Source organism: Syngnathoides biaculeatus, chromosome 14 (assembly GCF_019802595.1).
Source record: "Syngnathoides biaculeatus isolate LvHL_M chromosome 14, ASM1980259v1, whole genome shotgun sequence".
Taxonomy (NCBI): domain Eukaryota; kingdom Metazoa; phylum Chordata; class Actinopteri; order Syngnathiformes; family Syngnathidae; genus Syngnathoides; species Syngnathoides biaculeatus.
In genome coordinates this window covers 12,263,348-12,385,243 of record NC_084653.1, presented here as the reverse complement: position 1 = coordinate 12,385,243, position 121,896 = coordinate 12,263,348, and the positions used below count along the sequence as shown (strand labels likewise).

At 41.2% G+C, this 121,896-nt stretch overlaps 11 protein-coding genes and 1 long non-coding RNA gene across 27 annotated transcripts in view; 8 read left to right on the top strand and 4 right to left on the bottom strand.

Moving 5' to 3' along the window:
- Nucleotides 1-2,769: 2,769 nt before the first annotated feature.
- Nucleotides 2,770-15,173, bottom strand: LOC133512149 (uncharacterized). The gene is made up of 3 exons (XR_009798110.1): nt 14,784-15,173; nt 12,473-12,567; nt 2,770-2,906 (listed from the first exon to the last, which is right to left on the bottom strand). It is a non-coding gene; the product is annotated as an uncharacterized LOC133512149 (long non-coding RNA).
- col28a2a (collagen, type XXVIII, alpha 2a) lies at nt 3,050-21,670 on the top strand. Its single transcript, XM_061841494.1, has 34 exons — nt 3,050-3,179; nt 5,041-5,615; nt 6,160-6,180; nt 6,291-6,350; nt 7,641-7,694; nt 8,222-8,266; nt 8,343-8,369; nt 8,453-8,497; nt 8,585-8,629; nt 9,071-9,124; nt 12,510-12,578; nt 12,680-12,748; nt 12,883-12,951; nt 14,946-15,014; nt 15,465-15,533; nt 15,633-15,701; nt 15,833-15,901; nt 16,026-16,097; nt 16,180-16,248; nt 16,320-16,391; nt 16,504-16,572; nt 16,709-16,777; nt 16,875-16,943; nt 17,026-17,094; nt 17,181-17,249; nt 17,495-17,563; nt 17,644-17,712; nt 17,818-17,898; nt 18,030-18,065; nt 18,151-18,187; nt 18,659-19,216; nt 19,401-19,687; nt 19,776-20,019; nt 21,471-21,670. Exons 1-34 carry the CDS (start codon nt 3,050-3,052, stop codon nt 21,668-21,670), a joined length of 3,678 nt encoding a protein of 1,225 aa, XP_061697478.1.
- Nucleotides 21,671-22,786: 1,116 nt separating this feature from the next.
- Nucleotides 22,787-27,386, top strand: bbs5 (Bardet-Biedl syndrome 5). Of its 2 annotated transcripts, XM_061841504.1 has the most exons (13): nt 22,797-22,891; nt 22,956-23,001; nt 23,128-23,210; nt 23,280-23,345; nt 23,555-23,604; nt 24,073-24,200; nt 24,288-24,423; nt 24,509-24,604; nt 25,087-25,149; nt 25,237-25,371; nt 26,263-26,346; nt 26,717-26,740; nt 26,842-27,386. In XM_061841504.1, the coding sequence occupies exons 3-13, from the start codon at nt 23,132-23,134 to the stop codon at nt 26,941-26,943; spliced, it is 963 nt and encodes a 320-aa protein (XP_061697488.1). In that variant the 5' UTR covers nt 22,797-22,891; nt 22,956-23,001; nt 23,128-23,131; the 3' UTR covers nt 26,944-27,386. The 2 variants fall into 2 exon arrangements, with proteins under 2 accessions (XP_061697487.1, XP_061697488.1); XM_061841503.1 differs by having other exon boundaries at nt 22,787-23,001; nt 26,842-27,384.
- Nucleotides 27,387-27,985: 599 nt separating this feature from the next.
- On the top strand, nt 27,986-33,961 carry klhl41a (kelch-like family member 41a). 4 transcript variants are annotated; one of them, XR_009798035.1, is made up of 7 exons: nt 27,986-29,276; nt 29,954-30,111; nt 30,190-30,297; nt 30,378-30,563; nt 30,721-30,867; nt 32,244-32,404; nt 33,940-33,961. XR_009798035.1 is itself a non-coding variant. In XM_061840709.1 (7 exons), the coding sequence occupies exons 1-6, from the start codon at nt 28,197-28,199 to the stop codon at nt 32,385-32,387; spliced, it is 1,791 nt and encodes a 596-aa protein (XP_061696693.1). In that variant the 5' UTR covers nt 27,986-28,196; the 3' UTR covers nt 32,388-32,404; nt 33,940-33,958. The 4 variants fall into 4 exon arrangements, 3 of the variants coding, with proteins under 3 accessions (XP_061696693.1, XP_061696692.1, XP_061696694.1); XM_061840709.1 differs by having other exon boundaries at nt 32,276-32,404; nt 33,940-33,958; XM_061840708.1 differs by lacking the exon at nt 33,940-33,961 and having other exon boundaries at nt 32,276-32,557.
- On the bottom strand, nt 32,693-42,231 carry fastkd1 (FAST kinase domains 1). 2 transcript variants are annotated; one of them, XM_061840701.1, is made up of 17 exons: nt 42,099-42,231; nt 41,857-41,966; nt 41,653-41,731; nt 41,124-41,566; nt 40,974-41,042; nt 40,767-40,892; nt 40,171-40,569; nt 39,982-40,092; nt 38,802-38,933; nt 38,240-38,726; nt 36,775-36,889; nt 36,287-36,415; nt 35,763-35,894; nt 35,557-35,670; nt 33,958-34,102; nt 33,774-33,888; nt 32,693-33,674 (listed from the first exon to the last, which is right to left on the bottom strand). In XM_061840701.1, exons 4-17 carry the CDS (start codon nt 41,471-41,473, stop codon nt 33,579-33,581), a joined length of 2,520 nt encoding a protein of 839 aa, XP_061696685.1. In that variant the 5' UTR covers nt 41,474-41,566; nt 41,653-41,731; nt 41,857-41,966; nt 42,099-42,231; the 3' UTR covers nt 32,693-33,578. The 2 variants fall into 2 exon arrangements, with proteins under 2 accessions (XP_061696685.1, XP_061696684.1); XM_061840700.1 differs by lacking the exons at nt 41,653-41,731; nt 42,099-42,231 and having other exon boundaries at nt 41,857-41,938.
- ppig (peptidylprolyl isomerase G (cyclophilin G)) lies at nt 42,103-50,718 on the top strand. Of its 6 annotated transcripts, none has more exons than XM_061840703.1 (13): nt 42,103-42,247; nt 42,938-43,021; nt 45,187-45,261; nt 45,359-45,466; nt 45,589-45,633; nt 45,712-45,799; nt 45,912-45,941; nt 46,011-46,150; nt 46,255-46,429; nt 46,511-46,705; nt 47,535-47,625; nt 47,711-47,850; nt 49,015-50,718. In XM_061840703.1, exons 2-13 carry the CDS (start codon nt 42,961-42,963, stop codon nt 49,991-49,993), a joined length of 2,127 nt encoding a protein of 708 aa, XP_061696687.1. In that variant the 5' UTR covers nt 42,103-42,247; nt 42,938-42,960; the 3' UTR covers nt 49,994-50,718. The 6 variants fall into 6 exon arrangements, with proteins under 6 accessions (XP_061696687.1, XP_061696691.1, XP_061696686.1 ...); XM_061840707.1 differs by having other exon boundaries at nt 42,150-42,338; nt 46,255-46,426; XM_061840702.1 differs by having other exon boundaries at nt 42,153-42,338.
- A 137-nt stretch (nt 50,719-50,855) lies between these two features.
- cfap210 (cilia and flagella associated protein 210) lies at nt 50,856-57,418 on the bottom strand. Its single transcript, XM_061840712.1, has 9 exons — nt 56,663-57,418; nt 55,819-56,027; nt 55,482-55,655; nt 55,126-55,331; nt 54,895-55,051; nt 54,682-54,821; nt 53,707-53,890; nt 53,417-53,581; nt 50,856-53,322 (listed from the first exon to the last, which is right to left on the bottom strand). Exons 1-9 carry the CDS (start codon nt 56,709-56,711, stop codon nt 52,972-52,974), a joined length of 1,635 nt encoding a protein of 544 aa, XP_061696696.1. The 5' UTR covers nt 56,712-57,418; the 3' UTR covers nt 50,856-52,971.
- A 298-nt stretch (nt 57,419-57,716) lies between these two features.
- On the top strand, nt 57,717-67,470 carry phgdh (phosphoglycerate dehydrogenase). The gene is made up of 12 exons (XM_061840699.1): nt 57,717-58,020; nt 59,630-59,781; nt 59,867-59,932; nt 60,991-61,045; nt 61,215-61,313; nt 61,413-61,545; nt 62,726-62,874; nt 63,797-63,949; nt 64,761-64,899; nt 65,455-65,582; nt 65,656-65,878; nt 66,868-67,470. Exons 1-12 carry the CDS (start codon nt 57,883-57,885, stop codon nt 67,026-67,028), a joined length of 1,596 nt encoding a protein of 531 aa, XP_061696683.1. The 5' UTR covers nt 57,717-57,882; the 3' UTR covers nt 67,029-67,470.
- Nucleotides 67,471-68,670: 1,200 nt separating this feature from the next.
- On the top strand, nt 68,671-74,115 carry klhl23 (kelch-like family member 23). The gene is made up of 4 exons (XM_061841597.1): nt 68,671-68,823; nt 69,310-70,536; nt 73,153-73,305; nt 73,384-74,115. The coding sequence occupies exons 1-4, from the start codon at nt 68,766-68,768 to the stop codon at nt 73,692-73,694; spliced, it is 1,749 nt and encodes a 582-aa protein (XP_061697581.1). The 5' UTR covers nt 68,671-68,765; the 3' UTR covers nt 73,695-74,115.
- Nucleotides 74,116-76,596: 2,481 nt separating this feature from the next.
- On the top strand, nt 76,597-85,668 carry ssb (small RNA binding exonuclease protection factor La). Of its 2 annotated transcripts, XM_061842129.1 has the most exons (13): nt 76,696-76,738; nt 76,820-76,902; nt 79,062-79,119; nt 79,240-79,343; nt 80,106-80,280; nt 81,808-81,915; nt 82,002-82,105; nt 83,436-83,507; nt 83,584-83,626; nt 83,705-83,845; nt 84,441-84,627; nt 84,701-84,823; nt 84,908-85,668. In XM_061842129.1, the coding sequence occupies exons 3-13, from the start codon at nt 79,069-79,071 to the stop codon at nt 84,985-84,987; spliced, it is 1,188 nt and encodes a 395-aa protein (XP_061698113.1). In that variant the 5' UTR covers nt 76,696-76,738; nt 76,820-76,902; nt 79,062-79,068; the 3' UTR covers nt 84,988-85,668. The 2 variants fall into 2 exon arrangements, with proteins under 2 accessions (XP_061698112.1, XP_061698113.1); XM_061842128.1 differs by lacking the exon at nt 76,820-76,902 and having other exon boundaries at nt 76,597-76,738.
- On the bottom strand, nt 85,034-86,946 carry mettl5 (methyltransferase 5, N6-adenosine). Of its 2 annotated transcripts, XM_061842131.1 has the most exons (7): nt 86,721-86,946; nt 86,524-86,638; nt 86,268-86,452; nt 86,103-86,185; nt 85,580-85,631; nt 85,463-85,512; nt 85,034-85,113 (listed from the first exon to the last, which is right to left on the bottom strand). In XM_061842131.1, the coding sequence occupies exons 1-7, from the start codon at nt 86,818-86,820 to the stop codon at nt 85,072-85,074; spliced, it is 627 nt and encodes a 208-aa protein (XP_061698115.1). In that variant the 5' UTR covers nt 86,821-86,946; the 3' UTR covers nt 85,034-85,071. The 2 variants fall into 2 exon arrangements, with proteins under 2 accessions (XP_061698115.1, XP_061698114.1); XM_061842130.1 differs by lacking the exon at nt 85,034-85,113 and having other exon boundaries at nt 85,409-85,512; nt 86,721-86,945.
- Nucleotides 86,947-94,088: 7,142 nt separating this feature from the next.
- Nucleotides 94,089-121,896, top strand: part of LOC133511831 (E3 ubiquitin-protein ligase ubr3) — a 141,040-nt gene continuing 113,232 nt past the window's right edge. For 2 of the 4 annotated variants that reach the window (XM_061840803.1, XM_061840802.1), the window contains exons 1-30: nt 94,089-94,768; nt 95,772-95,911; nt 96,504-96,656; nt 96,821-96,967; nt 97,269-97,309; nt 97,851-97,917; nt 98,004-98,134; nt 98,219-98,447; nt 98,556-98,735; nt 99,568-99,701; nt 99,817-99,903; nt 99,990-100,055; nt 102,448-102,537; nt 102,637-102,765; nt 102,844-102,896; nt 102,962-103,095; nt 103,893-103,978; nt 104,067-104,208; nt 104,829-104,925; nt 106,197-106,338; nt 106,593-106,697; nt 107,685-107,855; nt 109,773-110,218; nt 111,425-111,513; nt 115,163-115,312; nt 116,016-116,149; nt 116,359-116,469; nt 116,637-116,837; nt 116,916-117,052; nt 120,082-120,167. In XM_061840803.1, the coding sequence (XP_061696787.1) occupies nt 94,335-94,768; nt 95,772-95,911; nt 96,504-96,656; nt 96,821-96,967; nt 97,269-97,309; nt 97,851-97,917; nt 98,004-98,134; nt 98,219-98,447; nt 98,556-98,735; nt 99,568-99,701; nt 99,817-99,903; nt 99,990-100,055; nt 102,448-102,537; nt 102,637-102,765; nt 102,844-102,896; nt 102,962-103,095; nt 103,893-103,978; nt 104,067-104,208; nt 104,829-104,925; nt 106,197-106,338; nt 106,593-106,697; nt 107,685-107,855; nt 109,773-110,218; nt 111,425-111,513; nt 115,163-115,312; nt 116,016-116,149; nt 116,359-116,469; nt 116,637-116,837; nt 116,916-117,052; nt 120,082-120,167 (4,312 nt within the window). In that variant the 5' untranslated portion in view covers nt 94,089-94,334. The remainder of the gene's footprint in view (nt 94,769-95,771; nt 95,912-96,503; nt 96,657-96,820; nt 96,968-97,268; nt 97,310-97,850; nt 97,918-98,003; nt 98,135-98,218; nt 98,448-98,555; nt 98,736-99,567; nt 99,702-99,816; nt 99,904-99,989; nt 100,056-102,447; nt 102,538-102,636; nt 102,766-102,843; nt 102,897-102,961; nt 103,096-103,892; nt 103,979-104,066; nt 104,209-104,828; nt 104,926-106,196; nt 106,339-106,592; nt 106,698-107,684; nt 107,856-109,772; nt 110,219-111,424; nt 111,514-115,162; nt 115,313-116,015; nt 116,150-116,358; nt 116,470-116,636; nt 116,838-116,915; nt 117,053-120,081; nt 120,168-121,896) is intronic. The other 2 variants (XM_061840804.1, XM_061840805.1) reach the window with 2 other exon arrangements.

Below are 121,896 nucleotides of genomic sequence, written 5' to 3'. Positions count from 1 at the left end.
TGTACTGGCCAGTTCGTTCTGTCACGTCCCATCAGAACGAGAGGTAGGACCCAAATGCAGGAACTCGGAAGATGCAAGGTAGTTCAAGAAGAGACACGTTTATTGTACACAGAGGTCGGGGATCCAGGAGGCAGTCCGGTGCAGCAGCAGTAGTTGTGACGTCGGGCGAAGAGAACGGATGAGTGGGCAGGCAGTAGTCGGTACACGGGGAAACAATCAACGCAGGCAGAAGGATCAAGGACTCAGGCTTACAAGGTTGGTCAGAGAACGGACGGAGGTCGGTACACACAGGTTCAGTCAGGGATACGAGAGTGCTGGAACGGGACATAAAGCTCAACGAACTGGCGGAGGACCAGTCGTCACCGGGTCCTATAGATACGGGGGATGATCAGCCCGCATGAGGAGCAGGTGTGCGCCTCCCAATAAGCGCAGCCGCGCGGGCACCTGCACAGCTCATGCTGAAGCGGCAGGATCATGACAGCCTCTACAAGTACAGTCATGGCTAAAAGTATTGGCACCCTTCTCTCATTGTTCTAGCATTCAAAACACTGAAAAAAAACGGTGATCCTAATTGACTTAAAACAGGAAAGGTTTTGTCTGGTTTCACGTCAGACAGACATTAAAAGAAAAGCATGTGTGTCTTTTTATACACTATATTGTCCAATTATATGATCATCCAAACGCTCAAGATGATAAAACAACTGACAAGGAGGGTTTTTAAGAAGAGGCTATTATTTTTCACAACCAAGAAATGCTGTCACAGTGCATATACAGTAAATGATGAATTGCTGCGTGTCGTTTATCACAGAGCAACAGGGTGGATTTTGCCAACCAATCATTCAATGCAACATTCTTTTGTGTCAGAAAGTCTCCTCTAATTACTTCTAGCCTGAAGCTTTGCATTACAAACCCTCCTCACCTGGAGCACAGTGGGGAGAAAGCTCCTTGAATGCATCGCCCGCAGTGTCCACTGGACCAACTGCAGTGGGAGGAGATTACCTGAAGGTCAGCTGTGTCAGTTATGGTCATCTGTTGAGGTCAGAAGGTGAACAGAAAGAAGGCCTGGAGCTATCTGCTGTTTTCTTTGGTTTTCAATACAACATTTTTGAAGGAAGTAAAGTCAAGTTTACATTCCCAGCATCACAATACAGTCACCAACTTGAATAATTTGATTATTTTAACATCTTCCCGCTTTTTTTCCTTTGGACTGGACTGTTCTGGTTTGAATGCAAAGGTATTCAAGGTCATTGCCAATTTGGCCTCTTAACCTTTAGAGTCTCCAGCCTCAAGTATGCACTTCACTTTGTTCATTACATTTATTGAATGTTTTGAGCACTTCTACATGTAATACTAAGTATGACTATCTGAAAAACGTAGGTTGTAGTGGTGTAAAGCTACACTGCATCATTAGGTGTTTCTAATAGTTTGCCCCTCATATACTGTACTTAGGTTAAAAGGCCCTATGACTGACTCTCAACCAGTCTGTCACCCTAAGTCAGCTAGGATAGGCTCTCGCTCACCCGTGACCCTTATGACAACAGCAACTATTAAAAACACGAAAGGATGGATGTCTAAAAATGTAACCAAAATATATCAGAATCAACACCCACATTGATGCATGTACATCAATGACAATGTCAATATGTAAATGCACTCCTTGTGTTGGAACTCTCTAAAACAGGGGTGCTCAATGCGTCGATCACGAGGCAGTCTTGGTCGATCGCGACAGCGTGCCGACAAAAAAAAAAACCATTTATATTTATGCGTATTTTTCTGACCTTTAGCTCACTGTGCATGTGCAAACAATGACACTGAGTACAGCAAAACACGCTAGTCAGCGAGTTCGCCCACTATTTTAAATTGAAAAATGTAATTTAAAATGGTAAATACGACCGACATTCCACCAAAAAACAAGCTAAGAATGAGGAAAGTCAACAAACTAAAATCCCAATTGGCCGCACTTTTCACACATCAGAGTTCAACAGCGAAAGCTGCCACCCAAGCATCATTCTGGGTTTGTCACATCATTGTTAATAACAAGAAGTCCTTCCAAGACGGAGAGATGGTAAAAGAGGTACAGCTGACTCATTGTTCTGATCTTTTAAAAATAAGGCGGAAATATTAATATAGTAATAAAAAGCTCTACCGCAGTTAAGCGGCGCTGTGAAGCCATGGCTGATGTGTGGAAGTTCATCGGAGATTGTGAGTGTTTGTCACTGCAGTTGGACGAATCTATTGACGAGAGTGACACAGTCCAGGTGTGCATTTTCATTCGTATGGTGTTTAATGATCATCAACGTGAACTCAGATAGTTACAAAAAATGTTCATAGTGATGTTGTGTTGTGCAATATTGGCTCACGCGGTTATGCAAGGCACACAAACATACATTTACACATAGAGTATCCTCATATACTTTAAAATAAATATATTTTGCATTTTTGTAGTGGGTAGATCTTTGTCACTTGGTCATTCTATTTCATTATTGGTCATTCTAAAAAAAAAAAAAAAAAAAGACACCCCTTCACCCCCACGTGCACTGATTGTATTTTTAACCCGTTTTGTGAGGATTGACTATTTTAGAATGAAAGATTTTCACAACTCTTTTCGTAAAACGTTCCATAGACCAAAGTGAGATCAAATGTATTAACTTGCAAAATTCCACCTTCAAAGCCATAATAGTTGGACACAAATTCCCGCCTTCTCAAGCCCTGAGGCTCGAGAGGGAGTCTGCATGCAAGCAAGAATCCATTGAAAGTGGTTGGGTGGTTCTTCCTTATAAAAGAGCTGTGAGTACTCCAACTTTTTCGACTGATTCCAAGAAGGACAGCACTGCTGTTGTTGCTTATGGATGATAAATGAGCAAAGTGGTGCTCTTCATGCAACTTGATCCTTTCTTTTGCTGGTCCTGCAGATCCAAACAGTGCCGTCAAATACTACAACATCTCAATGTAGGTTGAACAGTGAAGACTATTTGTTGTCTATGGATATTTTCCATAGCATGCATTTATTTTATCATGGAAGTTTCTTTTTTTTCTAGTACAGACAAGGATGCTCCTCTCTTGTGAATATGTGCTGTTGGCTGCAGTACTGACTTGCGTTTGGACTCAAGAACTGCAGGATAACAGAAGAGCCAAGTACCGTACAAAACCACTGGCTGCAAATATTTATGATGGGCAAGGTAAGTAAAATGAAGAATATCTATCTATCTATCTATCTATCTAATGGTTGTCTTGAAGTTCCATTTTTGCAACTTTAAACATGTTCTGTAATTCATTAATTTGGAAAATTCTTCATTCTACTGTGTATGACTGTTTTCAAACCTTTATTTGTTGGTACATTAGAAAAATATGTATATTGAAATATTGTTGATTTACTCATGAATTGGCTTATGGTGAAATTTGGACCTGTTTATTTGGATTCATTCCTTTGTATGAATGGCAGTTGGGGAAAACGAATGTGAGTTTTACCTACTGCCATCTCGTGGAAAAGCATTTAATTGTTCTGTAAATCACGATCGTTCGTGGCATACAATAGGTGGATGAACGAATACTATACATTAATTGAAGTGAATAAAAACATTCTACGAGAATTAATGTTTAAAAAAATGAAACTAGATCATTTCTGTCTGAACATCTAATGATCTCTAATAGCCAAATGTCAGAAATAATGCATTACATTAATTCTGTTTACGCAAGTTGATTTTTGTGTACAGTTTACTCGTCAGTGTAGTTCCACTGCAACACTTTTTTTTTTTTTTTTTTTTTTTTTTACTTGAATATTTTTGTTAAGAAGGAACACCACTTTTTCACAATTCCATCGAGCTGGAATCTCGCCCATGAGGAGTTTGCATGTTCCCACTGTGCCTGCGTAGGTTTTCTCTGGGTACTCTGGTTTCCTCCCAAGAGGCCCTGTAGCTCAGTGGTTAGAGCATTGGTTTGGTAAACCGGGGTTGTGGGTTCGTATCCCACCGGGGTCTCCACTCCCTGAGAAGGGTTGCGTCAGGAAGGGCATCCGGCGTAAAACTTGAGCCAGACAAATATGTGCGTTCATCTGAGATGACACGCTGTGGCGACCCCGAAAGGGACAAGCCGAAAGAAACTTACTTACTCTGGTTTCCTCCCACATCCCAAAAACATGCATGGTAGGTTAAATGAAGACTCTACATTGCCCATAGGTGCAAATGGTTGTCTATATTCGCCCCGCAATTAGCTGGCGACCAGTTCATGGCATACCCAACCTCTGGCCCAGTCAGATGCAATAAGCTCCAGGCTGTGACAGAGCAGAAAATGGACGTATGGACGGGGCTTTCATTTCACCTTCATTCTATTCATTTGTAAACATTTCATAAATTATAGATTTCAGTTACATAGTTAGGCAGTATCTGAATTTGCACATTGCTATTTTATATTTTTCTCAATTTGATGTTCATGCACTGATTTCAAACTCAGATCTAAAGTTGTTGTTTTTCATTGAATACTTTTACTTACTCAATATATCGTTCCGGATTTGTCACATCTTTGTTAATAACAAGAAGTCCTGCCAAGACGGAGGGATGGTAAAAGAGGCATAGCTGACTCAATCTTTTGAAAATAAGGCGGAAATATTATCTTAAAAAAAGCTCTACCACTGTCAAGGAGTACAGTTACATGGCACTGTGAGGCCATGGCTGATGCGTGGATGGACATCTCGGATTGTGAGTCTTTCTCACTTCATTTGGACAAAACCACTGACGTGACTGATACTGCCCAGGTGTGCATTTTCATTCCTGTGGTGTTTAGTGATCATCAATGTGAACTCAGATAGTTACAAAAAGTGTTTATAGTTAATTATGTTGTGTTGTACAATATTGGCTCCTGCAGTTATGCAAGGCACACATGCTTGCAGGGCACCCCTGTTCTAATGTAACAGTACTCTTAGTTGATTATAAATTTTGATTTCTTTGCTCACAGCACCCTAATAATAGTTAAAGGAATGTATGTTGTATCTTAACCCAGAGTAAACGTGTTTAAAGTGATTGCGCTTGCTTTCTCTTGACGCAGCCATCCTGGATGAGGACTGTAGCTTGGAGCTCTCCTTTTTACTGGACAGCTCTGAGAGTGCCAAAGACAATCATGAGCAAGAGAAACAGTTTGCTATGAACTTGGTGGACAAACTCCAAGGCCTGAAACTACAGACAGGCCGCAGTTTGAGTTTAAGGGTCGCCCTGCTTCAGTACAGCAGTACAGTTATCACTGAGCAAAGATTTAACGACTGGAGGGGCATAGAGAACTTCAAGAACCGCATCGCTCCCATTGTTTACATCGGTCATGGAACCTACACCACGTATGCCATCACCAACATGACAAAGATCTACCAAGAGGAATCCAGCCCAGGCAGCATTAAAGTAGCTGTGCTCCTAACTGATGGCTCCTCCCACCCAAGAAACCCGGATATTTTCTCTGCTGTCGCCGAGGCCAAGAACCAGGAGGTCAAGTTCTTCACTCTGGGCATTACCCGCACCGCCAATGAGCCCATCAATGTTGCTCAGCTTCGCCTCCTTGCCAGCTCTCCTACATCCCACTTCCTCCACAATTTGCAAGACAAGGACATAGTTGAAAAGATAGCCACTAAGATTGTGAGTTTTTTTTCATCATTACGTATTTTCTGTGTATAGTATTCACAGCAGACTCATGCAATGAAAGAATAACTCTGGATTTAGATTTTTTTACACTTGACTGATTAATTTGTCTCCATGATCTTATCCAATATGTTGAATGTTTTTCTTTTACATTTAGCATTATTTTTTATAATTATTATTATTTAAGTGACATTTACTAATTTCCAACTTTGTTATTTCTGATCAATTTGTGACGAGAATGTCTATTTGATATCCAATATACATTATTCGACAATAGTTAAAATACTTTTTAATATGCTGCTGAAAAAAAAAATCACACGGCATAAACCTATGTGAAAGAAAGGGAAAAAAAGATAAATTTTTCTGTATTACAGTTTCTTACCACATACAGTATATTTTTGTATTTATTTTTTATTTAAATATTCTGCTGTAATAAGTGAATTCCTCCTCAGGGGATCATTCAAATATCTTGAACTTAATTTTTTGTTTTGTTCTGCTATAAGAATACAATTGAAATTCATTTGTTTGCTTTTATTTGCAGAGTGACCTGGCTGATGAAGGAGTAAGTACCCCTTCCCTCCCAGTCCAAACTCACAATATTATTGCGATTGGGTTGGACTGCTGTATACTGATTCTAAAGCTATCCTTATGAATTTTGTCTTTTTCTTTCAGTGCCCATTGACTCAAAAGTGTGCCTGTGAGAAAGGCGAGAGGGGGCCCAGCGGGCCTGCGGTGAGTTTCAACGTCTTTTGAAGTGTCACAACAAGTCGACATGCCCTCAAGATGAGTTTTTTTTTTATGGCAATTGCACGTTTAAACAATCGTGTTAAATGCTCGTTGTGTTCCATTTTCTGTAGCCTGCAGAAATATTACAAAATCAATATACGACAGTTTTCCACTTCGTCAGGTACATGTGCAAAGTCTAATTAACTACACTATAAGAAGTGTTTCAAAAATTCTACCTTTGCAAAGGTAATAATGCTTACTTTTAGTTGACAATATCAAAGAGTTACTTGTTACATTTTGATTGTTATATTTAGCTAATGTACACAAGCCATTAGAAACTCCTCTCAGTAAGCTGTAGTACAACTACAATAATAGAAACAATGCAATACCTCTCACAGTGTCAAAACTGGGCAATATTATTTTACCAAAAATGCACTTTAAAGATCCATCCATTTTTTATAGTGCTTATACTGCTTAAGGTTGTTTGGAACTGGAACCCATCTCAGCCTAGCACATCTTCTTCAGAGTTCTGAGGAATGAGGTTTGAATTCCATCTTGCCCATTACTGTGGATGTGAGTTTGAATGCTATCGATTTGTCCAGGGAGTACTCCATGTCTCACCCAAAGTAAGCAGGGATAGACAAACCCCAATGAGGACAAGCAGTATTAAAAAAAAAAAAAAAAAGACGTTTTTTTTTTTCTTGCTTTCCCCAGTGGTCATAAGTGAAGTCCTAGACTTCAGCATGTGCAAGTCTATGCATTATTCCAGCTCTGGATGTGACATACTGAGTTTCCTTAGTGCATTATCGCACAGGATTGTCTCAACCCTGCACTTATACACCCACATTGAGATGCTTATGCAAACTTCTATTCAACTGGAAAATAATCACGCTGTGCTGACAGACAGCTGCACAACCATCAACCAGGTGCTTTCTCCTTGGAGAGATTCTTTAAATTCTTCCACTAAGACAAGGCTGCTCCCATAATTGCTCTTATTGGTTTAATGGTCACGAACCAGTGATGTCTGGAGGATAGCAACTGACATAGATCCAGGTGCGTCTCTAGTCAACGCAATAACCCCCGGCCCGGATGGGCGAGACCACTCATGCCCCATTTATGCTTTAGACGTCATCTAGAAGTGACTCGTGGTGTCATCCATAAGCGTTTTGCACGTATTTAGACAAAAAAAATTCTTGACATGGGTATCTGGGATTTCACTGTACCACAGTATCCAAATAGTGAAACACCAGGACTGAGCCACCAATTCTAAAACCGTGGTTTTGTTTCCTTCTTCAGGGGAAGAAAGGTCGTCCGGGAGAAGAGGGAGCCCCTGGGCTGAAAGGGCAAAAGGTGTGCGCCCATTCACACACATGGAAAGACCCTCTCGGCTGACAGGCTCTTAAAAAGTTATTTATATCTTTATCACCGACTCAGGGTTCCACACCTGAGATCCATTTTTCAGTTTGGAACAAGTTGTCATGAGTTCACTTTCCCAAGACTGAGAAATTATTATCAAGACATGAAGCAAATTACTGTTAAAGACAATGAAAAATACATGGATGACTTGAAATGACTGGTCACAATGACCAGAATATACAGTATATATTCCAAGTACAGATGAGACCGTGTATACACTGGATAGCCCGCAGGTTTGCGTGTATTAAATATCAATTTTTAATCCAATGCCACTGTCCAAATATGGAACATAGGCCAGTCATTTGGATATTTGTATATTTTGTTCACCTTCGTTCAATCACATTCTGACTTAAACTACCAATACATGTTCATTCTGTCTCTCAATGTTCAGCCTACAATGACCAAAATTGACCGAGAACTCCTATCTATTGAGCTAATAACTCAGTATGCTGACGTTTCAGGGTGAAGCAGGAATAAGTGGTCTACCCGGGCGGGACGGTGCTGAGGTAACCAACCAAAATTCTGTTAAAACATGCACATTTATACTCTTACGCTTTAATAGTTAATCACATATATTTTCAGGGGAAATCCGGTTATAAAGGAGAGCAAGTGAGTCAAGATAACAAATGGCCGATCATTTTATGAAACACAGTTCATGTTTGCATGTACTAAGCACAGTAATCTATCCATAGGGTGAAAGGGGAGAGTGCGGCACTCCAGGAATCAAAGGAGACAGGGTACGAAAACGTGACTAAGTAATCATAATGTATTTCTTAGAATTTGCACAATGTTAATCTGTATTGTCATTATGTGACCTGCTGCAGGGTCCTGAGGGTTTGATTGGTGTAAGAGGACTTAGAGGATTGCAGGTCAGTAAATACTGAATAAGAAGAGGCATATTCACAATACAGAATAGAACTCATTACTATGGCAATGGTCTTGTGCTGGTAAATTGAGATCACCCTTTCTGACTCAATATTAGAATTACATTTCAGGCAGCAATTAATCGTGTTCCAAATAGAGCATTATACCTGAGTAGGTGTCTGTATGCGTGACATGCAGTAGACTATACGCTTGGTAAATTCTTTATCACAATCAAAGCTATGCGCTATAGTCTCTTTTTGTTATGTTGTTTACCTGGAGGATTTTCCTGCATTTTTAACTTTGCCTGCATTGTCAAAATTTTTTCAGTAATTAGCCAAATCTGGTGTTCAACTTGGACCCGACTTGGTTAACAATAAGGGAGTGGAAAAAAATTATAACAGTGAGATACACATACTACTTTCTAACTGCATGCTACGTGTGCCCAGGGGCTACCAGGTCCACATGGAGACATTGGACCAGAAGGCCCTCAGGGAAAGCAGGTTAGTATCTTTTTTAATGTCATGGAAATCCTGCTGTGACTTTTGAATTTCCTTTACTGTAATGTTTCACAACAGGTTGAAGTTTTATTACTACCACTGTGTGTTAACATGCAGGACATAAAGCTGTCTGTCTGTCTCAGAAAAGACACCTTTGGGAGAATTTGGTAATGTTCCCCTTCATAATTAAAATAGTGAAGGTATGAACCAGAAAGGAATAGCTCGTTATTCACAATGTTTTATATCCATTTTCTAAAATCAGGAAGTGCCTACAGCAACATGTTTAACAACTTCAACACCCTGTAGATTTAAAATACATGAAAAGTTAGTGTATACTTTCATGTGAGGACATGTCTATAGGATTTCCATAGACATAAATCATCCTGCTATGTATTGATGTATTTTGAAGTATCCTGGGAGGAAATATGATTAAATTTAAATTATGTTACTGTTTCATGGCTATAATGCAATATATTGGAGTTTTTTTACCATTGGTCATGAATGCATTTCGTGGTGCCTTTAGATACAAATAACTTGACTATCTGTTTTTTCTTTGACATCCGGGCAAAATGTTGAGGTACAAGCATTGTACGGTGGCAGTGAAGTCAGCTCACTTCACGAAAAGCAGCGGTTTTACAGCTAGTAAACAATATTCTTCAAAGAAGAGGCTTTTAAATGGCCCTTCCAATTGAAGTTTACTGTCAACAAAACCGTCTAAATCTTTTGCCATCTGCTAGGCTAACACATATTGGGAAACACCATAGACATGAATAGCATTCATGTGTCGCCATATTTTTGGTTATTTAGAGCTAAATAGTTATACTCTAAAATGGACTTAGTATCTTCTTCTTTTTCTTTTGGCTTATCCAGTTAGGGGTCGCTACAGCGTGTCATCTCAAATGAACGCATATTTTTTTTGGCACAGTTTTTACACCGGATGCCCTTCCTGACACAACCTCTGTGGTTTAGCCAGGGAGAGAACCTTACAGCACCAGGTATTCCCAGGCAGTTTCCCATCCGAGTACTAACCAGGACCAAACCTGCTTAGCTTCCGAGATCTGGCATTCTCAGGGTAGTATGGCTGTGAGCAAAATGGAGTTAGTATAAAAGTTTCAATTTCGTTTGGAAAAAAACCCACATTGGTTTTGTCATACTAGTGTCCAAAAAAGGCCCCTTGGAGAGCTACTTCTGTTTGACCCAGTTTTGTTCTCTCCTTCTCTATATTTGGCTCGGACTGCCCCTCTAATTGGTGTCTCTGAGTAGAAGATCCCTTTGTGGGACCACACGTTTGTTATGCTGACATTGCTGTAATGGCAGCGGAGATGTAGGCAGAGGGCTTCGCTAGTGACAGAGATAAGCTTGACAAATTCAAACTACCTTATTTCACCTCTCTGAAGAATATCTGGAATTTAGGAAAGTGTGGACGATTTGAAGTCATATTTGATATTTTCTGAGGCGCCAAAGAGCCACTATTACATCCCAAATAAACCCTGGTCCTCAGAACTATGAGGCCAATGCTATGGAGCTGCACCACCATGCTGCCACCTTGGATTTAAGAAAGCAGAATTTACCAGCACCGGACAATATACACCAAATCATGTCTAACTGTGAATGTTTCACACTGGACTTCAAGCTCTTTGGGTTATGTTTTGCACCAGTCTTCCTCCAAACCTTTGGACCTTGATTCTTGAACGAAAGCCACACTTGACTTTGATTGGAGAAGAGGACCTCGGACCACTGGCCAACTGTGCAGTACTTCTTCTCAGTGTCTCAGTTGAGATGTTGGCTCAGGTTCAGAAGTGGCTTGAGCCAAGGAACATGACTGTTGTAGCCCATCTTACAAATGCAATCTGAATTTGGTGGTTTTGGAAGGTATGACTTGCGCGTCATTCCAGTCTTTCTAAATCTCTGGAAGATTCATAAATCTTCTGTCTGATAAGCTGGTGAATCCCACAGTCATCTCTTTTGCTGGTGCTTCTTCTCCTGCCACATTTTGTCCTTCCGTTGATATGGAAGCACTTTGTGAACAGCCAGCCTCTTTAGCTTTGAACATTTGTGGCTTACCCATCGTATGGAGGGTATTAACAACAGTGGTCTTCTGGCCATTTACTAAGTCCGCAGTTTCGTTCAATTTAATGAGACCTGAGGAATCCTGTGCAGGTACTTTGAGTTTAGTCGGTGATTAGTGTGTGACACTCAGTTTCAAACATTTATGGACTGCAATATTTGGGCTGATTTCCTCACAGTATTCAAAAATTTGAATCCCGATTTTGTGGATTTTAGGAGCTAGAAGCCTAAATGATGTATAAGTACACAAAAAATACTTGAAATAATTACAATTTTGGGCCCTAAATCTACATTTTATGAAAGTTTAACTTTTTGAATGGAATTATGGAACTAAATAAACTTTTCCATGATATTCTCATTATTTGGAAAGGATCTGTCTTTTTCTTTCAGCTTCTCCTGTTAGGGGTCACCACAACGTGTCATCTTTTTCTATCTAAGCCTATCTCGTGCATCCTCCTCTCTAACACCCACTGTCCTCATGTCCTCCCTCACAACATCCATCAACCTTTTGTTTGGGCTTCCTCTCACTCTTTTGCCTAGCAGCTCCATCCTCAGCACCCTTCCACCAATATACTCACTCTCTCGCCTCTGAACATGTCCAAACCATCGAAGTCTGCTCTCTTTCATCTTGTCTCCAAAACATCCAACTTTGGCTGTCCCTCTAATGAGCTCATTTCTAATCCTATCCAACCTGTTCACACCAAGCGAGAACCTCAGCATCTTCATTTCTGCTTCCTCAAGTTCTGCTTCCTGTTGTTTATTCAGTGTCACGTCTCTAATCCGTACATCATGGCCGGTCTCACCACTGTTTTATAAACTTCATCTTAGCGGATATTCTTCTGTCACATTATTTGGAAAGGGTCTCTAAATTAGACGAAAACTATTACTGCAACTTACTGGGCCACTTTCACTGAGAAATTATAAGTTGTATGTCAAGACACTACTTACTCCCATTGAGGCATCACTCAAGTTGTAATATTTACATATATTTCACTTTTTTATGGAAGCTGAATCTTTGCAATTCAGCTAGGATAACAACTGGAATACTTTGGTTGAATAACCCAACTGCACAATCACAATGATATGGGATTGAATTAAACTACCAGTCCATGCCATAGGTTGCAATTGAATTTTTCTGCAATCTGTGTACAGTAGCTGTTATTTTTTTTAGTCCAGTTGTTGAGATCAAGTGCATTTTATCTTTTTATGCAATGACAGCCAACATCAGCACTGAAACATTGAAACTTGACTGAAACAAAGCTTGAGCTGAAAACATGTACTAACCTGTGAGGAGATGACTGAACCTACATCTTGCTGACAGGGGGAACGTGGACCACCCGGCCCTCCAGGTATTCAGGGGGAAACTGGCATTGGGATACCTGGACCAAAAGTATGTCTCAGTCTTTCGCATAATGTAATTCTTTGTAGAGTACTTTTTGTTCGGTTACATTTCTGAGCCCGTTAAAACATCAAGTTCCTTACATTTTGTAGGGCGACATGGGATTCCAGGGCCGCCCAGGTCCTCCTGGTCCAACAGGCCTTGGGGCACATGGGCCACCAGTGAGTTTGGGCTTCTTTTTTTTCCATGAATTTTATTGTAATATCAGTGGTACAAATATATTTATGTGACAGCTAATTCTTGGATGAATGCTCTCTTTGATACTGTATGAGCAATTGTTTTTTTTTTTTTACAGGGACCTCAAGGGCCACAAGGTGTTCAAGGGGAAAAAGGGCCCACGGGTGAGGGCCTTCCTGGACCAAAGGTACATACAGTATTATGTAGGCTTACACTGCAACTGTAAGGTGAAACAACATCCATTCCTGGATGCTGGTCCATCCATTCATTCATTTTCTTTGCCGCTTATCCTAATTAGGGTCGTGGGGAGTGCTGGAGCCTATCCCAGCTGTCAACGGGTAGGAGGCGGGGTCCACCCTGAACTGGTTGGCAGCCAATCGCAGGGCACATCTAGACAAACAGCCGCACTCACGATCACACCGAGGGGCAATTTGGAGTGTCCAATTAATGTTGCATGTTATTGGGATGTGGGAGGAAACCGGAGTGCCCGGGGAAAACCCACGCAGGCACAGGTAGAACATGGAAACTCCACACAGATGGGGCTGGGATCGAACCCAGGTCCTCAGAACTATGAGGCCAACGCTTTACCAGCTGCCCCACCATGCCACTGGATGCCAGTTAAGATCAGAATTTTTTAGAATTGAGAATACATTTTGCCATAGGGAATAATGCAAAAATACAGGTAATGTCTAGTATTTATCAGTGTCCAAACATTGTTTGGTTCTATGGTTATTACCTTTTTGCTCTTTTTCAAGTCCTTCTGTGGTGCTGTCACGAACAAAACATATAGAAAAAAACTGTAGAGGAGAGCCAAAGAAAAGGCAAGACACACTCGTGAAGTCAGGTGATCACTGATCATAAAACTCTTAAAGATCTGCTGAAGAATCTTGAGAAATGCTGAGATCATGTGTAACATTTTACACAACCCACAGATGGGGGTTTTCTGTGACTGTACAGATTTTTTTCCCCACGAAATCATTTTACATTAAGTCAGAATTGGATAACCGCAGAAGTATTTGACTTACAGGTTCTACACATGTTCTCCCCGTGCCTGCGTGGGTTTTTTCCGGGTAATGAAATTTTGTGCCACATCCCAAAACCATGCATTGTAGGTTAGTTGAAAACTCTAAATTGCCCATAGGTGTGAATGGTTATTTATATGATTAGTATGTGATTATCTGGCGACTAGTTCAAGGTGTAGACCATCTCATGCCTCGAATTACCTGGGATAGGCATCAGCACGCCTGCAACGCTGCTGAGGATACATGGTACAAAGATTGGAGGGATAGATGGATGGATCTACCATTCATTGTTTAGTTCATGACCCGCATGACGTCAAAGCCACTTCTTCCAGATAACTGGCTCACAAATCAGGCGTCCACTCACTCATTACAACAAGCTAAATATCTGTGTTGAGCCTTCTCCAGCTGCAACATGCTGTATCGCTTTTCCCTATTTTGTAATGGATTCTGCAAAATTTAAATCAGACGAGTTTGCAACAACAACAGAAAAAAAAGATCAGCGACCAGGAACCCTATGAACTGATTTATTGTTCTAAATCTAACTGTGCATTGGCATATTATGCTTGCAACCTCAGTAACATGCAATGATGAATATTATTTTACCAAATTTTACAACCTTTATAACAATACAGCACACGTATTGACTTTTGTCACTGAGGGGGGATTGTTTCTGTGGAAATAAAAGAAGACATTTATTTGTCAAAAGAAATACTGAAATAATACTGGAAATGTCCTCAAGCAAGTACACATCTGTTTGACTGAACCTCAACTTCCTGAACTTGGTTTTATAGGTTTTACTCCTCACCTGAACTCAGCCTCCTCAAATAAACGACACGCAGCCACATTCACATACTAATGCACACGTTTTACACACATTTCATGACATTACCTGCCATCTGCTTGTTCTTTACACCTACTTTTTAGTGGGATTAGAAAAAGCCCACTCCAGGGTAATCATCTTGACAGAGATGGTATGAAAGGAAAAATAAATACTGACCTCCATTCCTTTCAGGTAGGATCATTTGAATGAAGTGGCTAACAGGAGCCAACACGCTCCTCTTCAGAACCAGTTCAGTGGAGAACAATATGAATTTGGCAAAGACCCAAAAAACCTCAAGTGGTTGTGATGTAGTTAACACGGTATGATTTTGTTCCATAGGGGGATCGCGGGCTTCCAGGACCGAGAGGATCGAGAGGACAACAGGGTGCAGGAATTAAAGGAGAACGGGTATGTCAATATTACATCATAAAACAACTACATGCTTGTGTATATCAAGAAATAAAATACCTTCAAGACATACCTTTTGTTTGCATGTTCTCGCCTTACCTCCGTGGGTTTTCTCCAGGCACTCGGGTTTTACTCCCACATCCCAAAAACATGCATTGATTGGAGACTCTAAATTCCCCACAGGTGTGATTGTGAGTGCAAACGGTTGTTTGCTTATATGTGCCCTGTGATTGGCTGGCAGCCAGTTCAGGGTGAACTCTGCGTCCTACCCGATGACAGATGGGAGAGGCTCCACCACTACTGTGACCCTCATGAGGATATGAGGCTCAGAAAATGGATGGATGGATTGATTGATTGATGGATACTTTGAGATGTAAAAAAAAAGTGGGAACACCATCTTGGAATTCTTTCATTTATCTGCTCCATTGTGACTTTAATGCTTTCCTTTAGGGAGAATTGGGTCCCCCAGGTTCTCCAGGGCCAACTGGCCTGACAGGAGTGGGCATACAAGGAGAAAAGGTCAGCAAACCGATTTACATTTTCATCAATTCACACCCTAAATACATGTACATAACAGTTGGGATTTTTGTAATTATAAACTAACTTCCATTCCTCCAGGGAGTTGAGGGTCCAAGGGGTCCACCAGGAGTAAGAGGCCTTCCAGGAGAGGGTTTGCCTGGACCCAAGGTTTGTAGAAATAGTTCTCAAAATGCATGCATTGGTCCTTTACATATGTATCATATTAAATAGGAAAAATAAATGCACAATATACGTTCTTTATATTGCTTTTGAAGACTGTCTTTTTTATTCCCCCCTAGGGGGACCAAGGTTTACCTGGAGAACAGGGATCTCCAGGAGAGAGAGGCATTGGTGAATCTGGTCCAAAGGTGAAATTACCACTCATCAAAATGTCCTTACTTATAAATTGAATATGATATAATTTAGCTTATACTGTATGCAACAATGTAATGTATCCATCCAGTACCAAATGATGATGTTTTATTGACATAGGGAGAACCTGGATCTGCTGGTTTAGGTGGCTTACCTGGTCTTCCTGGAGAAGATGGGGCACCAGGGCAGAAGGTACAGAATGTTACGCCAACTCTAGCTCTAACCTAACTAACAAAAAAGGGGTGTGTATCTCATTGACCTTTTGACCTCTCAGGGGGAACCTGGGTTACCCGGTTCAAGAGGTTCTGAGGGGCCTCCAGGAATTGGCACTCAAGGAGAGAAGGTTTTCATTTTGTTTTTGTACTTATTTAACCTAAACACGGATCAATTACACTGTTTTGTACTCCTTCAAAGGGGGACCAGGGTCTGAGGGGTATCCGAGGGTTACATGGACCTCCAGGGATCTCAGGACCCTCCGGTCCAAAGGTATGAAACAAAGAATGATGATTTAATAATAATGAATGCGACAACATTTCCATCGTGGTAATGAGAACTTCTTTAAACTAGTTTGTGTTCTTTGCCAACTTTCACTTCCTAGGGTGAACGCGGGGTGCCAGGACACCAGGGAATTCCAGGGCAACCAGGACGATCCATAACTGGTCCAAAGGTGAATAACCAAACATGTATTATCGATCCACACAGTGTAATACACATTTTAGTTAACAAGAAGCACTTATTCTTCAAATGCACTAAAAGTATTACTTGAATTAATCATTAGTATGGCTTCAATTTAATCTCTTCAGGGAGACCTAGGTCCCTCTGGTCCACCTGGACCAATTGGGGAAACAGGCCTTGGACTTCCAGGTCCAAAGGTAAACTCTACTGCAATAACTTAGTGTTTTACAAAACAAATACGGCGCATCAGCAGTATGTTGTTGAAAGCATCTCAAATGGGTTTTGTTCCACCAGGGTGACAGAGGTTATACTGGTCCGCATGGTCCACCTGGGCCAAAAGGCGAAGGGACCCCAGGACCTTTGGTTTGTACTACCATCGATCAAAATGTGACGTCCATTAACCTGCCTTTAGTATTGTTAACAAGTAGACATGTTTCTTTTCCAGGGCCCCCCAGGAATTCCAGGTTTACCAGGTGAACCAGGCCCAGAGGGAATAGGAATTCCCGGACCTAAGGTTTCACCCCATATATTGAGCATTTGACATGGTTTTGTGTATGTTTGAAAAAGCATTTCACTTTGGTCTTGTTGTCTTTATTCCAGGGTGACATTGGATTTAGAGGATTGCCAGGTTTACCCGGCCCACCTGGAGAGGGAATACAAGGACCCCCAGTAAGATTATTACAAAGTTATTTCATACATATTTTCTACAACTTGTGTGATGGCTGATATTTTCCAACGAAAACACGTTTGGAAAAGGATATTCATATTTCTTGATAAATTCTGCACATGATTATGATGTACTGCTCTTTCTGCATTCACGGCGAATTTCTTGGGCTACTGCCTTTTCGAGCACTGATCATCACAAGAGTCTGATTCATTGATTGTTTTGTTTGTTTGTTTTTATGTGTTTCAAGGGTAATGTTGGGAGGGCTGGACCTCCTGGCCCAAATGGACCACCAGGAGAGGGTATTCAAGGACCAAAGGTATAGGTTACCACGAATTTTTTTACAAGACTCCGACTTGCTAACTTTAATTGAATGTTTATCTTCTAATTAAACTTTAGGGGGATCCTGGAGTCCAGGGTATGACTGGACCAAGAGGGCCAAGAGGAGATGGGTTCCCTGGAGCTAAGGTAAGAGTTTTTTTTTCTACTTTTTTTTTTTTTACTTTTGCATATATGGCAGATTTTACCTGATTGCTTGAGCTCCAATTGATTAGCTATTCGTTGTTGATACAGGGTGACCGTGGGTCTCAGGGTGAAAGGGGAATGAAGGGTGCAAAGGGAGATCTGGGAGATACAGGACTGCCTGGCGAAGTAGTATGTAAAATTGCCTTTGCTCAATATACTACATCCAAAAGATAGATGTGTATAATTAACTTTTAAAAAGATAACTATGTTTGTTAAAGTTTATCAAATAATTCAAATTGCATTGTTTCATAAAATAACAGGGAAAACCAGGAACAAAAGGAGACGCAGGCCTCACAGTGAGTTTATTTTATTCCCTTTCTGAATATTGTGAAAAACAATAGATATTTGGTTATGATGATACTGTATTTGTTTGCTTTTCAGCGAGAGGACATTATTAAACTCATTAAAGAAATATGCGGTAAGTGAGAGTCAAATTAATGTGTCTGTATTAGGAAAAGAGTCAAATCAATTTACACTTCACTCTAAATAGACAGCGCAGCATTATTCATGTAAAAATATGACACTCTTAAAAATCATAAATATGACAATGTGTCCAAGCTCCTGAGTGTAACAATGAAGAAAAACACATGGTTGATTCAGATTAAATTCTATAGATTTTTTTGGTAAACCAACTTTAGTAGATACTACATTTGAGATGCATGACTATCTACTACTATTACTTTAAATTACCTGTATTTTCTGCTCTATAAGGCGCACCTTCAATGAATGGCCTATTTTAAGACTTTTTTAAATAAGACGCACCGGATTATAAGGCGCACCGTCAACTTTTGAGAAAATTAAAGGCTTTTAGGTGCGCCTCATACTGCAGAAAATACAGTACCTCATTTATGGCAATATCAAAATGATAAATGTGTTTTCTTGTTGTCAGGATGTGGCGTCAAGTGTAAAGAAAGACCAATGGAACTCGTCTTCGTGATCGACAGCTCAGAAAGTGTTGGCCCTGAAAATTTTGAAATCATCAAAGATTTTGTCACCAGGCTGGTGGACCGGACCACGGTGGGACGCAATGCAACGAGAATCGGCCTTGTCCTCTACAGTCTGGACGTCCATTTGGAGTTCAACTTGGTCCGCTACACAAACAAACAGGATGTGAAGCAGGCGATCCGAAAGATGCCTTACATGGGTGAGGGCACCTACACTGGCACCGCCATCAGAAAAGCCACCCAGGAGGCTTTCTACAGCGCCAGGCCTGGGGTCAGGAAGGTTGCCATCGTCATCACCGATGGTCAGACTGACAAGCGAGAGCCCGTTAAACTTGATATTGCCGTGAGAGAGGCTCACGCGGCAAATATTGAGATGTACGCTCTGGGGATCGTCAACTCCTCGGATCCGACGCAGACGGAGTTTCTGAGAGAACTCAACCTCATTGCCTCTGACCCTGATAGTGAACACATGTACCTTATTGATGACTTCAACACTTTGCCAGGTGATAATGGAAAGTTGTGATAATTGTTCTGAAAAGCAATACACTCGTTAAACTTGGGACAACAAAAATGTGAACACTGCAGTTTGGGACCAGCCCAGCAGAGAATTGTGAAAATCTGCAAGCCACTACCTCAAAGTGTATGGTGAATGAAATATTTTTTTCAACTGTTATTTCCTGTTTTCAGCCCTGGAGTCTAAAGTGATCAGCCAGTTCTGCGAGGATGAAAATGGTGCTGTCATCTTTAATCGTATTACAAACGGGCACTGGAATGGCAACAATGGACTCGGTGTTAATGGAAATAATGAATATGGACAGCATGGCAATGGATACAACAATGGCTATGGAAAAAACAAAAATGAAGTAAATGGGAATGGTCATCAAGAGGAGGTCACAAATATGAGACGTACCAACGGCCGACCCCGTGGGGACACGTTCGCACTGCCCATCAGTGCTGATCCACTCCCGATTCAGGTCATTCCAAGAATTATTTGTCTTTACAAATACTGACATCAGAAATAAATGAAATACTGAAATGGTTAGAGATTTTTGTCTCCATCAGAATGAAGAAGACGAAGACGGTGAAGATTTAGACTTGAGGGCCCATGTCAGGGCCAGCGGCAGCGTGGTTGTTGTGAACAAAACCGCCTCTTTGTCACATGTGAAGGAAAGCGCTGTGTCCAAAGAGGCAGACTTATCATCTTCATCATCATCCTCTGCTGTAGGATCTTCATCTAAACTAGGTTCCAGTTCTTCCTTAAATTCTAATCAGCTGCAGGCAATCGTGAGCCCAATACTTCCTGAAGGTGAGTACTGTGTGTAGTTTAAAGGTCAAGTGTCATCCCTATCAACGTTCTAAAATAGATATTGAAATGAAAAATACATATAACATTATTCACTTCAATGTCTACAAGAAAACGTAAATATGAGCGGAGAGCGCGTCATCCATGCGCAAAGTTGCGGTAGTCTCATTCGACATCTAAGTGGTTGCCATATTGACTGCATTTACCGTCAGTGACGTCACCCCGGACATTCGCCATTGGCAACACGCCGTGACCCCTACTGTGGGACACGCCCCTTCAAACACGGACACTCTTTTCGAGAAAGAGAACATCTCACAATCGAGTGAAGTGTCCGGGGCAATATTACCCTATTGTTTCGAACCATATTTAGAAGATATGTGGATCGCTTCTAACTAACAACAGACTCCCCGACAGTTTGTATGACAGTATGTAGTATGTCCACTCAGGAGGACCCATGCCGGGCGAAACACCGACAGTATTACAGTATGTAGCGTACTCAGCCGCGTGTGATGACAACGCGGCGGCCCAGGTGTGACGAACCGATCACGGCTTCGGCCGGGGTGGCACTGAGGTGGCTCATCGCGGCGCCGAGCTGGGCCGCTTTACGGCGTTATCGTATCTCGTGGCTGAGTGCGCCATTTTCGGCGGCTCATTTTTGGTGCAGAGCTGGCTTATCACGGCGCCGAGCCAGGCCCCTTCACGGCGTTGTCGTCGCACGCAGCTGAGTTCGAAATTGCCGGCAGTGTTGTTCATAGCCGCCGCCATCCACGAACCCAACGCGGCAGCCTTCGATGGCGAGCCCGATGCGGAAACCATCCGACGCGCACATCGACACATTTAGCACCCCTGTTATACGTACACTGATCTTTTGTTATGTTATGAGAGACGGATTACGTGGTCCGCCCCAAACTATAATTTTTTTTTTTAGTAGGTGTATACACACCTACCTGTCATTTGGAACCCACGAAGCTCTCGTCCTTTGCACACATGCAATCCATTTTTCACGACGAACCGGGTCTCTTGGAAACTTAAGAAGGGTAAATCCATCCTCCCGAGTGTTCGAGCAATATCCAGCAATGCAATGAGCCAGCATTTTGGCTAACACGAAGGAACAACGAGCTACCTTCCCGCAGGTAAAACTAATAGAAACAAACGAGTCCACTTGAGCGCGCACCTGCCTCCAACGTCACTTCCTGGTTCTTGTCGAAAACAAGTCCCTCGATTTTCGATTTTCAACAGATTTTCATAGCGGGAGTTACAAAAAGCCATATACGTCAAAATCATGTTTTGTGGTGAAAAAACAGATGGCACCATACCGGCTGCCGTTTTTTCATTAATACCATCCTAAAAATCATCCATTTCATGACAGTGACCTTTAAATTACATGCCATACTATGCATTACAAAAAAATTACAAACATTGTTTTTTGTGGGGGGGGGGGGGTTTCCCATCAGAAGTTCCACTTCGTGATCCCCGCTGTAACCTCAGTTTGGACCAAGGCACCTGCAGAGCGTACAACATCCGCTGGTACTATGATAAGCAGGCTAATTCCTGCGCACAGTTTTGGTATGGAGGCTGCGCTGGAAATGACAATCGATTTGAAACCGAAGCTGAATGCAGGAAGACTTGTGTTGTATTGAAGACAGGTATTTGAGATGTTTAACAGACAATACAGTATGTACATTCGCGGAACAAGTTATGATCCTTGACTGATGTCTGTTCTGATTATCCCAACAGGATAAAAATAAAAGAAGAAATGTGGAAAGATTAGGTGACTTTTTTTTTATATCCAAGATAGAATGTGGCGATATTGGTCATTCAAGCAAGTAAATGACTGACATTTTGTTTTTGAAAAAGAAAATACTGATAGAGTGTAATTTGAGGTCAGCGTGACAGTGTCTAAGGTCTACTCAAAGCTATACAAACAACATCTTTACATCTCTGAGCAATTCACGGTACTTAACTTTGACTGAAATCTATGCTGCCAGATAACAAGAGTGAAACATTTCTTAGTACTGTTTTATTTCAATGTCTGGTGTCAAGTTGTAATTGGCAGCTGCAATACAGGGACACTTATTTTTAAGTAATGTGCAGAAGTCTACTGAAGTTGTCATCGGACGAAATGTGATCCTGCTCTCCTTTTCAATGTGTTTTTAATCCCTCCATGAAACATGTCACAATTTGGGCTGTGTGTGACTTATTTGTGTTTTTATTAATAAAAGATTAAAACTGTTGTCGGTAAATTTGTTTTTATTTACAGTTCCTGTGTCAGCACTTTAGCCCTTTTGCAAAGAAACATACAATTCTGTTGTTGGTAACTTGCGATGAAATTAACACCACACACACTATAAAAACAAAAAAAATAAAATGTGTTTTGATTGGACAATATAGAACAATGTGATTTAATTAATATCAATGAAGTGGTCAAGAAGGCAAATAAAGCAAACTAGCAGCAATGAAGTGACAGCTGAACATTGTAATTTTACCCATGTAGCATTATTATCAGGGAAACTGAAATTGTGATATTCTAAAAATATATATATAACCTCTCTGTGCACCTAATTGGGTAAAAGATGCATTTGCCAAAATTATCCTCAGGTGTATTGACTAATTTACAACTATTTACAGATATATTAATTTTCCCCCCACCCTTCCGCCACCCCTGTGTGTGTGACAATATTTAATATTTATTTCAACGCAATAAATTATCACTGTATTACATTGTTATGAAGTAGTTTAAATTAGAGCAGAAATCTGTGGTCTGTAGCCACAGTTGCATATTTTGTTGCCTCTAGCTTGCCGTCGGTTGCTATGGTAACTAGCTAACGACGCTTCTCGGAGTAGCAAGCTTGCTGACTGTTAGCCAGTAACCACTGTGCGTGTTTTTTTTTTTTTTATTATCGATTTTAACAACCTTTCAGTGATGTCTTCCGTTTTAGATGCTCTTTGGGAGGACAGAGACGTTCGTTTCGACATAACCGCACAGTAAGTTCCACAGGTGTTAACATTATTTCACCTTTAGGCGCTGTCGTTAGCTTAGCAAATTAGCAGTATGCTTCCCCCCCCTACGGCGATAAGACATGTAAATTTCACGTGAGTTTTTGCCCACAGGCAGATGAAAACTCGGCCCGGTGAAGTGCTGATAGATTGCTTGGACTCCATCGAAGACACGAAAGGAAATAACGGAGATCGCGGTATCAGAACTTATGTTTTCCAGTCATGCATTACTTTATATCAATCTAAAGATGTTGTTGTTTTCGTAGGACGACTCTTGGTGACAAACCTGAGAATTATATGGCATTCTTTGGCCTTGCCCAGAGTGAATTTGTGTGAGTAATAATACCTTAAGTAATGTCATGTTAAATTTGTTGGTATTTTGACCGTTACTGTTCAGTGGGTTTATTTGTAACAGGCAAGTATATTAATTTTGTGAAATATTTTAGTTGGAATTTAAAACTTTCTGTCCGTTTACTTGAGTGGTGACTTTTACATGTAAATGCCAACATTAAGTGAAACATGCTCTTGTTTTGATTTTCAGCTGTGGGATACAACTCCATCATAAACATCACAACAAGAACCGCAAACTCCGTGAGTACACTTTGTGTGTTTACTTCATGATTTTTTTCAGTCATCATTTGCACTGACGTTAAAAGCATTTCTTCTAAAATAAAAATGGAAAGTATTAACTATAATAATCTGTCGGGTCACCCGTTCACAATCACTCAAAAAAATATTTAACTGTTGTAAAACAAAACATTTCTGTCACAGAAGTGCAAACACAAGTTAACCTCTTTTCAAGGTAAAATGTAGAGACAATGAATCAATTTCATCAATGTCTAAGGTGTCATGAATAGCGGAGTTGTGTTTTAGATGCTCCTCTCGTAATTTATACCAAGAACTTTAACATAATGACTTTTTGGACTCCAAAATGACTGGAGAGATGGATGTTTAACAAAAATCTTTTTAAATGTATTAATACTAATAGATAAGTTGAAAAAAAACATGTGCTGAAGACATAAACATGCAAATCGCTGAACTGTCCTGTTTCTCCTCCAGAAACTTCGAGGCCAAACCGAAGCTCTCTACATCCTGACCAAGTCCAACAACACAAGATTTGAGTTCATCTTCACCAATGTGGTTCCAGGAAGTCCCCGCCTCTTTACATCCGTCATTGCCGTGCACAGGTAACAAAACGATACAAATGTACAACACTGTTGTACTGAATAGTACAGTAATTATTGTGTTGTTTTGTTTTGTTTTTTTCAACACAGGGCCTATGAGACTTCGAAAATGTACAGAGACCTGAAACTGCGAGCGGCGCTTATTCAAAACAAGAACCTGCGACTTTTACCTCGGGAGCAAGTTTATGACAAAATCAATGGCGTCTGGAATTTATCCAGTGATCAGGTACATGATTTCATACAGTATGGACTCTTTCGCTCGAGATTTTTGTTGATTATATCTCGGTTGTGTGTGCCTTTGTGTCTTTTAGGGCAACCTGGGAACTTTCTTTGTCACCAACGTGCGGATTGTATGGCACGCTAATATGAACGAGAGCTTTAACGTCAGCATTCCTTACCTCCAAATTGTACGTATATTGAGCTTGCTTTAACCAGAATGACAATACTTTGCCTCAACAAAAGTTATAGTTACTGTTCCATGATAATTCTTATGATTACATTTTTTTACATTATTTATATGACGTTATGATCGTAAGTGAGGTTTAATAGAATTACGTAATGCAGATACTGTATTCTAGACATGTTAGACCGATTTATGTAATAACATTTGGCACCATTCTAACACCACAATATCTTATTCTGTATGAATTATAATTTAAAAAAAGAGACCTTGATGGTACCACGTTAGCTACAGCTGCAACATTAAAGGCTATCTTTCCAAAAGTAGTGTTTACTCCTTCACAGAGGTTACATTTTACACTTGGGACCACGACAATGAAACCCCTTTTAGAAGTCACATTGCATTTTATGCGTAGTGCATATTGTCTAGAATTGAGTATAAGATGTTTTCATCATTACATTTCTATATCTTTCTTTATGTGTCCTAAAGTGGTCTATCCGAATAAGGGACTCCAAATTTGGTTTGGCTTTGGTGATAGAGAGTTCCCGCCAGGTATGTTACTGATATTTTATCGTTACATCTTGTGATTGTAAAATACATATTCTTACTGGGATCTTTTTTTGTTTTGGGTGCCTGTAGAGTGGCGGCTACGTGCTGGGGTTTAAAATTGACCCGGTGGATAAGCTTCAGGATGCTCTTAAAGAAATCAACTCGCTCCATAAAGTATACTCTGCCAACCCCATTTTTGGAGTGGACTATGAAATGGAAGAAAAGGTTAACATACAGTAATCATACAGCTGCCTTTCAATGAAATTAGGATATAAGGGGGGTGGTGGGGGATACTTTCAGTCGTTCACTGAAAAAGTAAAACTCAAATATAGATTCACTAGATCAGTGGTTCCCAAACTTTTTTTGCAGATCCCCCGCACCCCAACCCCCACCACACCCGTCTTGGAGATGAAAGTATTTTTACCCTCCAACACACACAAACACGCACACACACATAGTTTTTCTATAAATAAAAAGACTTAGCTTGTAATAATTATTGGTGTGGTCACTTTTACACTTCTATATTCACACTGGCCAGTTTATCAAGCCACCAAGAATCAACAAAAATAAACTTTAGTTTTTTATACTAAAATTTAACATCTTTCATCATTTCATTTAACATCATTTCAGTGGCTAATGTGGGCTTGTGTATTCGATTGTAAAATTAACTCCATAATAAGAATAACAACAATCATGAAAAGTGTTCCTGGTAACCACGCTCCTGGGGGTAAGGGGGAGCCCCCCAGTTTGAAAACCACTGCACCAGCTACATAGTGAAATAGTTCCCAATTTATTTTTCTTTTTTTTTTTTTACAATTTTCATCATTTGAATTTATAGCTAACAATCTACCATCTCAAGAGATTTAAATATTATATGATAAATTATTAAATGAATCTGGATGAGTTTTGTGATGCAAATTAAACTATTGAAATAAATGAAGGAATAAAACTTCTACTAAATTTTGGTTTATTGAGGTGAACCTGTATAAGAGCTGTCAAGACTCTAAACAAGGACTATGTATTTTTCCTTAAATCTTTTTTTATCGTCTAAGTTAAGATTAATCTATTCAGAAGAGCTTGTGATAATTGTGATCTTTGTCCTAATGATACTTGTAGCCGCTGCCATTGGAAGAAGTGACACTCGAGCAGCCTCCCGATGATGTGGAAATCGAGCCGGGCGAGCAGACGGATGCTTTCACTGTGAGTTGTCGCGTTTCCCCTGGTCACCCGCGGCTCTTTGCGAGGGAACCCGGGGGGGGGAGGTTGGCTTCCCGGCTCCAAGAATAGCTGCTGACCACTGACGCGTAACATCGCGTATACACGCAAATGTATTTAACTTGTGTTCAATAAAAGAAAAAAAAGTGAAAACACACAAAAAAAAAAAATAAATAAATAACTGTAGGCTCATGGGTTGTCAAGCAACAGGCCATTTTTAATCTAAAAACTTTTTGGGAAAATGGGAGCCATTTAATTAATATAAAAACTGAATATGAGTATCCTTCTTGGAGAGTCAAGTTGTAAAGCGATATTTCTTCCTTTCCTAAACATATCAATTGTTGTCTGTCCACAGGCATACTTCGCGGATGGAAACAAGGTAAAGTCTTATAACGGGTTGCGACTACACCTTGAATTCATGTTCCCTCATGTACTTTCTTGGGTACTTCACGTCAAACATTTTGCCTCTGTTTTGTCAAGCAACAAGACCGCGAGCCTGTTTTTTCAGAGGAGCTCGGCCTCGCCATTGAAAAGCTGAGGGATGGATTTACCCTTCAAGGACTTTGGGAAGTCATCAGTTGAAATAATATTCAATATTTATCTATCAACGATGTAGATTGTTGTGATTCCAAAACACAAAACTGTATAGTATTGATCAGTTCTTATAGGGCATTGATACAGGATGTATTTATTGTGAACTTAGATCTGTATTGGAATAATAGTAATGATGTTATTTAAGAGCAAAAATATCTACTGTGTATACTGTACATAGTTTTGTACCTCACGTCTAAACACAGCACTCAAGTATTTTAATAATGCTGAAGGAGGACAAAGCGTCATCGCCTACAACAGCAGCTGTTCCCTCACCATGTCTACATGCTAATACTGGTCAGCAATGTCTTTGATTTATGACTTAATGTTTCCTAAAATGTCAAACGTGAGCAATAAGTACTTCAACAAATCTGACCAATGTGTTTTCTGTTTCACTGACTTTTTTTGCAAACCTAACCTACATTGGTACCACCTGTCACTGGTGGCAAAAATACTCATGCTGGACCTAAGTACAGATACTTTAATTAAAAAAAAAAAAGACAAAACAAAAACAGGTGACGTGGTGCAATCAATAAAAAAAGTTGCCCTCATTTATTAACTTTCATATTGCTCGCAAGGAAAAGAAAAATGTTGCACATGGTTAAGTGCTATCACAAAACTTCTCATAACTTTGCAAACGTCCAGAAATTAGGGACCCCCCCAAAAAAATGCTCATATATGGTAGCTAATAATGACAAATGAAAGAAAGTAAAAGTACTGTACCGGGTTGACATAACCTTTCACTATTTTCCCATGAGTTTTATGTTTTTTGCAAAGGTTGATAAAAGCAAATTATTATTTATTTTGAAAGTACAAAGTATATATATATATATATATATATATGTTTTCAAATCTAGGGATTAAATGTAAAAGATAGGTAGAAAAATCAACACTGAAACAAAGTACGGACTGAAAAATACACTTAAGTACTTTCATGAAGCAGTATTACTTCCTACCAGTGGCTGGGTTGGTTCGAGAAAAATCAGCTCATAGGTTATTTCTGTGAGGGCCACTAACAATGCTGTTACCAATCACCAGGGTGACGAGCTCCTCAGTTGTTTTTACTCCATGACAGCTGTGGTTGGGCTCTGATAGGGGGACGCTGAATTCTTCCTGGATGGGCGGCGGGCTAAATTTAGGAGCCCAGTTATATCAACCGCGCCTCAAGAGCTGACTACCTTAACGCTCTGTGCCTTCACCGCAGCCACTTGTTTTCCCACCACTGCTGTTCCGTTTTTATCAGGATGGACAATCGAGGTTTGAAGGAAGATCTACGCCTCTTTCAGAGCACCTTGCTTCAGGACGGACTCAAGGAACTCTTGAATGAGAACAAGTTGGTGGACTGTATCCTGAAGGTGGGCGACAGGAGCATTCCCTGCCACCGGCTCATCCTGGCTGCATGTAGCCCTTACTTCCGGGAGCTTTACTTCTCCGAGGATGGCAAGGAAATGGACAAGAAGGAGGTTGTTCTGGAGGATCTGGATCCTGCTGTAATGGAGGCGATTGTAAACTACATGTATTCGACAGAGATCGACATCAATGATGACAACGTGCAGGACATCATGGCGGTTGCCAGTCGCTTCCAGATCCCGTCTGTGTTCACCGTGTGTGTGAATTTTCTCCAGCAGAAGCTAACCACAAAGAACTGCCTTGGCATCTACAGGCTGGGCCTGATGCTCAACTGCCCCAGACTGGCGATAGCGGCTCGAGATTACATCGCAGACCGTTTCGTGACTGTCGCCAAGGACGAGGACTTTTTGGAACTCGCTCCTCACGAACTCTTTGCTCTTATTGGGGCGGACGCCTTGAATGTGGAGAAGGAAGAGGTGGTGTTTGAGAGCCTCATGAGATGGATCAGAAAAGATAAGGAGAATCGCATCAAATCCTTACAGGAGGCGTTTGAGTGCATCCGCTTCCGTTTACTCCCGGAGAAGTATTTCAAGGAAAAGGTAGAAAAGGACGAGCTCATCAAGAGCGATCCAGAAATTGCCAAAAAAATCAAAGAGATCAAGGAAGCATTTGCGGGGAAGTTGCCCGAGAAGAAAAAGGGTGACGGTGAAGGTGAGGAGCCCAAGTTACCCGGTTACCTGAATGATAACCGCAGATACGGCATGTTCGCCAAAGACATGGTGGTGATGATCAATGACACTGCTGCCGTGGCCTATGATGGCCAAGAAAATGAATGTTTCTTGGCTGCAATGACTGAGCAAATTCCCCGGAACCATGTCAGTCTGGTGTCCAAGAAGAACAACCTCTATGTGTTGGGAGGACTCTATGTTGACGAGGACAACAAAGATAACCCGTTGCAGTGTTACTTCTACCAGGTAGAGCTTTATAATGGTTAGAAATTCTGTAGTCTTGGGCCGGCTATCTAGTGTTTATGGCTCTCTAAGTACTAGTCCTGGTTCTAATCTTGGATTTGGCTTCATTGAAGACTCTAGATTGCCTAAAAGTGTGACTGGTTCTTGTTTACGAGGCCGGTCGGAAAGGTTCTCGGACTGGTGTCACAAAGATATGTTAGAAAACCAAGCTACAATTTCCCACTTGGAAGTACCCCCCCCCCCCCCTCCCCTTCCTAGTCTTCTCTGCCCTGCCTTTGTGCTTCTGGACACAATCTTCCAGGAAGCCTCATTATCACAATCATATAGATGTTATCCACCTCTTTCAAAACAGCCCCCCTAGTTGACTCCTTTGATCTTGGTAAAGACGAAAAAAAAATTTCCACTGAGCCAGGTCGGGTGAGTAAAAGGTTTTTCCAACATGGAAACGTAGTCTTCTTTGAGGAACTGTCAGATGCTCGGGGCAGTTCTCTTCTCTTGTGCACAGAACGGAACAACGCAGGATCTCTTTGTAAGCATGCTTGGTGATTGTTTGGGAGAACCTGCAGTCTGTACCTTTTGTGAGACCAGTCCTAAAGCTTTTCTGAGACATTTCATTGTCGACCAGTCCAGTGTGTAGCCAGCTCTTGCACCAGTCAGGTTTTTTTTTTTTTTCCTTCTAGATGGACAGTCTTGCTGGAGGTTGGACTGCATTGCCCCCTATGCCCTCCCCTAGGTGTTTGTTCGCCATGGGGGAGTTTGACAACCTCATCTTTGCTGTGGCAGGAAAAGACTTGGAGAGCAACGAGTCCCATGACACAGTTATGTGCTATGACATCGAGTAAGCAACAAACGCTTGATCAAGGGTTGATTATTATTACATATTGTTTTAACTTCCTTTGTAAATCTGCCTATTTAGAAAAATGAGGTGGAGCGAAACAAAGAAGTTGCCTTTGAGGATCCACGGACACTGTGTGGTCTCTGAGAACGGGCTGGTTTATTGTATTGGTGGGAAAACAGATGATAAGTAAGATGAATAATTCTTTGCCCGTCATTATGCTGAATTTTTTTTTCCACATGGCAACGTCTCTCGTTATTGTAAAACAGTAAACCCACCAATAAGATGTTCGCATACAACCACAAGAAGTCAGAGTGGAAAGAGGTGGCCTCCATGAAGACACCTCGGTCCATGTTCGGAGCGATCATCCACAAAGGGAAGATTATTGTGGCTGGAGGGGTCAACGAAGAAGGCCTCACGGGTGCCTCTGAAGCTTACGACTTTTCAACCAACAAGTACGCACAGTTACTAATACTTGCAATTGAAAATAGGCCAAACACACAGAATTCGGTCAATCATAATCTGTATTTTTTTCCCCTCAATTTGCTATAGTGCACATAAGTTTGAATCATGACAATGGGGTGACCTTCATGTGCGTACATCTTGTTGCAGGTGGTCACCCTTCACAGAGTTTCCCCAGGAGAGAAGTTCAATCAACCTGGTTAGCTGCGGGGGTCTTCTGTACGCCATCGGAGGCTTCGCCATGGTGCAGAACGAGAACAAGGAATGCGAGCCTGTTGAAGTCGTGGACATTTGGCAGTATGTGACACATTTCTTCATAAACTATACTGCACTGTACACAGCATTCTAACATGATCCGTAACTGCAATTTAAAGGTCAAGTGACATCCCTACAAATGTTTTCTAAAATAGATATTGTAATGAAAAATACATATAACATTATTCACTTCAAGGTCTAAACGAAAAAATAAAAATGAGCAGAGAGCGTGTCATCCATGCACAAAGTTGCGGAAATGTCATTCGACGACATCCAAGTGGTCGCCATATTGGCTGCATCCCCTGTCCATGACGTCACCCGGCCATTCGCCATTGAAAACACGCTGTGGCCCCAACTGTAGGACACGCCCCCTTAGACATGGAAGCTCTTTTCAAAGAAGATCGAAGACCAGATGAGCCATCGCGGCTCGTCGCACCTGGCCGGGGTAGCTCATTTTCGACGCCGAGCCAGGCCACTTTACGATGTTGTTCATAGCCACCGCCGTCCGTGATGAACAACACCGTCGAGCCGGGGCGCTTGAGGGGTTGTAGTCACACGCGGCTGAGTGTGGCATTGTCGGCAGCGTTGTTCAGAGCTACCGCAGTCCGCGAGCCCGACACGCAGCCTTTGCCAAGGCCGTGAATGGCGTACGTGACGCCTCGGCTGGGGTGGATCATTTTCTGCGCTGAGGTGGCTTATCACGCAGCCGAGCCGGGGTGCTTTACGGCGTCGTTCACAGGCGCCATCCGTAATGGACAACACCGTCGAGCCGGGGCGCTTTACAGCGTTGTTGTTGCGCGCGGCTGAATGCGCCATTGTCGGGAGCGTTCTTCAGAGCCGCCGCCGTCAACGAGCCCGGACACTGGGCGAGGCAATAAAACAGCGTTCGCCGTCCACGAGCACGGACACTGCGGGAAGCAATAAAACAGCCTTGGCCGGCGAGCCCGCCGCCGTCCAATGCGCATATCGACACATTTAGCACGCTTGTCATACATACGCGGATCTTTTATTATGTTATGAGAGACGGCTGTATCCACACCTACCTGTCATTTGGAACCCACGAAGCTCTCGTCCGTTGCACCTGTGCAATCCATTTTTCACGGCGAACCGGGTCTGAAGGGTAAATCCATTCTCCTGAGTTTTGAAGCAACGTCCAGCAATGCAACTAGCCGGCATTTTGGCTAACATGAAGGAACAACGAGCTACCTTCCCGGAGGTAAAACTAATAGAAACAAACTTTAGGGCGGTCCTGTCCTGTACGTCACTTCCTGCTTCTTCTCGAAAACAAATCCCTCGAGAGGATTTTGATGGCAGAAGTTACAAAAAGCTGTATATGTCAAAATCACGTTTTGTGGTGAAACAAAATCGCATGGGTTTTTTCATTAATAACATACTCAAAATCATGTATTTCATGACAGTGGCCCAATAAGCACGTGCCCGCTCCCTCCAGGTACGAAGAAGACAAGAAGGAGTGGACGGGGATGATCCGAGAGATGCGTTATGCTGCTGGAGCCTCTTGCGCATCCATGCACCTCAATGCCGCACGCATGGCCAAACTGTGACAGCTCAGGAACACACAGTACTGTACTTCAATTTATACTCATATACCAATGTAACATTATGAAATTGTGGATTTTGTTTTGACACTTTTCTGCTTCTTTAGTGGCCCATTTCTGTATTATCACACCATCTTTCCCATTTATTGTTGGAAAAAAAACACTCTTTGATTGCCCATTGCTGTGAATGGTTGTTTGTCTACATATACAGTGCATGTAAAAAGTGTACACACCCCTGTTCAAATGCTAGGTTTTTCTGATATAACTGAGTCTTTTTTTTCTCCCTCAAAATATTTTTTCACTATTAATGTGACCAATGACTGACAAACCCCATTGAACAAAAAGACAAACATCTTTCTGAAAGTAACAGAAAAAATGAACTGGGATAATGGAGTTGCATAACTCCGCACACCCTCATAACTGGGACACACCTGCCACTATGTCAAGTGCCTCTGATTGACCATAAATTAAGTTAAGATATTCCAGTAAAGGGCACGGTGGGCTCCGCTGGTAAAGCTTTGGGTTCACAGTTCTGAGGTCCCGAGTTCAATCCCGGACCTGCTTGTATGGAGTTTGCATGTACTCCCCGTGCCTGTGTGGGCTTACTTAGGGCATTTCCTCCCACATCCCAATAAGAAAAACATGCAACATTAATTGGACACTCTAAATTGCCCCTAGGTGTGATTGTGTGTGTTTACCGCCACCTGGCTGTTGACAGCTGGGATAGGTTACAGCGTTCCCTGCGACTCTTGTGGGAATGAGCGGCAACGAAATTGGATGGATGAATGGATATTCCAGTAAAAGTTTGCTGACATTTGTTTAGCTTTGCAGCAGATACCTAAAGGCTTTGTTCTCACACTGATTGGGATGTGGAACTGTTCATAATTCCCTCCATGTTCATTAAAGCTCCAGTTCTAGTTGAAGAAAAAAAGGCCCAAAGCATTATGTGGCAACCACTAAATCAATAAATGTATTAATTGTAAAGTATAAAAAAGGTGAATATGAAAAAAGAGGACAAGCAAAATGCTCCATATAGTATTTGAAAAATTATTTAAAAAAAAAAAAACCACATACTCATGTCACAGTCATGAATTGTTAGTATGAATAAGGAGCACTTGATGAAACTTCTGTGAATTTCTCATTTTAAGGCTCAAAATGTGTTGACTTTAAAAAAAAATATTGCAATAAATAAGCCCTTCAGGGCGACCGCTCTCTAAATATTTTCTTCTTGAGGTATTCCTTCCATGCATCCAGTGTCGAAAGCTCCATGGAGTTCCATTCAAAGTGAGGGATCTGTGGAGACAATAACAACAATATTTTCTGGATCCTGACAACCGAGTTAATGTTGTGCAGCAAAGAACATTTTGCTTGATGTTTAAATGCAACCTATACCTGAACCACACGATATCCCAAAATTTCAAGGTGGCGTTTCCTCATTAGGGCCTCTCCCTTTGTATGGTGGGAATTTTTGCAGAAGGACTTGAAGTCAAGGAAGTTAACAGCGACACTGTGTGAAAAACTACAGCATTAGAATCCTTTTTCTTCCTTCTGTCTCCAGCTTTCAGTAATTTCCTACCGCTGTGCTCCAGGTGGAAGCTCGTTCCTGACATTCTCCGGTGACCTAGAACCCCAGTGGATCTTTCCTTTTTCTGAGATTTGCAGAGTACTTGGCTCGCTGTAAGGCAATGGCTGGAGCTGCTTGTCCAGAATGCATTCAAAGTCTGGGGGGGAGTAATGTTCATGTCTCAACGAAAAGAGCAAAAAGTATTCAGAGGTTGCTTTTCGTCTTTATCCTAAATTTTGTTTTCATGTTCAATGAAATTTCTTTGTTGGAGCACAACATTGATTTATTCTCTATTCCAAAATAGTTCAATAGTTCAAGCAATCTGTTTTTCTCAAAGTTGTGGTTGAGTTTGTCACCCTGTTTTTAGACTTGTGTGAAATTTCTCAGTAGTTAGGTTTCCTCCCACATTCCCAAAACACACAACAACTCTTAAATCATGCGTGTTTAACCCAATGCCCGGGGGCAAGATACCTCCCACCACAACATTTCTGTGACCCACTTCATGTTTCTTTCTCGCCGGTTTTGTGCTTGTCATTATAACAGAAAAGTCATTTAGAAAATTTGAAATTTCCTTCCCATTTACAGATATTTCAAGCATTGTTTACCACTCAATCCCTTGCCATAAACTGAACAATGACTAACAATAGCCGAGATCATTTTTTGTTGTTCACTATTTTCCAAGACATTTAATTTCACAATAAATATGTTATATACCATAATTTCCGGCCTACAAGCCGCGCCTTTTTTCCATACGCTTTCAACCCTCCAGTTTATGCGGCGATGCGGATAATTTGTGTATATTTCTAACGGCCACAAGAGTCAGTCGAATGGAAAAGGTAAGAATGAGACCAGTGGAACATTTGTGCCGTGGAAGTGACTTTTATCGGCCCTGTTAGAATTGCGCTAGCGTTAGCGCTGTGCTAGCGTGTTGCTGCTGTGATACTGGCATGCCTCAATGATATTTACCAGTTTAAGTTTAACCAGCCTTGTTAGTGTTAGCGCTAGCATTAGCGTTAAACTCTTTCTGCGTACCATCTTTCTTTGTAAATATCTCGTGTTTCTATGTGGGTTTCACTGTGGGCACTTTCGGCTTTTACAGAGCTACGGCGAATGTATCTACCAAATGGTATTTCCTTTACAAATGTACTTGGTGAGGCTTGTAACCAGGCACGCTCTGTAGGCCGAGAATTACAATATTCTGTAATAAAAGTGAAAGGTGGTGGCAACTGTGTATACTTCATACACTAATATAAGGAGGTGTGTGCATTTAATTATTAATGAATGATTAATATTTTTCATTTTCTCAGTCATAATGGACCTATGAGGAAAACCATAACTATGATGTGAGCAAGCAATTAAAATTTGTCTGACACCCCAGCTCTAAAAAGCTTACAGGTTTTATTGTGAGTAGTTGTTTGTTTAAATAGGCCTGGTGATTGTCTGACAACAAGTCCCGGGTGGAACCCACCAGCTCCCTTGTGAACCAAATAAAAACTACAGATATAGAATATGGATAAAATTAGGATAAATTTGTGATGGGTAGAGCATTCTATTCTATGGGCAACACAAAGTGGCAGGCGATATTGAGAGTTGGTCAGATTACGGTCTTACCTATAGTGTAAAAATATGGCGTGACCTCCGCAACTCGGACAAAGTTCATGCCCCCAAGGACTTCCGCCAACATTTTGTGGATTTGCTTTTGCACAGGGCTGATGGAACCATTTCCTATGAGCAGATGTGACGGATTATAAAGATGAGTTAGATTCCCATTCTGATCAAGTTCCAGTCCACCCATGAACAAAAGAAATTTCTCATACCTTTGTTTTGCAGCTTTTGACAGTAGCGCTCGTGAAACCACGGCACCTGAAATTCGGGACACTCGAGACACACAGCGCGATTGAGCTCCATGAGACGCAGTCGAGTACGCATGTTAAGGGCATCGGGTAGCACTGTGAAATTACAAAAATTAAATTCCAAAGACAGCTTTGGGTTCGTGTCCTCTGTTTTTTGTCTTCCTTCGTAATACGATTCAGCACACTCAGTACGCAATTAAATCTTACTACTAAAAACTTTGTTACAAAAGTAAAACTACTAGGCCCAAACACTAGGCATTAGTAATGCTCTCGTAGTCTTCTGAACCCTACTAGTCGGACCAAAATGCCCACTACTACTTTTGCCTCACGTGTAGTTGTCCTACTAGTGTAAAGAAATGTCTTTGGCCTACTGGAGTGGAGAGGAATAGTGGAAAACAAGATTACTAGTAATAAAGAGTCACCTTGTGGTTCAACTAGTGCGCAGATACTGAATAAATGCTCATATTGCTTTCCATTGGTACACATACTTTCCAGCTGGGCGTCGAGCTTTCCGAGAAAATCTATGCTGAAGATTTCTCTGACCAGTTCTTCAGGAAAACAGTCTGCTACCGCCAGGGAGAAGGCCAGCAAAACCAGTAGATGAGGGTCAAAGGAGCCTATAAACACAAACATACTGGTGTTAGCACCAAGGCAATAAACCTGAAGTTTATAAAAGTGAATGTTGGCGAGGAAAGTGGAAAAAAATGGCACAATTAAGGTATTGAAATGATTTTACATGTGAGCAAAGAGAGGCATTTATTTCGTAGGAAAATCTGCTTATGATGAAAAAAATATTTATAGACATTATGCTTGAACGGAATACCTTTCCATTAAATCCCACATTATTCCCAGTTAACCGGATTACAGTACTGTATTTCTAAAATTCCTAGCTCAATCTTGCATGGAAAATTTCAAAAAACATCTACTAAGGGTACACTTGAAACCAGAAAACAAAGTGATCCGCATTTTTACTTACTGATATGAGGAGTGAAACGCCGTACGCAAACATCGTACAGCTTGTCTGTGCTTTCCGAATCATAATTGAGGATAGAAAAGGGAAGTAGGGTGGCATATGTTGCTGAGTGGTGAATCTTAAATAGAAAGAAAACACAAGATTTGTATCCAAGCTAGTCATGTCGTCACTGAATATTGATTTTGAGCTTGGTTGCTAAAAGATAATGCACTGTAAAAAGTACTGCAGAAACACAAAACAAGGTCTATTTTCTCAAGAAGTACTAAGTTTCAATTGATCCTATGCTGAATCCATGAATGCAACCACTACACTTCCAGTGATAATTCTATTTTTTTCCCCCCAACAATGCTGGCAGAAGAGAGCCTCCCGCAAATCTTTATTCCTTTTCCAGTACACTGGCCATGAGATAAATTACTCACTTTGAGGGTGCTTAGTAAATTCAAATCGTTTAGTGGGTTGAACACAAAAAAGAAAGATGGAAAATTGTCATTCAAAGCTACTGTAAAGACAAAAAGGTCTGCTATTTAGAATATATCGCCGTCTTATATAACATTTTAAGACAGTCCAAAAGGTGCTATAAAAAACAGGTTGGTTTGGTTACTATACTGTTCAGACTAGAGGATGCTGAAAATTCAGTTTGGGCCTCAAAAAAAAAAAAAAATGCAGCTACGCAGCTTTTAAAAATTTCTAAAATGGTTAGTTACTCCCAATAGATGCCACAGGATGGGAGCAAAACACTACTTGGGGCCAAAAAAAACTATTCAACTCACTACAACATATATCCTTGTTATCCAGCTCCAACCAGATGTAAAAAAAATGTTTTTCGGTGTTGGTGCGCAGCAGTATACCAACTTGAACATTAAGGTGACTCAAGTAACATTTTTTTGTGTACCCTGAAAAGCAGTAATTTTGGAGATTTAAGGATTCCGCCTGACACTGACAATATATATAATCAGTCACTCACATTTGAAAAATGTACAGGTGCGGTCAGATATAAAGTTGCGGGTGTGTGTTCTGTTTGTAATTATGAGTGTATCCCCTTAAGAGCGGAGGGGGCGGTGACAGACAAACTAGGAAGTAGAAGTAGGCTGAGCAGTCAGACTTTAGGCTGTGGTTCACTGCGCTGGATCATCCATCTGAGAGTGTGCGACAAGTGCGCAATTGCCCAATGGCACAGCTTAGAGGGAACATTGGTCAAGACTACACAAAATAAGCGATGTCTGTCAGTATCTATGCATTTTTACTCGTGACAAATTTTACGCAGATGATTTTTCATGCTCGACTGTGCAGATTTGCGAGTGCAATGGCGCGCGGGCACATACGCACCCAACAAATCACAGTGACTGATATATGCTATTGGGAAGCCAGTTATGACAAATCTATCAGCACCTGAAGCCAAAGTGGGTTCTCTTCAATGTGAGGTGTGTTCAGTACTACTAGAATGTGACATACTGTTCCTTTAAATCACCTTGTCAATGTCTCTAATGGCCACAGTGGCGATATGCTCCATCAAGGGAGCACAGAGATGATTGGTCCTGGTTAAGAAGAGGGACAGATCTGGCACGTTCGTCCAGTTTATTTGGTCCATCATCCTCTGCAACGTGGCCATGGCTTCTTCAAGCAGCATTTCCTCGAACCACTCCCCAGAAATGTACCTGAGCTCCTCAAGCAGCAAGTCCAACCGGTCCGACGTCTGGAGCCTCTCGTGGCCGCAGCGGTTGAGGCTCTGCAGCAGCTTCACGTACTTGCTGGGGGTGCCGTGACGATACGACAGGTCGTTGCGCACCCACTTGGCGAGGGCTAAGGAAATGCTGCTGAGGTCGTTGAGGTTGCACTGGGACATGACCGCGTCCACCCGTGAGATCACTCCTTCCTCCAGGCGCGGCGAAGGCAACATGGACAAAACGCGGGTCAACATGGTCACTTCGTAGGGGAAGACACTGCGTTCTAAAAATCTGAAGAGTAAAAGGAGATTAAGCCTTTCAGCTTCCACAGGTTGATTTTAAAAAGCAAATCAGAGATCAACTTACTTGACCAAAATGTTTCTTAATTTGGTGAAGAGTTCTGGATTCTGATAATGCAACAGATAAAGGGCTTGTGTGATTCTGCTGGCCTCCACTGGCTTATAGATATGAAGGTTTCTTTGGATTACTGATACAATTCTGGAAAAGACAATCACAGTACAGTATGACTACAGTACTCACAAAACGTACAGGATATTTGGTTTTCATTTGTAGGTTCAATGTAGCTTCATAAGATTACCGTAATTTCCGGCCTATAAACCGCGACTTTTTTCCACATGCTTTCAACCCTGCGGTTTATGTGGTGATGCGGCTAATTTTTGCCTTTTTTCTAACGACCGCAAGGGGGCACTCCAACAGAAAAGGTAAGAGTGACACCAGTGGAATATATGTGCTGTTGAAGTGACTTTTACCGGTATGTTTTGTTTTAACTGGTCCTGTTAGCGCCCCGCTTGTGTTAGCACTGTGCTAGCGTGTTGCTGCCGTGTCTCAGTGATTTTACCGGTATGTTTTTTTTTGTTTTGTTTTTTTTAACCAGCCCTGTTCGTGCTACCGTGTTATTGCTATGTTAAGATAAGCTAAGCTATTAAAACTTTGAATACCATGTTTCTTTGTAAATATCTCGTTTTTCAATGTGGGCAATTGCGGCTTTTACACAGGTGCGGCTTATGTATGCATCAAAAGGTATTTCCTTTAAAAATTTACTGGGTGAGGCTTATAATCGGGTGCGCTCTGTAGGCCGGTTAATTATGGTACATATATTACATAATCTTTACAAGAGAACTTTTGAAGAGGCACGAATACGTTTCAACCCATCAAAACTATTTTTAATGAAGAAAAATGGCAATATGTTGTATATAAAATGGAATGTAAAGAAATAAAGTTGCTTTGTGAAGTCTAATTTACAGTACATGTGTACTGTCGTGTTTGTTGTTTACAATGCCCTGTGAGTAATGTCAAAAGTTGGAGCCGAGTTCAGTGTGTCCTCCATCAGCAAACGCCATCATTTTGTCGTGTATCGTTTGACTGTTCCTCTCCTTCGGAAGGAAACAACTCAACGGTGAATAGTAATATTGGCCCACCTTGCCTACTTGCAACAGCACTACAGTTAATTTTTAAAAAAAGTACCGGTACTCGAAATACCCTTAAGTAAGGGTCCCACTGTACTTAACATGGAATTTGGACTCACTTGTTTATCAAGCTAAGGTTCCTGCTCTGAATCTCTTCCAGTGTTTCAGTGATGGCCAACGCCTGCTGTGCACTGAACTCATCAGCCAACAGGAGAGCCGTGCCCTCCAAACTGAAAGGAAGAAAACGAACACACTGATTATATGCATGGTCCAAAAGTGTGTGCCTTTCTACTTCCGATGACACAAACCTGTCTCTGACCTCCAGACTGGCCATGGGCGCCAGCGCAGCAAACAGTTTTGTAAAAGAGAATGGGTCAGTGCTAGAATCAATGAGTTCCATGAGGCGTTGTCTCACAGCCAGCCTGAAGTCGCAGTTGTTAAACTGCAGGGATTGATACAGCCCCATGAAAATACTTATGTTCTCCGCGTCCAGTCTGGGAATGTTGCGCAAGAGGATCTGATTACATTTCTCCAGCAGAGGCCTGTGGCTATACTTCATGTGGCGCAAGAATTGCACCACTCTTCGAGCGTTATTATAATTAGACGGATCCATCTTGTCCAGGAGGTGGTCAGCATGGCTAATGAGGGCGTCACGTAGCCGAGGAGAAACCAGCGATGACACGCTAATGAGCAATGTGGTTAGGATCCTGAAGGTAAAAAAAAAAAAAAAAAAAAACATCCCCTGGCATGTTAAATCTACAACATGGGCTGCTTCATGTTAATATACTGGACATTTGAATATACACTCAGTAGACATTTCACAAAGTACACCAGCAGTATCTAATAACATTCTAAACAAGAGCTTATTACATGGGGCAGGTGGTTTATAAGTTTTTCTACCAACCTGGCATCATTGATGGATGATAACTTCTGATCCACAATACTAGTGATGTGACCCATCAGAGGACTTAATTGAAGTTGTTGATCAGTGAGGCAGACGGCGAACTTGGACAGGCATGCCATTGGAAGTCTGCAAACATGACCCAGTTCAAACTCTAATCAAGCAGAGACAGGAACTATAAAGACATTACGATGAAATGAAATTCCTTACTTGTCCAATCTTAACCAGGCCTCTGACACCAATTGCTGAACAAGCGATTCACAGGGATCCACATTCAGTCTGAAAAACAGTTAAACATGTTACATTTGCACTGACGCAATATATTTTTTCATCTTCAGACCGAGGCTGCATTTCACACACCTGAGAAAACTATAAAGTAAGTCCACCAACATAAAATGGTCCATGAGAGCAATTTTGTTCTCAGCCAGAACACAAAGTGTCAGGAACTGCGGGTGACTCCTGGTGAGCTCAACTGTTCTCAATAATTGTGGTTTCTCTTTCTGGAAGTACCACAGCATCTTCACGGCCAAACTCACGTGGTCCACGGTGAGTTTGGTCTTGTTCTTACCAACCACCTCAAATATATGGTCTTCGGCAGAGCAGATCCGCAACTGCTCCAGAACCTGGTCCCGGTTCACGGGGACCTTATGAAGGAACCTTCTTAAGCAGAAACCTACACTCTGTAGCCGAAACATCATCGTAGATCTCATCTCACAATTAACCTCGTTGTTGCATGATTATCATGATTGTCAACCACAATGTCATTGTGACAAGGTGGGTCACACAGTAGATGGATGATGTTCCTAGATGAACACACAAATATACAAATAAATAATTATATACAATAAGTACAACGTTATAAATTCAAATGTGTTAAGATTGCTCTTACCGTCACAAATATTTTAACATTGATTCCGAGTTCAGTTTTGTAACGCGGTATTCACGTGCTCGTAACAACAGCGAAAAACCTAAAACGCCACAATTTTCGTGAACCTTCAGATATAAATATGGGTAGTGTCCATAAGTACATGGTTGATATAAAGGAAAAATGGGGTACATCTATTAAAATGAATTATTTGAAAGTCAAACTCACCTCGCATGCGGGTGGTACTTCCGTATCGAGTGACGGATTCCAATAACATTGGTGCAGCCGGTTTTGGCTTTCTGGTTGCAGTTCGTTCGTGAGCTACTTGACCAAAATGGCTGCAGACAATAAAAATGCTTTCGGTGACTCAAACGATGTATATATATTGAATTGAAACAATGTCACGAATTAATTCCAGCCCAGGCGTATTAAGCATATACAAAGATTTTTTTTAAGAAAGCGTTCAATACCGGAACGTGTCATCATCTTGTTTTTTGTAGAACATCTTTGGTTGTCCCAATGGAGTGCCGTAAAGCAGTCAAGGTCTGCGGTTGAGCTGGGGCTGAGTGCCGTACGAATCTTTCCCGAAATGTTCTGACGTCTCCATCGCGCCATCTTCGTAAGCGGACGATCAGTGAACGTTGAATGAAAACCAGTGCCTTTTGAAAGAACCGCCCGCTGCATGGAGTGTTAACATTGCTTGTTTTAAGGTGATGCGAGTTTATATTCCACACTTCCCGACTGTGTGCACCAAACGTGCAAAGGTTTGATGCTCTTGAGTGTGGCTGCGATTCTTTCAATTTGGTTGGCTGAATAGGCTGTGTTATCAACGAGGCCTGAGAAGTAGAGAAGACACATACCCGTTGGTAGCTTTGTCAAGCTAAATGGTAGAAACGAGTGTTGCTTCAGTATATAGACCGCAAATGTTTTATTATAAGGACTGAGCCTTTTTTATTCGTGCAGTGTACTTAAACCCGCCGCGTGGGAGTTAAAGCCTAGCTAGGCTAATGTTAGCATGTCAGTTGGAGACCAGTAGGTACGAGCTCGGGCTATTTTACCTTAATGCTCTTAAAATATGTGATAATGCTTTAGCACTTTGAATGTAGAGCTCCATTGTTTACGCTTACACTTTTCAGATACGACTTCCTCGGTAAATGCATCGAATAAATACTTACTATTTTTATTTAAATGCAGAGCTCTATTGTTTAGGGTTATACTTTTCAGTATGACTTATTCGGGAAATGCATGGAATGGGCACTTGATGTTTTTATTAATATTATGACTGATGCGAAAGTATTTGCTCTTTCAGGTCGTTCTGCAGCTCCAGGCATCATGGGGATCAAGGTTCAGCGTTCTCGGTGTTTCCTTGACATCGGAATTGGAAACGCACTAGGTAAGGTCTGGTACACAAATGTTTTTTTTTTTTTTTTTTTTTTTGGTCAATCATAAAACATTTTTATCTGAGACAGGTCCCTTACTTGAACCTAAACACATGAGCATGTAGCAGTTTTGGTCATAGTGATTGTGTTCTGCTCCTACAATCGCAACACAGAACACCACACACAAAGATTTTGTTCCATCTAGTATTAAATCTAGTTTGTCCAGGATCAAAATTTCACCTGACATAAAAACAAAGACAAAACTTAGTAATGCAACATCGAGGAGGACACACAAAAGAAGGAAATGATTGGAGCCTTAGGACTAGTTTTTTTTTTTTTTTTTTTGTAAATTCCAAAGGTAAAAACACAAAAAAGACTGTAAACATTCGGTGGAGACATTCAATAAGCAATCATGGGCTTCCCATAGTTTCACAAGCTGGTCCTTCATTTCTGAGGTGGTTTCAGCTGTGTAAACTGTGTTATTACAAGTATGCTTCTCTGTTATTAGGGCCTGACTGTGAGGATAAGCAGGTTGTAGAATAGATGGATTTACACGTTACTCTCTGTTTCCGCCAATGCTCACTGAGGCGTGAGTCTTGTACATTTGTGATGTTTGAAATATAGTATTAATAGTAATACAAAAGTATTCACTGGCATATATTTTTTTCTTAATCTTTGAAAAATTAGTTTATTAAAGGTACTTTCTTCTTCTACCTGCACCAAAACCACCCTTAAGAGGTCAAGGAGCACACAGCAGGAACAGGAGATAGGCATTGATTTTTTTTCCTCCCCTGACTGTGATATCAAATCAGACATCAATAGAGAGTGTGGTGAGGAAGTGAAGAAACAGGTCCAAGCGGAGTGGAACAGTTGGCGGAAGGTGTTTGGTTTTCTATGTGACAGAAGAATATCCGCCTGGATGAAGGGCAACATTTATAAAACAGTGGTGAGGCCGGCCATTAAGTACAGATTACATGCGATGGCTCTAAAGAAACAATAGGAATCAGAATTTGAGGGAGCAGAAATGAAGATACTGAGGTTCTCGCTTGGAGTGAACAGGTTGGATAGGATTAGAAATGAGCTCATTAGAGGGACAGGCAAGGTTGAATGTTTTGGAGACAAGGTTAGAGAGAGAGCAGACTTCGATGTTTTGGACATGTTCAGAGATGAGAGAGTGAGTATGTTGGTGGAAGGGTGTTGAGCATGGAGCTGCCAGGCAAAAGAGCGAGAGGAAGACCAAAGAAAAGGTTGATGGATGTTGTGAGGGAGGACATGAGGACAGTGGGTGTTAGAGAGGAGGATGTACGAGATAGGCTTACATGGAAAAAGATGACACACTGTGGGGACCTCTTAACGGGACAAGCCGAAAGAAGAAGAGATGAAGAGTTAAGATTGTAAAAAATTTACATTTGTTGAATGATAGTATCATGTTTTTTTAATGCATATGATAAACAATAGTCAGCATTTTTTTTTAACTCGTGATTTTTTTTTCTTAGTTTTTCTTGTTAGTTGTTATTTTCTGGTTGTTATTTTATGTTATTTAAACTACAGTTTTCATTTTTCAATAATTAAATAATTGTAAAATAAATAATCATGTTTATTAATTGTGATTTAAATTTCATTCAAAGGAGCCTTGACTCTTATACTCCCCCCCCATTACCCAGCCCTGGTGTAGCATTCCCTTTCACATTGCTCCATAGATGGGCAAACAAATCTAGCATTGGTGTTACAGTCGTTATAACACTTTCAGAAACTGATATTTGAACACAAAGGGTGCAGCCACATTTGCAGAAATACAACATAACAATTCTCATGGGCATATTATGTTTAATCCAGTGTTAAAAATGACTAATATTGCGTCTTATTGAGTCCCTTAGTTGTGGAACCTGTCTTTGTTGTATTTATTATACTGCCCTGTGGTGGCCAATGTGTGCACACTAGAAGGAACAGCACAATGTCAATGGACATTAAACATGATTTTTTTTTTTTTTTTTTTTTTTAATGGGGCTGGAATGGATTTTTTCCAATAAGGAACAATTGTTTGTGATGTTTTTTGAGTTTGTTGCCCAGTTTGTCGGTGTCAACCTCTAAGTCAATGTACAGTGGTCTGGGAGTAATGTTCCAAACACAGCAAACGTCTCTAAATTATCAGCCATTTTTCTTTCTCTCCTCTTGGCAGTCGGTCGAATTGTTGTGGAGTTGTTTACAGACATCTGTCCCAAAACGTGTGAAAACTTTCGATGCCTTTGTACTGGTGAGTCATGATATTTGACTACAATAATATTCAAGCAAAAAAAAAAAAATGTATGGCTCATTCTTGCAAAACATTATTAAATACTATTTACATCCAGGTGAGAAAGGTGTTGGTAAAGGAACCCAGAAACCTCTCCATTACAAAGGATGCCTGTTCCATCGGATTGTGAAAGACTTCATGATTCAAGGAGGGGACTTCAGTGAAGGTGATTAATGATGAATTATACTCTAAATCAAGAAGGATTTGTTACATTAACTTAATCATTGTTATCAAGCATCAATTAATGTGGAAATGAAATTAACATCTCCTGATCTACTTTTTTTGTAGGTAATGGAAGAGGAGGTGAATCCATCTATGGAGGCTTTTTTGAAGGTAAAGAGGTTGCAGGGTTATTAAATTAATATTGCTTTGAAAATTGCTGTACAATATTTGCGATGCCTGCACCCCCAGATGAAAGCTTTGCTGTGAAACATAACAAGGAGTACTTGCTGTCTATGGCCAATAGAGGAAAAGATACAAATGGATCACAATTTTTCATGTAGGAATTTGGAGGTTTTCACAATATTACTGAATACTTTTATTATTTGCTTCTGAAGCTTATGAATGTGTGTTGTTTTCCCTGAATCCCGCCGCTGAATCTTGAATCTCAGAACAACAAAACCAACTCCCCATTTGGATGGGTAAGTGTTGCAGTTGTGTGCATAATGAAGGAATACACACGCCAATCCTTGATTGTTTTATCATTTCAGGGTCCATGTGGTTTTCGGTCATGTGATTTCTGGTCAAGAGGTCGTACAAACTATGGAAAGTGAAAAAACAGATCCTAACAGCAGACCGTATGCTGAAATCAAGGTCTTAAATTGTGGAGAACTCATCCCCAAATCAAAAGGTTTTTTTTCCCCCCACAGAAAAATAAACTATATTTTCCAATCTCTGATCTCTGTTTTACTTCTGAAGCTCTTTTAATTTTAACCAACTTTTACATTTTTGTAGCAAAGAAACGTGAGAAAAAGAAAGACCGGGACTCCTCAAGTTCCAGCAGTAGTTCCAGTGACTCTAATAGTTCCTCGGAATCCTCCTCTGACTCAGAAGAATCTGACAAAAAGTCAAAGAAGCAGAAAAAGAAAGCCAAGAAGCAAAAGAAGAAACAGAAGAAGGAAAAGAAGAAGTACATGATTTATCCTCAAATCATTATTTACTTGTAGCTTTTGTAAAACTGTTTTTATTCTGACACGTTACGTTTTCACAGTTCTGAGCCTGAAATTGTCGAAGAGAAAGAACAAGAAGAGGTGGTCATGTCCACTGTGCGTCCTGAAGAAATACCTCCCATCCCTGAGAACCGGTTTCTGATGAGAATCTCACCGGTTCTCCCCGAATCTCACCAGAAAAAGAAAGAGGAGTCTGAGAAGGACAAGGAAAGTAAAGACGAACGGCCTAGAGATAGGTTGGTAATACTCACAGTCGCCGAATTACATATTTTAATAAATTTCCCTTTTCGCTAATTGTGAAGAGCTTCCACACACAGTGAATCATTTCTGCTAGCCACTCAGAGGCAGAGGGAGACGGGTTATCATTCCATACAACAGACACAGGAGGTTTTTCTGGAATTGATACATTTTTATTGTTGTGGTTACACCACCACACCGCTCACGACACAGCAAGCTGCTGGCAGAAAGGTGTTTGCAACACAACCGCAACTGGGACGCTTGAGGGAAAGTTAACTGCGTATTACATTTGCTAACCTGCAAGATAATGAGCTAGTAAGATAAGGGCTTGAACGAAAAAGCTCACTCGATCACAGCAGCAATGTTAAAACGTCACCGGTCTGAGTTGTGTATGCATCTTGCCAACATAGCACACACACATATATATATATAATAGGAACGTTAACTGTAGAATACTTAAACGTGTGTCATTTCATTTTAAAAAGAGCCCAAATGCTTTTGAATATAGATGTTTTTTTTAAATTCATTCAAATCTGTCAGGCTTTAAGACATTTACTGGGTCCTTTTAGTGAGTTAATGAATTCATGCCGATGTGTTAAATGTTTAATATACGTTTAGGAAACGTGAAAATTGTGTTTATCTGTTTTAGGCTCACGACCAAATGGAGAACAACAACATTTTCTAGTCTGAAATGGACAAATTGCATTTCTCAGAATAGATTTGCCTCATATACTTGGGCACCACGAAATAGATCACTTTCATTATGCCTTTACCTTTTTAGAACAGCCATAATGCGACCGATAAATGTTATTGCATTTCTCCTGATAGATCTGGCGCAAAAAATAATTCTCAGTCTTCATATAACAGAAGATTGGTAATGACACGATCTGGCAGGAAGATTAAAGGCAGGGGCCCAAGGGTATGTATTCCACAAAATGGCTACAAATGTCTCTTGTTCTCCGCCTGCTCAGGGAATGATTCTTTGTGTCTTTTCGCCCCTCCAGAGATACAGAACACCTTCACGTTCTCGTTCAAGATCAAGAGATCGCTATCGACGTAGCGAAACGCCTCCCCACTGGCGTCTGGAGTTGCAACGTCAGAGAATGAGGGCAGTCACTGTGGAACGTTGGATTAAGGGAGATAGGTAATGTAGCCACTTTAGGGTTTATTGTCAGATTAGATAATGTGCTTGTAGTGGTTCCCAAATTGCAAGGTCAGCAAAAATTGTAATACACTGTTGTCCATTCATCCATTTTATCAGCCGCTCAACATAATGACTGGGTAACACGACACTCTAATTTGCGAATGCTCACGTCACTCACCAGGCCTGCCTTGAAAACAAATACAGATTCAAAGGCAGGTGGGACAATACAATGTGAGGATGGTGAGCCCAAGTGGACAAATATATTTGCACCTCACATGCATATTATTTCCATCCATCAATTTTCTGAGCCGCTTATCTTCACAAGGGTCGTGGGAGCGCTGGAGCCTATCCCACCTGTCAATGGGGAGGAGGTGGGGTACACCCTGGACTGGTTTCCAGCCAATTCCAGGAAACATGGAGACAGACAGCGTGTCGGACTCACAATCACACCCACAGCCAATTTAGATTGTCCAGTTAATGAATGTTTTGGGGATGTGTGAGGAAACCGGAGTGCCCGGAGAAAACCCACGCAGGCACAGGGAGAAGATGCAAACTTCACACAGGCGGGCCAGGATTGAACCTGAGTCCTCAGAACTGTGAGGGCTATGCTTTACAGCTGCTCCACTGTTCCGCCATACATTGTTGTACCATTAAAAAAAAAAAAAGTATCCTTTTTGTCTTGAAAAAATACAAATGTATTCTTGTAACAAAAGAAATGGAATTTTTTCATGTGACACTTTTTTTTCTCTCTAAACGGTTAACTTTGTTAACATTCCCAAAAAGTTACTTTTCACAATAATATTAAATTTACTTTTTAGGAGTGAAGTCTGTCTCGTTTTTAAAGAACACTTATGCCTACTTCTTTAGTCTAATGCTGGCCGTGATAGTAGCATCTGAATAAGTAATTTTTAAGGTAGCACTTGGTGAAAAAGTTTGATGGAAGTGTTGTCATTGTTTTGGTGAATATTATCACACTTGTACAATCTCATGGAGTTGGAAGCTTTTTGCCTGAAACATTTCATCATCAACTCACTGCTTTTCACTGTTACATCTCTACAACCCAGTCACATTCTTTGTGAGTTGATTGAACAGTCCCTGTTGCTTCACCAAATGATGCCTGTTATTGAAGTCTGTTAGTGATCTCTTTCACTTGGTCTTTTTCAGAGGTGACATGAGTGAAGACAAAGAGGAGGCTGCTAAACCTCAAAGGAGAGAGCGACGGACATCTAGTTCAAAGCGTGAGCATGCAGATGAGGGTAAAAAAGACAAGAAGGCTCGATCGCAGAGATCCAAAAGCAAGGAAGACTCAGGAGAGAAAGGTGAGAAGCCAAGCACGCAGAAGGAAAAGAAAAGGGCCAAATCTAAAAGCCGCAGCAAAAGTAGAGAAAAGAGTAGACAGTCAAAAAGCAGAGATAGGAGGAGGCGATCCAAAAGCAAGAGCAAGCATAGAAGTAGTGACAAGAAAGGTCGTTCAAAAAGCAGGGACCACAGTATGAATAAGAAAGAAAAGGAGAAGGAAAATCATCATGGCAAAGAGAAGAACAAGGAAGAACAGTCTGACAAAAAGAGAGAGGATTCCAAAACGAGCAATGGAGAGAAAACACGAACAAAGTCAGAAAGCAAAGACAGAAGTTCCAAGGACCGACACAGATCAAGCAGCAGAAACCGAGACAAGGGTGGACGTGCCACCTCCAAGGACAGAGAGGAGAGACGGGATAAAGACCTAGAGAGGGGCAGGGAACGCAGCAGGAGTGGACACAGGCGACACGGCGACGAAAAGGACGACAGAAGACGGAGAACGCGTAGTCGCGAACGCAGGAAAACTCCAGACAGAAGCAAGGCCAGAGATTCGTACAGGAGCAGGCGCTCAAGAAGCAAGAGCAGCCGGAGAGGGCGCAGTAAAGATCGCAAAGATAGCCAAAGAAGACGACGACATAGCAGTAGCAGAAGCAGCAGCAGCAGCAGTAGTAGCAGCTCTGACAGTGATAGAGAAGACCGACGCAAACGTCGCAAAAGCCCCGATTCTAAGCGGAGAAGATCTAAAAGCCCCTCCAAAGACAAGAAAAGAGCGGACATGACAAAAGGCAAAAGCGACAAGAAGAAGAATCGCTCAAACTCCAGTTCGAGCTCTGACAGCAACTGAATCCGTCCCAAAAATAGGTCGGTATTTTTCTTCTGTATATTGTGCTTCGTACCCATCCACTACGCAGCTCTGTCTTTCAACAACAACAACAACAAAAATCAAAAACATCTTGATATTCCTCACTCAGTGCAGCAGCTCCACAGTTAGTCCATGATGCCACCTTTATTTCCCTAAGAGTAGACTTCACCAGACAACTGCAATGCTGGAAGAGAGAGTGATTAAGCAGAACCAATAAAATGCAACAAAGGAGCACTACGTCTTGTGAGTCAGGGACTTAGTTTTAGGACTGGGCAGGGCAGTTTTTGTGTAGATGACTGCTGAAGCTGATGACTAAAAACCAGCGGCCCCTTCTGTCAAAATCCGTGACCATAGTTTGGTTTTGGTACACCCAATTACAGATTTTACTGTAAGACTTGTTTTTCTACTGATTTTGTTTTATTTAACATTGTTTTTCAGGTGGCGAATCTGACTTAAAAAAAAAAAAAGACAATTATATTTGCATGACTATTTCAGATCTAGAAGTCTTCACCTGTGAAGTGAAGTTTTAAATGACTTATCGTATTCTCTGTATTCTTCACGTCTTATTTGCTTTTTGAAATTGAAGAAACTGTAGTGTCATAAGTACATCATAAGGCGAAGTTGAAATGTTCATTGTGCAGGTTGGATTTAGGAGCACCCCTCAGTGTAGAATGGAATTAAAATACAGCATTTTGATTTTAAAAGATTGCTTCAATGTTCTCCTGACATTATTAGCACTTGCAAGTACACAAATAACAAAAATGTGCCAATAATCGCCGTCCTCCACAAGGATTATAATCGTGTATTTGATGCCCGATGATGTTGCCAAAATACCAGTTTCCAGGGGCTTTGACTAAAAAAAAAAAAACAAATGCGGATATGTGAGGAATGCGGATTCACCTGAAAGTGAAAATACCTGTCTTCTAAATTTGACACACCATAGAAACAAATAAGGGGTTCTGTGCTTTGGGTTATTGTTCTGTTGAAACACCAATCTTCTTTTGAGCATCAACTGTTGGACAAACACCTTAGGTTCATTTATTCATTCATCTTTCGTTTCGCTTATCCTCACTTGGGTCACCCTCATCCTTCAGCCTATCCAAGTTATCTTCAGTCGAGAGCCGGGGTACAACCTTAACTGGTCACAAATAAACAACCACACTCACATTCACACCTATGGGCAATTTGGAGTGTTCAGTTAACCTACACTGCATGTTTTTGGGATGGGAGGAAACTGGAGTACCTGGAGAAAACTACTCATGCATGGGGAGAACATGTAACGTAAACTCCACACAAGCAGGGCTGGGATTTGAACCCTAATCCTCAGAACTGTTATGCGGATATCCTAACTAGTCATCTTCCTTCCACCACACCTAAAGGTGTTTTGCAAAATATCTTGACAAAGTTGTGAATTCATCTTTCCTGTACAGTAGATTTGTCAACAGATGTAAGTCTTCATCGGACACCCTTGAGTTCTTTTTCACCTCGTTGAGCATCCTGCGCTACACCCGCAGTTATCTTTTAGGACGGCCTCTCCTTAAATGAGATGCATGGAGTGCTGAACTTTCTCCATTTATTGACATTTTGTCTAACTGGACTCCTGATCATCAAGAATTTAAGAGATAGTTTTATCAATTTTTCTGACTTTATTCAAGTAAATTTATAATTCCTAGGACATCTGAGAGCTCTTTTAAGTGTGGCATGGTAGAAAAGAAATGTTTCTTTACTGGAGACAAGTATTATCTGGAGTGTTTTCTAGTGCCCAAGGCAACTTTAAGCCACACCTCCAATCTTGGCTCATTGATTAGAGTTAAGGTTAATTGCCTCCCACCTGACTGATTTGTTTTTGGAGAATCTGTAGCATATAGGTTCATTTACTTTTTCCTCACCCCTGGAAATGTTTACTTTTGTTCCATAAAAAAAATAAAATATATAAATCTGTTGCAATAGTTTAACCAGACGGTTTATTCTTTCTGTTTAGAAGGTCACACCATGGTCTCTGACCAATTTTATGCAGTAATTCCAGTGGGTTTACCCACTTTTTCCCTAGCCACATGAACAGGGCAGGATAACCGGTGACGTGAACGAAGATTCTCAATTTGTGTTGATGTAGTGGGGGAAGGCCTCCTCGTACCAGACGCTCAAGTGCATCATGGTGCCCCATAAATGGGGAAAACTAAAATGATGAAAAGGTAGAATCGGATTTAATGGCCAAGCATTTAACAACACAAGGGATTTTGTGTTCGGCAATAGGTGCCGCCCTGGTACGACATTCATGTTGAGTACTGAGAAGAACAAACTAACAAAAATGGAGAACATTAGACTTTCAATTAATAGGAATCTATTCCTCAGAAGATTCACAATTATGCAAAGATGCAGAGTCTTCTAGCATTTAGGGCAGGGGTGTCAAACTCAAATTCACAGTGGGCCAAAATTTTAAATTGAACAAAGCCTTAACCTTTTAATATGGAACCAAACAAGTGTGTAATACTTGTAATCCCGGCAGGCCAACTCTAATATTAATTTGAAGTTGCCCAAATTTGGCCCGCGGGCCAGGTTTTGACACCTATGATTTAGAGCAGTCAATGCCCCACATTATGACGTGTGTAAAAAGGGAGCAGTTTCAAGTGATGAATCGTACGATAGTCTACTGTATATATTAGTAATAATGACTAGACTTGCAGGGTGTGAGGTAATTTAATGACTTGATTGCCAGAGGGAAAAAAACAGTTTGCCTGGTAGTTTTGATTTGCATTGATCGGTAGCGCCTACCCAACAGAAGGAGCTGCAAGTACTACAATGTTCACAGTCGTTGCACATTTTTAGCAATTATCTTCAAGCATTCATAAAATTCTTGAAAACAAAAATCTGAATTGACTTTATATTTATAACCATTCTCACCAAGGTTTTATTTCCTATAATTACATTGAGTTCTCGATTGGCCTTCAGAGCCAGTCTGTCTACAACCATTTCAACCCGAGCCTCTTCTTTGCTTCTTCGATATCTTCAACCTCATGGATGTTCTTAATATACCGGGTGCCGTCCGAGATGTACTTGGACATTTCAGCACCGCTTGTATCCTGAACGAGATAACGAGGTCGTGCGCCAGTGAAGATGGGACCCCCTGCGACCCCCTCCCTCACAGCCTTGTAAAGTGGAAGTACATTGCGCTGGGTGGTGGCTGCAGCTTGTATCACGGCCCCCGAGTACTGTTCAAACCCAAATTCTTCTTCAGCAAAGAGCTCCATGTTCTTGGCATCAAACTCCTGCTCCGCTCGCCTCACCTGGTCCTGCCCGGCTTGTTTCTCCACCTGCATTGAAAAGATGTCAACCGTCAAGTCAGCCCAGTAGAACTAAGCAATTTGACTCTTCTTCACACTAAACTGGCTCACGTTACTCATTTACCATCTGTCTTGTATTGAAGTCCTGTAACTTCTGGAGCTCTCGCCGGATGCTCTGGGCCTTCTTCTTCTGCTCCTCCCAAAATATTCGGTCATCCTCTTTCTGTGCCAGAAGAGCTTCTCTTTCTTTCTCCCTTCTAATCAATTCATTGTGCTCCTTCTGTTTGACCTGTTGAGCATAACTAGTATGACAAACATTTTGTTTACCGGAGCTTCTGGATGCATCACAACAAACAATCCAGAAGAAATGTAGACAATACTGTATTTTTTATCCTCGCTAACAATTCAATTTACCACATGTTCCCTGTGAGCTGTGATTGATTTAATCATTTCCACCCTCTTCTTCTCCTCCTCCCATTGCTGCTGCATCCTCTGTGCGTCCTGCTCTGTTACAGCCTTGGTGACGCTCTGCTGCTTTCGCTCCTGCTGAGCTAGGGTCAACTGGTCCATGATCCTCTCCCTGCGGTTCTGGATCTCCCTGAGGAATGAAAACAAAACCTCATCGGATGTGACTCCCAATTCTAAGTTTCTTAAGATGTTGCCACTCAAGTGCAGAATTGAACAGGAAGAACAGATCTTGTATTTCTCACTTCTGTCCTTTTAGCACTATGGACTTTAAATGGAGTTTAGATTACTAAGGGTGTTTCCACCAAGGTTCTGAACTAGACCCAATAGAAGAGATCATGCTGTATTTCTTCTTTCTGTACTTTTAGCACCATTGACTGTGACTCTCAAGCCGAGATGTTGCCACACAAGTATTGAGCACAACCATGAGAGGAGATCATTCTTATTTCTTGCTTCTCTGTATTAAGCATCATTCAAGAAATAATCGTGGGTTAGGGTTATCAAACTAAATTACAAAAAAGTTCAGTCCTGCCTTTGGGTGCCCTATCGCCAATAAATTTGTGACTTTCCATCCTCCACATTTGGACCTTCAAGTCCACAAAACTAATTTTTCATTTTTGATAAAGAAACCCTATAACGGGCTCAGATTTCTTTGTAATTGTCACAGGCGTAGACCGCAATAGGGGTTTGCATGTTCTCCCCTAGCTTTCATGGGTTTTCTCCAGGTACTCGTGCCTCCTCTCACATACTGTGAATGGCTGTTTGTCTCTGTGCTCCGCTATTGCCCTGAGTGTAGTCCAGTGTATACCTCGCCTCTTGCCCAAAGTCAGCTGGGATAGGCTCCAGCAAACCTGTGACCGTAATAAGGACACTTGGAAAATGGATGGGTCTGGTATACGGGTTTTGAGCTCTGCTAGTTCTTACCTGAGCAACTCCTTCTCTTTATCTCTTCTTAACTTTACCATTTTCTCCTTTGTGGAAAGGAACTGTTTCCTTTGGGCCTCTTCTGCTTCCTGTTTCTTTGCTTCCAGCACACTAGAAATGTCTCTTTGAGTGAGGTGCTCCTATTAAAAGGCATCAGTGTGACATAGATGGACCACAAAAACTGGCTACAAGTGTTCTCTCGAGTCTTCCCACCAGCTGAGCTTGCATGAAATCGCTCTTCTGCTTGGCTTGTGCCTCCTCTTCCAATTTTTGCTCCCATAGATGAATTTCTTGAAACCGTTGGATTTCCTCACTGTCCTTCTTTGTCTCATATTTCTGTCGTTCCCTTTCCATCTGATTTTCCTTGATCCTACAAAAACAGGGGGGACATATTGGTCAGTGCATTGTCTAACTGCTGTAGCCACAGCCTGCTTCTTCACCTACTGCTTCTGCAGTTCTTTTGCAAAAGCCTTGCTCTCTTGTCTTTTCTTTTCCGTTTGCTCTTGCTCTTTTTTAAGAGCTTCATCCTCTCTGGCCTTCACCTTCTGCATGAATTCTATGTCCTGGTCTTTGGAGGCACGCTTCCTCCTTTGCTTCAGCTCTATTTGGGCCTCCCGTTCCTTCAGAACCTCCGTCAGCAAGAGTGCGCGCTGGGAGAAGGAGAAAAGACTACAAATGTATTTTTTATAAATAGATGGGTTTATTTTGATGCCCTAGAAGTATTTTTTCTGTGAATATTTAGTTTCATTTTTTAATTAAAGGTGTCAAAGTGTGTCCCCAAAGAAGTGTGGGATACTAACATGTAGTCCTTTGACTCGCTCCGTTTCATAGTACAGCTGCTGCTTTGCCTTCTCAATGGCCTCTTTCTGCTTTTCTTCCCGATATTTGGCCTCTTCCATGTCAATTTGTTTCCTTTTTTCCTCCTCCATCTGGTCCCGGATTTTCTTTGCCTCCAGTTTCTTCTGTCTTTGACACTTGAAAGAAGCACAAGGGTGTTATCATATGCTATTGCAACCTTGATGAGAAGCAAGCGCGGAATCACCAAAACGCAAACACAGGCCCTCCCACCTATACTTCCCATAAAAATTGATTAATAGACTTTAATTTATTTAAAGAAATAATTAACAGTCCACTTACGGTAAGTGTGTTGGGCCACAGTTTAGCCATCTCTTTCGATTTGAGCTGCAGCTCCCGCCTCTGCCTTGCGGTGTTCATCATGCGTTCCTTCTCCTTGTCCACGCGGTTGATTTCATCTTGGATCCTCAGCCAGTCATCTTTGGTTAAGACTGTGATCTGACGAAGATCCGGATGCTGGATTGTCTCACTGTCGTCATCGGCTGAAAAGTCTTTAATAAAGAAATAAGTTAGCCCAACAATGGTAAATATCCATTCACTTTTATGAATAATTGTAGAATGATTATTGATGGTCAGGACTCAGTGTTTAATTTCAGTATTCCCAATTGTTGCAGTAATTTAGTGTGGTCCTTAATGTGTTTAAGTGTTGGATTTAGAAACCTCATGCTGACTTGTTTAAAAAAAAAAAAAAAAAACTACTGTTCAATTTGTACACCTGGATTGGGCTGTAAAACATAATTTCTGATACATCTATCCATTTTTAAGTCTTTGCCATAAGAGTCACAGGTGAGTTGCTGTCTATTCCAATTTCCAGCAGACAATGGGTGACTGGTTACCAGCTATTCAAAGAGCTCAGATAATCTAGAGCACACTGATCTTTCGACAATTCAGCCTCTCTCGAACAACCCTAACAGTTAAACACATTGCAAAACATGGGTAGAAAATGTGAATTCCCCCCCCCCCTCCCCCGATTCAAACCCTGAACCACAGATACTGTACATGAGGCAGACGATCTAATCGCTAGATTACCAGGGTTACCCGAATCATATATTGAACGGCATTTACAATCGATTCTACACAATTTAACTAAAAATATAACTGAAATAATAAAATAGTCAACACTCACCACTTTTACTGGATCCTCTCTGTCGGCCATATTGAACCGCTGATGACATTTTTGTTTTGTCCTCCAATACTAAATATTGTTACGCAAAGTTCCTACCTAAACCAACGTGCGCTAACTTCGTCAGTGTCACAACTGACCCATTTGTTGCCTTGTATCCAAGCAACCCATTTGAGGTACTCCCTCTTACTGACACTAGAGAGAGCTGTTGGTAAGATTTTCAACGTGAGCAATGGATCCATTTTCTGAGCCGCCTATTCTCACGAGGGCCTTTCCCAGCGTTTACCAGGAGGGAGGCAGGGTACAACCTGAACCGGTTGCCAGCCGATAGTAGGGCACATGGAGACAGACAAGTCGCACTCACAATCACACCTAAGAGCAATCTAGAGTCTCCAATTAAGTCATCTTTTTTGGGGTGTGGGTGGAAACCGGACTGGCCGGAGAAAATCCAAGTAGGCACGGGTAGAACGTGTAAGACCTCCACACAGGCGGGGCTGGGATTTGAAGTCCAGTTCTCAGAGCTGTGAGGCCAACGTTTTACAGCTGTGTCAGGTGGCTAAGGCTCACACTCCAGAAAGGTCATCACAATATCTGTCGAATTGAAGCAAATAATGTGGCAGTTAATTTCTTTACGTTCTCTTTAATGTTTGTGTTCACAATTCCAAATAATAAATTGGTAATGTTACTTGTATTGGTATTTTTGTTATTCAAAAAGAAACCATTTTGAGAGTTGCTTGAATGGATTAATGGCCTTTCCATTCATTTCAATGAGGAAAGGTGAGTTGTTTTTTTAGCTACGATCTCAGTCATAAAACTAATTAAACATATAATCATCATGGATTTTGTATATTATCACATTTACAATTCCTAGATAAGAAGCAGTATGTGCTATAGGCTATTATGAAAGTTGGAAGAAGAAGGAAATAATGTGCATAACAGTAAGCACAAACGACGCAACGGGGCGCAGATCGTTTATTGGCGAACGTGCACAAATAAATCGTGCCAGACTGCCAGTCCAGTTGAGTGAGAAACGCACAAATGGAGGCGGGGTCTAAACAAAACGTGGGGGCGTCCTCCACAGCCGCACGGCGGTTCATAAGCAAGCACAGCGAGCAACTTCCCGTGGCCATCGTCGCCGAAGCCTTTTTGCAGCTCGTCCAACTAACACCAGTGTCCCGCTCATCAGCAAGCCTGCCTCCAACCTGACACACCAACCCCTCAAAATGGCCCCAATCTCCATCAAGAGCGTTCTGATCAGCGAAAGCGTGGACCCTCGCTGCAGGAGCATCCTGGAAGAAAATGGCATCCGAGTAACTGAGAAGCCCAACATGAAGAAGGAGGAATTGATCGCCGAGATCAAGGTAAGAACGGCACGGGGGAAGTCTGCATTGCGTAACAGCCTCATTTAAACACGCTGTCCTCTCTTCTCATCCTGAACGCACGAGTTTGGGGGTAGGGAGGTGGGGGAATGCATTGAAAGTTGCATTTGCGATTTCAGTCTCAATACTAGCATTTTCTTGTATTTTTGAATGCATTTGTATATGCAGCTGACGTTTTTTTTTTTGTTTTGTTTTTTTTTTAATTGAACGTGTTGTTTGAGCATGTTAAGCACCGCCCTACTCTGACGAGATGATGCAATTCAGCCCATCACTTTCTAGCAGTTGCTTAGGATGGCACAAAATGTGCACGTGACTCACACAAAAATATTTCCTTTCTTTGCCCTGCAACCTTTCTCGTGCCTCTGCCGTTTGACTAACTATTAAAAGTAGATACCGTAGCTACTGTTTCAAGTCATTAGACCAAAATAAAAGTAGAAAACAGAAAATTGAAAAGCCCATTTTGAAAAAGAGTCAGGAGTTCAGATTGGTGCATTTTCAAATATAGTTAAAAGTATACGGCAAGCTGAAAAAGCCTCTTAAGAACAGTAAAGTATTTGTAGTCTTTTTTTGTCCTACCGCTAAGAACCACTCTTATGTAAACTAACACTGGAAGAGACAGACATCTGATTTAATTAATCTTCACTGCTAAAATTCTATTAAAAGTTCCTTTTATATGGAGCAGACTAATCGTCCTTCAGAGATTTTACAATGCTCCTTTGTACATGCTTGGATTTCAATAAAGTATGTAAGCCAATTTGTTGGTTTTTTTTTTGTTTTGTTTTGTTTTGTTTTTGTTTTTTTGTTGTGAGCCAAAATTTACGCTAGGTTCAGATACACTCCCAAGTGACATGAAAACAGAAATGGAGCAATTGAGGTACTGTAATACTCTCACGTGTAGGCAAGGTGAGCCCGAGTCACCAATGCACTTTGAACCTTTTACTGAACTGGACAAGCTGTCAAAAACACCAACCCATAATGAGAATACTCCCAAGCAGCTGCTGCAGGCCACAACTCACGCCCAAGTGCTCGCACTGAAATAACCAGCCAGTTAATTGGACTTAAACTAATGATGTCACTCATTAGGCCACGCCCCTAAAGCCATACACCCAATTCTCAAATACTACTATAATTTTCCTCTATTGATATTTCTTTACATTCTCTTGGATTATGTAATCTGTTTTAGGGGTCTGAAACAAATTAAATTAAAATCTATTTGAAAAGAGAAAATATATTTGATATGCAGCATGACTGAATTGAGTTTACAAGCTTGGTCACAGAGGGAATTAAACTCCTTAAGTCAATTAAAAAGTAAATTTCCTGAAATATGTCCCCTAGAAAGTAAAGGTCCAGTGTGGGGTCTGGAAACAAACCACAATGAAAAACAGATGGCAGTTGAGCTGTGGCGACTTTGTGGTGCAAACGCATGCAACTGTAAAAGGCTTCACTTATATAAAACAAAAAAAAAAAATGTGTGTTATGTAACCAATCTAGGTTTTTGGTGTTTGAGTGTGTTTGAGTGTGTTTGCCTGTTTGATTATTCAGCCATGCGAGTATGAAACTCCATGATATGTTTGCTCTCTCACCACTTCAGGACTACGATGGCCTGGTTGTGAGATCCGCTACCAAGGTGACTGCCGAGGTCATCAACGCCGCCGGCAATCTCAAAATCATCGGGAGAGCCGGGACCGGCGTGGACAACGTGGATGTGGACGCCGCCACCAAAATGGGCATCATCGTCATGAAGTAAGCGTTTTTGATCGGTGCAAATTTAACGCGTTGTTCGATTCTCAATATTCCGAGCTAACAAGATGTCAAATGTTTGGTGCAGCACGCCAAACGGCAACACCATCAGTGCGGCTGAGTTGACCTGCGCCCTCCTGATGAGCCTCTCACGGTATGTAGATGTGCGCAAATACATTTTTATTACTTTATTGACTGTCAAACACACAAATAAAAAATGACAACACTCGCAAAGTGTGAAAAGTAGGCAAAAACGTACACCCGGATGCTCGCACTCAGACTAACCGGCTGAATACCTGGAGTCACTCACTAGGCCACGCCCCTTAAAGACACACCTCCAACACTCACAGTTGTGATTTTCAACTTGTCCCAAAATAGTGATTACGCTTTATAAAATCTATTGTTTTACACTCTCATTATTCTGTTTTATTATGTTTACCCCCCCCCTTTTTTTTTCCTTCAAAAATCCCAAATTTTGGGTTTTTAGAATGTGTAAATGGCATTTCAATTCATTCGATGAGGGGAAAAGTGATTGGACAGAAAATTGAGTTATGGTTTTGGTCACAGAACAAATTATAAATTTGGAAGTCAAGGTATTACTTCATTTTATATGTAATTTTCTTTTTTTGCGATTCATTCACATTAATGTATTGGGAAGACTCATATTAATGTAATTGTGGAAAAAAAAAAAAAAAAATCATACAGGGAAACGAACCGAGCCTGATGACATATAAAAATTCACCAATAATCAATGTTTGCTTATAATTGCTATGAAAAAAAAAAACCAATCTCCAAGAAGCACAAATAAGCGGTGTATTGGATTAGAGAAAAAAAATACAACACTCAAATTACTGGGGAGAGGGGAAAAAAAGTGGCCAACAGAATTTAGTTCTTTAGTCCATTTAGTTTATATATAATCAAATAATTGGTAATTATAGTTTAATCAATTTTTCAGGCAGGACAGTTGAAAAGTGGTTAGCAGTCTGAGGTTCTGAGTTGGGATCATGACCTCGGCCTTCCTGTGGGGAATTTGTATTTATTTTGTATCGGCTTCCGCACACATTTTTCAAGCATGAACATTAGGTTCATTGAACACTATTAGTAGGTGTGACTGTAACGTCTGGTACATACTTTGCAGACATTCCAACACATGTTTTGATTTTTCTCAATCTCCGACTGACCGGCTCGCCTCACGTGTGTACCTGCTTTCAGAAACGTGCCTCAAGCCGCGATGTCCATGCGAGCTGGCAACTGGGATCGCAAAAAGGTGAGCCGCAGCCTACGCAGCTGATTCTTTTCACGCCTGTCCGACAGATTACAGTTGCATGGCCGGGTCCATTGTCCATTCAGCCGTCAGTAATGAGCGGCGACAGTCTGATTCTGTGGCGCTTTCGATTTGCTCAGCTGTCTCTTTGTGTCATTGTCTGATGTTGCAGTTCATGGGTTCCGAGCTATATGGCAAAGTGCTTGGAATAGTTGGACTTGGAAGAATAGGAAAGGAGGTGGCCAGCAGAATGCAGGCATTTGGCATGAAGGTCTGTCTGCTCAGCATATGACATCATTCTATTCTTACTCTGTAATATTCAGATAAAGTGAAGTTTTATTATTTATTTCCCCCCTCTCTTCTCCTCCAGACTATCGGCTATGATCCAATCACTCCAGTTGAGGTGTCGGCCAGCTGGGGAGTGGAGCAGATTTCCCTGGAGCAACTTTGGCCTCTATGTGACTACATCACTGTCCACACGCCATTGATGCCTTCCACTGTTGGTGAGTGTCACTGAAGACCTGCAACACCCATTGGCACAAGTTGAGAGATCCAGCAGATGACAATGTATTCCTTCATTTCTGTTTTTTTACAGTTGCTACATAGGTAGACAACTTTGGACAGGTTTTTTACGTGTCCATATGCTGGAATGTCCTCTTTGTGTAAAAATTGCTCTTGTCCGTGGAGGAGTTCAAATTTTGCAGCCAACGGATTGGTGGCGACCTCGCCAATAGCTTCTTCTCCTGGCTTGGGAATTACAATAACAAGATCTGTAAATTATGGCACCCAGGGAAGATCCATTTTTAGGCATTGTTAGATGTGAGAGTGGTAGAAATGAGTAATTCATAATTGTGCCAGAGAACCACTTATAATGGTGGAGGGGCGACTCATGGCAAATGTCCAATGTGTTGCTGGGGGCCATTTTAGCCCTCCCTCAAAAATCCCCAAAACTGAAATGGTGAAAAACTGTTACCTGTACATCTCCATAATTCAGTACTAGGTCAGTCGTTTCACATTCACAGAAATTATCTTCAGACGTCAAATTAATTTAGCACAGTTCAGACTCGTGCTTCAAAACCAAATTTGATATTCATATTGACAGTTAAAAAATGACCTCTGAATCAGGATTGAATTGTTATTCCTGCTACTATTCCGAATGAAAAATCCAATTTGATAATTTGAAAAGTACATATTGAACTAGATAGAGACTAGTATACTGGTGTATTTTGGGTGTGTTTCTTTTGGGGTTTTTTTTTTTTTTTTGGTCTCCTGTGTTTTCTTTAGCTGCCGCAATTCCCTCCCAAAACGTTTTTCTGCTTTAGTTCAAACTAGGTTTCTTTAACAAAGATCCCTCGCCGTGCCTTGGCCATAGGTTAAAGCCCCAGTTTGTCTCCTTTTCTGCTTCATATCTTCCGAGGCTATTGTATGCCCCCTTCCGCTGAAATATTTTTAAAACATTTTTCAAACAAACTTTGTGTTGAACACTGCATAAATGCGCAGCATTTTAGCTAATTTCAGAATAAATAAAGTAGTAATGTTGTATTTGATTTATTTAGAATTGCCACCAATTCGTGCATAGCTGCGGTATTTGGAAACTCCTCTCTAAATTCTCTTTACAGGATCATTGAGAGAGCAGTGAATTGTACATGTAACATGAGTATTTGCTTTGTTTCCCCTCTGAAGGTTTACTGAATGATGAAACTTTTGGCAAATGCAAAAGAGGTGTGAAGGTAGTGAACTGCGCACGCGGGGGCATCATCGACGAAACTGCCCTCCTCCGAGCTTTGGAGTCTGGACAATGCGGAGGAGCTGGTCTTGACGTCTTTGTGGAGGCAAGGTTATCTTCAACTTCAATCGATGTAATATTCCAAATGTTCTAATTCAGTGGTTCCCAAACTTTATTTGGAGATGAAAATCCACATAAAACTTAGCTTGCAACTATTATTGCTTGGGAATTAACAAAAACATGAATGACAAACATAACTCCTAAATTCACTGCACTGGTCACTTTTACAAATGAAAAATTACCAGTTTACCAAGCTACCAAAAGTAAACAAAAACGTAAAAAAAAATTTTCTGCTAAAATTGAAAGTCTTGAATTCCTTCAGTCACTTCAGTGGCTGCTGTGGGCTTGTTTTTGCTCAGTAGTAGAATTAGCGCCATCTGCTGGCTCTAACTTAATAATGAAATATGTTCATCGTCGTCTTGTGCCTGAACCCCAGCCGACCCAGGTTCTTGGTTGAACTGTTTTCCAAAGAAAAAAAAAAAGTGGTTGCTTTTAAGCTGTCTTTTTTTTCACACCGTTCCTCACCATATAAGACAAAACAGGATGACAAAATGTATGTTTCAGCACCAAAATGTTCAACCGAACCACTTCATTTCCTTTTATAATGAAAAATGACATAGACTGGCTAACATAAATTAGCATGAATGTCATGGTAATTCTAAACCTTGAACACGCAGAGCAGCTACACGTACAAAAGGAATATAAAACAATACTTAAAAGCATATATTATCTCTGCTGTGTGAAGACTTCTTATGGAAGCTCAAAAGCGGTGCGCTTCTGAATTTGAAGATGCCTTTACTGTTAAAAAAAAAAAATGCAACATGAATATAAAGCTGTGCTATAGCTGGTGTGCCTAAATTTATTTTGTGCTATTTTGCAAGGAATATGCGCAGTACATCATCATTGTACCGCAAATTCAATCTCATGAATCTAGAAATGCATTGAAGTCCAGCTTGTTTGTACCACAGGAGCCCCCGCAGGACCGCTCGCTCGTCAACCATCCCAACGTGATCAGCTGTCCGCATCTCGGGGCCAGCACCAGGGAGGCGCAGGCGCGCTGTGGCCAGGAAATCGCACTGCAGATCGTCGACATGGTGAAGGGCAGCAAGCTGGTGGGAGCAGTAAGTTCCACAGAGCTCTTTATGACACAGAAATATGTAAAATTCTAACTCTAGGTGGCTAAGTCACGTGGTAGATGGAATTTAAGTACCACAAACGGTCATGTGACAGCGACGTTCATGTGTATTATTTGCTCATTTGCGTTACGAACACCACTTTTGACTGAGGTCTCCCTGCTTCGACTATGCTGAAATAGTTTTTTATTTTATTTTTATTTTTTGAACAGTCCAGCCTTCCTGTGTGGTGTTTGCATGTCTTTTGATAACTGGAGGAAAATCCATCTATCCATTTTCTTTTGCCACTTATCCTCACGAGGGTCGCAGGGAGTGCTGGAGCCTATCCCAGCTGTCAACGGGCAGGAGGCGGGGTACACCCTGAACTGGTTGCCAGCCAATTGCAGGGCACATGGAGACAAACAGCCACACTCACAATCACACCAATTGGCAATTTAGAGTGTCCAGTTAATGTTGCATGTTTTTGGGATGTGGGAGGAAACCGGAATGCCCTGTAGAAAACCCACGCAGGCACTGGGAGAACATGCCAACTCCACACAGGTGGGGCCGAGATCAAACCCGGGTCCTCAGAACTGTGAGGCCAACTCTTTACCAGCTGAGACACCGTTCCTCCACTGAAGGAAAATAACTTGGCAAATTCAGTGAGGAGCATGATTATGAGAAGTTATTTCATTTTTTTTTCCATTCACTTGCTCACATGATGAATTACCAAAGAGAAAATACTTCAAATATTCAGACTTGAGGCTAATATGCGTTCTTCTTTCATAATGTCTTTTTTTTTTTTTTTTTTTAAACCTAGGTAAATGCACAGGTTTTGGCGAGCACTTTCTCCCCTGATTCTTATCCATTGATCAAACTTGGAGAATCCATCGGAGCTGTGCTGCAGTCGTGTAGCGTGTCGAAGAATCCACTGAGCCAAGTACAAATCATTTCCCAAGGTATCCACTACAATACCGCTTCGTGTATTGACTATTCTTAAGGTCTATGTGCTAGTTTGCCGTTTGCCCTCACTAGTTGTACAACTATGGCACATTCGGACAATTACATGTAACCTCTTTGGGGAAACTGTGCCCCTGTTAACATTTGGCGTCAATTCATCCCCAGCTTTGCTTTACTAGTGACGTGTACAGTGAACCCCCGCCAAAACTCTGCGGATAAATACCGTAATTTCTGGCCTACAGAGCGCACCTGAAAAAAGAAGACACTACACAGAATGAGTTTTCAAAGTTTTAATATCTTAGTTTAACATAGCAACAACACAGAGTGCCCCTTGTGGCCGTTAAAAAAATGCACAAATTAGCGGGATCACAAAAGGGTTGAAAGCGTGTGTGTGTGTGTGTGTGTGGGGGGGGGGGGGTGATTTGCGGTTTATAGGATGGAAATTACGGTATATTCTAGACTAAGCAGGGCTAAACTGCCAATAGTGGTTGCGATGACCCCTCTCACCAAAAAATAAATAAGAATAAACTTTTTTTTTTTTGTCCCTAAACCAGGAGACAGCATGAAGTCATCAGCCAGTTACATGACAGCCGCTGTGCTGGTCGGCCTGCTTAACGGCAAATCTGGCTGTTGCCCCAACTTCATCAATGTACTGAGTCTCGCCAAGGAATCTGGAATAACGGTACAACACATTGTGGTGACAATAAATGTTGTCGTCGTGTGAAGTAACGCAACTAACCCTAACCCGTCCTCAGGTAAACCAAAGCCACAGCGTGTCTGACGAGGCTTCCATCGGCGCGTGCACAGTTGAGATAATGACGGACGGGTGCAGTTTCAAGGCCACCGGCACCATTCAAGGTGGACGGCCGGTCCTGCTGGAGCTGAGCGGAAGTGTGTTCAGACAGCCCGTGTCGCTCACTGGGAACTTGCTGTTCTTCAAGGCTTCTGCGAGTCCTCAGCTGCTCTCCTCAGTGGCTGGTGAGGGTTGAGTCAAGTCCAGGACTCGGCAAACTCTTGTTTCGAGAGTGTGTTTTTTTTTTTTTTTTTTTGCATGTAAAATACTCGTTCATATTTATTTAATTACATTATAAAAGGGGAAAAAATTAACGTATATATACATTTAATTAAATCATTGAAATGTGTTTCAAAATTATTTTAATTAAGCTTTTTTTTAAATCTAATTTCTTATTTTTATCCTATATTTACACTATTGCGAACATTTAGCCATTTCATCTAAAATTTCTTCATTTGAATGTACACTGTTGTATTTTTCAAATTTTATTAAGCTGATTGAATATTTTCACTTGTTTTAGTAAAATTAAATACTAGCGATTAAGAATTTTACATATTAAATATACATGAAATTCATTCACCTTGATAAATTTGTTGATTTGTTTTAATTAGTTAAAAAAAACATTTCATGAAAGGCATTAATCCATTTTAGGAGAGTACATGTTTGGGGGGGGGGGCTACGATTAAGGAATGTGGCCATACTGTATGTGTCCACTCTGCTCCAGTCTCGGTGTTAGGCTTTAGAACGGTATTTTCGACTTCCTGTTTTAGAAATTCTGTCAGGAAATTGGTTTGAGGACTAGTGGTTGCCATGTCTGCCACACAATTCAAGGTTCCAATATGAGTGCCAGCTTTTTGGTGCTCCGGTTTCCTCCCACACTCCAAAAACACAAGGTTAGGTTCATTTGGGAAAAAAAAAAAAAAAAACCCTCTTTTTAGGTTTGAATGCAAATGGTTGGTTGTCTTTTGTCTACGCATCTCCACAAAGTCAACCTGGACAGGCTCCAGCTCACCCACAATAGAAAATGGATAAATGTCAGTTCCAGTTTCCTCTTAAAAAGTGATGATGTCAAAAGTTCTTAAGTCCAGTGTTTGTATAGATTTTTTTTTTTTTTTTTTGTCCTTTCTTTAATTATACACCAATTTTCTCCCTTTTCTCCCCACACCCCATTTAGACCTGGTAGCCAAAGAGGGAGTGCAAATTGAGTCGTTTAGCGGCCCTGCAGAGTGCTTGGGGAATGCTGGCAGTTGGTACTGCGTTGGGGTGTCTTCTCTGCTGCGAGACCTCAGCGCCTTGGAGCCGTTAGTTCAGGAGGCGGCTCAGCTCAGCGCTTGAAAGATGACGGCGGCACCGATCACTGTCTTATGATTCCATCTTTGCCTTAGAATTCACAACTAACATTTCTGGAGCCCTTTGTAACTTACATTCCACTGTTGGAATATATTTTTTTTGCCTTTTTTGTCAGTAAAACTGATGCAAAAATGTGCTTGCTGGGTTGTTCCATTGATTGATTGACCATTTTCAATGGCTACAGGAACATGTATTTCGATACATACTGAAGAGAAATGTGAAGAAATGTTTCAATGAGGTAAACATAGTTGCATAATAAGAAGTCAGTGTTTATACAGCTCAATATTTTGAAATTGGGTACAAGATGCAATGCAAAATGTTCAGTAAAACAATCTTACAGTGCCTTTGCATGATCTGATCGTGCACTGCACTCATGATACACTTCATACTGACTGCAGCATTTTGTTTTCTACTTTTTATTTAGCTACTTGAGCGGGGGGCGGTTACAAAATATTACAGATAAAACCGCTGAGTGTAATGCAGCATAGCTCTACATAGCTGCAAATGACAGGTGTGATTATAAATACAGAGTCCTATATGTCCAATTTGTTCCTAAATCAGAATGCAGCATTTTTTTTTGGTAGATTGTAAAGTTGTAAGTAATGAAGAACTACAGATGACAAAAATCACCCCAGATTTATGAACATATAAATTGTATGTTATAGATTCAATGGCGTCTATTGTACATTGTCGAGACCATGCAAACCATCGACAGGTGCCCTCTTAAAAAGAATGAACATTCTTGGGACTACACCTATATCCAAATTACGAATAGAGAGGACAGACAGTTGGAAAGAGTTCTACGTGAAACCATTTATGTCAAACCAGAAAAAAAGCCTTTTCTAAACAGCAGAAGAGGAGATTCGAGGTATCAACTATTGAAGTCACCTCATTGAAAAGTGGCCCCAACGTGCAGTTTTGTCACAAGAGTGCACTGCCAACACCCTCCGAGGCATAAATAAAATCTATGCCTAATATCTGGAACTGAAGAAGGCTTTTGGAGTAAGGGAAAACATTTAAACGAACAATTGCCTTGATTAAACCTTTGCAGATTCCTGGATGAGCAAAATGACATATGTTGATACTGTACATATATTAATTGATAATAAATGGGATTTTTTTAAATCTCATCAAATTGGAGATTTCTATAACCAATGGATGCAAGGTTGACTAATCTACAGTAGGGTAATGGTGTTTTATAGCGCTGTTCTGAAGGTAAAAGTCTCGTATTGCGGCCATCTTAATCCAGTGAGATTAGGTCAAACCTTGGCCGCAGTGGAATTAGGCTACAAACACCATGGCAACGACGAGAATGAGGGGAAAACACGAGTAGGAAGTCAATTGCTGAGGGGGGGGGGGGTCGCTCATTTATATACAATTTGTATTCCGAGAGGGAGAGCTGGCTGGCTTTTTTGGGCCACAAATGTGGCGTCCACGTGCGCGACGTGGTCACGGGACCGTGGATGTTATATTTAGGGGGTGAGAGAAAGAGAGATTTTAGCGGTGTCAGTGGCGTGTGGGAGGGGTCGGGATTCCTCTGACGGTTTTTTTTTTTTTTTTTTTGTCAAGGGCGTGCGGGTGGTGAGGCAGGGAAGAGGGGAGCGGTGGGTCGTTAATGGACGCTTGGTTGCATTGCACACAATCACCAAAATAGGACAGAAGCGACCGCCTGTGACGTCGCTGCCTGCTCTAAATTGAGCTCTCTTTTGCTTTTGTGTGTTTATGGAGAGGAGCAACCAGAGACGGCAGTCATCGAGGAGCATTCATGGACAAAAGAAAGGTGAGTGCGGGATTCATTTGTTGAATACAAGGGGCAATACCCATGAGTAATACTTGAGACCGAGGAGCGTTTATGTTGCCATAATGGTGGTGGTTCAGAGTTCCAATTTTGCTTTTTCTGTGTATTTTGCATATGCTGTTCTTCGCGATTCATATTCCTGCATATTACAGTATCATGCATGCTGAAGACTCTAAATTGTCATTTTTTTTCTCTGGGTACACAAGCGTCCTTCCACATTCTAAAAACATGTTAGGCTCATTGAAGACTCAAAATTGTTCGTAATTGTGAATGTGTGAATGGTTGTTAATGTCTTTGTGCCCTGGGATTAGCGATCCACCAGTTCCAGGTGTAAACCGCCTCCCGGCCAAAATTCAGATGGAGGAGATTTCAGATCACCTGTGACCCTTGTGAGGATATGCGCAAAAGAAAATGTGCTGTAGGTGATATCATTTCATGGACAGATTATTTTTTTTTTTTTGTCTGCAGATACAATGTCACACCAGGAGAACGAAGTTTACACCTATGACTTCTGTGACCCGGACCATCCAGCTGAGCTCCTGGATGCTCTCAGACATTTCTACCTGAATGGACTCTTTACCGACGTCACCTTGCAATGTGCCGATGACTCGGGTCAGGTGTTCCACTGCCACAAGGCACTACTGTCGGCAAGGAGCTCCTATTTCCAGATCATGTTCACAGCTGACATGAAGGAGAGGTCCAACAGTGTCATTGAGCTGGCCGGAGTGGATTGCGAGGTCCTGGCGGTTTTGGTCAACTACGTTTACACAGCTCAGGTGAGCATCACCGAGAAAAACGTGCAAAGCCTGCTGGAGGCCGCAGACCTGCTGCAGTTCGTGTCGGTCAAACAAGCGTGCGAAGGCTTCCTCGTTCGCCTCCTGGACGTGGACAACTGTCTTGGTATGCATGCGTTCGCTCAACTCCACTTGTGTCGTCGACTGGAGCGTGAGGCCAGTAGGGTGATGCTGAGCAGGTTCGCAGAGCTGATCCAGCAGGAGGAATTCCTCGAACTGGATCCTGATAGGATCCAGACACTTCTGGCTGCTCAGAAGCTCACCGTGCCGACGGATGAAATGTTGATCGATGCGGTGGCCAAATGGGTCATCCACGACCTGGAGAGCCGTGTTCATCACACTGTGGACCTGCTGGAGTCAATCCATCTGGACCTGGATGACAGTGATTTCAAGGCTACCTTAGAGCTGCAAAGGAAAAGCTTAGTGGGGGATGACGAGAGATTTAAATCAATGATCACGAGGGCTTCAAGACCCAAAAGTAAGTCGATAACCACTGGTGGGAAAACAAGCCTATACATTATTGGAGGATATTACTGGCACCCACTTTGTGAAGTTCACATATGGGAGCCCACAAGGGACACGTGGCTGCGAGGGAAAGACATGCCCGACCATGCGAGAGAAAGCTACAGCGTCACTTTACTCGGGGCGAATATTTATGTGACAGGGGGCTACAGGACCAACACAGTTGAGGCCCTTGATACTGTTTTTATTTATAACTGTGACTATGATGAGTGGACGGAGGGCTGCCCCATGATTACAGCCAGATACTACCATTGTTCTGTTGCTTTTCACGGCTGTATTTACGTCATCGGAGGCTACACGGGAGGAGCACCGGAGCAGGAGACAGAATATTATGATCCACTCAAGAAGAAGTGGTTCCCTGGAGCGAGAATGATCCAAGGTGTGCAAAAAAAAACAAACAAAAAAACATTTTTCCATATTATCATGTGGATGGTGGGAAAAATTTACCGATGAGCAAAGAAATTCTTACTTTATCGACATAATGTATTCAGTGTATCAGAAAATTTCCAGGACGAGTTTTACAAAAAATATTCCAAACCCAAAATAAGAGATTTCCCCTTCATTGGGGAGAGACAATTTACCAAAGCGTTTACAAAAAGATCCTGGGGTATTTAAGAGACGAGACTTATGGGAGGGTAACTTGCGGATGCCACACCATGATAATGTTCCTGCTTCCAATGCCCTGGGGTTTTGAGAGTTCTTGGCTGAGAAGAACATTGTCATGCTGGAGCAACCTCTACACACCTGACCGGGTTCCACGTGATCAAGGGGATCCATTTCAAAGACGTGGATGATATCAAGATGACCGTGAAGATGACACAGAAGAGCCAGGAAGAATCCTTCAAGGAGTATGTGAAGGGATGGCTGAGAGTGACGTTTAGTGTCTTCAAAGGGGAAGACTTGGTTTGGATTTTGTACTATATCAGTCCTAGAACTTTTCTGATCAACTTGTAAGATTTTAAAATATAAATTACAAGACTGCTGGATGGGGGCCCAGCTGGAAAGTGTTGGCCTCACAGTTCTGAGGACCCAGGTACGATCCCAGCCCTCCCTGTGTGAAGTTTGCATGTCTTCCCCGTGCTTCCTCTCACATCCCCAAAACATGCAATCGGAGACTCTAAATTGCCCCTAGGTGTGATTGCCCTGTGATTAGCTTGCAACCAGTTCAGGGTGTACCCTGCCTCCTGCCCGTTGACAGCTGGGATAGGCTCCAGCACTCCCGCGACCCTTATGAGCATAAGCAACTAAGAAAATGGATGGATGGATGGAATTACAAGACTAACGTATAAGGTAGCAAGTCCTTTTTGTGAAAATCCTGGTCACTGTGTGTATTGTGTACTTGTCACATGCAAGTTTCCCTCAAGTACACAGCTCAGTGAATGCTCTCTTACTTGACAAAGACAGCTGGTTTTCAAGTGGGACGCTTGCTGAAACACTACGCTTTACGCTAAGTTCACAACATAAAGCCTTATTTTGTAGGGTGAGTTTGGGAGCAATTAATCGCGAAAAAAGGATTACTGTACTACTGTACATTTGGAAATTCACTCCAAGCTTGCTCTCTACTACGGTGTCTACACTCCAGAACTGCATTCGGAAATTAAATCTGACGTTCTCACTGCGCTTCCTGAACGTTCAAGAGTGTTTTGAGTGAATTTCCGAACTTAACCTCAGAGGGTTGTTGGAGTGTGCCGTTCCATGAATCAGAGCAGCAAACCCTGTGAGTACTGAAGTGCACTACTGCTGTTCTGGCTGAGTAAACGGGCGTGCGGGGCAGCAGCCAGGACGAGATCTTTACTGGAAGAAGTTACATATTCAATATGGCGGAGCCACTGACGCATCACTGCCAATGGCGAAATGCTCAGTCGTAAATAAAAAAAGAAAATGGAGCATGTTTTGCCGCTCTGAACTCTGCACTCTCAGAGCTCAGTGATTCCCAATGTACACACGGTAGAGTACAGACCTTCAAGGCTGAATTGTAATATAATTATTTTAATCATGGCGGCATACAACAACATTGCGGTAATGATCCGTTTCTGCATTAGCAGAAGGCGCTCTGACGAGAATGAGGCAGTGGATTGTAATGAATGGCTTTTATTGTGAAGATAAACACACTGTTCTTAGAAGCCAGTTAAATCCTGCTGCATCATTAAACACAACACAAGTGAAAATGAAAGCCAAACGCAGTCACACAATATGCGGCACACAGAGGGTGAGACCTTGGGCTTGTAGGCTATAACAATTTGAAGACTCAAATGTACAACACAGACTAATTACTGTAGCAAACACTTCCGACTGTCCGTTATGGCCACCTTTTTAAGATTATTGTGAATCACTCCTATAATGCTGCAGAGTGGTGGGGGGTGGAGGGGGGCTTTATAATGTGCTATGAAGACAAATGAAGAAGACTTACACAGTTACTGTAAGTGACTCTGTTAACTGTAGTAAGATTGGAGTTTTTGTTTTTGCAAAGAAAGTAAGTAAGTAAGAAAGTATGCCTTTAAGCATTGCTATATTGTCTGTCTACATGTGTTGCTGCATTAAAATCTCCATTGCTTAATGGGTTCTACTATCAATACTATTTTGTGTTTTGCATTGTATGTTAGCAACGGAAGACAATGTTGCATGGTTGTTGTAAACACACATGATTTATTTTTTTGTTTTTATGTTTAGTTTGACAGCAAACCTCAGCAGGAGTCCCATTAAAGGTCTTGAAGCCTCTTGCTAAATATTTGTTCATGACCAAAAGGCAAAAAAACAAACAAAAAAAATCTGTAGAACGACAGCTCGTATCACGATAAGCTCATAAATTGGATCGTTTGTATCTCAAGGCACAAGTGTAAATCTGATAACACAAACTGTTTTAACAACTACAGGAAAGACAGAAAACCTCCTCCAATTCTGTAATAACCCATGGATGGATTTAGTGTCCTTAGACAATTTGATTAGTTTTTTTCCCCATGCATTTTGGAAGTGACATCTTCGTTTGTTATTTAAGGTGTAGGGAATGCCACTGCTGGTGTATTGGGAGACAAAATCTATGTGACCGGGGGCCACTATGGGTTCAGAGGCAGCTGTACCTATGAGAAAATCCAGGTCTACAGGCCGGACATCAGCGAGTGGAGCATCATTACCATAAGCCCTCATCCAGGTATAAGGAAATGAGACATTATGCAGTACCTTTTACATTGTGTTTCCTAATTTCTATTTTCCAAACTTCTCCCCCCAGAGTATGGCTTGTGTTCTGTGTCCCTTGAGAACAAACTCTATTTGGTGGGTGGACAGACGACTATTGCAGACTGCTACGACACACAGAGGGAGGAATGGAGCTCAATATCAGTCATGAAGGAGAGGAGGATGGAGTGCGCCGCTGCGGTCATAAACGGATGCATCTACGTCACAGGAGGCTACTCTTACTCCAAAGGGTCTTATCTGCAAAGCATTGAGAAGTACGACCCGCAACTGGACACTTGGGAGATTGTCGGGACGCTTCCCAGTCCATCCAGATCACACGGATGCGTCTGTGTGTACAGTGTTTAATGTGAAGATCTTTACATGCTGCTTTGACTTGTCATTTTGTGCCAAATATATTGAACAAACAGATGTTCCCATTGGAAACTATGCAATACTATTTAATGAAGCGACTTGTCGAGGACCTGATACTTAACTCTATTATATGCCTGTTAAAATGTGAGAATTGGTGTTTTTTTTATTAAGTACAATTATTACTGGCTGCATTGGATGTTCAATTCCTCATGAATTAACCTTCACGTATTGAAACAACAATAACCTTGATTGACTTCCTGGGGCTGTTACATTAGCCTGTGGAAATCCAACTGCTTTGCACTGAGCCATTGTAGTGTGTTTGTGGCGGTACTACTGATGATTTAATTAGTGACACATTTGTTTGCGCCAAATCATTTGTCCTTTCTAGAATAATGCCACTGAGTTACTTGAGTAATTAAATCACTCCACTACTGTCTTCAGTTTATCTGTGAATTACTTGAAAGGCTTCCTTGAAGGTGTTAAAGCAGGACGTTTGAATGGTTCCTTGTACATTTTTCCCTCCATTATTTGAGCTTCTTCTTCTTTTTCTTTCGGCTTGTCCCGTTAGGGGTTGCCACGGCGTGTCATCTTTTTCCATCCAAGCCGATCTCATGCATCCTCCTATCTAACACCCACTGTCCTCATGTCCTCCCTCACTACATCCATCAACCTTTGCTTTTGTCTTCCTCTCACTCTTTTGGCTAGCAGCTCCATCCTCAGCACCCTTCCACCAATATACTCACTCTCTCGCCTCTGAACATGTCCAAACCATCGAAGTCTCCTCTCTCTAACCTTGTCTCCAATACATCCAACTTTGGCTGTCCCTCTAATAAACTCATTTGTAATCCTATCCAACCTGTTCACACCAAGCGAGAACCTCAGCATCTTCATTTCTGCTACCTCAAGTTCTGCTTCCTGTTGTTTCTTCAGAGCCACTGCCTCTAATCCGTACATCATGGGCAGCCTCACCACTGTTTCATAAACTTTGGCCTTCATCCTAGCCGATACTCTTCTGTCACATAGAACACCAGACATCTTCCGCCAACTGTTCCACCCCGCTTGGACCCGTTTCTTCACTTACTTACCATACTCTCCATTGCTCCGTATTGTTGACCCCAAGTATTGAAGTTGTCCACCTTCGCTCTCTCTTCTCCCTAGAGCTTCACTCTTCCCCCTCCACCTCTCTCATTCATGCACATATATTCTGTTTTACTTCAGCTAATCTTCATTCCTTTCCTTTCCAGTGCGTAGCTCCATCTTTCTAACTGTTCTTCCGCCTGTTCTCTGCTTCCACTGCAGATAACGATATCCTCTGCGAACATCATGGTGCAAGGGGAATCCAGTTTAACCTTGCCTGTCAGCCTATCCATTATTACCACAAACAGGAAGGGGCTCAGTGCGGATCGCTGATGTAGTCCCACCTCCACCTTAAATTCTTCTGACGCATCTACAGCACATCTCACCGCTGTTCTGCTGCTCTCGTACATGTTCTGTACTATTATAACATATTTCTCTACCACACCAGACTTCCGCATGCAGTACCACAGTTCCTCTCTTGGAGCTCTGTCATAGACTTTCTCTTGGTCTACAAAGATACAATGTAGCTCCTTCGGACCATCTCTGTACATATTCCACGAGCATCCTCATGGCAAATAGTGCATCTGTGGTACTCTTTCTAGGCATGAAACCATACTGTTGCTTGGATATACTTAATTCTGTCCTGAGGCTAGCCTCCACTACTCTTTCCCATAACTTCATTGTGTGGATCATCATCTTTATTTCTCTGTAGTTTCCACTGTTCTGAACATCACCTTTGTTCTTAAAAATGGGGACTAGCACACTTTTCCTCCATTCTTCTGGCATCTTCTCTCCCGCTAGTGTTCAATTGAATAAGTTGGTCAAAAACTCCACAGCCACCTCATCAAATTGCTTCCATTGTTTGAAAAGCGTGTGGGGTGTGGCTGGTAATCTTAAATCAGACCTTGGTAAAGTATGTCTCAGTGGCCCATTTAATTCTTCAATCCAGCCCACCCACATTACAACCCTAATGAGTGTTATGATATTGCTATTTTCGAGAAGTACTATAGCTACCGGGACAATACTTGCTCTTGAGTTTCACATGTGGCTTATTTCTTTATTCCTCACTCCAGCAGAAGTCCCTAAATCACCTCTGGTTACAGTTTTCGTTTGTCAAAGGACCTTCAAGATCAAAATTCAAACGACAACTGTAGCCAAAATATTACCGTAAGTGTTATAAGTGTTATAAAATACAGATGGACAAATTCACTTGAGGTACGTATGGCACAGCTTTAAAGCATTGGCATTCTGAGGGCCCGGGTTCAATCCTGGGACCACCTGTGTGGAGTTTGCATATTCTCACTGTGCCCGGTTTCCTCCCACAACCCCAAAAACATGCAACATTAATTTCACACTCTAAATTGCACCTAGAAGTGATTGTGAGTGGGACTGTGTCTGTTTACATGTGCCTTGTAATTGGCTGGCAACCAGTTCAGGGTGTACCCTGCCTCCTGCCCGTTGACAGCTGGGCTAGGCACTAGCACTCCCGTGACCCTTGTGAGGATAAGCGGCTCAGAAAATGGATGGAAATTCACTTGAAATTCTAAAATAACTCGTTTTATATATAAACATTGAAACGCTTTCCAAAATTAGTTTTTTTTAAATAATCGGCTGAATAATTCGTGATTTTAAATAACTGTATTTAAAAATGAGAATGAGCTCATATTTTATAAGGTTACTTATTCGTCTGATTTGCCATTGAACAAATGTTTGAGTTGTAGTGACTACACAACGCTGTGGTGCGTCAATATGTTACTTTGCCTGCAAACTAAAACAGTGTGATGGCAGCGACACCTATCAGAATTTGGAAGAAATTACATTCTTTAAGAATACTGTGAGGCGATAGCTTTCGGTCCTCCCGACTTTCCGTAGCACGCAGTCCCACATGTGAAAACTGGTGCCAAAGTGAGATCCTTTGGTCTGAACAACTCAACTTTCTACCGGCTCTATCAAACTGTTTCGTAAGTACTGTACACAGGAACGCTTCACTGTAATATGGAATATTATTAGTTTAATTTTAATGTCCTATGTCTTGGTGGAAGATTTACGTTATTGATTTAAACACGACGTCCTTGTTCGGCATTTTTGAGCAGCACGCTGTCTCTGGAGTCACATAGTTAAACCGGTAAGATATGTCCAAATGTTATAAAACTACATGAATAATACGACGAATTCATATCAAGGTGTCAATATGAACGTACGTGGTTAATCTAAGTGGAAGCGTTTGTCTATATAGGAGCACGCTTTGTGGCCGGTATGCCAAGTGCGACATGTTAGCTTGCGAGCACATTAGCTATCGTGTTAACTGCAGCAGCATTGTAGTTAAAAAAAAGAATTCACTCCATTGCATTTGAACCAATAACCTGCTGTTGAATTTTATTTGTTATAGAGTCTTTCTAAACGAGTTGCCATAAAGTATTATTAATTCAGGGCATTTTAATTAAGGTAGCCTTGCAAATAGACAAAAAAAAAGACATTTAAAAAAAAAAAAGTACTAACATATTTAAGAAAATCCATGATCCTTACCTTTTGAAGCATTGCAATATCTAATTATTTCTTATTATATATATTATATTATCTTATATCTTCTGATTTTAGACCAGGGTAGGGACAACTTACAGTGGAGAATTTAAACATAGTTTTAACAACACTGACGCTAATTACACATACCTACCATATGCACAAGCACCTCTAAAAGGCATTTTTTTAAATCACAAACTACAGATTCATTGTTGATTAGAAACAAATTCAACCAAACTCGATTGAAAATAATTTAAAATGTTGGATGAGAAACTTATCCAAGGATTCAGAGTTGAGCCACTGGTCCTCCATATTGAGAGAAGCAAGATGAGGTGGCTCGGGTATCTTATTGGGATTCGTCCCTGGGAAGGTGCTCCAGGCATCTCTGAACTGCAGGTCTTTTAATATCTATGTATTTCTACTTGGAACAAATTTTACACGCATGATTTTTCGTGCTCGACTGCAGATTTGAAATGGCGCGCGGGTGCATACGCTTGAGGGTGTATCCCAACAGGAGTGCAAAGCAGAAGAAAATGGTAGGTTCGCTGATCAAGGATTTAATAACTTAATTGCAAGAGGTAAAAACAGTTTGAATGCCTGCTAGTTTTGATTTGCATTGATCGGTAGCGCCTACCCGATGGAAGGAGTTGGAAGAGCGGGTGGCCAGGATGTGATGGCTCCGAAAGGATCCTGCCAGCTCTGGACCTTGTTAGATTGGCGTGTAAGTCTTCAAGGGTGGTTAGTGTGGTGCAAACAATCCTTTCAGCAGTTTTGATTGTTGCAGTCAGGGTTTTTCCTTTTTTGTGACAGCCCCAAACCACACCGTGATCGAGGTACACAGTACTGATTGGATGACCACTGTGTAGAACTGTCTCAGCAGCTCTTGTGACAGGTTGTGCTTCTTCAGAAGCCGCAAGAAGTAGATCCTTTGCTGGGCTTTTTTTGAGGATGGAGTTGATTTTCGTCTCCCACTTTAGGTCCTGTGAGACTATAATTCCTAAGAACTTGAAGGTCTCGATGGTTGACACATGACAGTTGGACAGCGTGAGGGGCAGCTCTTGGGAAGGATGCCTCCTAAAGTCCACAATCATTTCTACAGTCTTTAGAGTGTTCAACGCGAGGTTGTGTTGGCCACACCAAAGCTCCACTCTCACCACTCCCTGTCGATACGCAGACTCGTCGCCATCTTTGAAGAGCCCGTTGACTGGTGTCAATTGCCAATTTCAAGAGTTTGACAGCCAGGTGCCTTGAGAATCATTCGTTTGTATAAACTGAGAAAAGCAAAGGGGAGAAGACACAACCTTGGGGTGCCCCTGTACTGATAGTTTGCGTGAATGAGGTGGTGTCCCCCAGCTTCACTTGGTGTGTCCTGTCCGTCAGGAAGTTGTAGATCCACTGGCAGATGGCAGGCAAGACGTTGGAAACTTTCAACCTGAGCCACAAATATTTAGGCAAGGTTGCCTTGCCTTATCTATACTGTTCGACATGACAAGACTGTGAGACCTAGGAGTGTCACACACATGCAGGGCTGTCAGATTTATGTAATGCATCACAATCATATCAGAGGGATTGAGAGGCCCAAAGCTCAGGTAGAGAGGAACATCTATTGTATACAGTATATATTTTTTTTGATCCAACGTAATTTATTGGAAATATGTTGTGGACCCCAGTTTGAGAACTACTACCCTATGATGGCTGGATGATTTGTATGTTACATTTAAGAACAGACCAAAATTCCATATTAATTATATTTTTTGTACACAGAACAGCCATGTCTGAAGAAATGTCTCCAGTTGAACTGAAAGTGGCTCAACAAATTGAGGTAATTTATTATAATGACATTCATTTACAACCAGTATGGGTGTGTTTTTTTTAAAAAAAACTATATTCCGGTCAGAAATATTTTTTATAATAACTTTGTTTAATGTATTCTTGGTTGTAGTACTACTTTGGGGATCACAATCTTCTAAAAGACCGGTTTCTCAAAGAACAACTTCAGCTTGACGATGGCTGGGTTACGTTGGAGACGATGCTTAAATTTAACAGGTTTGTCTCTTTGTCTTTCAAAACCACTAGTCAAGTGTGTGAGGTTAGATAACTAATCTGTGCATCCAACAAAACTCAAAATACAACTTCTGCTTAATAATTGGCTTTGACATGAAAGAGGCTTTGCAGGAGTGGGTGGGTGACGTAGATATTTCAGCTTGAAAGTGGTTGCGGATGTTTTGCCAGCCTGTGGTTGGTGGTGGTGTAAATTATGAACTTAATTAGGAATTAAAAAAAATATACACACCACAAATATTTATTTAGTTGTGTAATGTCATACTTGATGATGGAAACTATCAAAATACGTCCACCGTCTTGAAAGTTTCATCCCACTTCACATTGTGTACATGTAGTGGATTCAATGATTTTCATTCATGATAGAGGGTTAAAAATAGAGAGTGTGACATATATTTTATTTTACCCCAAGACACTACTGGAGATGATCATATTGATTATGACAATAAACCCCATAGCTGCCCAACAAGATGGCTGACATAAAATACATCATCTCGAAGTGACAGCTGTTTTTGTAATGCAGAATTCCAGCCTAGATGGCGCCTGAAAGTATGCAAACGGCCTTTAAAACCGTAGGTTTTACATTACATCTCTAAGAGTGAACCTACGGAGATTTTCTACTGAGCTGAACAAAATCTTTTGATTCAGGTCAACAGTCAAGCACAGCAATGTTCAGTTGTTAATTTTTGTTGACAGTTGAACAACTTTTGGTCCAGTCGTGTTGAATTCTGAACATTCTCTTTACAGATTGAAGTCCCTAACCTGTGATGCCAATGTCATCATTTCCGCTCTCCAGAAATCAACAAGAGGCCTTTTAGAAATTAGTGAGGACAAGACTAAAATCAGGAGGTCTCCGGAAAAACCTTTGCCTGAACTGAACGATGAGTACAAAGATGCTGTCAAACACAAATCTGTCTACATGGTAAGTTAATGAAAATGACAGTCAACTAATCAGTAGTTTAATTGCTACTACAAAACAGATAAAACGAGTCTTAGTTGTTGTTCTTCAGAGACTGCATCTCAAGTTTATATTACATGAAACTATGCATTTGTGGTTCCCCCCTGCATATGTCTGTACAGTTTTGGACAGTATACATTTGCATGCAATAAATGTATATGTCAAGTACTTAGAATTGACCCTTCCGTACAGGGCACTTAACCACGCCTCCTGAAGTGACGTGACGTCACGCCACGTGCGCTGACGTCAGACAAACAATTAGCAAAAATATCGGCGCAGCAAGAAAAGACTAGAGCAAAACTGTCCGATTTACCGGCTGTTTTCTCACTCACATTCTTAGCTAACAGTGAAATATCGTTGAAAAGCAGACAGCAGCGCTTCAAGTATTTCAGCGAGCGGTATTTCAATGGTATTTACATGCGCATCGACGGAGAAACCATTGATATTAGTGCGATATCTTTCCGGAGTCAGAGGAAGACCGAGAAGCCACATAATATAATATATTATACCCCAAAAACAAATTCGTCATTGACAGTTTCCTATTTTCGGGTTACCTATCACACTTGTGTGCAGAATCTGTATGTGTATCTGTATAGCCGTTTGTGAACCACCGTATGAAGGAAAAGAAGGTGGTGAGGCTTGATTTACGAGTTGTTTCTCTCGTTTTCTTTGTGTAACGTCACACGCTCCCCTCAATAATTATTCTTGAATTAGTGCCGAACCTACGTAAGTCCCGACCGAGTACGACAATCACTACTTTAGTGTCCTCAAACACCCTTCCTTCAGTCTTGGTGTCTCGGTGCACGTCGAAGGCTTTTAGGACTGCTAGTCCGGTTTAGCTTAGCTCATTAGCCGCGAACAAAGGGACACGTTTGTGCAGTCAGATCATCGCAAAATATCGCTCAACACAGATCAGGTGTGTCAATCATTCACACGTAGCTATGTTATGCAAGCGAAGAACTGCTAATTCATTTATATGAGACATGTATTGAAAATCAAATATAGGGCTTACCTTCGTGCAAACACATCTGTTCCGGTTGATGGATTCAGTTGATCATGCGGTCTTCCACAAAGTTTGATCCATCGAAGACATTTTTCGTACTGCGTCTTCGGTTTTGGAAAGGGTACGAATTGAACTCCACCAACTAGCCTTTCAGGATACCTGTCATCACTATTATAAAGTCCGTGACTACACCTCTTAACCATATCCATCGTTAAAGAACCCAAATACGCGATAAAACGCCAACAGAAGCTATACTGGACTATCCAGCGTTGTCTGAGATTTGAGTCTGAGATTATGCAGATCTCTGGCCTCTGATTGGTCAGTGAAGCGGATTGCGCAACTTCTACGGAGGGGTCAATTGAGCTTGTGGGTAACTTATGGTATTATATTTCCATCTTTGCACCCATTTCTGTCATCATCTTTCCTATCCCAGAGTACCTTCTCGCAGTCTTTTACATCACACGATAATTTCTCATTTGTTCCTCTAGAAAGGTTTTCCTTTGGAAACCTCCCTGGATGAGATCCAGGAGTGGTTGAATGAAAAAGGCAATGTCGAAAACATTCAAATGAGGAGAAACATGGAGAGGCAGTTCAAGGTAATAAAAGTTCATTTGTGTTTGGAATAGATCATCCAATTTAGTGAAAAGAGGTATGAACTAGATTTTTGTTGTTTTTTGGACAGGGATCAGTGTTTGTCTGCTTTGATACAGAGTCGTCGTCCAAGCAGTTCCTTGAACGTTCAGATATCAAGTCATTCAAAGACAATGATTTGCTTGTTTTATCAAGGTATGTATTAGCACACTAATGGGTGTAGGTTTATTCTTCATTAGGTTTGTTTTTTAATTATGAATCACATTTAGTTTTGGATTATTGTAATTTCTTTTTTTTTATTAGGTTTGTACTTGTATTTTTTTTTTTTTTTTTTTTTTTTTTTTTTTTCAAAAAACTGTCTGGGCAACAATCATTAATAATAATCATTGTGCACGTGCTGATGTAGCTATAATATAATCTCGGGACAGGCCACAGGCAACATGTATTTTTGTAGTTCTATTAAAAAATGAATACATTCACAACAGAGTAAATTTAGATTGTATGATGTATTTTGATGATTTTAGCATAAAGCACAGCTAATGAAAACCCACATTTTACCATCTCTAAGACAGGAACGTTACATAAGAAGCAGTCAAAGAAATTTTAATATGGAAGTGGCCTTGCAAAAAATGTTTTCTTGTGGAATGAATCTGGATAATTTATGAGTTTCACTTTTGGAAATGCAATGCTTTAATACAATGAATTCTCCAATGGGATTTGAATTAATTGAGAGGACTCTGTATTTGAACAATGTTGCTTTTAGTAATAATGAAATTAGTTTTTGGGAGTAAATACTGTAAGACAATCAGATTCCACTTTTATACATTTTATTCACTCATGTTTTGTTAAACTTCCGGAAGTCGTAAACGAAGTATTCCATTGTATAGATTCGACAATCGATTAATCACCAAATAATGATCAAATTATTTGACAGATAATCACGTAAATCAAAATAGTGAACAAAAGACATGAGCAAACATCTGCTTTGTCTTTGGAAAACAAAGAACATTTCATCACGACAAACCAGTAACTGAATCATAATTTGTTTGCATTTTATGATCTCTCAAGATGAAATCTTATTTTTTGAATAAAGGAATGGCAATTGAATTATTTTTTTAAAGCCAATTCATTGAAAAAAACCCAATTGATTGATCATGTGATTATCAAAATAATAGATTGTTGCAGTCCTTCAATATTACAATCAATCAATACTTCAATATTTAAACCTGAGAGTAGAAGGCAGCAAATGGTCTATTCAAAGCCTAATATAATAATGTAATGCAATTGCAGACAATTTTCTTGGTAGATACTGTAAGGCAAACAAACCTTTTAGTGTTGGGTATCAAAGTGTCAAAGAATTATTTCACTTTACTATTTGTGGAAATGTGGCACTCAAAAAGTGGAGTTAATATTTTGTACTGACAAAATTGATCTAAAATTGGAGATGTGTTTTTTTAATGGCAATAAAATGTTATGGACCTTGGTTGTATAGCGGAATTTGAAGTAAAATGTTATGTGCTTACAGGGAAGATTACCATGCAAAGAAAGCACAGGAAAGAAAACAACACAAAGCAGAGACAAAAGCAAAGGTTAAACAGTGAGTACACAACTTTTTTTTTCTCAAGGGGGGGAAAAAGGTTATAAACTAGCATCCTCCAACAAATCTCCCACAGGGATAAAGAACAGCAGCAGAAACATGTGGAAGAAAAAGATATGGTATGATGCCTCGATCCTCTTTACAAGCTCAGTTGTTGGGAGGATTGCACGTGCGAATGACTCCTTCGGCTGTTGCAGGATCAGCTGTTGGAAGAACACTCGGGGGCGTTGTTAAAGTTCTCCGGAGAGCTGGAAGATGTTTCCAGAGAGGACTTTCATGACGTGTTCTCAGGGCATGGACGAATCAAGTGGGTTGATTTTACAAGAGGGGCCAAGGAGGTAAGTCCAGTCTTCCTCGACAAGGATCTTATTTCAAGTAGGGTTGAAACTATCTACCAATTCAAATAGTTGAAGTCAAATTACAAAAAAACTTCAAGTAAAGTCTCTGCCTCAAAGCCTCACTGTGTTCATTTTTCCTAATGAACTAATGTTACAGCAGACTTACATACCACTCTGTAGAAATAAGTTGCACTTTCAATCACTATGGAAACTAAGCCCCCACCCCACCTCCTCAAAAAAATGTAAAAAACACATTCACACACAAGTTGCTACAGCTACATTTGATGGCCAGCCACTCGAGTGTTCATGCTTTCCAATTGTTGGCCAGTGAACAGCTAGCAGCTTACCTTAGTTTACACACATCTGAACAGAAAATTATACTCTCATTTGTTGAATCCCACATGATTCACCAGGCCAGGCCCCACCTTTTATAGCCACATGCACTCAGTCATGGATGTAAGTAAAACATATCTGGTGACCCCAAGTGGATAAGTGGTAATAGATGCAGTAATTGGTAGAATAATTAAATCTGAGAATGTTCAAGAGCAGCAGCCCAATAGTGGGGCTAATCAGACATGTTTTTACTTTCACCAAGGGCACCCTTCTCTTCGATGGAAACGCAAAAGAGGCATTTGAGAAGGCAAAAGAGGCAAATGACGGGGAGCTTAAAGTCAAGAATAATAATGTTACATGGAAGCTGCTTGAAGGAGAAGAGGAGAAAGAGGTCCTGAAGAAGATCATTGAAGCCCAACAAGACTCTCTCAGCCGGAGCAAAGGAAGAGGTAAACATTTTAAGTCAAAGCAGCCAATCAAACTGATCATTTCTTTAATTACATGATTGTGTCTGTCCTAAAGGAGGCAGAGGGAAATCCGCTGGGAGAGGAAGAGGAGGTCGCAAAGGAAAAGGAGGCAGAGATCAAGGCAGAACTCAATACCAGGGCAAGAAGACGAAATTTGATAGTGATGATGAGGACGATGGTAATTTAATTATTTCAAGGCTTGGTCATATTTATATGTAATAAGATTTTACAACAATGTTAATTAATTCTGCTTTTCGTCCAGCACCCGTGGCCCCAAAGAGGGAACTTGAAGAACCCGATGGACCTGCAGCAAAGGTGGCCAAAACTGAAAATGGATCTTAATAAGGCCACACACTGATATATATTTTTTTTTAACAAAACATTTATTATGTACAGAGGCAAACAAGTCCATTCCAATCAAACCCTTCAGGCTTTGGAGAACCGTAGAAAGTCCACCTGAATGTCAACCTAGAGAACAATTTGCAAAGCTTGGTGTCAGTTTTCTGCTTTTCAAGTCCATGAATGCACCTAGATTTCTCTTTAGACGATTTTGACTTTTTATTATGTATAACTTTCTGATCTCAGATTATAATTTAATTTGAACAGAACATTTGCGTTAGTTCTGTCAGACTCCTTGTGACAAGATTCTGCCACTATTTTTTTCTTGTAGATTCCCTACATTATGAAAAAAAGCTTTGCTGTTTTTTACGTTTTCATTATATATTGCAAACAAACCATGTATAAGTTAGCAGTTTTAATGTGCCTATTCAGGAGCTCTCCAGATGAGGAAAAGAGTGTGAAGGGCATTAAAACTTACCGATTTCTTTTTGTGAAACTTGTAAGAAGCTGGCAAGTCGTATCTTAGTTCTGTTTACACACACAAAAAGCCAACTTTTCTCATTTCAAATGTTCTGATGTGCTTATAATGTATTACCTGCAATGACTTCCATCTTCACTCCCCAGTCATTGGCCTTCTTTTGTATGTGCTGGAATGGGAAAAAGAATATAAATCTGTCAGACACACATTGTTGGTGATTTATTACCCACAAAATGAATAGTTAGCAGGGGCAACTATAATTAACCAGCAGAATAAGTTGGGACAAAACAAGATGCCTACAAAACTGAACTCAAACGAAAAATTAATGCATTCATTAGACAAAACACGCAACAGTACAACTTTATTTTAACTGTGGGCACGTGAAGCCCATTGTGACTAAGGGCTATGCAAATAAACTTGACTTTGACTTAAAATAGTGTTTTTACATTTCAAGTACAACTACACTCCATGCATCACTATGCTTTCACAAGAGCTTAAGAATTGAACTGTAACAATGCATGACGATTATATCAAAGACTTATAGTGGTTATGTCTCTGCTGTACATTTTATAAAAGTATGCCTTTAAAATTGTGACACTTGTATATTAGATAGCGGTAACTTTCTGCACATTTGACTTACCTCTCGTGTTGCTGTTTTATGGAGTGAATACACAGCGGTATTTGCCATTGTTATAGCAGCTCTTAAAAACGTCATGTCCATTCCTGAAGGAAAAAAGTCCTATGAATATTCTAGCATTTTAATGCACGACTACATTCAGTTAAAATATATGAATTACTTACTCACCCTGGTTATGTTTTGTTCCAAAAGGGGGATTCATGATGACTGTGTCAAAGCAGTTGCTTAATTTTTCATCCTTCAATGAACACAAATCATACTGGACCAGATCAACGTTGGAAAGCTCAAATTCATCTGCATTTCTTCTAAAAATGTCCAACGCGTCGTTGTCGATGTCGAAACCGACGCATAACCTTTACAAAACATAGTGAAGATGTACATATAACTATTTTAATAAAAATATGACAAAAGAAGTGAAGCTCACCCTGCTTCAAGCATCGCCGCACCGATGCTGAGAACACCGCACCCACATCCAAGGTCTGCCACGAGTTTAGCCTCAATATCATCAAACGTGTTGTGTATCGTGTAAAGCATGCATGCTGTGGAAATAAAAGTAAACCTGATTCATTATAAGCAAAGTAAACAAACGCCCCGGTGAGCCTACTAAATTTCTCTCCTCACCAGCAATATGTGCACTCGTTGGATATTGCTCCAAAAGAATTTTGGGCTTTTCAAAGGTATCAACTTGTTGTAGACAACTTTCCAATTCTTTAAGTTTCATTGTGTGCAACTATAACTCATCCACAGAGAAAAAAAAAAAGCATAGTGATCTCTTCCAAGTAAGTTTTAATATGGACTTAAACAACTTCCGGATTGGTGTATCAGCTAAAACATACTGGTATGGAACAAATGCACAAGATAAAGGGTCCGCTCTTGTACATACTACTGGTTGCCACAGTTAAACTTTGCTACTTTACTGATTACTTGATTTCAAAGGTGACTAATTTAGAAAAAAGTAACTTTTTAGTTACTTTCGGCAGCTGCCAAGTGCCAGGAATATCACTTACACATAGTATTTTAAAAATGTTACTGTATGTATTGCTTGGTAATGTACGCCACACAAGTTACAGAATCTCATCATGAAAAAAATAGGAGTGTAGTTTTACCCATAGTAAATTGTCAACTTAGAATAGACAAGACATAATAGCAAAATAGCCACCAAAATTTAAACAAGCAATTTTTTTTATCAGCACACTTCTCTTGAAAAATTCGATAGATAGACAGACAGATGGACAGATAGAAAGAGAAAGAAAGAAAGAAAGAAAGAAAGAAAGAAAGAAAGAAAGAAAGAAAGAAAGAAGCAACCCTCCCAATGGACCTTTCCGACTGGCGATCTTGACCTCCGCCCTCTTAGCAACAGTTGCCATGTCCCACAAGCTTTACTGCTCCCATCCAAGATGGCGACAGAAGAGAATAGGTTTGAAGTCGATTCTCTTTTGCGTATTCCAGATAATATTGCGGTATGTTTTTGCCAAATGTGTCAGACTTGTCCAAGAGAGTTATACAGAAAGGTCTCAACTATTTCACGCAAGGATATGTACACGGAATTAAGATTTTGGACAGAGCAGGACACAGTGTCCAAGTTAGAGTGAAATGTTCCCGATCGATGCAAAAAAGTTTGACGCCTCACAAACTTCATATTGAAATCCAACAGGATAAAAACGTGGAATCGTACTGCACATGTAAAGCAGGGTGGGTACTTTGTACTTACAGGCGCAGATGTTTAAAATGATAATAAAGTTTAAAGCTTTGAAATTGCTTTCTTTTTTTTATAATGGCATGATCGCAGCCTTGCAATTTCCGCACAATACCTGCTCTTCCTGAATCATGTCTTTGCATAAATGTATACAGTTGTGGTGTTTACATAATTCACCCGCGGGACCTCGAGTTGGGGTGCGGGGTTCCGCACGGACTGTTTTTGTTGTTGCGCTTCTGGAGGAAAGGTTAACAGAGTTCCCGCCGTTATGCGAGTAGTGTTTTGATGTCGAACAATAAAGCAAGTTCTGTTCCTGTGTCTGACACTCCGCCTCCGACTCCTTTTCTCCGGCGCTACACTGGTGACCCCGACGTCAGTCCCGGCGTTTTCGAGACTGAAACGAACATGGCAACCGCCATCCTCAAATTGCCGGAGTTTTGGGAGACGTCCGCGGCAGCGTGGTTCGCACAGACTGAGGCTCAGTTCGCCCTCCGCGGGATCTCAGTTGATTCCACGCGTTACTACCACGTTGTCTCAGCACTCGGGAGCTCAACGGCGGCCAGAGCAGTGAACTTCATCACCTCTCCCCCGGCCCGAGATAAGTATGCTGGGATCAAGGCTCACCTTCTCAAGGTTTTTGAGCTTTCACGGCCGGAACGTGCCCGACGTCTGTTGGCTATTAATGGACTGGGGGACAGCAAACCTTCCGAACTCATGGAAATGATGCTAAACCTGCTGGGCACGGAAGAGCCCAATTTCATTTTCATGGAACTGTTTCTCAGGCAAATGCCACCGCATGTTCAGACGGCGCTTGCGAACAGTACTGTCACTGAGCCCCGGGCCCTGGCCGAGGAGGCCGACCGTTTCTTCCTGGCAACCCAGCGCTTCTACCCTGAGACGCTGGCCGCGACGCGCAGTTACTCACCTTCGGGCGCGGGGGTGGCATCCAGCAGGGGCCCCTTCGGCACCGACGGCCGTGCTGGCACAGGCTTGTGCTACTTCCATGCCCGTTTCGGTGCGAAAGCGAAGAGGTGCCGCGGCCCTTGCAACTACGACGCGTCGGGAAACCCCAAAGCCCACGCTTCGCAGCGGCCGTGAGCGTGGGCGCGAAGAGCCGGCTGCTGTTCGTCAAGGACAACCTTTCCGGGCGCAAATTCCTTTGTGACACCGGCGCCCAGAGGAGCGTCCTGACGGCCACTGCGGAGGACGCCGCTGGCGGGACTCATGGGCCACCCCTACTGTCCGCTAATGGCTCCCCTATCCGCTCTTATGGCATGAGGACTGTGGACTTGTGTTTCGGGAGTCAGCGCTTCACATGGGACTTTGTCACTGTGGATGTCTCATTCCCTCTCCTCGGCGCTGATTTTTTTTGTGCCCACGGGCTGCTGGTGGATGTTAAGAGGGGCCGTCTGGTGGATGCACTGACTTTTTCCACGGTCGCCTGCGTCCGCAATGAGGCGACTTATGGTGGTCTCTCCAGTTCGCTATCGGATGGCACCAAGTACCAACTCCTCCTTGGTGAGTTCCCTGCCTTGACACGGCCCACTTTCTCCTCTGCCACGACTAAACATGGGGTCGAGCACCACATTGAGACCAAGGGCCCCCCGATCCACGCGAGGGCCCGACGGCTTGATCCCGAGAAGCTAGCAGTCGCTAAGTCCGAGTTTGCCAACATGGAGCGTCTGGGCATCGTCCGCCGCTCGGATAGCCCGTGGGCCTCGCCACTACACATCGTCCCTAAACCGAGTGGTGGGTGGCGACCGTGTGGTGACTACCGCCGCCTTAACGACGCCACTACGCCCGACCGCTACCCTGTTCCACACATTCAGGACTTCTCAGCCCACCTGGCAGGCAAAATCTTGTTCTCCAAGGTCGACCTGGTGCGCGGGTATCACCAGGTTCCCGTGCACCCCTCAGACGTTCCCAAGACAGCTGTAATCACTCCGTTTGGACTGTTCGAGTTTCTGAGGATGCCGTTTGGTCTTAAAAACGCGGCACAATCTTTCCAGCGTTTAATGGATTCTGTGCTCAGGGACTTGCCATTTGTGTTCGTCTATTTGGATGACATCCTCGTCGCCAGCTCCTCGGAGGATGAACATCTGATGCACCTCCGCGACCTCTTCGCAAGACTTGAGCAGCATGGCCTGATCATCAACCCGGCGAAGTGTGTTTTCGGGGTGCCCTGTATCCAGTTCCTCGGGCACCTCATAGACAAGAACGGCGCCGCCCCCCTTCCGGCAAAGGTGGAGGCCGTCTCCGCTTTTCCCCGACCTCGCTCGGCTCGGAGCCTCCGGGAGTTCCTGGGGATGGTGACTTTCTACCACCGGTTCATCCGCCGGGCGGCCCACATCATGCGCCCGCTCTATGAGGCTCTTAAAGACAAGGCCCCCAACCGGGACGTTGAATGGACGGCCGAGAGGATGGAAGCCTTCGAGGCTACGAAGGCCGCACTGAGTCGTGCCGCTATGCTGGCTCACCCGACCCACGGGGCCCCTGTCGCTCTCACTACCGATGCATCAGACTACGCTGTTGGAGCCGTATTCGAACAGTGGGTCGGCGGCGCCTGGCAACCGCTTGCCTTTTTCAGCCGTCAGCTGGTCCCCAGGGAGCGCAAATACAGCACGTTCGATAGAGAGCTCCTCGGCCTCTGGCTGGCGATCCGCCACTTCCGCTCCCTATTGGAAGGCCGTGAGTTCACGGCATATGTGGACCATAAACCCCTCACTTTCGCCATGTCCAAGGTGGCCGAGCCGTGGTCCGCCCGCCAGCAACGCCAACTGTCGTTCATCTCTGAGTACACTACGGACATCCAACACATCGCCGGCAAATCCAATGTGGTTGCGGACTCCCTCTCCAGGGCGATCATCGGCACTGTGCATCTGGGTCTCGACTACTCCCGCATGAGCGCAGACCAGGCCTCGGACCACGGGGTGCAGGCCCTCAAGACTTCGGACACGGGTTTGCGCCTGGAGGAAGTCGCGGTTGGTGACTCGGGCGTCAGGTTGCTGTGCGACCTCTCGGCTGACCAGCCTCGGCCGCTGGTCCCTGCAAACTGGCGAAGAGCTGTTTTCGAGGCGGTCCACAACCTCTCCCACCCCGGAAGGAAACCGTCCGTGAGGCTGGTGGCCCAGAAGTTCGTGTGGCGCGGTCTCAAGAAAGATGTGCAGGCCTGGGTCGACTCGTGCGTGGCCTGTCAGCGGGCTAAAGTGCATCGCCACACAAAAGCCCCCTTGGAGCCCTTCGCTGTCCCCGAGAGGAGGTTTGACCACGTCAACGTCGACTTGGTAGGTCCACTTCCTCCCTCGCACGGATTCACCTACTTGCTCACCATGGTGGACAGGACGACCCGCTGGCCCGAAGCCGTTCCCCTCTCCTCGACAACGTCGTCAGACGTGGCCCGGGCGTTCATCGGCACGTGGGTTGCACGCTTCGGGACACCGTGCGACCTTTCTTCAGATCGTGGCCCTCAGTTTACCTCTGAACTCTGGAACGCAGTCGCTGAGAGTTTGGGGGTCAAGCAGCACCGCAGTACCGCCTATCACCCCCAGGCGAACGGTCTTTGCGAGCGGTTCCACCGCTCCATGAAAGCAGCCCTGCGTGCTGGCTTGACGGACGGCAACTGGTTGGATAAGCTCCCGTGGGTCATGCTCGGCCTCAGGTGCGCCCCCAAGGAGGACCTGTTGTCCTCATCCGCTGAACTCGTCTACGGCCAGCCACTGCGGGTCCCCGGCGAATTCATCCCGGACGCCACAGCGCCCTGGTCCGCAGCCAGGCAACGGTCCTCCCTGCTGGAGGCCCCAAAAGGGTTCGCGCCGGTTCCCACGTCGCAACATGGCACCCCAGCTGCCCGGCTGCCCCGTCACCTGCGCTCTGCGGATTTTGTGTTTGTTCGTCATGACGCCCACCGTGGACCTCTCCGCCCCCCATACGACGGGCCGTTCAGGGTCCTGGAGCACGGGGATAAGAGCCTGCTCGTGGACATTGGCGGCAGACCCGAGACTGTTTCCGTGGACAGGGTCAAACCCGCGCACCTGGACATTGCCCAGCCTTTGGGGTTGGCCCTCCCCCCGCGCCGGGGTCGTCCCCCTTTGCCCTGTGCCCCTGCGCCCGCCGGGGTACCCTTGACCCCGCCTGAGCCCTTGTCCCGTGACTCAATGGACAGTGCGGCCCCGCCCCCCTCGGCCCCTACAATGCACACCCGCCGGGGTCGGGTCATCATCCCTCCACGGCACAAGGATTTTGACTATGGGTGAATTCTGGGGGGGCTTGTGTGGTGTTTACATAATTCACCCGCGGGACCTCGAGTTGGGGTGCGGGGTTCCGCACGGACTGTTTTTGTTGTTGCGCTTCTGGAGGAAAGGTTAACAGAGTTCCCGCCGTTATGCGAGTAGTGTTTTGATGTCGAACAATAAAGCAAGTTCTGTTCCTGTGTCCGACACTCCGCCTCCGACTCCTTTTCTCCGGCGCTACACAGTGTAGTCTCTAAAGACTCCATCCATCCATCCATCCATCCATCCATCCATCCATCCATCCATCCATCCATCCATCCATTCCATCCATCCATCCATCCATCCATCCATCTTCTTAGCTGCCTATCTTCAAAAGAGTCGCAGGGAGTGCTGGAGCCTATCACAGCTATCAATGGGCAGGAGGCATGGTACACCCTGAACTGGTTGCTAGCCAATCGTAGGGCACATCGAAACAAACAGCTGCACTCACATTCACACCCAAGGCCAATTAAGAGTGTCCAAGTAATGTTGCATGTTTTTGGGATGTGGGAGGAAACTGGAGTGCGTGGAGAAAACCCATCCAGGCATGGGGAGCATGCAAACTCCACACAGGCAGGTCCGGATTGAACATAGGACCTCAGATGTGTGAGACTAACGCTTTCAAGCGTACCCACTGTGCCGCCTCTAAATTTAAAAAAAAAGTACATTAAAAAATACTATATGGTGGTCGCCAAACACTTGCAACTATTTAAATTTTTAAGTTCCCAAAAACCAACAACAAATGCATTGGACCGTACAGAACCATTATTTGCTGTATTCACTCATACTGTAACTTGAAGTGGACTGATACATCCAAGTTTGGGCACTCACAATTTAAGAACTGCATGACAAAGCATACTTATGAACAAAACTCTAATTTGTGGCATGTAAAATAACTAAACTGACTAGTACAAAAATTTGTGCATTAGATAATTTATGATGTCATTAGATCACATAAAGTGTTACTGGCATCACTGATTGGAACACATGATAACAGATGATGTCACAACCACCATGAAATATAAATGCCCCACTTAAAACTTTGAGTTGATTGACATTTTAAATGACAGCAATTAAACCAGTTAAGAGATTTATTTACTGTATATTTGCTATTGTATTTAAAGTACCAGTAAGACTGCAAAAAAAAAAAAAGGTTTCAGGGCAAAGTCACTGATGTTGTAAATGTATATACACCTGACTTTGGTGTGGGCAGCGTGGGATCGATTCCCATTCAGTGATTGTGTCGATATCTGCCCTGTGGCTGTCTGCCTTTCGTCCGAAGCTTGCTGAGATAGGCTCTGGCTCTGCTGTGACCCTTGTGAGGATAAGCAACTTGGATAATGGACGGTTGGCTTTCAGGGCATTGCTTCAATACAAATGTAAATATACTGTACAAATATAAAACATTTAGATTATGTCTGCATATTTGCAGATTATTTGTTAAACTGAATAATGATGAACTAAGGTTTTTGCAAAAGTGATCTGAAGTGTATTTAATATGAGATGAGACATTCTTTGTCGAGAATTTCCTTGTAATTGTGATCGATTATTAAGAAGGTGAGCAGATTATTTTAAATTGACACTGCAATAAATACACAAATAATAATTGGTTGTGTGTCAGTTTTGGGGTCCGGAGCATGTCAGAAAATAGAGAAATTCTGATTATGCTTTTCTAATGTAAAAGTAACAGAGTGAATACTTCCTCCTTCGTGTATTTGAACTATTTTTTTTAGATGTCTAAGTGATTAATTATTTGATTAAACAACCATAATATTACTGTTCATTAATTTGATCATTGGTTAATTGTTGATCATTGCCCCCTCCATAATTGACCTAATTATTTGTCCATTTTTGGGCTGAAACATTTTCTTTAGAAATGATGGAAATACTATCGTACATGCGACGTTATTACGCAGAGAATGGATGGAATGATTATATATCATAATATTCTGCATCCCCCCCACGACCCCAAAATTTTGAAATGTTTCAAGGGTTGCTGCCTAGTAGCAATACCACAAACACACGGATATAGGTGTGTCTGAACTAAGGTCAAAAGCTTGATTTTGGTGGTTGGGAAAACCCTCCTTCAATATATACGTACAATAAGTGCGAATTGCAACTTTTGATTTTCTTTTAAGCGTGTCCGAATTCGTAGGCTGCATATCCCTTTTATAAAATACAACGAATCCCAATAACGAAGAGTATCGCGAGACCCCTCGAGAACATGGACGCAAGACAACCAAAATACATTTGTGGACAACAAGCCAGCAAATGATGGCGGCGTCGCTGTTGCGCCGGGACAAGAAAGCTACTGCCGCTCACTTGAAGGCAGACTTGCGGCGGACTGACAACAGCTCTGCTCTCCGACAAATTCACGAGCTGCTTGACGACGTCCTCAATCCCGAAAAACCATCGACGGACACAGAGGCGCTTGACTGGTGTAAATGTCTCATTGCAGGAGGCGAAGCATTCGAGGAGTTCTGCAAAACGGTCCGCTCTTATGACAACGCCACCCTATGCGGCTTGGTGTGGACGGCGAATTTTGTGGCGTACCGATGCCGGACCTGTGGCATCTCCCCTTGCATGTCGCTGTGCGCCGAGTGTTTCAATAACGGAGACCATACGAGCCATGACTTCAACATGTTCCGAAGCCAGGCTGGCGGGGCCTGTGACTGTGGAGACAGTAATGTCATGCGAGAGAGTGGGTGAGCCAAGTTCGCTAAAGCTAAGCTATGCTACCCGGTGACAGGTGCTGCACTTTGGAAAGGATCTTGTTGTTCAAATTTCCTCAACTCCATCGATTAGTACAACCTTTGTGTCGTTAAGTCCTAAATGCATTGAGTGCATAACTTCGAATGACTACGTTACCCGACAGTTCGCCGCTCTTGTCATTAAAGTGTAAGATATGTAGTTAGCATTGTCTTAGCTACTAACATTAGCTAGCTAGCTAACATCATCATCTTAAACTAGAACATGACTATATTTTAGAGTTATGAGGTTGTTTGGAGATGGTCTGATAGATGGAGCACTTTTGTGAACCCTTTTTTTTTTTGCTAACGCCACACGTCAAATTGTGCTCGTAATAGCGAGCCACGATTTAATGATGATGTTTCATCTTAAAAGAATGATTGCATCAATTCTGCACCTGCTCCTCACGATGAAGGAGTGTCCTTTTAGAACAAACATTTTAAAACTATTATTTGTAGTTAGGATAAAAAGCAAGTCTGAGCTATTCAATTTTTTTGAGTTGTTGGACCCAGTTGGACGCTTATTAAACATTTTGGCAAAATCCAATGAAATACATCACCCTAATACAACAAAAACAAGCCCTTTTTATATACTGTACATCAGAATGTATTTGGAAAGTTTCTCACTGCACGTACATCGCCAACAGTTTTGTAATTAACATATTGAATGTAATATTTCAAGTGGCCAATAGTCAAAACAAATTAACCCTACTTTTTTCAATGTATGTTTTGTTCAAACTGTAATTAGCTGGTGACATTTGTTTGTTTGTTTCCAAAGGTCATGAAGTTCCATAAACCACAATCACATCTGTATTTACTTGCATTCATCAATTGGAATCACATTTATTACATAAACACCCGTGGTATTCATCATTCACTGACCAAGCGAGTTCAATCAGTGATTTTCATAGATGCAACCATTTTTTGAATGAGTTTTCGACAAACTGTATTTTTCAAACAGGTTTTGCAGACGGCATCGCTTGAGAACAGGAGAGAACATCCCGTCAATTCCTAGAGATCTTCTGATGATGTCAGAGTTGGTTCTCCCTCGCTTTATCCTGTTTGTCATACAGTATTTGAGGGATGGATATACAGAACCAGGTGAAAACTAGATATCATTTCTGTCTTCTTTTTCTTTCGGCTTGTCCCGTTAGGGGTCGCCACAGCGTGTCATCTTTTTCCATTTAAGCCCATCTCGTGCATCCTCCTGTCTTAACACCCACTGTCCTCATGTCCTTCCTCACAACATCCATCAACCGTCCTCAGCACCCTTCTACCAATATACTCACTCTCGCCTCTAAACCTGTCCAAACCATCGAAGTCTGCTCTCTCTCACCTTGTCTCCAAAACATCCAACTTTGGCTGTCCCTCTAATGAGCTCATTTCTAATCCTATCCAACCTGTTCACACCAAGCGAGAACCTCAGTATCTTCATTTCTGTTACCTCAGGTTCTGCTACCTGTTGTTTCTTCAGCCACCATCTCTAATCCGTCTTGAAACAAAATACTTTGTGACCCAGTCTTCAAACTGAAGTTGTAAACTAAGCCATAATTCCTGCACTATAATATCTTATTACATATTAAATGCAGAGAGATAAATTGCGCAAGCTGCAAATGTAACGGTCCCGTTTAGATCTGGTCTCATGTTTACAAAGAGCTGGGATGCATGACTTGTATTTATCTCCCTGCACCAGACACGTCATCTGAGAGAGATTTACAAAAAGTTCTTCAGCAGCTGGAGCCTCAAATCTCCTTCCTGGAAGAGCTCACCAAAATGGGTGGAGCAATGCGGACTGTGCTAACAAAAATCTTGACGAACCAGCAAACATTTAAGGAATTGAGCATGGGTAACTTCTCATTCAAATGCACCGTTATTTTGCTTTGGTTTTGTTAGGTGTGTTCATCATGATACAAAGGAATATAATATACTTAAAAGATGCATACTAAGAGAAGTCAGGACATCAGCCAATGAATGACAAATTTTTATTTTCTTTTGACATTGCTGCGGTAGGCCAAGAGCACAATTTGTTCGCTAAAAAGAATTATGACAAGTATTTGGCAGCATTGAAGAATTCTGGCTTGGTGTCTATGGAAGACAAGGCCCAAAGTACCGCCGACGCCGCAGTTGGGGCCGAAGGAGGCGCTGACGCCCTACTGGGTGAGATTTCCTTCCTCCGTATGTTACCTTTCCATAAACCCACCCACTATCCCAGTTTGGTTGCAGAATGTTGCTAAATCTGACACTGTCAAATTTTTAATCTCATGAAAACATCTTCTACATTCTACATTAATCTAGTATATGTATACTTTAATTTGAACTGTGTCATAGCTATGTAATTATCATGGTAAAATATAATTCCCTCAGTCACTTACTTGGGTGCAGTGTTTAATGACTAAGGTGGACTATTTCTCTAACAATCTTCATAAACTAGCGATGCTCAATTTACTTTCACTTTTAGGATCGACATCACCAGCGAGCCCAGATGAGTCAAGCAAAGAGGTTTGTGAAAAACATGGAGCACATATTGTTTTAAAATGTTATAATAAAATATCTAAAGTCAAGGGCAATTTGTTCCTGGATACTGGTCCATTTTGGAGAAAATTTTTCTCATGAACTATAATGAAAAAATTTTCAGGTCAAATTGTTGCTGTCACAAAACCTTGATTTAAGTGCAAAGACAAGTCTTAACGCTTTTTACAATCATAACAATAAAAAAGAGTGAAAACAATAAAACAATCTTTAATTTCATGATTGATTACAAAAGGGCACCAGATTTGTGCGCAAGGTTCCACTTGTTTCCACTTCCTCTATAATCATCACGTTCATCTTGATACCTTGTCTAATGAAAAAAAGTGTCACATTAAGCACATCTTTGACAGATTTTTGTGACTAAAGGAATAGCTTTTGAAATAAAATTGTACTGAACCCCAAGGGTTTTTTTTAATATTATAAACACTGATGCCAAATCATTTTTTAAGGTTACAAATTACATTTCAATGATTTTTATTCAGTAGCTTTTTTTCCCTCCCCACATTCACAGGATGACCAAGATGCGGGACAATCTGTTGGTCAGAGAAAGAGAGTTAAACTGAGTAGCAGTACAAAAGGTAATATTAAGAAAATACAGATTTCTTTATAATGTATATTTTGTGATTGGTGAACTTCTCATTGTATTTTTTTTTTCTGACCTCAGATCTGTCGATTATTGAATGTTTGAAGCATAAATGTTTTTTGGAGGAGCTCCTGTTTTGGACAATCAAATATGAGTTTCCTCAGAAGAAGGTCACTTTCTTACTGAACATGTTACCAGATCAAGATTACAAGGTAAATCTCGAAATAATTAATCATCTCATAGTAAATACAGTATTTAATTTCTGCTCCTTTTTTTTCGTTTGTTTATCTTGGCAGATCACTTTTACCAAAACATTTGTTCAGCATTATGCATTCATCATGAAAACTCTGATGAAAAGCCACGAGTCAGACACAATGTCCAACCGAATTGTACATATCAGTGTGCAATTGTTCAGTAACGAGGAACTGGCTCGGCATGTGACTGAGGAGTGTCAGCTGCTGGACATCATGGTCACTGTTCTCCTTTACATGATGGAAAGTTGCCTTATCAAAAGTGAACTTCAGGGTTAGTGCTCGGAATGGATCAAACACTTTGTATTTAGGGTGAAATAAAGTATATGGTCTGAATGCCATGAACCAGCCCATATTGGTTTGAACCATTTTCCTTTTTCAGATGAAGAAAACAGTCGCCATGTTGTGGTGAATTGCAGTGAGGCTCTGTTGAAGAACAACACATACTGGCCATTAGTTAGTGATTTTATCAACATCTTGTCACACCAAAGTGTTGCAAAAAAGTTCCTAGAAGACCATTCATTGTTGATGCTGTGGATGAGCTTTGTGTCATTTTTCCAAGGTAAGTCATGTGAAGCTGCTGCAACTTTATTTTCTTCTCTCCCCCCGAGGAGGAACCTGATCACTCACACCAGTTGCTTCAAGACATTATTTTTCAAAATCAACTTTATCCATGAATTGCTTCTTTTAGGAAGTATTTTTGTCAAAAATTTTAGATGTTGGTAGCGGTGGACCAACAGAGGCATAGATAGATATCGTGGATACACTAGATAGAAAAAAGTATTCAAACATTTTTTCATTGTAATCCAAATAAAATAAAAATGATGACTATGATTTTACTCCCCTGTATTTCCCTCTTTGAAGTATTGTAGAATACTGTATAGTTAAGTAGTTGTTCTTGGCTTCCAGTTTAATTATTAAAATTTTAATAATTACCCACCTTTGTTTAATTATTAGAGAATTACATTGCCATTTTTGTTTTGTGCCATCGTTTTAAGTGTAAATGAAGTATTTCATCACTCCACAGTTGGCTCACCCCTCTTTACACATAAATTGTGTTCCTTTTAAACGCTAAGCAGTCAGCACTTACTTGTTTTTTTAATAATCATTGTTTGTGAGCAGTGGCACATACGAGACTGTTACTGAATTAGAATAGTTTATACTGCCAAGTTGCCATGTGGAGTCATGACACTAAAAATAACTACCCCTTGCTCAGTGGTTTGAAGTGTCCACTTGCTGGGGTAATGTGCACAGTCGTGCTTCTCCACTGTATGTCAGTCTCCTGCATTAAATTCTCCCACATACAGTCCCAGTAATGTGTAGTAGCAAAAATTCATGTATTTTTTTTCTTCACATATGTGTCATCTAACTTTTGTAATTTTGTGCTCTAATAGGAATGAACCTGAATAAGCGGGAGTTGAATGAACATGTTGAATTTGAGTCTCAGACATACTATGCAGCATTTGCAGCTGAGCTCGAAGCCTGTGCACAACCAATGTGGGGTCTTTTAACTCACTGCAAAGTCAAAGTAAGTCCCGCCCATTTTCTTACAACATACGTTCTTACACTGACTAAACTCTTGAAGCTGCACGTACTGTACAGCCAAATAAGGGGTTTTAACAGGTTCAATTGTATCCTTGTAGGAGACTCAGGAGTATACTAAAACTGTGGTACGCTACTGTTTGGAAACTCTCCAGATCTGGTTTGATGCCATCAGCTTTAATGATGAGGTAAAGTTAATAGACTCAGCTGTCTTAACACAGGTAGGCGAGCCATACGCCCTCAATGTTTCACATGGCTTATATTTGTCTTTCAGCCTTTGCCAAATCAAGTGACATTTCACCTGCCACTACACCGCTACTATGCCATGTTCCTCAGTAAGGTATGTCTAACTGCTGGGATGTCAGTGTAAAAGAATACTGTACACTGCAGCGAAACTCCACATATTTGCGAGTTCACATATTTGTAGATTTATGGACAGAAAGCATTTTTTTTTCAACTTATCCTCCATTATTTGTGGGAAAACCATGGTTGCCTGCTAATCGTTTTTTTTTTGTCCCTAGGCCAAAGTATTACCTATGTGCCATCTGTTGGAATCTTGGTGTTCTACTTGAGTGAAATCATTAACCCATTCATGGGGAGGGTGGCAAATCTTTGCCTTATTGAGATAAAAGTCTCCCAACAGGCCACAATCAAGGAAATAACTCTTCTTTTTGTTTAATGCATAAAACAAAGGGCAAAAAAGATGTACCCTCTCACAGGCAGTGTCCCAAAACTGGGACGGGTATGTCATCAGTTCTGTGACGTGGTACATACTAGAGATATGTTTATTAATTAATTTTTTTATAGAACGACATGCATTAATAATACTGATGGATTAGCATTTTGAAGACAAACTTGGTTGCATACTGACCTTTCTCCCTTTCTTCTCTTGGAAAACCCTCCTTGTATACTTGAGGCAACCATGTTGGGTCAGGAAGGAAAGAGAAATAACTCTGTGCTAATTTTGACCGATGAGTTATCCTCTCCTCATACCAAATTATGGCTTCAGATTAAAACACTTAAATATTTTGATATACTGAATGATATAATGCTTGAAAATCATGATGTCCCAAAAATGGGATGCTACCCACGAATGGGCAGAATGTCAGTTTTTTGTTAATTGTTTTTTTTTTTTAAACTACATTTCAAGTTTCTTGTTTTGTTGACGGCCCTAAAACATACAGTCAAGCACATTCACAAGTGAAACTGAAAAACTTTCTGCTGCTCTTCTGATGTAAGCAAGTGTAGTCTACTTCTATTTCCTCAATATTTATTGTGTATGCCATAATTTAAATAGTGTACAATATGCTCTGTAGTACTATGCACAACCCCAAAAGGGGAAAACCCTTTAGAGTTTATATAATAGACAACATTGAGTTTCTGGTACCCACATCATCAAAACATGAAATATATGTATTTTGTAAAGTTTATCACAGGACACAGATGATGTGGCACCCTGTTCCAACATACCCTGTAAGACTAATATTAAAAAAAACAAAACAAAACTGGTTTACATCATTGGATGCACACAGCACAATATTTCCTTGAAATACCTCATTTTAAAAAATGGTTCTAGTGACGCCACTGGTGCCAATGGACCTTTCCCACTGCCGATCTTCAGCTCCACCCCCCCTAGCTACAGTTGCCATGCCCCACAATCTTTCAAGATGGCGACCTAACATAATAGGTTTGAACTGGGTCCTCTATCACGTATTCCATATAATATTGGGGTATGTTTTTTGCCAAATGCGCCGGACTTGTCCTAGAGAGTTCTACAGAGAGGTCTCAACTATTCCACGCAAGGATATGTACACGGAATTAACATTTTGGACGGAGCAGGACGCAATGTCAGGGTTACAGCGAAACGTTGCCGATCGATGTAAAAAAAGTTTGACTCCTCACAAATTTCATATTGAAATCCAACAGGACAAAATAGTGGCATCGTACAGCACATGTAAATCAGGGTGAATACTTTTTACTCGGAAAGATCACGAGTAATATCATTGTAGCCTTTATAAATGAGTGGGTGTATTCATTTGACTTGGCTCGTAATGGAACCCAGTGCTATGTCTAAAAAAGTCTAATGTGATACAAATGGGAAAATAGACATTTCTCTTGCAACACATCGTGCATTTATGTATCACGAACCCGACTCATCGGCATAAAACATGCCACACTTCATTCAGCAGGTCAGTGATACACTAACAAAGTGAAAGTTGTTCTCCTGGAATGTATAAAGCACTGATAATAATTCAAACTCAGAGAAGATACTTCTCCCTCACTTACCTTCGAACATACAGCCTTGTGTTTGGGGATATTTTTCACCCCGAGTTGTACGTGAGGTCTTCCGCAAGCTCTAATCCATCGGAGACACTTCGCCAACTGTGTTTTAGGCTTTTGAAAATTAATCAACTGGGCCCCTTGTAAGCTAGCAGGATATCTTTTGTCAGAATTGCATGTTCCCCAAGCGCATCTGAGGACCATTTTCTTCCTAACATTAACTTTTTAAAACCCAGGCTACCAACAAACAGTGTTGTTTGTGGGAACTGGCTACGGGAGGGGCGGGACTAGCCAGGGATTAATACAACGCGGCTATCTGATTCCCTGTTATTGTACGAGTGATTGACATGTTGGAAAGGTCCATTATTTGTCGATTGTCAATATTTTGGGGTTGGTCCAAATTCCCTGCGAAAAGCGGGGTTTCACCTTACTAATTTCTCAACAATTCTCAGGCTGTGAAGTGCCAAGACTTGGACCTGGATAGCCTCCTGCCTGACCAAGAGATGCTGATGAAAATCATGGTGCATCCACTGCAAATTCAGGTATATCATGCTGGGGTTCTTCATAAAGCTTCTGCTCTGTGGGCCTGTTTAAGGAACTGATGACTTCAGATGATTTGTAATTCAAACATTTGCTTGTAGGCATGTCTCTCAGAGATCCACAGCAACATGTGGGTTAGAAATGGGTTACAGATAAAAGGACAAGCAATGACCTATGTACAGTCACACTTCTGCAACTCCATGATAGACCCCGACATCTTTCTACTTCAGGTTAGGATTAATCATCAAAAGTGTTTCTCATATATGGTTGTTGTTGTTTGTAAAATCTTCCACCTTTTTTATTTGCAGGTTTGCGCATCGCGACTTGATCCTGACTATTTTATTTCAAGTGTTTTTGAGAGGTAATGTCGGATTTAGTCACTTGTTTGTTGTATTGCATAATGCATAATTGTCGTCCCTTCCGCAGGTTCAAAGTGGTTGATCTTTTAACCATGGCATCTCAGCATCAGAATGCCGTGTTAGACTCTGAACAAGAAAGACCAATGCTCGAAGGTGCTCTGACCTTCTTAGTCATACTGACAAGCCTTCGCATTCATTTAGGTTAGTGGTATCACACAGAATGTCATAGTGCTGACACAACCACTCTCATGGTGAATAATGACCTCGTGATGGTTGCTGATAAAGGAAAGAGCTAAGTTCTCATGTCTTGATGTTCATTGCTTTACTTCAAGCAGGCAGAGATGTTCTCAATTCAGTCTTGATGATCTTAATCAAGGATGTCAAGCTCATTTTTGTTACAGGCCACAATGTAGTTATGGTTTTCCCCCAGTGTGGTGTTATAAATTTGAAACCATATAAAAGAAAAAAATCCCTTATTTACATGTACGCATATTGGTTTGTTAATTTGATTTAGAATCAAAGGAAAATATTTTAATAAATTTATTTTATAAAAGGGGTAATAGCTTTATTAACCTTATTAAAAATGAAGATGATTTGCAATTTTGGTTGCGGTTTTAGTTAGAAACATGAAGAAGATGTACATGATTTGCTTTGGCGGGGCCATTCAAATAACATGATGTTTTGGATCTGGCTCTGCGGCTCGAGTATGACACCCATGTGCCTTACGGCAAATATCAATTATCTGAAGTTGATCTATATCCAAGTTCCGAGTGAATGTATTCCTTTCCCTTCAGAAAAATCAGAGACAGAAAATATCCACTGTTAATCAGTTATCAATTAAAACAAAACCTATTTTATAAAAGAGAATGATGAGCTCATCGTAACATGGCCTTGTGGATTCAAGCCGTGAACTTGTCTATTTTATGTTTAGTTTTCATGTATCCACCCGAAAAAGCAGTCCTTCAATAAAAGCTGCTCACGTTCTGCTCCTCACTCAGGAATGACAGATGATGAGATTCTTCGGGCTGAAATGGTCTCACAGTTGTGTATGAACGATCGCACACACAGCTCGCTGTTAGACCTTGTATCCTTTCAATAAATTCAAGGGACACCATGTGAAATTTTGATCCTTTAATCTGTCACCAACTTTTGCCTTAAGAGTTCTCGCTTAGATTCCTGAGAATCCCAACCCAAAGAGTGGCATTGTACCAGGGAGCTGTAGTTTTGAGGAGATGCTTTCTGCTGTCGCAGATTTCAAAGCACCAGTGTTTGAGCCAGGTGGTTCCATGCAGCAGGGCATGTACACGCCCAAAGGTAGGATGTACTGTAATGTTGGTCATTAGTAAAGTACATTTAGGAAGTCATAGTGTTGTCAAATAATGAATTTATACAATCCTGGATTACGTGTCAGAGGAAATTAACATTGCAATAATGATTTGGTATTAAAATTTACCGACCATCTTTGCAGATGGCCGCAGCTCTACGGAACCTACAGTAGGTTAAAATACCACCAGTAGACATTGTAAATACAGTGACAACATTTAATGTAAGGGCTATTTGGGGCTACAGAAAGTCATCCAATTTAAGCAACTTGTGAAATGGTTATTAAAGTTTTCAGTGTTAAACTAATGTGGACAAATTACATCATGGCACTCTGTTTCATCATCAATTTTAAAGCACTTCATGTCCTTTGTACATGTGTGGGATGGTCAGACTTTTCGACCCCCTGAAATTTATGACTCAAATGTTGGCAAACACTGATTGATAATGTACAGTAAATGATCATTCAACTCCTTAGTTTTATTGTCCTTCTGACCACTTGGTGGCAGGCTTAAACCACTTTTAGAAGCAGAAGGACAGTAGTTTTAAGGGAAAAAGCAAATGTCGCTTGGCAGCAACTCTTACGCAGCAGATCTCATCATTTTGTCTAACAGCGGAGGTGTGGGAGAATGAGTTTGACCCCATCATGGTTGTTCTCAGAACTGTCTATCGACGTGATGTGCAGTCCGCAATGGACCGATATTCCGCATTGTAAGTTGTGACCTACATTTCCTCAAACAAGTTGAATAAATATGTTTATTATGTATTGTGACAAACAGGAGCACGCTATCCATGTTAAGTATTCCATGGCAAAACAATCATGTCATGCTCTATTCAGTATTGGCTGATCACCTATCTCATCTGTTCATGAAGGGACATGATAAGAAAGGTCAGGTCTATTTGGTGCTAGAGTTGTTTCCAATTAAATAGCTCTCAAGAAAAATCAATTTTTCAGGCTAAATTGTAATCGAATTGACGAAATTGTCCTTGTTTAATTGTAGTCCTGACACAAATGTGTCAGTTGCTGTGAAGGAGAATCCTTAGAGTTCACCTTCCTCATGATATTGGAATGAATGGCAATACCATTACTAGTGAATGGTTACTCAAGTTCTGCAGTGTTTGCAATGGCAGGGGGCAAGATAACCTTTGTGTAATTATCCTTTGGGAGTAAATGTAATTGAAGGTACAGATGGATCACTGATAGTTGTTTTTAACACTTGTCACCTTTTTGAGATTTTTAATTTGGCACATGAAAGTGTTGGTTGCCTGTAATATATCGAGTCATATTAAAAGAGTGTGATACCCGGTGGCTCGTCTGAGCAGGGAAAAGCAAATTTAACATTTACCCAGACACGATTTAATGCAACACAAATTTTGTTTTTCTGTGATTTCTTTTGTGTTCTGCAAAACGTTGATTGGTTGTTAGCCTATAATGTACACATCCTTTGATCAACATTTCAAAATCAGGAACATGAATTTAAAATACGTAGTATTGCAACATTAATTCAAATATAATTGCTTTTGGGCTATAACCACATCCCAGTCTTATAGTTATTGCTGCGGCTTGCAGAAGGGTGAAATCTTCCAGTGCATTTTTGCACACACCTGTCAGGGGCGAAATTGTATTTTCATCTCTCAGATTGGACTTTCTGAATGTTTGTTGATTTAGACTGGATTATCAATGGTTTTATTTTAAAACTGGGCTGACGCATTTGATGACCAATGTACACTTTCACAGCATGTATTGGTATGGATATCGCCTATAGGTGTATGTATGAATGGTGACTTAAGCGATCACATTCACAAGATGGCAAGACTTTAAATGATAACAGGTTACAGCAATATTTAAGTATTATACACATTGATAAATATTCGTCCCGTTTTCCACCATATATTTTCAATATTCTGATGCCTCAAAATGTACATCAACTGTCCTTTTGTCCTGTGCTGACATTTTTCTTTGGGGGATTTATGACTCCCAGTTTAAAGCAGTCTGGCATTCACACTGGTAACCCATGGCCCCCATACAAGGAGAGGACTCCCCTGCACCCGTGCTATCAAGGTTTAATCAAACTATTGCACTGCAAGACCCTGCACATTGTGATATTCACTCTCCTTTACAAGGTGAGCAACTTAGTGAAGAGTGTCTATTTTCTATTCATTTATTTCTTTTAAAATGTTACTACTTTAAATGTAGCACGGTTATTGTTTGGTTCTCATGTGTTACAAATTGAGAGAGAGTTCAAAAGATATAACGCAAATAGCACAGTGCATACCACAGGGTCGTCACAAAGCATGACTCACACTGAAAATGTTTGATCACACCATATTTAGATAAGGTTAGGATATACCTTCATTTTAATTTATTTTCGTTTTAGATATGGATGGATCATCAGAATATGTCTGAACATGTGCTGTGCATGGTGCTTTACCTAATTGAGCTGGGCTTGGACAACCAGGTTCAAGACAGCAAAGAAGATGAGGTAAGAAATGACCAGAGGGAGTAATAACAGTAGGGATTTTTAAAGATACCTCATTAATTGATTGTCCGGAAAATTAAGGATGGCAAATGGCCAATTTTGTGTGTGTGTGAGTGTGTTAGGGAGGGGGTTCCAGCCCTTACTGTGACCCTGAACAAGATAATAAATGAAATAATAATAATTGACTCATTGAATTTCATATAAAACAAAATACTATGGAAAGTGTGTTCTTCTACAGTTCTACTTCCAAGACTACGTGACAATTGCAACTCCAAGTAACTGTCTAACTGTCTACTTTAAATACAAATAAATTAAATTGAGCAGTGGACCATGAGGCTCTTAAGTAATCTCCTCTCATTCAAATTCACAAGCCACATGAAATTGATATAAAGTTGGTTTAGGGTACTGATTCTAGTAGAAACAAATGTCCAAATTCATTTAGAGCTCCACTGACGAAAAAAAGTCTCTGCTCGGGTTATAAACGTTTTTAGTTTGAAATGGTCTTAACGAGAGCTCACTTCTGCCTGTTGAGGCACCAAACAAGTTGGGCCTAAAATAATTGTATTCCCAAGTACAGTAGTGCCTTGGTTCTCGAACACAATCCGTTCCAGAAGGCTGGTTGAAAACCAAAACGTTCGAAAACCGAAGCACGTTTTCCCATTAAAATGAATGGAAAATGAAATCATGCGTTCCAAGCCTATTAAATTATTTATTTTTTTAGCTTTTCATGATAATAAACTACATAGTATAAATACATGTATAGTTTAAATAATTTGTATAATTAAATCATTTAATAAATATATTTATTTTTTGCTTATAATGTATGCTTTAGCCTAGTAGAGTATGCTAGGCTGGGAGTGCATTGCCATATCTGTCGCGACTCGGCCCCCAGCCTTGTAAACCATTTTTTAAAAAAAATGCAGAATAACTTTAAACAAGCAATAATGGGGGGAAACAGTAATGTCAACAGCTCTTACTCCATGATTTCAGGAGCCTTGCATTGAGGAGCACTGTCATGACAGTTGGTTCCCTGGCACCAACCTCATCTCCAATCTACACCATGTCATCAACTTTGTGAGAGTGAGAGTACCTGAGACGGCACCTGAAGTGAAGCGTGAGGCTCCGCCTAGTACTAGTTCAGAAGCTTCATCCTATGGCCAGGTAAAAGGCTGAGCTTGATGAAAGCACATGGACATTCTCACATCCTTACCACATTTTCTTTTAAAAAGAGCTGTGTCACCACAGTCTACCTTAAAGGCAGGATGGGCGTTATAATATCGTTAATATTATTCATTGTGCTATCCTGACCCCACAGAGTTCCAGGCGTCTTTCAGCCAATTGGAGAGAGGTAGCTGTTTGTACCTGTTTGCTGATTTGAAAAATACATTCTGGCATTTGTTTGTCTTGCACATTTTAAAGTAGATTTCCCTGGGTGAATCGTGGTTTGTGTACGACGCCACACTTCAGCAGTTCTCCTGCCTCTCAACTGCTGAAACTAATTATGTGTGTAATGCAGGCTTGGATAAATGCTTTTTAACTGCATGCCACTGTGATTGATGTTGCTGTGGTCAGGGAATATGATGTATGTTTATTTAACGGTCCGGTGCAGGTCTTTTTGTCAGGTCAGATCATGGCAATCCTTCAGATGGGTTGTGTTCTTTTGGATGAGTCCCTGGGTAATGGCTTGGTCAGTAGCGCTATCAGCAAGGACGATAAAGAAACTTTGGCAGTTTTTTTTTTTAAAATAATACACATTTAATTTAACTTTTATGTGCATCGTACCTATTTGACTATGGTAATGAACCATCCTTAGAATCCATCTAAGTCAACTGGTTTATTATTGTCATCAAGCTGAGAGATTCTCATTTAACAATGCACCCAGGTTCCGGTAGAATAAGAAGTGTTTACTTTCTTCGTATATGTGGTGATGTGCAGCTAAATTATCTCTGTGATATTGTTTCATTTGGTATCCTTTGCTGTAGGGCCATACAAGTTTTTATCATAGCACATTACAAAATGGGTACAAAGGATGTGCAAGTACAACTTTTTCAGTGCAGCCTTTAGTATTGGTCAATACCGATAGTGATCTGATACTATCTCATCGCGGATTATAAATGGTTTTACTAATCTCAAGTGACATTACTCAGAGAACAATAGTCAGCAACAGTAGCAGGGATATCGTTTGATGTCTTCTGTGTGTATTTTTTGAACTACCCCCTTTATTCTTAACCAATGGCCTATGTAAAGTTTAACTTTCTCCATAAGACTATATTGAAATTAAATAAAATATAGTTAAATTAGAAAACTCTGAAAAATAACCTCAGTAAAAGCAATAAAAACAAAATGTAGAAACACCAATATCAATGAAGTTGGGATGTCTGTACAACATAAAAATGGAAGATAATTAATTGCAAATACCTTTCAACCTATATTTATTTTAATATACTACAAAGACAATGTATTTAATGTTCAAATTGATATATTTAGAAAATGCTTATTTAAATATTAAGTAATTTTGGATTTGATACGTGCAATACATTCCAAAAAAAAGCTGGGACAGCCGCATGTTTACCACTGTGTTCTATCACCTTTTCTAGGCGTTTGTGAAGTCAGGACACTTTAAGTGTTGAAGGGTTTTATATGGAATTATTTCCCATGCTTACTTCATCTACGTCAGTTATATCTGGAGTGTCTGTCGCATTTTGCATTTTCAGTGGGAGACAGGTACGTATGTTTAGCATATAGCAACCTGTTGTAATCATGTGGGCTCTGTATGTGTTGCTCCTAAAGCTGCTGGTTATGAGCGCTGGTGCGGCGCATGGAATGGACTGCTTCTATAAGAATACTTGTATCGAAGATTTTGGATCTAGTCCCTTATAAACTGATACATTTTGTGTTTTGGCGGTGATATCAGACTAATATCCAATTGCGGCTGGGAACACCTAATAAAAATGCTCAATGACCACCACATTAGGCATGACCTAATTAGATTTTTGGGAAAGTTAAAAAATGGAGTGTTGAAGGTGAACATTTCCCAATTTCAATTAATTAAAACGGCAAATCATTCCCTCATCACAGAACCTGCGTGAAGCCCAGGTATTCAGCCTTGTTGCAGAGCGCAGGAGGAAGTTCCAGGAGATAATCAACCGCAGCAGTTCAGAAGCCAGTCTGGTTGTCAGGCCAAAGAGTTCGTCAACCCGCTGGGTGCCGCCAGGTACGCCCCCACAGCTGGTGACAGAGATCCTGGAGATAAGAGAGAGCATGTTGTCCCTCCTCGTCAAACTCCATCAGAAGCTGTCATCCAAGCAGAACTCCCTGTCGGAATCCTGGCTTGATAATATGGACACAAGCCGTCACACTCATGGAGATGGCATTACAGCCATCGAGCGTATCCTCACTAAGGCAGCCACGCGGAGCTGCCAAATCAAGCGTAGCATCCAAGACATTTGCGGAAAGGTGTATCCTCCTGTGCCACCAAAGAAGAATAGTCCAACAGACAAAAAAGCCTTGGATAAAGAAGAGAGGTACCGTCACATCTTGATTTCCATGAATGTCGTTTGGTATTCAAAAACATGCATTAATTGGAGATTCAAAATTGCTCTTTGGTGTGATTGGGAGTGTGACTGGTTGTCTCTTTTTGCCCTGCGATTAGCTGGCCACCAGTTCAGGGGGTACCCCGCCTCCTGTCTGAAGATAGCTGGGATAGGCTCCAGCACTCCTGCGACACTTGTCAGGATAAGGAGCTCAGATAATTGATCGTTGGATGAACACTGCACATTATCTGGCTTTATTTTGAGGCACCAAAGGGATGGACTACTTGAAATTAAAATCAAGATCTTAAATTATTGTTGCAGAACAGTTATGTACTGTGAAGAAAAAAAATGGCAGTGTCATGAAGAAATGTCCTCCAATTTACTAGACCAATCTATACTGTTTGCTTATTTCAACACTTAAAACTCTTTATGGAAAATCCCCAAACCATTTTCCCCCAACAATAATGAAGTTTCATGGGATTGTTTTTCATTTCACAGTAAGAGTAAAATGTATATTGTACTCTGTCACATGGTTGAGTTCCCACCCCCATACAACCACCAGGTAGCATTGCAATAATGCCAAAGGTAAGAAGCCCCCCAAACTCCAGTTTTGGCCATCAGTGAAAAGTCCGTCTGTGTGTGTATCTCCATATTAAGGATTTAGTCAATGTGTAAGCATTCATTGTGGAGCGCAAGCCCTCATATTGGTTAATCAGCTTTCCAAATTTGAAATCATTGCACTCAAAGTATCATTTTAATGCTCGAGAAACATGCTATTTGTGGTTTTGAAGTTAAGGTAAATAGGTGAGAAATTTTGAGGGTAGGAGCAGTGGGTTAAATCAGTGATTCCCAAACACTGTTCCTGGGTTCATTAGTGTGCCGTGAGCGCTCTTCAGGTGTGCCGTGGGAAGTTCTCCAATTTTATGTAATTGTGAAAAAGACCCATTTATTTCCAAGAAATAATGTATCTTTATTCATCTATTTATGCCAATGAGGCAGAATGACAGACAGAACAAAAAAATCCTCTTGTATTAGATGGCTGGAAGTACAGTAATTAATCCATCCATTTTTGCTGACATTTACTTTTGTTGGTGTGCCAAGGGATTTTTAATTGTAAAATACAGTATGTGCCTTGGCTCTATAAAGGTTGGAAATCACTAGGTTGAATCATATTTCCTTCCATGTCATTACGTTTAGGCGCCAGAGGGCTCGAGAGAGGCAACAGAAGCTATTAGCTGAATTTGCCTCGAGACAGAAGAGTTTCATGGAAACAGCTATGGATGTTGGTAAGGAGACTGCCAGCTAACTTATTTTCAGCTCTGGAATGTAACATATACATATACATCCACCTCTGTCATAAACTGGAAGCTGTTGTTTACTGCTGGAGAATACAATTAGTTTAGTGTGATTAAATAATTTATTCCTAGTCTTTATTTTTTTTTTAATGGCTGTGTATCTGCATCTTGCTAAGAAGGGAGAGACATGCAGTTGTTGCTGTTAATCAGCACCAGCTTTAATGTAGTATTGTTACAGATCTGAATTAATTTTTTTTAATTATGAACAAGACATTAATGAAGTAGTCAACACATTACTTTTGAATGGCCACCCCGAGGCCTCTCGAGGTAATTTAATGCAAGGTGAAGTCTGGTGAACGTATAGTGACTGTTTGTGTTGGACATGGTTTAAATTTGAGAAATTCCAGTTACTGTTCTTTATTTCTATTCTGGTTCCAAACGATTCTCTATTCTGATTTATTTTTGGGGGCTTGGTCAAAAACATTGCATGGTTTAAATAAAGGGTGTCCAAATTATGAACCATCATTTTCTTAGCAGCCCGCAGCAAAGACTAAAGTGAACTTTTCACTTGAGCTTCTTTATAAGCAGTATCAATATCAAACCCATGAACTTAATCAATGCTTTACCTAAAGTTAAATATGGATAAATATAACAATATAGTATTGTTAAAAATATTTGTGACTGTTTCTTCATCTCAAATGGTTATGTGCAAGTTTTAACTTGATTTCCTGTTTTAAGCTTGGAGCGTTTTATCTTGAAGGTTACATACCAGAACTCAGCATTTTGGCACAAAAATAAACCTCTTTTTTTCTTTTTTCTATGACCTCTGTTTTGGTTTGAAGACTAACATAAGGTCCAAAAAACAGTGTAAAAGTGCACCATGACATTTACCTTGTTAGCTGTCTCAATGTTTGCATAAATATATTTTCTTTCACTCACTCAATTGACTGAGCTTCACTGAAGCCCTGCGCATTGTAGGCTGAGGCTTAGAGTGCATCAGACACTACACATAATGAAAGCTTCCTTTGCACAATATAATCTGACGCAACTGGTCGTTCATTTAAAAAAAAAAAAAAAGTTAAGATGCAGTTTTACTAGCCATCGCCATTGTGCACATGCATGTAATCGTGCCTGTTCTTCGTTGGTTTGCACTGCTTCTTTATTGTTTTTCAGCACTTCATTGCGTCTTGAGGACTTTGCATCAAAACTGGAAAATGGAACTTTGACATTTGAATGGTTCTGGGAGAACTGAAACGTTGGTCCTAGTTCCAATTGATTGATGGGAAACCCTAGTGACCACTGGCCCTTTAGAACAAATTGAGTTCTCCAGTGGGAGGGTGGTGGTGGAGAGCATGGGGGATTTTTGTGCTACTAGTGGGCCGGACTCACAGGGGGCCCCTTTGACACAGTGTGGTTAGTGAATGAAGAATGACTGTACTGGCCGGCCGCGGACTATTGAGACCTCTGTGTACACATTTCCTGCTGAGCTGTAATATTTAATTTTATTTTGGTTTTGTTTTTCCCTTTTTTTTGTTATTTGAAGACCACTGTGCTTCCTTTTAATTCATGCACCATCATATCATTGAGATTACTGGGGTGTCAAAGTAAAAGTGCGTGTCAGTTTTGCTTAAACAGTTTTATTTTTTGAATTTTTTTTTATTTAACCACGAAGCCCAAATTACAAATACCATGGTATTTGTGACTTACCCATTAGTATTATATGTACTTTAAAGTTCAGAGTACAAGCCACAAGTTGTTTTTTTTTTTTTCTCTCCGCAGCATGCCTCCTGCGATTGAAGCAGGGAACCTTATTTTCCTCGCTCTTTTCCTGTTGGTGTTTACTATTCATGAATTGTATTAATTTTGAGTTTTTGAATTAAATCTGCACACATTGAAGCATTCAGTTCAGTTTTTAGATCTGCTGTGCTCAGGCATACCTCATAATGCCAAAAATGTAACATAATGCAAACTTCAATTTGAAGGCGAAGGACCTGGCTATTGAAAATGGCAATCGAATACAATTGCCAAGATTCTCAATCTTATTTTGTTGATTGTTTACGTACAGCTTAGTGTTTTTTTTTTTTTTTTTTTTTACTGTCTGCAGTGGCTTTAGAGGTTCCCAGTAGGTGGACTTTTTTTTTTTTTTTTTTTTTAAGCTCACTTTTATAGTAGATTCCTATCATTCAGACAGATGATGCCAAAATTGAGTTGCTGGACAAGACGCACCCCAGAACCGTATAGGTTTAGTAATTCCATTAACTACACAAGCGCCCTGAACAAGCTCAGGATAGAGACATCCAATATATTGCACAAACACAACACTTGTACAGTCACAGTACGCAGCCTTGATGCTGAAAACACAATTTGTGTTGCTGTTTCATTTCACCTTCAGTGTGTGTGCACAAACACCGAGGCAGCCTGAGGCAAAAGCTGCCGCTGTGACCTTTTATTAAGTACCCATTCTCCTGAAGAGTCATAAATCAACACAAGGTGACACTTTTGCTCAATATTTACTGGTAAACACATTTCTTAACATTTAAACTCACTTAGATAATCGAATGTACGGTTAGGTAAAATATGTGTCTAATTAACCGACTATAAATTGTTGCATCGATGGGATAGCTTGTCATTGCGGAAAGGTAAAATATATGGTACACATTACATAAATCGAGTTCTAATACTAGAGCTGTATCACAAGATATGCCTTTACAGAGGTATGTTTTTTTAAATTGCTGTAAGAATTAAATTGTGTAATTACTAGCCTTCACACGATCAAGATTTTTGGGGCCGATCACTGATCAGCGAGTTTAAAAAAACAATAATCGATCACTGATCCGATCATAAGATGGAGCAAAGAGTCTATTTAAATAACTTGTTCATTCACTGTATGTAGTTGTGTACTTAAATGTTCAAAAAATTTATATTTACAATAACTAATGTATCTTTGTTCATCTATTTATGCCAGTGAAGCATAGTGACAGAGACCAAATTAATGGTCTTCTTTTTTCATTGCCGTCAGTACATACAGTAATTATCTACTATATTGTACTGTGAGAATTTTTTCCAATTGTGAAGTATGTGCTTTGGCTCAAAAAGGTGGAATTTGCCACTGTGGTCAATATCGTGTTCTACTAAACAGCAGCAGTAGTGTGAACATGAGCATGAGAACAAATTTGTCTTGCTGATCTGCGCATGACTTGTTGTCTCTCAGCTAACACACACAGCTAACATTTTTTTAGTTTTGTTTTTAATAACTTCATTGGCCGTCAAAAGACATTAGTGCTAAAAAAAAAAATCACTTTTGTTTTCAAATATACCTGGCACGATGGCGGCGCGCAGTAAATGACTTTTGCAGAGCCGATCAATGATCAGCATAAATCTGCATAAAATGCTCATGATCGGCAGATACCAAACGCAATGATGAAATTGATGTTATGTCTAGCAATTATACCTATAATAAATTGTTTGCAGATGTGTTTGTCAAAAATCTCTTGATTGCAAAAAGTAAGAAAATTCAACAACTCAAATAGCCATATGTATACTATTTACCATCTCTGTACTGTTTATACGTAAGGTTTTTTCCTTTTTTTTTTTTTTTTTTTTTTTTTTCCATACAGTAAATTTTTTTTCTCTGTGCCAGAATCACCAGAAACGGAGGCAGCAATGGACCTGGGAGCGTCTGAAATGATGGAGTCAGAAGTTCTTTATGACTGCGTGATCTGTGGACAGAGTGGACCCTCAACAGAGGACAGACCAACTGGCCTAGTTGTTCTCCTCCAGGCCTCCTCTGGTATTTTTTTTTTTTTTTCCAAAATACATTTAGCAACAGGTGATAGTTGTTGTTTAACCTTGTTTAACATTGAGTATAGGCGATAAGGTCACGGCTTTGGAAGCTTCTGATAGGTTAACTGAGAGCGTGAGGTAATTGACTGCACACCCGGGGGATGTATTCAAGGCCACACCTCAAAGACTGATTCAAGGACTTTCTTTCGGCTTGTCCCTTTCGGGGTCGCCACAGCGTGTCATCTCAGATGAACGCACATATATGTTTGGCACAATTTTTACGCCGGATGCCCTTCCTGACGCAACCCTTCTCAGGGAGTGGAGTCCCCAGTGGGATACGAACTCACAACCCCTGGTTTACCAAACCAGTCCTCTAACCACTGAGCTACGGGGCCACCTCAAAGACTGATTACTTGTTTGAAATCATGGGAAAATCAGAAGAAGTCAGCCAGGAAATCAGAGAGAGGGTGGTGGAGCTCCACAAGTCTAGTTCATCCATGGGTGCAATTTCCAGATATTTGAACGTGCCACGTTAATCTGTTCAAACAATTATACGCAAGTATAAACATCATGGGGTTCATGTTAAACGCGTGTTGAATATTTAGGTTGAAAATTTTAAATATAAATAATATGATCTCTACCAATCAATGAATGTTAACAGTAATTGTATACCATTACTAATAAGTAGGCCCATGGAAAATGTCTTTCAGTGCTTGGACATCGCTGCAAGAGCATAGAGGCTAAAAATCTCCCAACCAGTGACGAAGAGCACATTTACTCTGCTGACACGTGTGCAGTGGCTCATGACGTCCGGCTTACTCTCTTACAGCGGTTCTTCAAAGATGTGAGTGACTCAGAAAAAGAGCATTAGCTGTCCACTGGAGGAATATGTTAAAAGCACTTGGAATGCTATTAGGTGTTTGGATTTCTTTTAAGAATTCAGCAGCTCAATTTTGAGCAGGCATTAGTTTGATTTCTTTTTTTGAAATTAACATTCAAAAAAATGTCCACAAGGTTAACATTGACACGATCTTTCTCCTGTCAATGCTGCAGAGCTCTTGTCTGCAGTCTGTGTCGATAGGTTGGGACGGGGGTGTCTACGTGCAGACCTGCGGACACACTTTGCATATTGATTGCCACAAGTCGTACATGGAGTCTCTGAGGGTGAAGTGAAAATGTTTGACAATATGTAACGTTGTTGTTGTTAACCTCATTGACAGAAAGTGAATCAGCGAATGTCTATTTGTAATTGGCATTGTCTACTTGTAATTGGTATCGTTCATGTGATTGACCTTTGATGAGATTATTTACTGTATTTTTTTCATTTTTAGAATGACCAGGTCCTCCAGGGATTCTCTGTTGACAAGGGTGAATTTACTTGCCCGCTATGTCGACAGTTTGCCAACAGTGTCCTTCCCTGTCGACCTGGATGTGGCTCAGAAGCCGGTTCATGGCATGCTACCACAAACAAGAAGACCAGTGTGCTAATAAAGGAAGTGGAAGCTCTTCAGGATAATTTAGGCCTTTTCCCAGTAAGTAGTGACTGTGTGGGGTTGACCTCAAGCAGTTTGTGTAGGCTCTGTTTGAAAGGATTACTTTTACTCTCTCAGACGGAGTCCAACTTGAGCAAAGAGATGGAGTCGGTAATCAAAGACATTAAGAACACCACCCAGAAAAAGTACATGGACTATGGCAAAAACCCTGGCTCCCCAGATAATGATTTTCTCTTTATGTACTCCTTGGCAAGGTAAGACTCTTTCTGGCCGTATATGACCTACACTGAATAGACATGAGTATTGGGATTGGTTTCCTACGAATATGTAGGAAAACTACAAGTTGCTCCCTTCTTTCCATATACAATAGATGGGTCTTCACACCCTTTTTCAAACTGGAGGGTTTTGCGACAAAAGAAGTATGAGAAATTGTTTCAAAACTTTTTCCACCACTAATGACCTACAACCTGTATCACTAAGGGAAACCTAAACTCAATGTGATTGTATAAGTGTGCACACTCTCTTAGAGATGGGATGTGGGTGTGTTCATATTTAAACATTAATTAAAATGCCTTCCTTTCAGTGGCGGCAGATGTGTGCTAACTCCCATTTAATATGAATTTGGTTAATTCTGAAAACAACCACATGACCATTTAAAAATGAGTACGCACACTTGGATAACCACATTATTTCCCCTTCCTCTCTTAAGTACTAAAAAAAAAATAATCAGTGGTGTTGTACGTGTGAGAGTCCACATTAAAGATGCTCAAAGGTTTTAAAATGATGTTGGTCTCCATTTTTTTTTTCGACATCACAAAAGCCTGGCATTCAAACAGGAGTGTATATACTTTTTATATCCATTCTATACATAACTTTTATTCTTGGGATATTTTTCAACAAAAATTGATTGTCTTTGACAGTTTTACCCCAATCATAAGGAAGAAAGCACTCAATGACCCCTTCACTCGGAACACCTTGACAATAAAATGTACTGCATTTGCAAAGATAACCTTGATCTCTATTGGATAACAATTTCAGGGATCATTTAGTTTAACAATGTTTTGTAGTTTTTGTCCTTTGGTACTATGTCCATCAATCCAAGATGTTTTTAAAAGGCTAAAAAAAAACAAAAAAAAACCCCAACACAATTATAATTTACAGATGTAACTAACTAATGCTGTGGCTGGTGAGTTGTTGTCTTCCCAACAAGCTGCTCACGACATAGAGATACAGTAAAGCCTCTGTTAACGAACGTCCCCGTTTTTGAACAAATCGGTTTTTGAACGAAAATTTCAATATTTTTTTTCTTCTGTCTTCGAATGAAAATTGGTACTCGAACGGCCCCAACAAAACCCTGAAATAACATATTGCGCACGACCAGACCAGCTGACCCACAGACGCGCTTTGTTGTGAATTCCCACGCCGCCGAAAAAACCTGGAAATAACATAATGCATGGGGCGCAAGGAGCTGACCCACCCAAGATGTGTTTTGTTATTGTCAAATTCAAATGCCCCCGAAAAAACCCAGAAATAACATCGCATGCGGCGCACGCTGTTGACCCATCCACGACGTGTTTTCTTAATGTCAATTCGAATGTCCCCTGAAAATAAAAAAATACAAATGACAATGCGCACGGTTAAACGAGCGCACTTTTGTTATTCTGTATAACGCAGCCTCTGTACACAGACATGTCTCGTTAGTGACTGTTTTTTTTCTTCTAATCATGTCTCCAAAGAAGGCAAGTTGCTTGTTTAAAGTTTTGTTAATAAAAAAAGTTCACAAGGCTGGGGGCCGAGTCGCTACAGATACGGCAATGCACTCCCAGCCTAGCATACTCTACTACTAAAGCATACATTTTAAGCAAAAAAATACTTTTCTTAAATTATTGTCTTGTATAAAGTATTTCAACTACACATGTATTGCTACTATACAGTTTTTTTTTTTTTTAAATCAGGAAAAGCTAAAAAAAAACTGCTTGAAAAAAAAAAAAAAAAGCTTGGCTTTTAGGCTTGGAATGCATGATTTCTTTTTCCATTCATTGTAATGGGAAACATCGATTTGGTTTTCGAACAAATCGCTTCTCGAACCGTTTTCTGGAACGGATTTTGGTCGAGAATCGAGGCATCATTGTCTTAAGATTGACCATTGTGTTTCTGTCTGGTCAGTGTTTTATTTCAAAATGTCTGTGCTTCCTGGAGTGGAATCTCCCAGACCATTTTGTTACTTCATGCTGTGGTGTCCTTAGCCCTTCACCCCAAATACAACAGTGTATGGGTGCGCATTGGCTCTCTGAAGTTCAATGAACAGTGCAAATTGCCTGAGGAGTGGAAAATTCCTGTGTCACAGGGGTGCTCTTATCAGCAAAAGCCAGATGGAGCTTCGTTGTGGCTGCATTATCTATCTGAAATTGCTTTCTTTCCCCTCATTCTCAGGAAACTCAAGATTGGGCCCCACACTGGTGGCCAATAGAAATAGCTTGTGGCAGGAGGGAGACATCCACAGATCACTTCTATTTTTGTAGCGCCTATCAGTGTTCACATCTGTGTACAGTTAAAGGTTAAGTTTAACGTTTTCCTAAATGGTTACAGGTTGGGCTACACAATTATGACCAAAATGATAATCAGAATCATTTCGATCAATATTGTAATCACAATTCACTGAATCTGAGTTACTGGATACTCAGAAGAAATTGTACAATACCGTACTGGGATTCCCGCTACATGATGTGCTGTGTGCTCGCTTATTTAGGCTGCTTAATAAAACCTAAACCATGCGTTTATGCTATTTGTTAGCTGGCTACTTGTTCAGAAAGTGCTACATATGGAGCAAAGCCCACATTTTACCATTAGGCTAAATTAATTTTGGCACCCAAAATCTTAATCACGATTAGATTTGAGTTGCCCTAATTATTGATGAATTTCCAATTCAAGACCGTCCAACCGTGTTAATGCTGTATGATTTGGCAGTATTTTCTGCTGGCAAAAATGCATTGCAAATAAAGAGCCATTTTCCTTTTTGAAATACAATGAAGTACAAAGTGCAACTTCATGTTGAATTTATTACGTAATTCTACAGCTTTGATTGACTCTTCAAATTTTGTTCAAGTCTGTATTCTCTTGCTGTGTCCGTAATCTGTTTGTAATGAATGGATACTATACTGGAGCAAGTGGGTGGATAGTTGTCTGCTTATTCATGCTAATACAATTTATACAACTTGCTTCGTAGAAGTGTGTGTATGAGTGAAAAATAATAATTGTAACTCACTTGACTGTCCCTCTGCAGAACCAACCTGGAATTAGAACTTGTGCACCGAGGAGGCAACTTGTGTTGTGGGGGTGCCAGTGCCACTGCAAAACGCTCATGTCTCAGTAAGTGTTTACTTACATACTCTTATGATACTTCTATTTCACAAGGATTACATGTATAACAGAATTTTATATGATACCCTTATTTAAATACAAAAATATAAGGGAAAATATATATATTAAAGTTTGTCATGTGACTTATTTAATAGACTGATGAGACTGTTGACTATGTTTGTGGTTGTGGGTATATTTTTTGTTTGATTAAACCAGAAGATGACAAAGTCAAAAGGATATCTTCCTGGGTACCTTAAATGGGTATGAGAGAAGCTCAGAGAATAATCCTTCGAATAACCACATTGTGCAGTGTTTTTGTTTGTCGTTATTGTTACTACTTGTGAGAGGAATAACTCCTTTTTAAGTTAGAGCAGCTCTTTTTTTTTTAATTGAACTGTCAAAATAATACTAATATGTCCATCCATTTTCTGAGCTCCTTATCCTCACAAGGATCGCGGGAGTGTTGGAGCTATCATCAGGCAGGAGGCGAGGTACACCCTGAGCTGGTTGCCGGTCAATCGCAGGGCACATAAAGAGACAACAGCCTCACTAACAATCACACCTAATAATTATGTAAAGTGGAAAAAAAAACAACACACACCTTAGGGCATCAAAAGCTGTGGTCTTTCAAGAGATTGCGCTTTCATTATCCATTCATCAATAACTCAAAAAAGGAACAAACATCCATGAAAATAGTTAAATACGGCTGGACCTTTCCCTACTGGCATCTGTCCCATAACAAATTGTAAGATTGTGAGATCCAACTCATCCGTCTGTGTCGCTCGTGAGCCATAAAAAGACAAAAGGTCTCTTAACAATGGCAGTTAAGAATAGATGTTATCCTAGATAATGGCCCAGGTGTCATGGTTGACAGGGGCATGTGACAGAAAATATAAGTGATATTGGGCTGACTCCTAATTCCATGGCAATCACTGCAAATATACATAGTAATGACTTCAATCAGTTGTGAATGTACTTGCAGATAGGTGGATGATGCAGGCAGGTGGCTACACATACTATTTTTAGTCTGCAAATTAAACTGTCAAAGTTGAGGGTGCTGCAGACCAACGGCCTGTCATCCCTGAGTGGCTGAAAAGAGGTTCATCGTGTAGCTGTCTGAGCTGCAGTCACCATGCAGCTGTGCCCATAGACAAATGTACTTACTTGGTATGCATTAGAGTTCAGTCTTCATGATGGAACTGATTGGGCTGATATGCTCCAACAGTGTACTGGAACCTTGTATCCAGGGTTTAAACTGTATATCATTTTTAGAATTTGCAGAAATTTCAGAAAATTGCACATTTGATATTTGGTTGCTCTGTCCAGTTTACCAAGATTCTGAACCTGATACCTAATTGCATCCACAATGTTACGAGTTAATCGGAACATGAGTGATTATGCAACATTATAAAAGAGCTTTACTCTCACTTTTGACTTTTTCCATTTTATGACTTCATCCCGAAAATGTTTCCTTTACAATAATATATAATATAATTATAAAGAGACACGGTGACGCAACTGGGTGGAGCATCTGCCTCTCAGTTCTGAGGGCCAGTTTTCAAAGCCCGGCCTCACCTGTGTGGAGTTTGCATGTTCTACCTGTGCCTGCGTGAGTTTTCTCCAGGCACTCTAGTTTCCGCCCACATTTGAAAAACATGCATGGAGACTCTACATTGCCCTTAGGTGTGATTGTAAGCACAAATTGTTGTTTGTTTCCATGTGCCCTGCGATTGGCTGG

What these genes read in the sequence shown, in the direction of transcription:
- klhl41a (XM_061840709.1), top strand. Translation starts at nt 28,197, where the DNA reads ATGGACAATCGAGGTTTGAAGGAAGATCTACGCCTCTTTCAGAGCACC. An exon ending in GGTGGGAAAACAGATGATAA is followed by an intron (nt 30,298 to 30,377) that starts GTAAGATGAATA and finishes ATTGTAAAACAG; the next exon opens with TAAACCCACCAATAAGATGT. An exon ending in GAAGTCGTGGACATTTGGCA is followed by an intron (nt 30,868 to 32,275) that starts GTATGTGACACA and finishes CGCTCCCTCCAG; the next exon opens with GTACGAAGAAGACAAGAAGG.
- klhl23 (XM_061841597.1), top strand. Translation starts at nt 68,766, where the DNA reads ATGGAGAGGAGCAACCAGAGACGGCAGTCATCGAGGAGCATTCATGGA. An exon ending in CATTCATGGACAAAAGAAAG is followed by an intron (nt 68,824 to 69,309) that starts GTGAGTGCGGGA and finishes TTTTGTCTGCAG; the next exon opens with ATACAATGTCACACCAGGAG. An exon ending in TGGAGCGAGAATGATCCAAG is followed by an intron (nt 70,537 to 73,152) that starts GTGTGCAAAAAA and finishes TTGTTATTTAAG; the next exon opens with GTGTAGGGAATGCCACTGCT.
- cfap210 (XM_061840712.1), bottom strand. Translation starts at nt 56,711, where the DNA reads ATGTCATCAGCGGTTCAATATGGCCGACAGAGAGGATCCAGTAAAAGT. An exon ending in AGCGAGTCAAAGGACTACAT is followed by an intron (nt 55,332 to 55,481) that starts GTTAGTATCCCA and finishes TCCTTCTCCCAG; the next exon opens with CGCGCACTCTTGCTGACGGA. An exon ending in AAAGAGAAGGAGTTGCTCAG is followed by an intron (nt 53,891 to 54,681) that starts GTAAGAACTAGC and finishes TTCATTCCTCAG; the next exon opens with GGAGATCCAGAACCGCAGGG.
- col28a2a (XM_061841494.1), top strand. Translation starts at nt 3,050, where the DNA reads ATGCTCCTCTCTTGTGAATATGTGCTGTTGGCTGCAGTACTGACTTGC. An exon ending in AAGGCCCTCAGGGAAAGCAG is followed by an intron (nt 9,125 to 12,509) that starts GTTAGTATCTTT and finishes TCTTGCTGACAG; the next exon opens with GGGGAACGTGGACCACCCGG. An exon ending in AAGGGACCCCAGGACCTTTG is followed by an intron (nt 16,944 to 17,025) that starts GTTTGTACTACC and finishes TTTCTTTTCCAG; the next exon opens with GGCCCCCCAGGAATTCCAGG.
- bbs5 (XM_061841503.1), top strand. Translation starts at nt 22,940, where the DNA reads ATGTCTTCCGTTTTAGATGCTCTTTGGGAGGACAGAGACGTTCGTTTC. An exon ending in CGTTTCGACATAACCGCACA is followed by an intron (nt 23,002 to 23,127) that starts GTAAGTTCCACA and finishes TTTTGCCCACAG; the next exon opens with GCAGATGAAAACTCGGCCCG. An exon ending in GGAATTTATCCAGTGATCAG is followed by an intron (nt 24,424 to 24,508) that starts GTACATGATTTC and finishes TGTGTCTTTTAG; the next exon opens with GGCAACCTGGGAACTTTCTT.
- mettl5 (XM_061842130.1), bottom strand. Translation starts at nt 86,820, where the DNA reads ATGAAACTTAAAGAATTGGAAAGTTGTCTACAACAAGTTGATACCTTT. An exon ending in AACGAGTGCACATATTGCTG is followed by an intron (nt 86,639 to 86,720) that starts GTGAGGAGAGAA and finishes TTATTTCCACAG; the next exon opens with CATGCATGCTTTACACGATA. An exon ending in GAAGATGGAAGTCATTGCAG is followed by an intron (nt 85,513 to 85,579) that starts GTAATACATTAT and finishes GTGTGTAAACAG; the next exon opens with AACTAAGATACGACTTGCCA.
- ppig (XM_061840703.1), top strand. Translation starts at nt 42,961, where the DNA reads ATGGGGATCAAGGTTCAGCGTTCTCGGTGTTTCCTTGACATCGGAATT. An exon ending in CGGAATTGGAAACGCACTAG is followed by an intron (nt 43,022 to 45,186) that starts GTAAGGTCTGGT and finishes TCCTCTTGGCAG; the next exon opens with TCGGTCGAATTGTTGTGGAG. An exon ending in ACTCATCCCCAAATCAAAAG is followed by an intron (nt 46,151 to 46,254) that starts GTTTTTTTTCCC and finishes ACATTTTTGTAG; the next exon opens with CAAAGAAACGTGAGAAAAAG.
- ssb (XM_061842128.1), top strand. Translation starts at nt 79,069, where the DNA reads ATGTCTGAAGAAATGTCTCCAGTTGAACTGAAAGTGGCTCAACAAATT. An exon ending in ACAAAAGCAAAGGTTAAACA is followed by an intron (nt 83,508 to 83,583) that starts GTGAGTACACAA and finishes AATCTCCCACAG; the next exon opens with GGATAAAGAACAGCAGCAGA. An exon ending in TTACAAGAGGGGCCAAGGAG is followed by an intron (nt 83,846 to 84,440) that starts GTAAGTCCAGTC and finishes ACTTTCACCAAG; the next exon opens with GGCACCCTTCTCTTCGATGG.
- fastkd1 (XM_061840701.1), bottom strand. Translation starts at nt 41,473, where the DNA reads ATGAGATCTACGATGATGTTTCGGCTACAGAGTGTAGGTTTCTGCTTA. An exon ending in CCATTAGAGACATTGACAAG is followed by an intron (nt 36,890 to 38,239) that starts GTGATTTAAAGG and finishes TTTCTATTTAAG; the next exon opens with ATTCACCACTCAGCAACATA. An exon ending in GCGTTTCACTCCTCATATCA is followed by an intron (nt 36,416 to 36,774) that starts GTAAGTAAAAAT and finishes TTGTGTTTATAG; the next exon opens with GCTCCTTTGACCCTCATCTA.
- phgdh (XM_061840699.1), top strand. Translation starts at nt 57,883, where the DNA reads ATGGCCCCAATCTCCATCAAGAGCGTTCTGATCAGCGAAAGCGTGGAC. An exon ending in GCAGCAAGCTGGTGGGAGCA is followed by an intron (nt 63,950 to 64,760) that starts GTAAGTTCCACA and finishes TTTTAAACCTAG; the next exon opens with GTAAATGCACAGGTTTTGGC. An exon ending in AGTACAAATCATTTCCCAAG is followed by an intron (nt 64,900 to 65,454) that starts GTATCCACTACA and finishes TCCCTAAACCAG; the next exon opens with GAGACAGCATGAAGTCATCA.